The sequence below is a fragment of the Staurois parvus genome, unplaced genomic scaffold (assembly GCF_062004578.1).
Source record: "Staurois parvus isolate SC_StPar_1 unplaced genomic scaffold, SC_StPar_1.0 ptg000022l, whole genome shotgun sequence".
Lineage (NCBI taxonomy): Eukaryota > Metazoa > Chordata > Amphibia > Anura > Ranidae > Staurois > Staurois parvus.
In genome coordinates, this window is record NW_028317818.1 from 125,035 (window position 1) to 246,930 (window position 121,896).

The 121,896-nt window shown below is 42.6% G+C and overlaps 2 protein-coding genes across 2 annotated transcripts; one reads left to right on the forward strand and one right to left on the reverse strand.

Annotated features, from left to right (window-relative positions):
• Positions 1-58,965: 58,965 nt before the first annotated feature.
• Positions 58,966-97,050, reverse strand: PDAP1 (PDGFA associated protein 1). The gene is made up of 6 exons (XM_089691378.1): positions 96,929-97,050; positions 90,673-90,764; positions 82,277-82,378; positions 72,199-72,320; positions 60,338-60,489; positions 58,966-59,271 (listed from the first exon to the last, which is right to left on the reverse strand). Exons 1-6 carry the CDS (start codon positions 96,939-96,941, stop codon positions 59,213-59,215), a joined length of 540 nt encoding a protein of 179 aa, XP_089547504.1. The 5' UTR covers positions 96,942-97,050; the 3' UTR covers positions 58,966-59,212.
• Positions 97,051-97,339: 289 nt separating this feature from the next.
• Positions 97,340-116,968, forward strand: BUD31 (BUD31 spliceosome associated protein). Its single transcript, XM_089691390.1, has 5 exons — positions 97,340-97,495; positions 102,965-103,070; positions 109,345-109,467; positions 112,879-113,045; positions 116,813-116,968. The coding sequence occupies exons 2-5, from the start codon at positions 102,977-102,979 to the stop codon at positions 116,861-116,863; spliced, it is 435 nt and encodes a 144-aa protein (XP_089547516.1). The 5' UTR covers positions 97,340-97,495; positions 102,965-102,976; the 3' UTR covers positions 116,864-116,968.
• The last annotated feature ends 4,928 nt before the right edge of the window (positions 116,969-121,896 follow it).

Here is a 121,896-nt window from a genome sequence, read left to right on the forward strand (position 1 = left end):
TCTGTGGATGGTCAAGAGAGTTCTTGTCTTTCATCTGCTCCTCCTTCACTGGGAGAAGAATACTAGGGGTTTTGTGAATGGATGAGAGGACAGGAAGGGGAGGGCGAGCTGTATGAATGTTTACAACCATAGCTGCTACTTTTACCCCACTATTATTACTTGAATTCAGCTTTAAATATTGTGGCTGTATTAGTTTTCTTCTTTTTATTTCTTTATATTTACTGTCCTGTGAAAGCATCTGATCAAACTGAAGGTAGGTCAGCTCGTTCATTTACACCAGGCATGTCCAAAGTTCGGCCCGTGGGCCATTTACAGCCCGGGGGTCGATTTAATACGGCCCTCCAACAGCCCTCCCTGCTCTGTGTAATGTGGCCCTCCCACGGCCCTCCCTTCTATGGCAGACAGTCTTCTGCTTGAGAGCAGAGGGCAGTGCGCATGCCTGACTGCGGCGTGTTCTCCCTGGTCTGTGTAAATGCAGCTGTCGCACGGCCCTCCCTTCTGTGGCAGACAGTCTTCTGCTTGAGAGCAGTGCGCATGCGTGACTGCGCCGCGCTGGGAGCGACAGAGGGCGGTGACGTCAGGGCCGGGCTTCCAGCTTGAAGTGTGTTTCTCTTCCCCTCCCGGCTGCCGAGCAGAGACTTCAGCTCCAGCTACCTTTTTCACCCTTCACATTTGTGCAGGTAAGTTTTTTTTAAATTAATTTTCAATACATTGTGAAAACTCAGCTGTCAGTTGATCTTAATGTTATGAAATGAAAAGTATGTCGTTTGCAATTAACTTGGCATAAAATAATTTATTTGCATTTAATTGTAATGGTTCAAAGAATGTTCGGAAAAATGTTCGGCCCTCCACCATGTTCACTTCATCCAATCTGGCCCTCTTTGAAATAAGTTTGGACACCCCTGATGTACGCTTATGAGGTTGTAGCCACAAGTTTTATAACACGCCAACAGATGGCAACACAAGGCTGCACGCAAAGTCACAGGGAGCACTGACCTTCATAAGTATGTGAAAAGACATCATCCTGTGTACATCGGGAGTTTTGTAACTGGTGCTATTCTGACCACATGTATTACCACGTCTGCTATTTCATCATGGACAGTAAGTTAGAACAAGGAGCAAATATGAAATCCTCTGTGAAACCCATTCAAGTTTTGTCGCCAGTAATGGCAGACTTCAACGCGGTGTTCCTCCTACTCCTGGGTCAGCAGCCTGGGGACAAACTTGGGAGCAACACGGCACATGTTCAAATCACATGTGAGGATTGCCTGGACTGTTGTTTATGACACGCCGACAATGGCAGCAATGTTGTGGATTGTTCTCTGATGATCATCATGCACAAGTTGCCGAATTGTTTTGACATTTTCAGAGTTTGAGCTCGTTGAAGGTCTTCCTGATCTCTCATCGTCTCCAGTGATGTTCTTCCACTCGCATGGCACGTGACACTCAAAACACCTCGAATGACTCACTGCAGCATCGCCGTAAACTTGGCGAATCATGTCAAACGTCTCTGTGGCAGATTTGCCCAGTTTCACGCAGAACTTCAAGTTTTCTCTTTGTTCTAACTTGCTGTCCGTGATGAAATAGCGGACGTCTTAATGCATGTGGTCAGAATAGCACCAGTTGCACAGCTCCCGATGTACACAGGACAATGTCTTTTGGCATACTGCCTTATGAAGGTCAGTGCTCCCTGTGCCTGCAGCCCTGTACTGACATCTGTTACAAAACTAGTCTCAAAACTTTTTGAAACCACCTTGTATGTAAATGATGTTCACACCACCAATGTGAGGTATCGCTGCGAACATTATAGCAAGAACAATAATTCTAGCACCAGACCTCTTGTGTAACTCTAAACTTGTAACCTGTAAAGGCTTATAAAGCGTCGCCTATGGAGATTTTTCAGTACCGTAGTTTGGTGCTCTTCCATAAGTGTGCACAATTGTAACCACTTGCCTTCCTGAGGATTTACCCCCCCCCCCCCCCTCCTGACCATTTTTTGTGTTATGCTACTGTAATTGACAATTGTGCGGTCATGCAACGTTGCACCCAAATGCAATTTACGTCCTTTTTCTCCCACAAATTGAGCTTTATTTCAGTGGTATTTGATCGCCTGTGTGGTTTATATTTTTTGCTCTATAAAAAAAAGACCAACAATTTTGAGAAAAAAACAACATTTTTGACTTTTTGCTGTTAAACATGTCCAGTAAAAAATTTTTAAAACTCTAATTTCGGCATAATTTTAGGCCAAAATGTATTCTGTGACATGTCTTTGCTAAAATAAATCCCAATACGTGTATATTAAACGGTTTGTGTGAAAGTTTTAGCATTTACAAATGGCGGTATAGATAGTTTTGTTTGTTTTTTTTACTAGTAATGGCAGTGCTGTGCACAGCCATCCAAAGCAGTGTGCCCGAGCTGACAGGGAGGAGAACTGTTAGTAAACAAAACAGTTCTTCTCCCCGTTGAAGTTTGTCTGAAATCACTGGGCATGCCCCCTACCCAGAAATGCAAAATCATGTATATATACACATGATTTTGCGCACCCGTGCTGCCCGTGCTGCCCTGTAGCAGTATTTCTGCTATAGGGCGGACGGGAAGCGGTTAAATTGTGACATGTTAGGTATCTATTAACTCAGCATAACATCATCTTTTATATTTTACCAAACAGTTGGTTATTATATTGTGTTTTGTGCACTAAAATTCACTAAAGTGAAAAAAAAATTACATTTGAAAAACCATTGTGCAAATGCAGCATGACATAAAAAAAATTGCAACACATACCATTTTATTCTCTAGGGTCTCAGCTTTAAAATATACCAGATTTGGAGGTTCTAAGTAATTTTCTAGCAAAAAAAACCCTGGATTTTACACTTATGTGAGAAGTTTCAGAATAGGACAGCAAGTGGTTAAATATATACTCTTTTCTGTCCTGTGTAATGTAAGTTTTCAAAATCATGAGCTGAAGAGATAGAGTGATTAAAGTATATAAAGCCAAAACCATTTTTTTATTTGGATAGAGGACTAAAACTGCTAACAGTTTTTTTTTGTTTTTTTTTGCCAACTGTGTTTTATTAGGAAGATTTCCCTCCACCTGGTCCTGTATACGCAACAGGAAGTGAGAGGATATCTTTGCAATGTGAGGGAAATCCCCTCTTAGACAGTTGTCCCAGGAGCATGTGTTCTCATTGAAAGATTTCCGCTCCATTCTTGTTCTGTCAGCTACTTAAACTTTGAAATCTCCCCTCACTCTCATTCCCGGTGATATTGGTGATTGGGACAGTTAGACAGATTGATTCATCCAAATAGGGATACAGACAGCATCACTCCTGAAAAGAAGGATCATTGATCACTTAAAACACACACAACATGTTGGACCCAAAGCAGTATGGCTTTACTGAGGGCAGATCATGTCAAATTATTCTGATTGAATTATATTGCTTTATCACTAATGTTTTGGACCAGGGTGGTGCTGTAGACATAGCATATCTTGATTTCGGCAAGGCATTTCATACAGTTCCACATAATGATCTAATACAAAAGTTGTACAAACTAGGACTTAACCCTTGAGTGGTTCAGTGGATATGCAGTTGGCAAAAGCATAGATGCCTGTAAATGGGGTTGACTCAGAACAGAGACCAGTCACTAGTGGTATACCCCAAGGTTCTCTACTAGGTTCTGTTCTATTTAATCTATATGTAAGTGATATCACTAAAGGTTTGTTGGGCAAGATACGTCTTTTTGCTGATGACACAAAGGTATGCTATAGGGTTGATATTCCTGGAGGTGGTGTCTGTAACATGGAACATGATTTGGCATTGATGGAAGATTGGTCAAAGCAGTGGAAATTGCAGTTCAGTGTTTGTAAATGTAAAATAATAGACCTAGGGAAAAAGAATCCATTGAGAGAATACGACATTGGGAGTACAGTGTTGGCCAGCACTACAGAGGAAAAAGATTTGGGGGTACTTATTTTTGATGACTGCAAAATGAGCAAACGGTGTGGCCAGGCAGTGGTAAAAGTGAATCAAATTCTAGGATACTTTACGAGAGGGGTCACCAGCAGGAGGAAGGAGGTTCCCCTATATAGATCTTTAGTTAGACCTCATTTAGAATACTGTGTCCAGTTCTGGAGATGTCACTTACAAAAAGATATTGATACAAGTCCAGAGACGGGTAACAAAAATGGTGAAAGGTCTGAGGGATAAAGCATATCAAGTGCAACATCAGGAACTTGATATGTACAGTCTGGAGAAAAGAATGGAAAGGGGAGACAGGATTGAAACCGTTAAGTACATCAAGGGGGTGAATAAGGTTCAAGAGGGCAGTATTTCCAATATGCAACCAAGATCAAGAACACGGGGACAACTAACTGGAAGAACGTTCAAAACTAATCTTAGAAAGTATTATTTTACTGAAAGGATAGTTGATGCTTGGAATAAACTTCCAGCAGAGGTAGTGAGTTAGTCAACCTTAAGTGGTTTCAAACATGCTTGGGACAAACATTTATCTATACTTAGACAAAAACGTTAACGAAAAAAAAACAAAACAAAAAGCAAAAAGAAATACAAAATATGTATGAAAAAAAAGGAGCAGACAATTGCCGGTTAACGGCAGTACTTTCCTCACCTGTGGTGCCATTCATATTAATGGATTCCCAATGCACATTCACTGGAGCGCTCCACAACACACTACCATGGATTGTGGTGCACTGCATCAGAAACAATTGCTCATCTCTGATTTTCAGTCATTTAAAAGAGCTGTCTTTTAAGTTTGGTTCATGCATAAATTAACCTGTGTTCACTTTGAATACCCAATCATGTTCATGGGAAATTAAAAAGAAATAAGTTTCAATATTCAAAGTTAACATAGACTGACCCTTTTACTAACATTCTATTTGCTAAGTAAATGGCCTCTACCCCTTAGTAAACCAACTATATTTCCTGCGAATGCTTCCCCGTGATGGCGCGATACTGGCTCTGCTAAAATATGTGCCTGTGCTCATTTTAATCTCCATTTCGCATGAATGTTTCACAATTTTCCACCGAAGGTGGTCTCCCACATAACACACTTTATTAGGTAGACATCAGAAGGCATAAAGCCTTGCAGAATTGCAGCAAGCCTTCCCACATGAGAAAAGCTGCTGACTTAGTCAATTATCTTGAATATGTATTCCACATCTTTCTGATATTTTATCATCTCTGAGATAAATTTTAATTACTTCTATGTATGACAATCAGAACCAGGGGCAGACTGACAACTCATGGGGCCCCAGAGCAATAGAGGATCATGGGGCCCCTGTGTCCTTGCCCAAACTCAAAAAAGCCTATGAAAAAGGTACCAGAGGCATCTCATGGGGCCCTCTACTGACCCCGGGCCCTCGGGCAGTGCCCAAATTTCCAAATGGTCAGTCTGCCCCGATCAGAACAATTCATGTGAAATTAAATGAAAAAAATGTACTTATACTGGAAATTAAGCATCGTAAAATGTGAAAAGTAACAGCTGAAAGGAGGCTTACAAGTATACTTCTAATTAAGTGTCGTGCATGACATCAAACATGCAGTAGAAATAAAATTCATACATACAAGTGCAATGATAAATATATAAGCATCAATCTCAATACACATATATAAACACTCTTCTGAGATCAACACCCAGCCAATGATTTATCTTAGTGCTGCACTATTGTTTTGTGAGGTTGCCACTTTAGATTTACACAGGAGGTCTAGTGCTAGAATTAATGCCCTTGATCTGAAGTTTGCGGTGATACCTCATATGAATGGCTAAATCTTTGTTTACATACCGAAACTGTCATAGGTAGTGAGGAAGTGACATGAGGAAATATACCCTTTGAAAGCCTGAAGGTGGTCATTGGATTTTGGGGACCTGTATGTGGCTAGGCTACCAAAAAAGTCTCTCACATGTGGTATCCCCATACTCCGGATACGTAGCAGAATGTGTTTTTGGGTGTTATTCCACATATACCCATGGCATATGTAAGCAATATATAATTTAAACATAATTTAAACAACTTTGTATTAAGAAAAATGTTTTGTCATATTCCACCAATTTTTGGCAGAAAATAAAATCTTCCATGGATTCAGCATGCCTCCCAGCAAATTCCTTTGGGTGTCTACTTTCCAAAAGGGGGGGGTTGTACATCCCTGGCATTTTAGCACCTCAAGAAATGTGATAAGCAGTCAGAAGGTAAAAGCTGAGTAAATTCCAATATATATATACACCATAGTTTGTAGACGCTATAACTTTCACACAAACCAATTAATAGTGATGGGTCGAACACCCCCCTCTTTGGTTCACGGTCAAACATTCGAACCTAATGAAAGTTTGATTGCAAACTTCGATCTGGGACACTTCACTTAGCGGTATCTTACTGCATCTGAGTATGCCGCACAGCATTTTTGCAAAATAACCTAATAAAATACAGCATAAGGTATATTATTAAGTCTTGTGGTATTTTAGTAGTGAAAACATGCTTTAATGTTTCAGCTGTCAGCGGGGTCCCCCCCAAAATCCATACCAGACCTTTATCCAAGCAAGCAGCCCAGCAGGTCAGGAAAGGGGGGGGACGAGCAAGCGCCCCCCCGCTAAACCATAATGAGCTCCCCCCCAAAGCACTTTTTCCCCATGTTGATTGGGACAAGGGCCTTTTCCCCACAACCATGGCTGGTGGTTGTGGGGGTCTGCGGGTGGGGGGCTTATCAGAATCTGGAAGCCCCCTTTAACAAGGTTGCCCCAGATCCTGGCCTCCCAATATGGATGAGTATGAAGTAAATGGTACCACTACTCATTCACAAAAAAAAAGTGTAATATAAAAAATGACAGTAGACAGGCTTTGACAAGTCCTATTAGGTGCACTGCATTGGCTGATCACAATGCACTGCCAGAGCACAGTGCGTTGTGGGGTATAGTGGGCAAACAGCCCAACGAATGCCCTTACTGTTCATGTGTTCCCTGAACACGCAAACGGCCGTTGTTTGAATCAAACTTACATTCAAATCGAACATCAAGCTCAACAAGCTCAACACTACCAATTAATACACACATATTGGATTTTTGTTTTACGAAAGACATGTAGCAAAATACATTTTTGCCTAAATTTATGACTAAATTTGAGTTTTTGAGTTAATTGTATATTTTTTATAGCAGAAAGTAGAAAATGTTTTTTTTTTCTAAATTTAGATTTTTTTGGTTTATATCACAAAAAAAAATAAATCCCAGTGGTGATCAAATACCATTAATAGAAAGCTCCATTTGTGTTAAAAAAGGGCATAAATTTTATTTGGGTACAGTGTTGCATGACTGCTCAGTTGCCAGTTGAAATAGCACAGCATTGAATAGCAGAGATGTCCGTTTTTCTGCACGCATTCTACAAGGGCACAAAAAAATCAATTTTTCTGTGCAGGAATCTGCAATGTATAAAAAATTAATTGAAGCGCGCATGAAAATTGATGTCTCTGCAAGTGAAATCTGCACGTCAGTTTCCATCGGTTTTTCTGCATGTATGGTGTGAACAAGGCCTTAAAGTGTTATAAAACCCACAATAGTAAAATCAGTCTGTATATGCAGTAAAGCATGCTTGTTATAGTCACTGTGGAACCTAGTGGGTTAATCCTCCGCATTGTGCAAAAAGGCTGTTTGATCCTGTCTTCTCTGATCCTCCTCTTCTTCCAGTATCCCCAATCCATCTGCTGATAGTACAGAGATCTAGGAGTCACTCTGCACATGCTCAGTTTAGTGTGTATTGGTAGAGAGTTTTTTTTTTCCATTGGGAGTGTGCATGTGATCAGCACAGAGCCAATCAGCACTGTCCTGACAGAGGGTCAGGGGTTATGCAGCTTGATACCTGATAGGACAGTCAGAGCAGAATGAAAACTCCTCCTACAAGCTTTAAATTCAGTGATTCAGAGTAGATTAATAAATGTTAGGTGTATATTTGGCCTTCAGCCTTGTGTAATTACAGTATGTGGTCATTGAACTTTGAACCCTAGCACCTTTATAATTTATATTAGGGGATACCTTATACCACATACTGTATATTGATAGAAAGAAAAACCCAAAAGAAACATACATGGTCCTATTTCTATTTTAAGTCTGTGTTAAATGAGTCACAATTAGTGTCTGCTGTCTGCTTAAGAGCTGATTCACACATGTTTGGTGCGGATTGAAGCTCAGATTTCACAGCTAATTGATACAGTAGTTGTTCACAGGTTCACGTCAGGTTTACGTCAGGTTCAGGACAGGGTTAGCTCAGGATCTTATCTTGTTCACACATAAGAAAATTAGAAATGGTTCCCATAGAAGTCAATAGCCTATAATCTGAACCTGAACCGGACCACACTGCTCAGAAATCAGACATGTCTTTTTAAAACCGCACTGAATCCGCACTACCAGTGCACCGGACATATGTGAATAGGCACCATAGGAAGCTATGTTATTTCACATGTCATGCGGATTGGATGCGGTTCAAACCGCATTCAATCCGCATATATGTGACCGGACATTAACAGTTTAAAAGTTAGATTGTAAGCTCCAAGGAGCAGGGCCCACCTAACCCTCTTGTATTGAATTGTATTGTTGTTGTATTGTCTCCCTTTATATTGTAAAGCGCTAAGCAAACTGTTGAAACTATAGAAATCCTGTATAATAATAATAATAATAATAATAATAAAAGGAACTAGGCAAGAAATAGGAACATATTTTTTGCACATTCTTCCAATCATACATTGTTATATAGGTGGTTCACTGATTTCTATTAAAGAGCTTATTACAAAATATTTATAGCAATGTTTATAATATGAAGTGCTATTTGACTTTGGTTTGCTCTGGTCTCTTTTCCCCAAACATTTTCACTAATATAAATCTGAAATCCAGGGAAAGTTTTGTGTTACACAACTGCCGTAGGCTATGGAAAGCCTGTTTGTAGACACACCTGTTAGACCAACCAGCTGAATTGTCTTTTGTTACAAACAGATTAGATGTCCTCATTACAAACATGTATTGTTAGAAATGTAAAGTTTCTTGAAGATAAAAAAAGAATGATGATGAAAAATGGTAACCATGGTAAGCCCACATAGATAACTTTTCTTAAGGTAAAAGGAAACCTGCCATTCTGTAGGTTTACAGGACTTCAAAGATGTTTGGAAACCATGGCGTCATTTGTTATACCAACATAACAAGGTGTTAGATATGAAATACTGCTTTCAACCTATTTTAAAGCATTGTGTCATTGATATGTGCAGGTGAGTTCATATTTTTTATGTATATTGAAACATTATAGCAAGTATTATTATATTTTTGAATACTAAATACCTAAATAATGAGATGTTTGATTATTTTATTTTTATAAATTTTTGTACTTTTTAACCCATTAGGGAGCATTGGCCTTACTTTCTGTCCCTGTGATGGTGATGACTATGATAGGATATCTCTCCCATCTGTACACATACAGAGACAGAAATACTTTAATAGAGTAGGGAAGGGTTAGAACTTCTGCTGAGTTTTTTATTCTGCCAGTATCTCTATTGAAAAGGTTCTTCCTTTCACCAATAATATCCCCCCCCCCCAAAAAAAAAAACAGTTTGATTTACGCACTTTTGTTCATACTACGCATTGACCATATCACTAAAGTGAGTAAATTTCATTTATATTTTCTCTTTATCCATTTTCTATTATTTTATGTATATTTTATTCTACATTTAATTATTATACAATATACAGTTTATTGACCTTTTGTAGATACAAACATTTTGTATTTCCTTACTGTCCCTCCATTACCTTTCTGTTGTTTTTAATGGTTTGTTATATAGTCATGTAAAAAAAGTAAGTACACCCTATCCATATGGTTAACTTTTCACCATATTTAAAAAGGCAAACATTAGATCTTCATTCAAACAGTGTCTTCAGATAAAGGTGATATACATGAATACACAAGGAACATTTGGCTTTTCAGTTACTTGTAAAACAAAAATATCAAGAGATATAATGGTGTATGGTAGAAAAATTATGTACACCCTCGACCGCAGAAGCTGGTGTTGACCTCTTTAGCAGAAATTACTTCTTGTAGACATAATTTCCCACAAGTCTCTGACAGTAAAAAGTAACTACGTTACGTTTGACTAGTAGACATGTGTGATTTGGTTCATTAAGAAGAAAGTGTATCTGAATTTCAGAATGAACATAGTGACAAATCTGAATGGATCCAAAAAAAGTTATAACAAAATTTTCGGATTCATTTGGATTAATTGAGAAGAGCCAGTTGTTAAGGAGTGGCAGCCACCAGATCCTTAACCCCTTCATGCCTAAGAGTAAAACAAATCTTAACGCCTAAGCACAATTTTGCAACTTTGACATGTGTTAGCAAAACCGTACATATCATCACTACTACTTTGTACATCCTTGTTTTTTTCAGGACAAATTGGGCTTTCATTTGGTGGTAAATGGTAGTGAACATCACCTGATTTTTATTTTTTTTTGATTACCAAAGGAAAACTGGCCCAAAATGGTAAAATAAAAAAAACTTTTTTAAATTTAGCTTTATATTTCTTGCTACTACCATAACCTACCCCCAAAGAACAATCCAAAATAATTTCTCCTGATCCTGACGATCGCAATGATACCACATGTGTGTATGTTAGTTGTTGTTTGTACCCGTAGTACAGACCAGAAATCATAGTGCGCAATGTGCTTTTTTTTCTTTTATTCTGCCACTAACTGACACTAATTTAAAAAAAAAACCCGCCCCCACCTCCAAATAAAAGGACCCTTACCTTGACCTTTGACCCTGACCAAAAAACTCACCCTGGCACAGACCTAGATCAAACTTGATCTAGGTATTTTTGTTTATTTTTGTATTTTATTTATTCATTTATTTATTTAACTGTATTTATTTTTTACACACACTTGTTTTTGTTTTTTTATTTTCTCTGAAAGGACAAAGAGATATACAATGTATCTCTCTCCTCCATGCAGAGAGAGAAAACAAGGGGGCCTCACAGGAACCGATCACTGTGACAGCCAATCAGAGGCTATCACAGCGATCAGGTGATCCAGAATTGGGAGATCAGGGTCCTGATCATTAGAACAGGAACCGTGACTCTCAGTGACACCCCGATCTTTGTGCTGGAAGCGCGCCCCTAACTTTTACGGATTCCATTTGTTGTATTCAATTGTTTTCAATTCAGTTTTTATCCTGAATATCAAAACGTCTTCAGAACAAACAAAAAAAATTATTGTAAACCTCAGACATAAAATATGGACAAAGCATATCCCTCTTTAGTGTGTACTTGTCTCAATTAAAGCACTAAGTATCATTTCTATCTGCTGCTTTGTTCCTGTGTTATCTGCATGATTCACTTCTGACATGTTTTCCTGACACCAAGAGTAAAGCTGACAGGGAAAGATGCTACAACACACAACCTGTGATTGGCAGCCTCAGCTCCGTTGCTGTGTGAAGGGGGGGTCCATTTCCTCCAATCAGCTCTCAGAGCTCTCCTCACTGAGCTCTGTAGTGTGGAATTTGAATTCCCCGCCTCCTATTTTCTGACAGCTTGGACTAGCTTTATAAATTCTGAACTTTGAGTGCCGTTTCACATATATACAGATTGGATGCAGTTTGAACATTGCTTCCTATGCACCATGTCTGGTGCACTGGCAGTGCAGATTCAGTGGGGATTAAAAAAGAGTATTGTATGATTTCCAAGCACTACAGTCCACTTCAAGTGCCAATTACAGGCTACTGAAGTCTATCAGAACCATTTTTAAGCCGCACATGTGTGAACATGATGAAATCCTGACCTGATCCTGTCCTGAACCTTCTAAACTTGAACTGCTGAACAACTACTGTGTCAATTAGCTGTGATACCTGATCTTCAATTCGTACCGCACATGTGTGAATCAGCTCTGAAAGGATATAGAGAAGAGAAGACTGCAGATAAGCTGGTACTACATATGTAGGAGGATTTGCTTCATCTCTGTATATCACCTGAGGCCAATCAATTCACTGGGTCTATGTAAGGGCTTACAACCACCGTTCCAGGATTGATTAAGGGTGCATTACACATTACGTGAATACATTATGCATACAAACAATGGCCAAAAGTAACATGATCCAGGACAGATTGGAGATGATATGTAATTATGTTAAAGGCTTGACATATGATCTTCCAGAAATACAATGATGTATGCAAAAATTCAGGAAAGTCTCATATTACACTACTAAAAAAAATTATTCTTAATCTCTAATTGTCAATTCAGGCCTTTTTATCATACATCAGACTATAAACTTTACATTTCTGTGCTCAGGCTCCCAAATCAGTGAAAGACTTTGTAATTAATTTGATATTCCCATATAACCTTTTATCTGAAGCCAGTGATAAGCTAATATTGGCAACATGCCCAGGAGCTGAACTGGTTCTGCAGATTTGAGATGTGTCCTCCATATCTACTCATACTTTGTTAAAGGGAACTTGTCAGGGTGGCTAATATCTAGCATAGCTTAAGCTCCCACCCTCTGTTCAAGACTGTCCATGGCTTCTTTGTTTCGGTTGTGTTGGTTCTGAGGAAGAACACAACTGTGTAGTATCACACATAGTAAAATTCTTGTTCTGGAACTTCCTCCAATAAATTGGTAATCTCGGACTGAAGGCTGGTGGAGTTTGATGGGAAACAGCTGTCCTGACATGTTCGCCTTAAAGAGAACCATTTTCTCATATACTTGAAAGCTGTGCTTTATCTGTTATAATAACCAGGGGGACACAGACTGCAATAAAGAAATAACAGTGTTGATCTTTCACCACTCTATCCAAATGCAAAAGGAGTTTGGGTTTTAGTTTACTGCCAAACTCACATTATTAGTTTTAACTCTTTGTATCTATATTCCATCATACCCTTTAGAATATAAAGGTTTAACTGCTTCCCGTCCGCCCTAGTTCCCCCCAGTGTCAGAATGTCCACTGCAATCCCGTTGTAAGTCGCTGATCGCCGCTATTACTAGTAAAGAAAAAAAAATCCCAGTATATATATATATATATCGCCATTTGTAAATGCTATTACTTTCATATAAACCAATTAATTTACACGTACTGGGATTTTTTTTTAGCAAAGACATGTAGCAGAATACGTTTTGGCCTAAATTTATGACGAAATTTGATTTTTAACATTTTTTTTACTGGACATGTTTAATAGCAAAACGTCAAATATATTGTTTATTTCTCAAAATTCTGTCTTTTTTTTTAATAGCGCAAAAAATAAAAAACCCACAGATGATCAAATACCACAGAAAGAAAGCTCAATTCGTGTTGGAAAAAAGGACGGACATTTCATTTGGGTGCAGCGTTGCATAACCGCGCAATTGTCAGTTAAATTAATGCAGCACTGTAATGCAAAAAATGGCTTGGTCAGGAAGGAGGGTATATCCTCTGAAGGGCAAGTGGTTAATGTATTCCAAATAAACTTTCAATAGAATATATACTTTAACCTTTTGTATCTGTATTCTATAATAACCTTGACCAGAGAATATATACTTTAATGTATACTTTACCTGTATTTTATTATACCCTTTACAACAGACTTTATGATACAAGTGTAGCACTACCCCCTTAGGAGTCACTGAATTATTTTTGGGGCTCCCTGTCATTCTGGACCCCTTTTTGAAAGCCCAACACCTGCAGTAAACTGACATGATGTTTATATTAAACTTCAATGTAAACTTGGTTAAACAGCACAATGTAGTATAGGTGTGGGAAATAACAATTGTAAGCAAATAAACAACACGTACAGCAGGATCTCAATCAGTGCTAACAGGCCTGCTTTTCAGAAGGTAACCTGCTACCTCCAAACTGAGGTATTTCTAGTCCCCAGTGAGCAAGAAAAACTACAAAAGGTTGAACTAGTTCACTTTGGGCCCTCAGAATCTGATGGCAAGGTTTAAATCTGAGATAGGAAAGAGCTCTTTAACTAGGGTAGTGAACGCCCCTTTAAGTGCAGTGAGCAGCTCTGATGATTGGACTGTGCTGAAAATGTGTTCAAAAGTAGCAGCTGGGAGAACTATACCGCAACACGTGTTAGCTATATGCAATGTCCACAACTGTGTGCAGGAAAGTGGCAGATATGAGAACAATGTCAGTGTTTACTCATTTGGCTGGTGATTGGGACTCTCTCACCTGATTGGTGGCTGTCTCTCTCAGTGGTTGGGGGCCCCCACAGGTTCTCCAGCCTCACTCGCAGAGCTCCATCCCATCACCGCACTCCGGGTCACCTGCTGGCAGACTGTCTTGCTGAACAGAGTGGCAAGACTAGCGGTCATTGTATTCTTCTTGCCTCTCTTCTCTCTAGCTCTGCAGCCAGGTCCTGTTCTCCGGGAGTCAGCACAACTCTCTCTCTACTTCTGCTCTCCAGTTCTCTCCCTTCTCACTTCCTGTCCAGTCTCCCAGGCTTCTGTATATAAATGCCCCCGCCCACACGCCACCTCCTCTGGGACATGTAGTCCTCTGGTACACTGCTCCTCAGCAAAGTCCTGCGGGTGAGCATACAAGGTTCATAGGGCTGTTCTACAGAGTGTGAGTGCCACTGAATTGCAGAACACTGCCATCTTGTGTTTCTATTAACATTCTACAATTTGCATTATAGTAGAGTGTTACACAAGTGTAGGGTATACTGTATATTAAATAAAAAGACTCTTGGTAACAGGGGTGGACTGACAACTCATGGGGCCCCTGGGCAATAGGGGATCATGGGGCCCCTGTGTCCTTGCCCAAACTCAAAAAACCCTATGAAAAAGGTACCAGGGGCATCTCATGGGGCCCCCTACTGACCCCGAGCCCTCGGACAGTGCCCGAGTTTCCAAATTGCCAGTCTGCCCCTGCTTGGTAACTAATACCATGTAAATTATTGAAAGCATATTTTAGTAACTCAACATTTTTTCTTCAGTGAAACACATGATGGCAGGACAATCCAGCATATGAAGCAAAATCCTGTATTATGCTAAAACCAGGTCCATACAGGCATCATGTTTCACTTCTAAGGCCCAGGTACACGGGACACTTCTGAACGATGGAAACTGACTGCTGGAAAACGTAGGTTAAAAACGTCTGTTTAGCCACGTTTGCATACTGCATTTATGCGTGTTTACGAGCATTTATGAGCGTTTGTGTTTAGAAGCGTTTTTTAAAGATAACCTCAGGAGACCTTTCAAAATGCCCAGAATGCACTGAAAAACAGTAAAATATTTCAGACATTTTGACAGAAATAGAGAGAACAGAATATAGAGAGCAGTATTTGTTAAGATTAGCTCTCTTTTTTTTTGTGGTGTTTGGATGTGTTCCAGCTCATTTCTGTGCAGAAATTTTTGCAGCAGTGTCTAACATATCTTCTTTCATGCAAAACATCAAAAAATGGTGTACCAGGTCCATTTGAGTACAGGGAAAACGACTTGCATGCATTTTCCATGATGAAAAAAGGCTCTGGACAGCATCTGGAAATGGAAGAGTTAAAAAAAAAAATTTCAAAGGCAAACGCTTATAAACGCGGTTAGCCGCGTTTACACGCATTTACAAGTGTTTGGCGTTTGAAACGCTGATAAAATCTACTCCTGAATGCAAGTTTTCCGCATTCAAAAAAATGACTAATCTCAACTGCCTGTAAACGACTGTAAACAACGATGTGTACGTGGACACATAGAGAAACATTAGGGAGAGTTCAGGGGCTGCTGAAAAAAACGCTGATCAGCTCCTAAACATCAATTTATCAGCTGCAGTGTACAGGAGCCTAATAGTGCTTTTTTGTAGAATGAACAGTCACTTTATGTGCTGTCATCCATCATTCTATTGAAGCATTTTTCCAGTAACAAGCTAGCCGTGCACTCAGTTGTGAATTGCTGGCAAATGTGAATCAAACCCGGAGCTGTAATTACTGTTTGTACCTTAAGCTCAAAATTTTGTCCAATACTTTTTCTTTGAATTTGCAATGCTTAACAGAGTGTTAAAAAGTAAGTACACTTATCCACATATGGTAGGGCTGTAGATTTATTAAGCTTTAAAAAAAAGAGTATTGTTTTCTCTGTGTAGGCTATTCTTCTTTCCAAATTATATCAGAAATATTATAAGTGCCTATCCATGCAAAACACATTTAATCTCTAAATTAAACATTGTATATTATGTATTATAAACTTCCAAAGTAATTAAACCTGTTAATATTAATAAAAAGGTTTGTTTTTCTCATTGTTGCATGTATGTTCTGTGAGGCGGGTAGTGTTATTTTTATACAATACCCAAAACCACATGTATATTTGTCCTGCAATAACAATCTATTATTGTGCCTGAAATGAAAACCTTCAGCTAAATTCAGTTTAATGAAAGGTTCTATAAGGAGTAGACAAGATAAACATAACATGGCTTACGACAGAAGGAAGTAAAAGCATGTGAGTGGCTGACAACTGAAGGATATTTACAGTGTGTGTGTGTGTGTATATATATATATATATATATATATATATACAGTGGGGCAAAAAAGTATTTAGTCAGCCACCAATTGTGCAAGTTCTCCCACTTAAAAAGATGAGAGAGACCTGTAATTGGCATCATAGTGTGGGAACTCGCTTCAAAATGGTAGAGCTTCTTCAAAGCACACAGCAACTCGCTTCTTTTTAAGGGCCTTTTTGCCCAATTTTATTTAAAGGAAAAAGTTCAATAACCAAAATGCTTCCCACGCAGGGGTATCCACCATCACACAAATGTAACAAATGTCAGCCTTCTGGCTCTCTCAGGTATACCGCTTTATGTCTCCTTCCAAAAGGTTGTTTTGTGCACACAGCAAATCTCTAGCACACAGCTAGTCTGGCTTTCACCTCTCCTTGGTGAAGCCCACCTGACTCCAAGGCAGAGACCTCCTGTCTGCTGGGGTGGAGCCCTCCTGACTCCTGTCTGCCGGGGTGGAGCCCTCCTGACTCCTGTCTGCCGGGGTGGAGCCCTCCTGATTCCTGTCTGCCGGGGTGGAGCCCTCCTGATTCCTGTCTGCCGGGGTGGAGCCCTCCTGATTCCTGTCTGCCGGGGTGGAGCCCTCCTGATTCCTGTCTGCCGGAGTGGAGCCCTCCTGACTCCTGTCTGCCGGGGTGGAGCCCAGAATCATGGCCTGGCCTCCACAAAAAGGCCTGATCACACCTGTGCAATCAGCACGCTGGCTGCTCTCAAAACATGGGCCCAGGACTGGAGATTTCATCCCTCCCAAATCTCTTAGAAATCTCCAGGCTACAGGTCCCAAAACAGGCTTTACAAACCAAAGAGGAAACCAATAAACCCGTTTCCTCTGCATTATGAGAACTGCCTGGAGCCCCTCAACCTGTATGGTTGAGAATCCTGGGTCACCACGGTGATTTCCACCGTGGCAGGATACCGCACTGCCACAATAGGTAGACCTCAACTATGAGAGACAAAATTAGAAAAAAAATCCAGACAATCACATTGGCTGATTTGGAAAGAATTTATTTGCAAATTATGGTGGAAAATAAGTATTTGGTCAATATCTAAAGTTCATCTCAATACTTTGTTATATATCCTTTGTTGGCAATGACAGAGGTCAAACGTTTCCTGTAAGTCTTCACAAGGTTGGCACACACTGTTGCTGGTATGTTGGCCCATTCCTCCATGCAGATCTCCTCTAGAGCAGTGATGTTTTGGGGCTGTTGCTGGGCAACACAGACTTTCAACACCCTCCAAAGGTTTTCTATGGGGTTGAGATCTGGAGACTAGCTAGGCCACTCCAGGACCTTGAAATGCTTCTTACGAAGCCACTCCTTCATTGCCCGGGCGGTATGTTTGGGATCATTGTCATGTTAGAAGACCCAGCCACGTTTCATCTTCAATGCCCTTGCTGATGGAAGGAGGTTTGCACTCAAAATCTCACGATACATGGACCCATTCATTCTGTCCTGTACATGGATCAGTCGTCCTGGTCCCTTTGCGGTGAAACAGCCCCAAAGCATGATGTTGCCACCCCCATGCTTCACAGTAGGTATGGTGTTCTTTGGATGCAACTCAGCATTCTCTCTCCTCCAAACACGATGAGTTGTGTTTCTACCAAACAGTTCTATTTTGGCTTCATCTAACCATATGACATTCTCCCAATCCTTTTCTGGATCATCCAGATGCTCTCTAGTAAACTTCAGACGGGCCCGGACATGTACTGGCTTAAGCAGGGGGACACGTCTGGCACTGCAGGATCTGAGTCCCTGGCGGCGTAGTGTGTTACTGATGGTAGCCATTGTTACGTTGGTCCCAGCTCTCTGCAGGTCATTCACTAGGTCCCCCTGTGTGGTCCTGGAATTTTTGCTCACCGTTTTTGTGATCATTTTGACCCCCACGGGGTGAGATCTTGCAAGAGCCCCAGATCGAGGGAGATTATCAGTGGTCTTGTATGTCTTCCATTTTCTAATTATTGCTCCCACAGTTGATTTGTTCACACCAAGCTGCTTTCCTATTGCAGATTCAGTCTTCCCAGCCTGGTGCAGGTCTACAATTTTGTTTCTGGTGTCCTTCGACAGCTCTTTGGTCTTCACCATAGTTGAGTTTGGAGTGTGACTGTTTGAGGTTGTGGACAGGTGTCTTTTATACTGATAAGAAGTTCAACCAGGTGCCATTGATACAGGTAATGAGTGCAGGACAGAGGAGCCACTTAAAGAAGAAGGTACAGGTCTGTGAGAGCCAGAAATCTTGCTTGTTTGTAGGTGACCAAATACTTATTTTCCACCATAATTTGCAAATAAATTCTTTCAAAATCAGCCAATGTGATTGCCTGGATTTTTTTTCTCATTTTGTCTCTCATAGTTGAGGTCTACCTATGATGCCAATTACAGGCCTCTCTCATCTTTTTAAGTGGGAGAACTTGCACAATTGGTGGCTGACTAAATACTTTTTTTCCCCACTGTACAGTATCTCACAGAAGTGAGTACACCCTTCACATTTGTGTGAGTATTTTATTATATCTTTTCATGTGTCAACACTGAAGAAATGACACTTTGCTACAATGTAAAGTAGTGAGTGTACAGCTTGTATAACAGTGTAAATTTGCTGTCCCCTCAAAATAACTCAACACACAGCCATTAATGTCTAAACCACTGGCAACAAAAGTGAGTACACCCCTAAGTGAAAATTTTCCCATTTTCCCTCCCCGGTGTCATGTGACTCGTTAGTGTTACAAGGTCTTAGGCGTGAAAGGGGAGCAGGTGTGTTAAATTTGGTGTTATTGCTCTTACTCTCTCATACTAGTCACTGGAAGTTCAACATGGCACCTCATGGCAAAGAACTCTCTGAGGATCTGGCAACAAGTGAAAATGTCCGAATTGGGCCCAAAGTGTCAATATTTTGTGTGGCCACCATTATTTTTCAGCACTGCCTTAACCCTCTTGGTCAAGGAGTTCACCAGAGCTTCACAGGTTGCCACTGGAGTCCTCTTTCACTCCTATATATATACAGTCAGGTCCATAAATATTGGGACATCGACACAATTCTAACATTTTTGGCTCTATACACCACCACAATAGATTTGAAATGAAATGAACAAGATGTGCTTTAACTGCAGACTGTCAGCTTTAATTTGAGGGTATTTACATCCAAATCAGGTGAACGGTGTAGGAATTACAACAGTTTGCATATGTGCCTCCCACTTGGTAAGGGACCAAAAGTAATGGGACAGAATAATAATCATAAATCAAACTTTCACTTTTTAATACTTGGTTGCAAATCCTTTGCAGTCAATTACAGCCTGAAGTCTGGAACGCATAGACATCACCAGACGCTGGGTTTCATCCCTGGTGATGCTCTGCCAGGCCTCTACTGCAACTGTCTTCAGTTCCTGCTTGTTCTTGGGGCATTTTCCTTTCAGTTTTGTCTTCAGCAAGTGAAATGCATGCTCAATCGGATTCAGGTCAGGTGATTGATTTGGCCATTGCATAACATTCCACTTCTTTCCCTTAAAAAACTCTTTGGTTCTTTTGCAGTATGCTTTGGGTCATTGTCCATCTGCACTGTGAAGCGGCATCCAATGAGTTCTGAAGCATTTGGCTGAATATGAGCAGATAATATTGTCCGAAACACTTCAGAATTCATCCGGCTGCTTTTGTCAGCAGTCACATCATCAATAAATACAAGAGAACCAGTTCCACTGGCAGCCATACATGCCCACGCCATGACACTATCACCACCATGCTTCACTGATGAGGTGGTATGCTAGGATCATGAGCAGTTCCTTTCCTTCTCCATACTCTTCTCTTCCCATCACTCTGGTACAAGTTGATCTTGGTCTCATCTGTCCATAGGATGTTGTTCCAGAACTGTGAAGGCTTTTTTAGATGTCATTTGGCAAACTCTAATCTGGCCTTCCTCTTTTTGAGGCTCACCAAATGGTTTACATCTTGTGGTGAACCCTCTGTATTCACTCTGGTGAAGTCTTCTCTTGATTGTTGACTTTGACACACATACACCTACCTCCTGGAGAGTGTTCTTGATCTGGCCAACTGTTGTGAAGGGTGTTTTCTTCACCAGGGAAAGAATTCTTCGGTCATCCACCACAGTTGTTTTCTGTGGTCTTCCGGGTCTTTTGGTGTTGCTGAGCTCACTGGTGCATTCCTTCTTTTTAGGAATGTTCCAAACAGTTGTTTTGGCCACACCTAATGTTTTTGCTATCTCTCTGATGGGTTTGTTTTGTTTTTTCAGCCTAATGATGGCTTGCTTCACTGATAGTGAGAGCTCTTTGGATCTCATCTTGAGAGTTGACAGCAACAGATTCCAAATGCAAATAGCACACTTGAAATGAACTCTGGACCTTTTATCTGCTCATTGTAATTGGGATAATGAGGAAATAACACACACCTGGCCATAGAACAGCTGAGAAGCCAATTGTCCCATTACTTTTGGTCCCTTACCAAGTGGGAGGCACATATGCAAACTGTTGTAATTCCTACACCGTTCACCTGATTTGGATGTAAATACCCTCAAATTAAAGCTGACAGTCTGCAGTTAAAGCACAACTTGTTTGTTTCATTTCAAATCCATTGTGGTGGTGTATAGAGCCAAAAATGTTAGAATTGTGTCGATGTCCCAATATTTATGGACCTGACTGTATTTATATAATCTAAAAAGGGGCCCAAAGAGGAAACAAAATCCTTCCTCATCCCCAAGGGATGCCACACTTTCCAATATTCAACATGTGACACTTCCTATCATATGATGATGATGATCATGCAGCTAAATACATTAGTGCATCAACCGATATAGTCTAGGCAGATAAGTAGAAAATTATAGTACTTAGACAGATCTCTGGTTTCAGTAAATGATTCTCTTCAAGTAATCTCACAACAAAATCTTCTTGTGTTGCAGAACACTCTTAAGCTTGCTATAAACTAGTATAATTTAGTTTAAATCTTTTGTTTTAAGAACATTCATTCAATTTTCTATGTAGTATGTAAACCACCTGCACTACCCAGATTAAATAAAACTAAAATAAGGAAGCTGCTATCACCTGGCTATACACCTGAATAGAATGCAAAAAATGGGGAAAAAATGGTGCTGTGCTCCCACACAAAATACCTATACACTAAATAAACTCAAAATTTGTAGAGTTAGGACCACAGAATATCGGGGTGATGTGGCTCTGTGGCTTACATTAACAATGCTGCTTTCCAAAGCTGTCTCTGTTGCACCTTCATCCAGAGTATAGGCACCATAAAGCTGGAAGTTTGTTATTGGCCAAATAACCAGGTGAAAAGCCTATAAAAAGAAAACTAATTCAGCCACACATCTAATAATTGATGTGAGTTGGCTGAGCTTATCATCCTGCATAAAAGAAACCCGGATATCAGGATTGGTTATACCTGTTGTCCCATAAGGGGGATACCACCACTACTAAACCAGATCCGTACCTGCTGATTGGACGTATAGCTGTGTCTAATATTGTGAAGGCTTATTGGCCCCTTGGGGTCGCTAAATGAAGGTGAGGGGGCAATCCAGCCGATGACAGATCCCATTTCCCTACACCTGCATCACCCATTTTTTTCTGTTGGAATTTTCACTTTATCCAGTTGTTTGAAGATTTCACATGGGGACATGTTGTTTTTTATTGTAATTTTTGGTGGCACATGTTTTTTGGCATTTTTCTGCTTAGTACTGCATTTTATATTTATGTAGCACAATTGTGTCACTTTTTTATTATTTCATTATTTTGTGTCACATTTGATGTTCTTGTATTAGCACAAGTAGTCACAATTTAGGGACTGGAGCACGGCATTTATATTCATACATTTATTTATATGTAATTTTTTTCATGGTCTCTTATCACACTTTTGGGACACATTTATGTGGAAGGATTTTTGTGGTCCTAAATGCTTGTCTTTAGTCAGGCTTTTATCCTGACAGTCTTACCGTTCATCTTTACAGGCATCATTCACACCACTTGTGAGTCCATTTTTCAGTGCACATTTGCAGGCATATCTTATGCCATATGTCTATCACTTTGTCTATTTGTGACTTATGTCACTTTTGCCCTTAGTTTAGGGACGTATGTTTATTATTTGACCATTTTCTTCAGTTTTTGATGTGCATTTTTTCTTTTATATGTGTATAATTTCTTGCACATTATCACATGAGATTGTTCATTATATATGTTTAAACATCTCACACAGTAGAGATTTATAAGAGATTTATTTGTTAATTATGTTATTTGAGTTTATTTAGTGTATAGGTATTTTGTGTGGGAGTGCAGCACCATTTGTTCCCCATTCAATTTTCTAATTGCTGGTGGCAGTGGCGTATCATCCATGGGTGCAGGGTGTTCACTGCACACGGCCCCGAGGAGGGGGGGCCCATTGTGCCCTGACACACTGCACTCATGGATGCCTTAGGGTAGGGCACCTGCAAAGAAAGATCCCCTGTACACCCAAACAAGGCACAGTGAACAGGGAGGAGACCGGTCCCAGAGAGAATGTATGACCTGAGCACTCCACCACTAATGAAAAGTACTCATTTGAGCATCCAAAGATGGATGGCCAGTGGTCCATGCAGAGTGCCTGCCATGCTGCCTGAACAGAGCAGGGGGTCAGACAGGAGGCAGTGGGGAGGAGAAGGGGGGAGCCAGGCACAGGAGGTGAACAGGGAGCACAGGGCACTTTCTTTGAAGTGGCAGGACACCTTCTGTAGCTCAGTTCTCTGACATGTCATGTGTCAGACGGACTGAGAGAAGATTGGTAGAAGGAGCGCATCAGGTGTCAGAGGTGGACACCTGCTTAAAACCCTCCACCTCTTTGACCATCGGCATCCCCATGGTGACCTCACCGCCCCCCTGGCTTATGAGCACATCTTCACCCCTCACGCTCACCCCCCTAACTAGGGCTGCAGGACCTCCGCCACCCAGCACTGTCTTATGACCTAATGCTGGAAAGATTCTCCTGTTCTGTTTTTCTTGTCCTGTCCTGCTGCCCCCTCCTGTCTTGGTGCCCCCCTCCTGTGATGCTTCCCTTTTCCTGTCCTGCTGCCCCCTTCCTGTGACGCTGCCCTCCTCCTTTTTTGCTGCTCCCTTCTGTCCTGCAGCCCCCTCCTGTGATGCTGTCCCCCACCTGTGATGCTGCCCCCTTCCTGTAACACTGTCTCCTACATCCTGTGATGCTGCTCTCCACCTGTCCTGCCCCCAGTTGGTCCAGAGACCAATGAGACACAGATTGCGAGGTTGACTGGCAGGGGCAGCCCCGCCCTACCCACGTGTCTTGTGTTTTCATTCTAGCAGTACAAAGGCTGCTCAGGGTGCCAGTGGTGACGTCTGTACAAAGAGCCCAGTGATGGGGAAAATCTGTCTGCATCTTTCACTGCACATGCTACGCCCTGCCTCCCACCAAACACTCCACACTCCTCTCCCTGCACATACTACTCATTGCCATACACTCCACACTCTCCTGTACATACTACCCACCGCCGTACACTCCATACCCCTCTCCTACACGTAATACCCACCAGGGGCGGACTGACCATTTGGAAACTCGGGCACGGCCCGGGGTCAGTAGGGGGCCCCATGAGATGCCCCTGGTAACTTTTTCATAGGCTTTTTTGAGTTTGGGCAAGGACACAGGGGCCCCATAATCCCCTATTGCCTGGGGGCCCCATGAGTTGTCAGTCCGCCCCTGCCAGGGGCATCTCATGGGGCCCCCTACTGACCGGGCAGTGCCGAGTTTCCAAATGGTCAGTCCACCCCTGATACCCACCAACGTACACTCCATACCTCTCTCCTGCACGTAATACTCACTGCCAAACACTCCATACCCCTCTCCTCCATGTAATACCCACCGCCAAACACTCCATACTCCTCTCCTGCACGTAATACTCACTGCCGTACACTCCATACTCCTCTCCTACACATAATACCCACCAACGTACACTCCATACCCCTCTCCTGCACGTAATACTCACTGCCAAACACTCCATACTCCTCTCCTACACGTAATACTCACTGCCGTACACTCCATACCCCTCTCCTACGCGTAATACCCACCAACGTACACTCCATACCCCTCTCCTGCACGTAATACTCACTGCCAAACACTCCATACCCCTCTCCTCCATGTAATACCCACTGCCATACACTCCATACCCCTCTCCTGCACATAATACCCACTGCCGTACACTCCATACCAATCTCCTGCACATAATACCCACTGCCGTACACTCCATACCCCTCTCCTCCATGTAATACCCACTGCCGTACACTCCATACCCCTCTCCTGCATATAATACCCACTGCCGTACACTCCATACCCCTCTCCTCCACGTAATACCCACCGTCATACACTCTATACCCCTCTCCTGCACATAATACCCACTGCCGTACACTCCATACCCCCCTCCTCCATGTAATACCCACCGCCGTACACTCCATAACCCTCTCCTGCACATAATACCCACCACCGTACACTACATACCCCTCTCCTCCATGTAATACCCACTGCCATACACTCCATAACCCTCTCCTGCACATAATACCCACCACCGTACACTCCGTAACCCTCTCCTGCACATAATACCCACCGCCGTACACTCCATACCCCTCTCCTGCACATAATACCCACTGCCATACACTCCATACCCCTCTCCTGCACATAATACCCACCACCGTACACTCCATACCCCTCTCCTGCACATAATACCCACCGCCGTACACTGTGCACTGTACATTCCCTATTTAACATTACCACATTCTCCACCATGTAAGTAATCTAAGACTCTATTTAGCCACATCCCTTTAAGCCAGGCCCAATGTTTAGTGCATTTAAACCACGCCCCCTTTTTGCCATGCCGCGCAAAGTATGCCGCATTTTTATTTTCTGCAATGCCTAGGGCCCACTTTTGATCTTGCACACAGGCCCACTGAATTCATGATATGCCCCTGGTTAGTGGTGGTAAATTGATGATCATTTTTAACCATAGTGGTGAGAAAATGAAAGGAGCAGGATGGAAATGTTTATCTCAAACAAACTCATTTCTAACAGTAAATGTGTTTTTTGTTCTGGAAATAACACTCATTCCAAAATTGAATGTTAAAGGATAAGTTCACCTTTACACAAAAATTAATAGCATATTTTTAGGCAGGTAAAAAAATGTGCATTTATTATTTTTTGTGTTAGAAGCCTCTAAAGCATTGAACCAGCGATCAGGAGATCGCTGATGCCATGTAGGTCTCCTGCAGGCTGACAATGTATCTGCTTGCTCATGCATCCCATACGAGCAAACCAATACTTCTGACAGAATCAATGAACTACCAGAGCACTCACAGCGCCGTGGTAGTTCACTGAGGTATACAAGCCTAGAGTCGCTAAGGCTGTTAGGACCTGTAGTCCATTCATTCACAGAGGACTGTGAATGAATGAAGCAGCAGCGTGGGCGGAGTTTTTGAAAAGTGACAGCTGGTACGGGAAACTTCTCCCAGTACTTCTGTCATAGGGAGAGTAGGGCAGCAAGTGGCGGTGTCAGGGATCGCGGCTCCGGAGTCCTGTGTCACGACGCCGTCCCCCGCGCATGCGCACTGGCGGCGGATCGCGCCGGGACACGGGCACTAGGTCCCGGCGAGCCGCGGCTGACAGGGAGCAGCGCATGCGCAGTAGAGAGCCGCGGGCGCGCCTCAGGCGTCCAATGACAGCCGGGGGCGCGTCCTAGCCAGCCAATGACAGTGCAGGGCGCACTATTTAAAGATGCCCTGCACTGTCACCAATTGCCGCAAGGTCTTCCTGTGATCCTGAGTTCCTGCACCCGTTTTGTGACCCTGTTTTTGACCCTGACTACGCTGCCTGCCCCTGTGATTGACCCGGCTTGCCCTGACTATTCTACCCGCTCCTGTGATTGACCCGGCTTGTCCTGACTATTCTGCCCGCTCCTGTGTTTTGACTCGGATTATCCTGACTATTCTACGGACTGATTTACCTGGCTGACCCTGCATGTGACCCGACTACTCCTTGCCCGCCGATTCGGTACCCCGCTTACCCCCACGGGACCACTATCCGTACCACCCTGCTGGGGCCGCCATCCTCTTCATATCTGGCTCTCCCGGTACCTACACACATCCCCGGAGGCCTCCTCAGTCGCTGGAGGGCCCGCTCAGAGGTCGTGACCTGGCCCGGGACTGTTTCAAGTCCATCCCCACCATCAGGGGCCCTGGTGAAGGCACAGCCCGGGCTTAGACACCACGCTCTGGGTTGGTCTGTCAGTTGGCAGCTGGAAGGCTCCGCCTGGCGGATCATAACAGTACCTTGCGGCCATGACAGAGCCAGGAAGTGGACCGGCGTCCCTAGAGGATATTTGCCAGCACCTGGCAACTTTGACCCAGGCTTTCCAGAACTTCCACAGTCGCTGCGCCCGACTGGAGGACCGCATGGAGACGTTAGCCCCCCAGACTCCCCCTGCTCAGAGTTCTCCATCTGTGGAAACTCCCGCTACCCCGGCATCCGGAGCGGTTGCCACACCCTCAGCTCCTGAGCCCCGCGTTCCCCTGCCGGAACGGTTCCGTGGTGACCGGAGCCGCTTCCGAGCCTTCCGAAACGCTTGCACCCTGTATTTTGACTTGCAGCCCCGCACGTTCTCCACCGAGACCGTCAAGGTGGGGTTTATAGTCTCTCTCCTTCAGGATGAGCCCCAGGATTGGGCTCACCGTCTGATGGAGAGGCGCGACCCCCAGCTTGACTCCGTGACCGAGTTCTTTCAAGCCATGGCAGTATTGTATGACGACCCTCAGCGGGCTGCCTCCGCAGAGGCTACCCTATACTCTCTGCGGCAAGGCCGCCGGGCAGCCGAAGAATACGCATCCGATTTTAGGCGATGCATGGGAGACACCAGATGGAACGATGTGGCCTTATGTCACCAGTTCCGCATCGGACTGTCTGAATCTCTCAAGGACGAACTTGCACGAGTAGGCCTACCTGACTCCCTGGAAAAACTGATTGAGTTGGCCATCCAGATTGACCGTAGGTTAAGGGAACGTCGGCTGGAAAGGAGCAGCCAGGGTCAAAGGGTGGCATGGATCCCACCAAGAGACACAGCTCCAACCCCAGGGAACCATCCCCGAAGCACGGAATCGGGGGACAACCCGGAACCCATGCAACTGGGACTGGCCCCTTCCCACTTATCGGTCGAAGAACGTCAAAGGAGACGATCGCTGAACCTATGCCTGTACTGCGGGGAAGCTGGTCATCAGGTGCGCTCCTGTCCTGCAAAAATGAGTAAGTCCGCTTCCTTTTCTTTTACCTTACCTGCAGGAAGGGATGATCAGTCAAATTACCTGGCCATACCTGTGTCTTTACAGCTCCCGGGAAGAACACTGTCGGTGACCGCAATCGTTGACTCAGGAGCTTGTAGTTGTTTTATCGACCTGACTTTTGCCCACCGGCAAAAAATACCACTTCAGACCAAAGAAAGGGGGTTCAACATCTTCTTGGCAGACGGGTCCAGTATAAAATCAGGGGTGGTGGACCAGGAGACACCACCCATTTTCACCACAATGGCAGTCCATCACCAGGAGTTCCTCCGTTTGGATGCCATCGCATCTCCCCTATTTCCAGTCATTCTGGGGCTCCCTTGGCTGCGGGCCCATAACCCCCAGATTGACTGGGAAAGGGGAACGATTCAATTCAGGTCACCTTACTGTTTGAGTCACTGCCACGTCGCAGGATCCGTGGGTCCCCGGTTCCTCCTGTGCGTGGATGGCGATGCCAATCTATCCCAGACTATTCCCCCGGCCTACCATGACTTAGACGTTTTCAGTAAGCGAGGAGCTGACGTTCTTCCCCCGCACCGTTCATACGATTGCCCCATAGACCTCCTACCCGGATCTGAAATCTCATTCGGCCGTATCTTTCCTTTGTCAGAAACGGAATCGGGAGTACTGAGGGAATATATTGACGAGAACCTTAGGAAGGGATTTATTCGTCCATCCACATCCCCAGCCGGGGCCGGGTTGTTCTTCGTAGAGAAGAAGGACAAATCGTTACGGCCCTGCATAGACTACCGTGATCTGAACAAGATAACGGTAAAAAAAGTTATCCCTTACCACTAGTCCCCGAGCTCCTCCAGAGATTAAGATCAGCAATGATATTTACTAAACTAGACCTGCGGGGGGCCTATAACCTTGTCCGTATCAGGGAGGGGGATGAGTGGAAGACGGCCTTCCGCACGAGATTCGGTCACTATGAATATTTAGTGATGCCGTTCGGGCTCTGTAATGCACCGGCAACTTTCCAGCATTTTATCAACGATGTTTTTCGTGATTTCCTCGATGTTTTTGTGGTGGTTTATTTGGATGACATCCTAATTTTCTCCCCTTCACTGGAGGTTCATCGAGGTCACGTATTACGGGTATTAGAACGGTTGCGTCAACACGGGTTATACGCCAAGGCAGAAAAGTGCTGTTTCGAGCAGCGCGAAATCACGTTCTTGGGACTGGTTCTCTCTTCCGCGGGGGTCGCGATGGATCCCCAGAAGGTCACGGCGATCTTAGATTGGCCAATACCCGCCGATAAAAAGGGGGTACAGCGTTTCATCGGCTTTTCCAACTTTTATAGAAAGTTTGTTAGGAACTTCTCCGGTCTGGTCTCCCCGATCACGCAACTGACGAAACAAGGGGTCCGCTTTAAGTGGACTCCCGAAGCTCAGACGGCGTTCGAGAAACTCAAGAAATTCTTCACTTCTGCTCCCATTCTCTGCCACCCGGATTCTTCTCTCCCATATGTCTTGGAAGTGGACGCCTCCGAGAACGCGGTAGGAGCGGTTCTGTCCCAAAGAAATGGAACCAAGGAACTACTGCACCCCGTGGCGTTCTTCTCCAGGAAGTTGACACCGGCAGAACGTAACTATGATATTGGAGATCGGGAGCTCCTGGCCATCAAATCCGCTCTAGAAGAATGGAGGTACTTACTGGAAGGAGCCACACACCCAATCCTAATATTCACAGATCACAAAAACCTTGAATATTTAAGAACAGCAAGACGACTGAGACCTCGCCAGGCAAGATGGGCTCTTTTCTTCTCGCGATTCACATTCCATATAACGTACCGACCCGGTACTAAGAACACAAAACCAGACGCTCTGTCCCGCATGTTTGAGGACCCCGACGACGCAGTGGTACCTGACACCATCTTACCTTCCGGAAGTTTCCTCGCTCTACAAACGGAACTTCGTTCCAGACTTCTCGACGCTTCTATAGGACTACCAGTTCCGTCTGGGTCACCCCTCCTGAACCACGGTGGGCTGTTTTGGAAGGAAGACCGGATCATGGTCCCAGAAGAAGTGCGAACCTTGGTCCTAGGGCACTGCCACGACCATCAAATGGCAGGTCACTTCGGGGTTGCGAAAACTCTGGAACTACTACGGCGCTCGTTCTGGTGGCCGAACATGAATAAGAACTGCGAGCGTTACGTCCAGACCTGCTCCACCTGTCAAAGGAACAAGCCCTCCAGGAGCCGGGCATGGGGATTGTTACGTCCATTACCAATACCCAAGCGAGCCTGGCAAATGATCGCCATGGATTTTGTGGTCGAACTCCCACCATCCCAAGGCTACACAGCAATAATGGTGGTCGTGGACCGCTTCTCAAAGATGGCACATTTTATACCCCTGGAGAAGACCCCATCGGCACCAGAAACGGCACGAATCTTCATTAAGGAAGTAGTGAGGCTTCATGGGGTTCCCGAAGATATAGTGTCAGATCGGGGAGTCCAATTCACCTCCAGGTTCTGGAACGCCTTGTGTAAGGCACTGGGAATCAAGCTGTCGCTTTCATCCGCCTACCATCCACAGACCAACGGCCAAACCGAGAGGACCAACCAAACGCTGGAGCAATACTTACGATGTTACACGTCCTACCTTCAGGATGACTGGCTGACGTTGTTGCCGTCCGCAGAATTCTCGTACAACAACTCAAGTCACTCAGCGACGGGGCAATCCCCGTTCTTCTCCAATTACGGGTATCATCCCACATTTCTCCCTGATTTGATGCCTGAAAATCCGGTACCGGCGTCTCAAGACGTCTTGAACTTCTTTTCTGTCAATAACAAAACAATTCAGGAAGCCATCGCTAAAGCCCAAGAGGACAGTAAGAGGGCGTTCGACAGGAAGAGAAGAGGAGAATTACTGCTTCAACCAGGGGATCAGGTGTGGCTTGCAACGACCAACTTGAAGATGCTGTGTCCTTCAAGGAAGCTGGGACCCAAGTACATTGGCCCATTTCCGGTAAAGCGTGTAGTCAACAAGGTGGCCTACGAACTTGAGCTTCCGCGGACCTTCAAGATACATCCTGTGTTCCATGTATCTCTCCTGAAGCCATCCAGACCGGATTCCTTCCCGGACCGTGAATCCAGACCTCCTGAGGCAGTCACCATAGGTGACCAGGAGGAATACGAAGTGGAGACTATCCTCAGTTGCCGAAAGAGGGGGGGCCAGACACAGTTCCTGATAAAATGGAAGGGTTATGGCCCTGAGGAGAACTCATGGGAACCCGCCCAGAACATTCACGCACCCAGGCTCATCCGGGAGTTTTTTCGTGGTCACCCGCGGTGGAGAGATCAGTGGGGCTCCCATTGGGGGGGGCAATGTCAGGGATCGCGGCTCCGGAGTCCTGTGTCACGACGCCGTCCCCCGCGCATGCGCACTGGCGGCGGATCGCGCCGGGACACGGGCACTAGGTCCCGGCGAGCCGCGGCTGACAGGGAGCCGCGCATGCGCAGTAGAGAGCCGCGGGCGCGCCTCAGGCGTCCAATGACAGCCGGGGGCGCGTCCTAGCCAGCCAATGACAGTGCAGGGCGCACTATTTAAAGATGCCCTGCACTGTCACCAATTGCCGCAAGGTCTTCCTGTGATCCTGAGTTCCTGCACCCGTTTTGTGACCCTGTTTTTGACCCTGACTACGCTGCCTGCCCCTGTGATTGACCCGGCTTGCCCTGACTATTCTACCCGCTCCTGTGATTGACCCGGCTTGTCCTGACTATTCTGCCCGCTCCTGTGTTTTGACTCGGATTATCCTGACTATTCTACGGACTGATTTACCTGGCTGACTCTGCATGTGACCCGACTACTCCTTGCCCGCCGATTCGGTACCCCGCTTACCCCCACGGGACCACTATCCGTACCACCCTGCTGGGGCCGCCATCCTCTTCATATCTGGCTCTCCCGGTACCTACACACATCCCCGGAGGCCTCCTCAGCCGCTGGTGGGCCCGCTCAGAGGTCGTGACCTGGCCCGGGACTGTTTCAAGTCCATCCCCACCATCAGGGGCCCTGGTGAAGGCACAGCCCGGGCTTAGACCCCACGCTCTGGGTTGGTCTGTCAGTTGGCAGCTGGAAGGCTCCGCCTGGCGGATCATAACAGGCGGCTGCAGGATTGGAAGCATGTTACATGTTCCAACCTAAAAACAGGTGGAACATGTAACATGTTCCCAAAGGTGAACTTACCCTTTAACAGCAAACACATTTTTTAAGTACTTTGGAACAGAATTTGTAAAGTCATTGAATGTACTGAGAATTTTTCTACTAATGGTTATTTGAAAATCTATGAATATATGCACAGCTTTAGTGTTGGACTCTGTGAATGGATTCTCATCTTTAAAGATGATCCTCATTTTTGGGCAACCCATGGGAATAATTACTTTAATCAGATATGTGAACATGGGGCCCTAAAAACCTTTGATAGCTTGAAACATCAATATATCCATCTCCCATTTATTTCATTATCTTCAGTTACGGCATGTGTTCAGTATCCAATTCGCTCCCTCTCCTTTAAATTTTACATCCTCTAAAATAAAAATCTGCTTTGTGATGATTTCTTGTCCAAAACCCTAATCACAATATATAAAGCCTTACTGCCTCTGATACACGAGGGTCTAGATGGTTTACTTAGGAAGTGGCAGGAAGAGGCATCGGAGCTTGATAGCGAGGACTGGGAAGATATATAGGAGTACCCCTATGTCACAGTTAGTGTCTGCCAGAGACCAGTTAATACAATTGATAATTTTGCATAGGGTTTATTATACCCCTTAGAGATGGCATAAAATTTATCTCCACTCCCTCAAGATGTTGAAGGTGTATAGCCGATCCGGCTGATTTTTCCTATGTTTTGGACCTGTCCTTTGATTCAGACCTTTTGGAGTGACCTGACTAGTTTTATTCTCACATTAATGACTGCCCCGGTAACTGTTGATATTTGTATTTTAGGCTTGGTTTCCCCCTGGCTCCTACAAGGGCCCTGACATCATTGTTAGGCTTTCTTCTATATTATGGAAGGAAAACCATGCTTAAGTGGAAATCTCCCTCAGCTCCCACTCTGGATTATTGGAAGCAACTGGTCAATTCGGCAGTTCCACTCTACAAATACTATATACTTGAGTCAAGGGGTTGTCCCAAAAAATTCTCTAAGGTTTGGGAAATGTGGCTTGATTCCCCTTCCACTAATGCCTCCCTGGAACCACTCTCTGATCATTGCAGGTTGATTGGTTGATGCATGTTGGGTTTTCTATATGATCTTGCGGGGTTCTATGCATTGTGCAGAGGGTTTGTACTTGGTCATAGGGTAAGACATCCTTAAGTTTATGGGAGACACATTTATTGTATGGTGATGTTATGAATGTACCATCTCAGCTCGCTTGATTGATTGGAGTGCCTTGGTTGTTATTTACACTGCTATGTGTGTTTTTGCATATGAGTTAAGGTATGCCCAAATTGACTCTGTTTTGTATACTTATAAGAAAAATTCAATAAAAAGAAGTTGGAATAAAAAAGATGGTCCTCATTGTATAAGGTCAAACACAGCTTGCACCCCCTTGGAGGTTGACTTGTAACCAGGAACCGGCTCTGTACTATTTGACTGCCAGGTATTATGGCACAGGAGGAAGTAGTTTCCATAGCACTTTTCATAAAATAAGCAAAATTAAAAAAACACTTAAATGAACAGGTGCATTCCACTTGTGCACACAGATAGCATGTGTATACGGCAAGAGATGTTAAGCAAAAATGCTGCCGATGCAGTAAATCCAGGTTCATGCCCAAGCTCCACCTTAATCTGCTGATGTCACCTAGGTGTCACCCTATGCATTGTGTTTATTGACTTCCTAAGGGACATGGGGGTAGGTGATGTTACTCTCCTTATTAATGATCTGAGTGGCAACTCCAGCATTGGCCGGATGAGAGTGGCTCTTCACCTTTCCACCTGCAGACGGAGTCTTGGACTTTCACTCATTGCTCAGTTCAGCCTACCAGTGCTACCCTCTGTGACTGCATTGTTTATACCTGTTTATTTCATTGGTTGATATTACACAAGGAGGTTGTTTTTCTCCCCTCTCTTTCCCCATTTTTGTGCTCAGATACCTCTGCCTGCCCCCTCTCAGCTGAGAGAAGAAAGGAGTAGGACATTTGTTCTTGCAGGCTCTGCTCATGTAGTGTTATCACTGCATGGACAGAGAGGCATGTGAGATGTCTGCGGACAGTACACATTCTCTATACCAGGGCTAATCTGGCAGGGATCTATATTGAAAACTGCCACAATCCCTTTGTTAATTAGTTACAGAACCTGTTCAAGTTTATTTTTCACTTTGACACATAAACTGGTGTGGGTGGCAGATATATACCTGAAACAGGTATATCTGCTTTGTTAATGTGATTTACACTTGCCTCAGTTTCCTGTACCATTATAATGTGAGGGAATCTTAGTTAATTCCCTCCTTTTAGGTTTTTTGTTTAGTTCTCTCACTCAATTCAATATCCATTTAACTGATTCTACTGCCTCCTTGTGGGAAAAGATAGTACAACGTCTGTCATTTCTAAGCAACTGCAGCATATTCTGCATCGGATACGATGTGCAATAGCCTAGTATGTTTAAAATAGCCTCCTGTTAACTGGGCCAGGGCCTGTAAGAAAAAAACAACACACTGACCCAGTCTAGAACATAAAGAGTTCATTCCAAGGGCTATCGGACTGGCTGGATGGTTGCCTGGATGGTTCTCTTAAAGTGATACTAAACCTTTTTTTTTTTAATAAGGAAGAGGTTATACTTACCTACTCTTACACAAAGCGGTGGCTTACCTGCTCTTTTTCAGTCCACTCCTCCTTCTTGCAGTTGCCCCCTCAGCAAGCAATATGCTGAGGGGGCATCCATGCGGGCACACTCCCAAGCCGGCTTGTGTGCTTCTATAGATACACACCGCAGCTTAGCCACACTCCCCCCCCCACTGCTCCCAACCCCCCCTCCACTCCCTCCACGCAGGATTTGACTTACAGAAGCCTATGTTCCCCGTTGCACTGAGTGTGTTCTGTGAATCCAGCACTGCAACCTGGCACAGCACTGGGTCGTGGGAGGAGTCAGGTAAGTATTTAGGGAAGAAATTTAATCTTATTTGTAACCTTTTCTCATTAAATTATGTAATTCTTTCCTACAGCCTAATGTGGCATTCTTTTTTCAGTATCTGATAAGTACTCCCTGTCTGCATGAGATTAATTTCTGCATTGTCCACTTACACTGTTCTTGTTATCATGGGAATGAAATCACTTAATCTTCAACATGTGTCTTAAGCGTAGGGTCTACTTAATCAATAAAAAACAGATAGATTAATAACAATATAAATGTAAGTGCCACTAATAGATATAAGTAGCTGTCCCCACAATGGCTCCTTTTTGTATCAAGATTTCCTCCAAATTGGCCACTTCTGCACCAGTCAAATTTCTATATGACAGGTGGGCTCTTGAACATGAAGCAGCCCCACTGGTCGCATTCCTAATGAGGAGTGTAAATTAAAAAAAAAAAAAAAACCTACTGTCAATCCAGCGGAAGGCAAATAGAAAACAAAAAAACATATCATTCATAGCCCAGTCTGCTTCAACACAGAAGAATGTTCCTTCCTGATCCCCAAGGGCAATCCAATCTTCTGTAACTGAACCAGTTGTGGTGAGATAGCGTAACTTACAGTCGCCTTAGCTTGGCACACAGTGACTCAATCCAATTGACTTCTTACAGATTGTACAAAGCTTTAATTCGAAACTTGAGCAGATCAAAACAGGTGAACATCAGATAAAAAATCATAATGTGTCTAGCTCCAGTACAGTACAGGAATGGTGGCACTAACTACATATATTTTGTTTATTTTGAAACACATCCAGCCCCTTGAAAGCAATATACTGTACTAAGTCAAAACCACGTCCTGTGGAAAGCACAGCAAATTTGTACAGCACTTTATTACATTTATCTATTGCTATTATTGTTAGTATTTATTTCACATTCTTACAATAAAGAATACTTTCTATATACAGAGGGTAAACCTCTTGTGGAACTTATGAGAAGCAGCGTGATTTTTTCCCCACAGGCTATAAGCATACTGTATGCATTAACTTTTTTCCCCCTACTTTTTTGTTTTTAGTTTCACCCTCTCAGTCAACACTGACAATTTTTCATCCTTATGCTGCTAGCATTAGTAAATACAATGCCTTGAAAAAGGCATCTTGAATCTTGAAATTTTCCACATTTTGTCATGTTACAACCAAAAACATAAATGCATTTTATATGGATTTTATGTGATAGACCAACACAAAGTGGCACAGAATTGTGAAGTGGAAGGAAAATTATAAATTGTTTTAAAATTTTTTTACAAACAAATATCCAAAACGTGTGGCATGCATTTGTATTCAGCCCCCCTGAGTCAATAATTTATAGAGCCACCTTTTGCTGCAATTAAATCTGCAAATCTTTTTGGAGATGTCTCTACCAGCTTTGCACATCTAGAGAGTGACATTTTTGCCCATTCTTCTTTGCAGAATAGCTCAAGCTCTGTCAGATTGGATGGAGAGTGTCTGTGAACAGCAATTTTCAAGTCTTGCCACAGATTCTCAGTTGGATTTAGGTCTGGACTTTAACTGGGCCATTCTAAGACATGAATATGTTTTGATCTAAACCATTCCATTGTAGCTCTGGCTGTATGTTTAGGGTCGTTGTCCTGCTGGAAGGTGAACCTCCGCACCAGTCTCAAGTGTTTTGCAGACTCTAACAGGTTTTCTTCTAAGATTGCCCTGTATTTGGTTCCAATCATCTCCCCATCAATTCTAACCAGCTTGCCTGTCCCTGCTGAAGAAAAGCATCCCCACACCATGATGCTGCCACTACCATGTTTCACAGAGGGGATGGTGTGTTCAGGGTGATGTGCAGTGTTAGTTTTCCACCACAGATAGCCTTTTAGGCCAAAAAGTTCATTTTTGGTCTCATCTGACCAGAACACCTTCTTCCACATGTTTGCTATGTCCCCACATGGCTTCTTGCAAACTGCAAACGGGACTTCTTATGGCTTTCTTTCAACAATGACTTTCTTCTTGCCATTCTTCCATAAATGCCACTTTTGTTGTCTTGTGGACAGATTCTTCCACATGAGCTGTGGATCTCTGCAGCTCCTCCAGAGTTACCATGGGCCTCTTGGCTGCTTCTCTGATTAATGCTCTCCATGCCTGTCAGTTTAGGTGGACAGCCATTTCTTGATAGGTTTTCAGTTGTGCTATACTCTTTCCATTTTCGGATGATGGATTGAACAGTGCTGTGTGAGATGTTCAAAGCTTGGGATATTTTTTTATAACCTAATCCTGCTTTAAACTTATTCACAACTTTATCCCTGACCTGTCTGGTGTGTTCCTTGGCCTTCATGATGCTGTTTGTTCATTAATGTTTTCTAACAAACCTCTGAGGGCTTCACAGAACAGCTGTATTTATAATAAGAATAAATTGCACACAGGTGGACTCTATTTACTAATTAGGTGATTTCTGAAGGCAATTGGTTCGACTAGATTTTAGTTGGGGGTATCAGAGTAAAGGGGGCTGAATACAAATACACGCCACACTTTTCAGATATTTATTTGTAAAAAATGTAAAAACCATTTATCATTTTCCTTCCACTTCACAATTATGTGCCACTTTGTGTTGGTCTATCACATAAAATCCCAATAAAATAAATTTACGTTCTTGGTTGTAACATGACAAAACGTGGAAAATTTCAAGGGGTATGAATACTTTTTCAAGGCACTGTTGATAGGAAAGTATATAGTATTTACTTGTTTTATTTTTTTTTTACATTTCTTTAGTTACTTCCTTTTTCCAGGCTTAGGTAAATGATGTCATACATCCCAGGAGTCTTCAGTAGGGAGGGAGGGGTTTCTTAGCTAAGTACACCTTCCTGCCTGCATGCCTAAACTAAGGGCATATGAAGTCCAGGAAGTAAATACTTCATGAATCTTCTACCCTTCCTGAAGATGGCCACAGCCAGAAATGCTAGGCGTTTTTTCTCAGAAAAATAAAGCATGGAGACATGGATGGATGGGAGAGTTTGCTTTGAATATTAAAAATGAATGAAACAGTGTTTTTAGTTTGTGGTGCTCAGATACAGTGTGGTTTGACTTTAACTGTAAAGCTGTAGTAATAAAGCGGAAGAGGACCAGATATATTAAGGAGAGCTTTCATTGTAAGGTCTGCTTTAATCACTACTCACCCTAATTATGTGCTCCAGCACTGACCGCCACAACCTTTTCTGCCATTGGTCACTACCCCACCCAGTATCATTAACCACTTTCTATTAGCCCAGTCTATCAATGATACACCCTCTGGGCTGGAATTGTTACATAGGCTAAACACACAGTTGCTGTTTGCTGTTCTTCCACTGGGGGGGGCTGGTGGGTTTCATCTTGTGCCTACCAGCTACCACCTGATATGCAAGGGCCTCCCTTGCCTTCTCGGGCCGGTGCGGCCCTTTGTGTTGCCTGCAGGCATAGGTGTGTGCTGCGGGACCTCCTTAGGGAGGGGATTGCGGGACCCACGTTCTCTGTACATCTTTGTGTCCATTTCCTTGGATGCGGTGGCCTCCGTCTGCATGTCTGCGGTTCGGTGGCACATGACGTCATCCTGCTGACGGATGGTGCGGTGTGGTGACGCGTGATGTCATTCCGCCGTTGAGTGGGGCAGCACCGTGTCTGTCCCTAAGAGTGCACATGGCCACCACCAAGCATTTTGCGGGACAGTCAGTGCCATTACTCAGCTCTTTGAGCTGATTGACCACATTTGGGGGTGCTCCTTTGGAGGATACAATATTTATACCGCATGCTATACCAGCCCAGACCAAATCTGCCTGACCAATGATGTTTTTGTCAGGGCAGGAGCAGTGGAATGGACAGACAGGCCTAATGGTAGGGTCACGCACCGACTGATGACAGCCACCACCCACAGACCGGAGTCCCTCAGGGCGCGGAGTCTAAGCCTCAGGCTGCCTTTCACCAGGGCCCCTGATGGTGGGGATGGACTTGACGCAGCCAGGGACCAGGTCGCGGCCCCCGAGTAACCCCAGCTGTGGTAATGGCTGCCGCCAATGGAGTATAGTTGGTGGGAACCAGATGGGAAACGATAGCGTGGTCGGACAGGCCGGGTCGATAACAGCGGGACAGACAGTACAAGACGGTAGGCAAGAATACACAGGTCACGAGCCGGGTTCAGCAACGGAAGGTCAGATAAAGGGATAGGGCAGAGAATAGTCTTAGTCAAAGCCGAGTCGGTTCCAGGAGAGCAACGAGAGTAGAACAAGAGCTTGCTGCAACACAATCATACAGGACACAAATGTAAAGAGCAAGTGCAACCCTTCTGGATGGCAGTGAATATCAGCTCCATTTAGCCCACTGATGCTTTTAATGTAACATTTAATACACATATCCACTTGTGAGTTTAAATGTGTAACAGCCTATTGTGTTTCTGTACATGTACACTCATATTTGACATATTACCATCTTTCTTTTCTTGCATTATTGTGATATATTATATTGTAATATTGTAGAAATAGTTATACCCATGCTTTCCCCTGAAGAAGGAAATCATCTTCCAAAACATTTTGGGATCTGTCAAAGGGTTCAACCCAAGCTGTAGGCATGCTTTGTGTGTTTCTCTGTAATACGAGGTGTATATACTTTGTATATATAATGTATATATTATTGTATGATATAGTGCTACATGTGTATGTTATCATCTTGAACAACAATTGTTATTTTATTCATGGGACAACGAGGTTCTTTATTTTTATGTCTGTTTTCTAAAATAAAAATTGGCAACTTGACTTTTAGATAAATTATATGTACAGTTCTGCCTCTAAAGTCCCAGGGGGTTTTCATTGTTGTATTTTGTATCTTGTGTAAAGGCAGATGAATCATGGATCATTCACTTTCTATAATCCATTTGCCCTTATCTCAGGCATGTAGACAGAGGGATGTGTTTAGCTGAGAAGGCCCCTTCTTCCCTTCTCTAGATGAAAGAAAAAAATGCCCATAGAGACTCCTGGGATGTATGACATAATTGTGGCCTAGACCAGAAACAAGGAAGCAACTGTAGAAATGTAAAAAAAAAGTATAAAATAAGTAAATATAATATACCTTCCTATCTATTTACTAATGCTAGCAGTATAAGGATTAAAAATAGTTAATGTTGATTGGGAGAGTTTAGTTAGTCTCAAGACAAACTGAATTCTCAGGATTCATCTCTGTAATACAGCAAAGCGTCATACATAGTAAAAACAATCTGGCCTTTTATTCTTTATTGAACTGGTAACTACTACACCAATGGTTAAATTAGCTTGAGCTGCAGCAATCTGGAGAGTGGGCTCCCTTACACCAGCCTTTTTCAAACGGGGTGCCACGGCCAGAGAGAGGCATTCATGTCAGAGCCAAGGCTCCTGGCTCCTCCATTCTCCTGCCAAACATCAGTATATGGACAGCTTGGCCAGGACAGTTTTGTGCAGATCAGTGCAAGGGGGAGGTATCTCCTAGTGTCCTAAGCTCTCCCCTCCAGGGCAAATCTGGCATTGCAGTACCCGGCAGGGAGTGCAGGTACCATACAGCACATTTTAAAAAGGCTATCTGTGTATGTCTGTGTATGTGTATGTATCTGTGTGTGTACATACATTACAAACAAAAGGGCACAAATGCCTAGTGCATTATGAACAACACTTTTATTAAACTGTGAAAAATACAAATTACACTCACAAATCAAAATGGACGTGTAGCATATCACAAATACAAAACCAGAAGTTTGCCCTCTATCTTCATTGGACCAAACATAACCATACTAGCTGACTCATTTTGGGGGGCTGGCCCCCTTCCTCAGAGCAGAAGTGGTTGTCCACCCACCATTACCTTCTCAAATATATGATGGTACAAAAGACCTCCCACCACTCCTTGAGAGAGGGAGGGGGAAAGAAGGTCAGAGGGTAACACCACCCTTGGTGATTACAAGTTGTGTACTGACAGTGGCACACAACATACCCAAATATGTGTGTTGTTCTTTGCCGGCATTGTTTGTGGGAACATCAGAGTCCTTACAACTGACGGTGCAGCAACGAGAAGCAGCTTCAGAGGAACAGTCGTGCAGCAGTAAGAAAGCATGTGGGAGCAAAGAATAAGGTAAGTAAACTGCCTTTTATGTTATCCCCCAGGCAAAAATCACCATTTAACCAATGCAGAGCAGGGAGAGCACCCACTGCAAAAGTAACTAGATTTTATCTGGAGTTCAGCTTTAAATTTTGCCAATTTATGCCACATCCCTTCAGAGAACTTGTTGCAGGGGACAGCACAGGAGGGAAGGTAAGTGTTGAACTCAGAGTGGATTTTAATGTTTTGGGTTTTTTTACAAATTGACGAAGCATATCTTTTTTTGCCCAGAGTTATGCTGGCCTTATACCTGTATTTGAACACTCAGACAAGTATAAAAATCACTTGTCCAATAATTTGATGTTGCTTCCATGGGCTCAACTACCTTCATACAACTTTTTGTTTGAGTACCATACCAATGTTCTCATCCAGGAGCCAGTTTAATGATTAGAAATGTTATTTGTTCTCGTTAGATTGGACAGAAAATCCATCCTTGTCCCTCCTTATCTATTTATTTTTGACTGCTTTCTTCAAAACTGATTTTTTTAAGAGTTAAAGGGGATGATTTGACAGTTAAACATTCTAAAAATGATAATTGTCAATGAAAACTCTACAGGTGTAAAGCAATCTTTACGTTTTAGGTAACCTTCCCTTTTTCTATTGCACTGCTTCAGAAATTAGATTTATGTGCTGTGGACCGCAGTGAATCCAAGATAGAACACCAAGACACTCAAAAGAACTCCAATAGGCACCTACACTGAAATTCTTGTAGTATGTGTGATATATGAAACAATTTTTATAACTCAATCTTCATGTCATAAATAGTACAGTGATATTTATTATCGTCAAACCCTATACAATTCATATATATATGTGGCCATCCCTGTTTTGACAGAAATTCTGTTGAACAGGCAATTTGGAATACTTTAGTCGATCTGGGGCTCACTGATCGGTGTATTCTGACAGTGTTGGGGTCCTGCTGTCAGATTACAATGTTTCAGCGGGGGTTGTTGATGATTCCACCATCCACCTCGCTTGTGTGGATGGAAGAATCCATTCATTTTTTTCATTCAGCACACTAGCTGGACAAAAAAAAAATACCAGTGTATATAGCCAGCTTATTTCTTATTTCAAACAATGTATAGTGATGATCACTCAACAATACTGGTGGCAAATGCCTCTATATAATAAGATATATGTACTGAAAAGTCATCTACAGAGTCCACTGAAACAGGATCTATAAATAGAGGGGGCAGACCTTTCAATCATCCTTAAATACTGACACTAATCTCCAGTGGGGGGAGAGTGTTAAAAAAAACACTGCCACTAACCACAACTGTGTGTGTGGGGGGGAGGGGGTGTTAAAAACACTATTCTCACATTAGGATATCATCCAGATAGCCCAGTAGTGGGATGTCTCAGGAGAGCAGGAAAACCATGCCTGGTGTACAGAAAAGGTGTACAGAAAAGGCTGAATGGAAGGGCTTTGAACTGGTAGTGGAAAGGACCCATGGCAAGCCACAGATAGCACTCTCCCCCCACTGGGGGGAGCCTCAGACAGTCTCTCCCCTGATAGATTCTAAACTCCATTCTTATGCAGCAGCTGCTAGAGATATTCTGACAACAGTTTTTTAAACAGTATTTCTTTGAATTGTAGAGGCAGCTCTAATCTACTTGTTTATTGTTATACAGCTAAGCCTAATGCCGTCATAGTTAGGGAAACTTCGGAACTAATTGAAGTTACAGTTGGATATTGCAATTAACATGTGTTTTATGGCTAACTGGTTTCTGCTTAGAGCTATTCTTGTTTAGAATCTGTTTACACTGTAATAGATCCAGGCGTTAAATGTCGAGCTGCTAAATCTAATTTAGACAGTTCCATTATCAAAGGCCCATTTATACCAAATATATGCAGTTATATACAATCATACCAGCCAGATATAAATATGACTATATCCAAGTGTTTACAAAAGTCAACAGGCATCCCAGACTCTGAAAAGCACATCTTCACGTCAAAGAGGAATCCTTGGCAGCTTTCCAGTTTCGAACCTTATGGGCTCACACCTTAAAAGTCCAGTTTGGTGGGTGCAGAGGCTATAAAAGAGTATGCAGGATAGCAGCAATTGTTAACTGTAGAATCTTGACTGAAGGCCAATTCATACCTCATGCAGTCCAGTGTGTTTTATTCCACATCAAAAACGCATGGAAAGTATGTTATATCGTTTCCAATGGCACAGTTCAAAAAAGTATTTTTCCTAACAAATTAATTCAAGACCGTGTTGCAAAAATGAATACACCCCAATGAAAGCCTTAGGCTGGCCATACACTATACAATTTTCTGTCCAAATTCTACCCAATTTCCTTTAGATTTACCTTCAACTATGTAGTGCAAGAGCCCGCCTAATTGGATACAATTGAAAGTGTTTTTAGGTTTGGTCTCCTATTATATTGTTTTTGGTAAATCTAAACCAAAGATCTCAAGAAAATTGTATAATATATGGCCAGCCTTAGGAGCAAAGCTAAATTTAAGATAACAAAATCCTAATTAACAAGAATTCAGCTACACATGAGTTTAATTATTCATTAAACAGGTGTCCAGCAGACAGTTGATTATAAAAGGGCATTACTAAATAAAGAAAACCCCTTCCCATTTCATGCTGTCAGCAATGGCAGCACATGTAGGAGAAATCTCACAAGGACTGGGAAAAAATAATTTCTTTACACAAGAAAGATGAAGGCTACAAATCAGCAAAGCTTTACTTATCAGTCAGAATACGGTAACAAAGGGGTGATACAGAAGTTTAACTAAGATGGAACTGCAACCATCTTACTAGGCCATCCACGAAAGTTAACACCTCGACAGCAGTGTCTTCTGATGAGAAGGGTTTAAGAAAATCGCCATGCAAGTTCACAGCAGTTAGCCAATGAAGCAGAAAGCCAAAATGGGGTGATTGTTTCCCATGATAATACGGTGTACACTGCAGAGAAATGGCATGCATGGGTGTTATCCATGAAGACACCTCTACTAAAGCTCATGCACAAAAAAGCGGCCTAGAATTTGCCAGGGCCCATGCTGAAAAAGAAGACTACTTGCATTCTGTATTCTGCAGTGATGAGACCAAAATAAATGTTTTTGGAACTGATGGCTTCAAAACTGTATGGTGCTGCAAAAAGGTGAGGAGTACAAAGAAAAATGTATGGTGCCTACGCTAAAACATGATGGTGGCAGTGTCCTTCTGTGGGACTGCATGAGTGCTGCTGGTGTCGGGGAGCTGCATTTCATTGATGGTATCATGAATTCACAGATGTACTGCTTTATATTGAAAGAGAAGATGCTACCATCACTCCTTACCCTTGGTCGTTGCACTTTTCCAACATGACAATGATCCAAAACACACATCTAAGGCCACTGTTGCATTTCTGCAGAATAGGGTGAGGGTGATTCAGTGGCCAAGAATGTCTTTTGATCTGAACCCAATCGAACAACTATGGGAAATTCTGAAGAGACAAGTTAACCCCTTCACGCCGACATAACACAAATATGCGGCCTCACAGAACTGGGCTTTTTTCCATGGGGCCGCATATTTGAGTACCTGTCTTCGTGCTGGGAGTGCACCGCACAGTGCGCTCCCAGCTCAAAGACCTTGGTGTCACTGAGAGCCCCGGATCCAGTTCTAACGATCGGGACCCGGGACTCCTGATTGCTGGTCACATGATCGCTGTGATAGCCTCTGATTGGCTATTACAGTGATCAGTCACTGTACAGCCCACCCCCCTTGTTTTTTGTTTTTTTTTTTTCTCTATGAATGCATAGAGGAAAAAAACAAAACTGTTAAAGGAAATACATAACTAAATATTAAAAAATGAAAAATAATGAAATACCTAGATCAAGGTTTGATCTAGTTCAGTGCCAGGGTTAGTGTTTGGGTCAAGGTCAGGGTCAAAGGTCAGGATTTTGTTTTTTCTTTTTTTTTAAATTGGTGTCAGTGTGTTTTAGGTAAAAAAAAAACAAAAAACAAAATGCACACTATTGTTTCTGGGCTGTGCTGTGGGTAGAAACAACAAATAACATACATATACAGTTGCAAGAAAAAGTATGTGAACCCCTTGGGATTACGTGGAGTTTTGCATGAATTGGGCATAAAATGTGCTCTGAACGTCATCTAAGTCAAAACAATAGAAGAACACAGTCTGCTGAACATAATACTACACAAACATTAGATGTTGCCATGGTTTAATTGCACATAACATGTAAGCATTCACAGTGCAGGGAGGAAAAAGTATGTGAACCTTTGGACTTAATAACTGATTGACCCTCCTTTGGCAGCAATAACCTCAACCAAACGTTTCCTGTAGTTGCAGATCAGACCTGCACAATGATCTGAAGTAATTTTGGACCACTCCTCTTAACAAAATTGTTTCAGTGTAGCAATATTCTTGGGATGTCTGGTGTGAATCGCTCTCTTAAGGTCATGCCACAGCATTTCAATCGGGTAGAGGTCAGGACTCTGACTGGGCCACTCCAGAAGGCGTATTCTGTGCTGTTGCAGCCATTGTTTTGTTGAATTACTTGTATGCTTTGGGTCATTGTCCTGTTGCATCACCCATCCTCTGCAGAGCTTCAGTTGGCAGACAGATGGTTGTATGTTTTACTGCAAAATGTCTTGATAAACTCTGTAATTCATTTTCCCATCAATGACAACAATCCGTCCAGGCCCTGAGGCAGCAAAGCAGCCCCAAACCATGATGCTCCCTCCGCCATGTTTTACAGTGGGGATGAGGTTTTGATGTTGGTGTGCTGTGCCTTTTTTTCTCCACACATAGTGTGGTGTGTTCTTCCCAAACAACTCAATCTTGGTTTCATCTGTCCACAGTATATTTTGCCAGTAGTGCTGTGGAACATCCAGGTGCCCTTTTGCAAACTTCAAACGTGCTGCAATATTCTTTTTGGACAGCAATGGCTTCCTCCGTGGTGTCCTCCCATGTACTCCATTCTTGTTTAATGTTTTCCTTATTGTAGATGTGTCAACAAAAATGTTAGCATGTGTGAGAGATTTCTGTAGGTCTTTAGCTGACACTCTGGGATTCTTCTTTACCTCATGCAGCATTCTGCGTTGTGCTCTTGCAGTCATTTTTACAGGACGACCACGCCTAGGGAGAGTAGCAACTTTTCTGCGAGGCATGGTTCACATCAGACAGTACTTCTTGAAATCAGTAAACCCAAAACAGGTGTGTGTTTTTTAAGGGCAGGACAGCTGTCAGCAACACATCCAATATCATCACACTGATTGGAGTCAAGGTTGGCGCACTCCTGGCTCTAATTAGCTCTGGGAGAAGTCATTAGGCTAGGGAGTCACATACTTTTTCCTCCCTGCACTGTGAATGTTTACATGTTACGTGCAATTAAACCATGGCAACATCTAATGTTTGTGTAGTATTATGTTGAGCCGACTGTGTTCTTCTATTTTTGAGACTTAGATGACATTCAGAGCACATTTTATGCCCAATTCATGCAAAACTCCACGTAATCCCAAGGGGTTCACATACTTTTTCTTGCAACTGTATATGGTATTGCTGTGATCGTAAAAGAGCTGGAAAATTTATTTTGGGTTGTTCTTTGGTGGTAGGCTATGGTAGTAACAAGAAACACACAGCTAATTTTAAAAAATGATTTATTTTTTTTTTACTATTTTGAGCCAGTTTTCCTTTGATAATAGAAAAAATCAGGAGATATCCATTATCTTTTACCACCAAATGAAAGCCCAATTTGTCCTGATAAAAACAAGGTATAATCCACCTGGATGTACAAAGTAGTTGTGATGATATTTACGGTTTTACTAACACAACAAAATTGCAAGATTGTTTTACCCTTAGGCATGAAGGGGTTAAGCATCACTCTCCATCCAGCATCCAGGCTCTAAAAGAGGTTGTTCTTGAAGAATGGAAAAAGATCGATGTTGCAATATGTCGCAAACTTGTTCATTCCATGCATAGAAGACTTGGTGCTGTCCATACAAATCATGGAGGTCATACAAAATACTAGATGGAGTTTTTGTTGTGGGGTATATTCATTTTTACAGCAACTAATTTGAGTAAAACTGAAGATTTTCTAATCTAAGTTATATTATTAACCTTACTTCCATGTAATGAGCTGTACAAATGTTCTATAAAACTCAACTTTGTCAAGATTTTGGAAATTGTTCTTGTGTTCATTGAGATATACAGTCATGGCCGAAATTGTTGGCACCCTTGATATTTTTCCTGAAAATCAAGTATTTCACACAAAAAAGGTATTGCATTAACACATGTTTTGCTATACACATGTTTATTCCCTTTGTATGTATTGGAACAAATATAAAACAGAGGCAGAAAAGCAAATATGACATAATGTCACACAAAACCCCAAAAATGGGCTGGACAAAAGTATTGGCACCCTTAACTTAATATTTGGTTGCACACCCTTTGGAAAACATAACTGAAATCAGTCGCTTCCTATAACCATCAATAAGCTTCTGACACCTCTCACCCGGAATTTTGGACCACTCTTCCTTTGCAAACAGCTCCAGGTCTCTCTTATTGGAAGGACACCTTTTCCCAACAGCAATTTTAAGATCTCTCCACAGGTGTTCAATGGGATTTAGATCTGGGCTCATTGCTGGCCACTTCAGAACTCTCCAGCGCTTCTTTGCCATCCATTTCTGAGTGCTTTTTGACGTATGTTTGGGGTCATTGTCCTGCTGGAAGACCCAGGATCTTGGACGCAAACCCAGCTTTCTGACACTGGGCCCTACAGTGCGACCCAAAATCCTTTGGTAATCCTCAGATTTCATGATGCCTTGCACACAGTCAAGGCACCCAGTGCCAGAGGCAGCAAAACAACCCCAAAACATCATTGAACCTCCACCATATTTTACCGTAGGTACTGTGTTTTGTTCTTTGTAGGCCTCATTCCGTTTTCGGTAAACAGTAGAATGATGTGCTTTACCGAAAAGCTCTATCTTGGTCTCATCTGTCCACAAGACGTTTTCCCAGAAGGCTTTTGGCTTACTCAAGTACATTTTGGCAAACTGTAGTCTTGCTTTTTTATGTCTCTGTGTCAGCAGTGGGGTCCTCCTGGGTCTCCTGCCATAGCGTTTCATTTCATTTAAATGTCGACGGATAGTTCGCGCTGACACTGATGCTCCCTGAGCCTGCAGGACAGCTTGAATGTCTTTGGAACATGTTTGGGGCTGCTTATCCACCATCCGGACTATTCTGCGTTGCAATCTTTCATCAATTTTCCTCATCCGTCCACGACCAGGGAGATTAGCTACAGTGCCATGGGTTGCAAACTTCTTGATAATGTTGCGCACTGTGGACAAAGGCAAATCTAGTTCTCTGGAGATGGACTTGTAACCTTGAGATTGTTGATATTTTGCCACAATTTTGGTTCTCAGGTCCTCAGACAGTTCTCGTCTCCTCTTTCTGTTGTCCATGCTTAGTGTGGCACAGACAGACACACAATGCAAAGGTTAAGTGAACGTCTCTCCTTTTTATCTGCTTTCAGGTGTGATTTCTATATTGCCCACACCTGTTACTTGCCCCAGGTGAGTTTACAGGAGCATCACATGCTTGTAACATTCTTATTTATCCGCAGTTGTGAAAGGGTGCCAATACTTTTGTCCAGCCCATTTTTGGAGGTTTGTGTGACATTATGTCGAATTTGCTTTCTTTCCTCCCTTTTTTTGTTTTGTCCCAATACACACAAAGGGAATAAACATGTGTATAGCAAAACATGTGTTAATGCAATACGTTTCGTGAGAAATACATGATTTCCTGGAGAAATATCAAGGGTGCCAACAATTTCGGCCATGACTGTAGATTAAAATCTTACTTTTCAAAAGGGGTGTACTCATTTATGCTGATCACTGTGTATGTATGTGTGTATGTATGTATGTATATATATATATACAGTACATAGGAAATGCAAACAAAGCCAGGATAATATTTGTAGTTTGGCAGCAGCTGGTAAACCCAAGTTGCTAAGCACTGTGGCAAAAATGCAAATATATACTCCCAGAGGTGTCTACCATTGAGACTTGTTCTGTGAGCAGCTGATTTAGGACTGTTCACTGGGGATAGAAGTTGAAAGTGTGTAGACTCTCATGGGAAGCAGGAATACCCCAGTGATTGAAAACAAGAAGCAGAATGACATAATTAAGCCATGAGCAAAACATACCTACCTTAAAAATGTGACATGTAAGAACCAGACTATGAAGATAGTTGAAAGCCTTTAAAGAGTATATTCTCAACACAACACATACAATTGGTGCTTGATCGGTTTATAGCAAGCCAGGATGGTGTGTTCTGCAGGCCTATTCAGAGAATACAAAAATTCTTCAGCACTTTACTAGGTCGGTGTGATAAAAGAAAATAAACCTAGGGATTCTGTAAAATAGTAATAAATCTAAAGAGCACATTATGGTACCTACCTAACTTTACATAACAAGTAAACTAAGGACAGGCTTGCCAGAAAATTAACCCCCCCCCCCCTTATGAGAATCAATTGTTTTCTTTTTATTTTGCACATTCTGTACAAGTAAACAAACATATAAATAAATTCAAATATATGTGCAGCGCTAAAGCATAAGTGACAAATGCAATCATAAAGTGCTTATGTGAATAGAAGTGTTCATACAATATTCTAGTGAAATAAATCAAATAAAACATCTCAGATCACATAGAATCATAAAATCATAAAAAAAACTCTAATATTCTGAAAATAAATAGTGGATAGTCCGTGGCACTGCAGGTCACAGAAGTGCCTAGTGATATATGTGTGCTTATTTAGCAATAATAATAATAGTTCGTGGCACTACAGGTCACAGCAATCCCTAGTGTTCGTGGTACTACAAAGTGCAGGAATACCAGCTGGGATGCTCGAGAGTGCTCATGATCCAACATGGGGGCCTCCGAAAGCCATAAATAGGTAACGGAGTTCTGCAGAGTCAGGGCTATGCAAACCCAGCCAAGGATCCTCCTAGGAGGAGAAACTCACCACAGGAGCCAAAGGTATGGCAATATAGTGTAGTATTTATTGTAGTTAAAAGCAATCCACGTGGATACAGCAAAGAGTTAAAAGCATACCAAAAGAGCCGCCACTCCGAGTTCCAGCTGCGGCGGCGTGACGTCAGCACGTAAGGCTCCTGCCAACGTGTTTTGTGCGCATGCATGTCTTCAGGAGCATGCTTACTAAGCTAGAAAGGAGCGTTTTAGTAGCATTTAGCATTTTTTTTTCAGTTGAAAAAACTCTAGAAAAACATTTTTTTTCTGCTCTTAGATGCTGAAGCTCAAAACCTTCAAATAGTCTAAAGTAGTGCGCACACATAAGTTACTATTTAGCTTCTAGGAGCACAAAAAAATATGCTGATAATAGCTTCAAGGAGCTTAAAAAATGCTAGTGTGCATGGATCCTAAATCGACACAGAAATGGCAGTTTAACAATTATTCTGCAAATATGGTAAGAGAAAGTCTTCCTTTCCCAGTGTGCATCAAATGCTAACACACAATTGGGCCAGGGGATCCCTTTACACAGATACTGTCATTTAGTTTTAAAAGTAAGACTCGCTTGAAGACTGCTTCTATTGAATGGATAAGACATACAAATTACATCTCTTCAGAGGTTTAAAGGAGGCTATCTGCACTTCTCACAAAAATTAAAGAAACACTTTTTAATCAGAGTATAGCATCAACTCAGTTAAACTCCTGGGATATTGATCTGGTCAGTTAAGTAGCAGAGGGGGCTGTTTATCAGTTTCAATTGCTTTGGAGGTAATGAAATTAACAACAGGTGCACTAGATGGGCAAGAATGAGATGACCCCCAATACAGGAATGGTTTTACAGATGAGGCCCCTGACATTTCTACCCCTACTAATTTTTTCTGACTGTTTTTCACTAGTTTTGCATTTGGCTAGGGTCCGTGTCACTTCGGGTAGCATAAGGTGATACCTGAACCCTACAGAGGTTGCACAGGCAGTCCAACTCCTCCAGGATTGCACATCAATTGCTAGAAGGTTTGCTGTGTCTCCCAACACAGTCTGAAGAACATGGATGAGATTCCCGGGGACAGGCAGTTACTCTAGGAGAGCTGGACAGGGCCATAGAAGGTCCTAAGCTCATCAGCAGGACCGGTATCTGCTCCTTTGTGCAAGGAGGAACAGGATGAGCACTGCCAGAGCCCTACAAAATGACCTCCAGCAGGCCACTGATGTGAATGTCTTTGACCAAACAATCAGAAACAGATTTCATGAGGGTGGCCTGAGGGCCCAACGTCCTCTAGTGGGCCCTGTGCTCACTGTCCGGCACCATAGAGCTTGATTGGCATTTGCCATTGAACACCAGAATTGGCAGGTCCCCACTGGCGCCCTGTGCTATTCACAGATGAGAGCAGGTTCACCCTGAGCACATGTGACAGACATGAAAGGGTCTGGAGAAGCTGTGGAGAATTTTATGCTGTCTGTAACATTGTTCAGCATGACTGTTATGGTGGTGGGTCAGTTACGGTCTGGGTAGGCATATCAATGGAGGAATGCACAAACTTCTACAGGCTAGCTAGACAATGGCACCCTGACTTCCATTAGGTATCAGGATGAAATCCTTGGACCCATTGTCAAACTCTACGCTGGTGCAGTGGGTTCCTCCTGATGCACGACAATGCCCGGCCTCATGTAGCGAGAGTATGCAGGCAGTTCCTGGAGGATGAAGGAATTGATACCATTGAACGGCCTCCACGCTCGCATGACCTAAATTCAATAGAATACCTCTGGGATATCATGCTTTGGTGCATCCGACACTGCCAGGTTGCACCTCAGACTGTCCAGGAGATCAGTGATGCCCTGGTCCAGATCTGGGAGGAAATACACCAGGACACCATCCGTCGTCTCATTAGGAGCATGCCCCGACGTTGTCAGGCATACATACAAGCACATGGGGGCCATACAAACTACTGAGTACCATTTTGAGTTGCTGCAATGAAATTTCAACAAAATAGTTTGCTGCATCATTTTTTCACTTTGATTTTTGGGGTGTCTTTGAATTAAGTCCTCTCTTGGTTGATTAAAACCATGGGGCATCTTTACGTTCCGAACACATTACCCAGAATATATCAGTATAGATATCCAGCATGAGATTTTTCTCATCTGATCTGATGTGTTTCCAAAAGTGTTGCTTTAATTTTTTTTGAGCAATGTATATCTAATTGAAATATAGTCTTCCCAAGTGCCAGAAAATTATCCACTTGACTACTGGGCACTTTTACCCCCTTCCTGCCCAGGCGAATATTCAGCTTTTAGTGCTTTTGCACTTTGAATGACAATTGCGCGGTCATGCAACACTGTACCTATATGAAATTTTAATCTTTTTTTTCACACAAATAGAGCTTTCTTTTGGTGGTATTTAATTGCCTTTGGGGTTTTTATTTTTTGAATTATAAACAAAAAAATCTAAAATTTTGAAAAGAAAAAAGGTTTTCTTTTGTTTCTAATAAAAAATTTTGCAAACAGGTAATTTTTCTCCTTCACTGATGTGCGTTGATAAGCTGCACTGATGGTGCACTGCTGGTAATCAGTGCAGATCTCCTCTGTCACATTTGACGGTTATCGGCAGTACTGCCAATAACCAGCAACTGTATATACTTTGTGATCTGCTGTCATTGGACACAGCTGTCCACGTGGTACAAGGCCGCTGAGATTGGCCTTTTACCTTGTCATTTCATCAGCTGTGTCCGTAGGACACAGCAATCACTGACAGCGCCGGGTGCACACTGCTGGGGACACATTCTGGAAGGACGTCCATGGACGCCCTCCCAGAACTGGACAACCCGCTGTAGCTTTCGGCTATAGCACAGTTGTCAAGTGGTTGCCCAGTGCCTATATCAAACACCTCCCCTCAATCTGTGTGGAGAAGGGGAAGGGGCTAATAGTTGCATGAGCAGCAAAATGGGATTTTAGGGGTCAAAACAGGCAGTTAGAAAGAAACTTAAAGTGGTTCTAAAGTCTCTAGATTTTTTACCTTCATGCATTCTATGCATGAAGATAAGGAGCCTTCTGTGCGTAGCAGCCCCCCAAACATTTACCTTAGCCCCCTCTTGACCCAGCGATGTCCACGAGAGCCTTGGCTCTCTGGGAACACTCTGTCTCCTGATTGGCCATTGGCTCCTGCTGCTGTCAGTCATAGCCAGTGAGCCAATCAGGAGAGGGGTGGGGCCAAACCACAGCTGTGTGTGTGAATGGACATGGTGCCGGTGGGGGACCTGAGCAGAGAAGGATCCGGGCTGCTGCGTACAAAACAACTGCATGGAGAAGGTAAGTATAACATGGCTGTTATTTTTAAGAAAAAAAAATCAAGACTTTAACATCTGAGAAGTCGTCCACCACAGTTTGTGCGTCAGAGGGCTACCACAAGTTTAAAAGAGCCCTATGGGAGGGAGAAAGCCAAGAGGCTGTTGGGAAGGTTCTGAGGTTAGGGGGGTCTAGGGCTGAATTGTCCCCCCCCTAATCTTCCTGTCTCAAGTCATGTGATATGCCACGACAGGAAAAAAGGCATTCTGTCCTCACTGCCCATCAGAGCCACACTGACACAGGTATGCTCTCCGCTCTATTCAACTCACAGCTGGCTGCTAGTGGAGGGAGGAGAGAGCATGATACTCCCTGCAGCAGCTATTGGGCCCCTGCTCCTTCTGACACTACGGTCACTCTCTTGTCAATGTGGTGCAGGAGACGCTCCCAGCATGCCCCCCCAGAGGCGTTGCTAGGATTGTAACATGCTGTATCTGGCGCACTCAAGCAGAGCAATAATGTGGCGTGATGTGCATACCATGACAAACAATGGTTGTAATCAAGCTGTTCATAGTGGCTAAACAAAACCTGAGCTCCCAAATATGCTTTGATTGCTGTGCCACAAGAGACAAACACATAGAAAACTCTCACAATAAATATTGGTGGAAAAAAACACTGCCATTGCATATGATTTTGTGCACACGGAATATAGAGAGCTACCACTTTGTCTGAGCTCACCTTAACCACTTTACAACCGCTACAGCGCGGTTGTCCAGTTCTGGGAGGGCTTCGTATGACGTCCTCCCAGAACGCGCCCCCAGCAGTGCGCACCTGGCGCTGTCATTGATTGCTGTGTCCTGTGGACACAGCTGATCACGACATGATAAAAGGCCAATCACAGCGGCCTTTTACCATGTGATCAGTAAATACAGTTGCGGGTTATCAAGAGCACTTTCCTCACGCTGTCACAGCATGAGGAAAGTACTTCCAATAACCGGCAAATGTCACAGAAGACACCCGCACTGATTACACGTGCCCTGATCATCAATGCCCCCAGTCAGTGCCCATATTTGCTGCATATCAGTGCCTCCTCATCAATGCCCATCAGTGCTGCCTATCTGTGCCACCTCATCAGTACAGCCTCATCAGCGCACATCAGTGAAGGAAAAGAATTATCTGTTTGCAAAATTTTATATTAGAAACAAAGAAAAACTTATTTTTTTAAACTTTTTTGCTCTTTGTGAAAAAAAATTGATAAAAATTTAATATGGAAACAATGTTGCATGACCGCGCAATTGTCATTCAAAGTGCAACAGCACTAAAAGCTGAAAATTGGCCTGAGCATGAAGGGGGTGAAAGTGACCGGTAGGCAAGTGGTTAAAGAAGAACTTCATCAAAATAGTCAGGGACTGCTCACGAACCTGCAACTGTTGAGACAATGAACACTCTAATGAGAAGTATGGAATATACAATGTAATGTATATAGTCTATAAGGCAGCGTTTAGGGGGCAGGCGTCTGCAATGGACAGTGCTGCAGTTGTGCTGAGCAAAAATCTTCTCCACCCCAATACCCCGTACCAGGATAAATTTGATTTCCCCTCCAGCACAAATCCTCTTCCCCTAAATCACCCCTCCTCCTTTTCTGTCATAAGACACATCGGAGGCCAAGGAGGAGCCTAGAAGCGCCCCCTTGGCTCTGATGATAACTGTTCTGTTTTAAATGGCAGCCGGTGGGGAGAGATGCCAACTGTTGCAGTGTTGGCGATCACAGCACCCCGCAGGAGATGCAGGCTTGTGCCGTGGGAGCCCAGCACCAGTGACACCACTGGCACACCACCACACAATACAAATCTGGGCCCGGGGCACGTTCCCCTTCTGCTCCCCCCCACCCCCTTGTTCCTAGTTATCCCTAAACAATAGAGATATGAACTTACAATGACCCATACCATTCCTTTTGCTATCCTGTACCTGTGCATGGAGCTTTATAGCTCTCCCTCTCATGGCACATCTTCTAGCAATCCCTAAAAAGCTGTGAAAACTTAAAAAAAAAAAATAAGAATTTTGTACTGACCATAGAATCGATTTCTTGAACTCTATTGAAGGACACAGGAAATCTGAAACAATCATGTTATACTGCTACCTACAGGTGATTGGGACACTGGCAAATAGATAAAATCATTGAGCCAGGCCCTGGAAAATTTTTCCTCTACCTAAAATGTCTCAATTTTGTTAGCAAGTAGTAGATACATTGAAAAAAGGAGGGGTGGGACCAGTGTCCCTCAGTGAACCTTAGGAAACAGATTTTTACAGTAAGTACAAAAGATTTATTTTTTAGTCCATTGAGGGACAAAGGAATTTGGGAATTCTAAAACAGTGGGGACATCTAAAACAAGTCCAGCTAGCAGTGTGCAATAACCACTGAGAGGTCTTAGAGATGTGGGAAGTGTCCATACAGAATAATATACAGAGGAATGAACGCTTGAATTAAAGTCACATTAAAGGCAATATTTACAAATAAACATGTCATATTTACCAGCTCTGTGCAGTGGTTTTGCACAGAGCATCCACAATCCTCCTCTTCTTGGGTCCCCCCCCCCGCTCCTGGCCCCTCCCTCCTACTGAGTGCCGCAGAGCCAAGCAGGCTCATTCCCACGCCGCTGCTCTGCGTGTCCATTCACACACAGAGCCGTAGCTTGGCTCCACCCACTCTCTCATCAGCTCGCTGGCTGTGCAAATGAGGAGGGAGAGTCCCCAGAGAGCTGAGGCTCTCGTGCACATTGCTGGATTGCTATCGGACTCAGGTGTTAGGAGGGCTGGGGGGGCTGCTGGACACAGAATGCATGCAGGTAAAAAAAAACCTTGAGCCTGTACAACCACTTTAAAGTACAACGAAAGATCTTTTTTTTTTTTAGTTTTGACTAGAGTGCAGAGGGATTAAAAGCTTTTTTCATTTTTTTTTTATTACTCTCTGTGCCCCCGTTAAGGAGATTTACCCTCCGTTTGTCTTGTTTACCATTATGGAAAGTGAAGTTAAAGAAAATCTTAAATTTCGGGTTGTCCCTAGAAAAGTAATAGAGGGGAAATCTTCCAATGGGGACACTAGATCTGGTGACCTAGGGGTCCCCAAGAAATTCCCTTACTTTGCAGTTATTTCCTCTCACTTCCTGTTTGGTTATGGGACAGGAAGGGAAATCTCCGAAACGGAACCCAGATGGAGGAAAAAAAAAAAAAAAAAAAATCTAACAAGGGTTATAATCCTCCCTTGCTCTACCCAAAAAATGTAGTTCTACATTAACCACTTGCCTACCTGGCACTTATACCCCTTTCTGCCCAGGCCAATTTTCAGCTTTTAGCACTGTCGCACTTTGGATAATTGCGCAGTCATGCAACACTGTAACCATATGAACTTATTTTTTTCACACAAGCAGAGCTTTCTTTTGTTGGTATTTAATTGCTACTGGGTGTTTTATTTTGTGTACTATAAACAAAAAAAGAGCAAACAATTTGAAAAAAAGTTTTTGTTTCTATTGTAAAATGTTGCAAACAGGTAGTTTTTCTACTTCACTGATGTGCGTTCATGAGGCTGCACTAATAGGCGGCATGGATAGGCAACACTGATAAGCAACAACTACTAGGCACTGACCGGAATCGGTCCGTTCTCTGAAAATTGCCGGTTATCGGCAGTACTTTCTCATGCTGTGACAGTGTGAGGAAAGTGCAGCTGATCACCGGCAACTGCATTTACTGGTGATCTGCTGTGTCACTGGACACAGCTGATCACGTGGTAAAAGGCCACTGTGATTGGCCTTTTACCACATCACGTGATCAGCTGTGTCCATAGGGCACAGTGATCACGGAGATCGCCCTCCTAGAACTGGACAACCACGCTGTAGTTGTCATTCGGCTATAGCGCAGTTGGCAAGTGGTTAAAGTGATTCGAAAGACTTTTTATTTTTTAAATAAGAAACATGTCTATACTTACCTGCTGTGTGCAGTGGTTTTCCAGTGAGCAGCCAGGATCCTCCTCTTCTTGGGTCCCCTTCTGGCCCTTCCCTGCTGTCAGGTACCCCCACAGCAGGCAGGCTGCTATGGGGGCACCTGCTGCTGCCTATGTCCATTCACATACGGAGCCGCGGCTCGGCCCCCCCCTCTTCTCATTGGCTCAATGGTTGTGATTGACAGCAGTGGGAGCCAACGGCTCCGGCTTCCGTCTCAGCCAATGAGGAGAGGAAGTCCCGAGATGGACGAGATTTCAGTCCACATCGCTGGATTGAGAAGGGGCTTAGGTGAGTATTGGGGGGGGGGGGGGCTAGGGGGGATGCTACACAGAGGTTTTTTACCTTCATGCAACCACTGTAAGGTTAGATAGTAAAAAGGCCATGAAAAACAGAGGTGAGAAAAATGGAAATTAAAGTCCCAAATAAATGCTAAGAGGTCCAGATACAAATTTAATCCAATAAAAGCCAGGAAGACAGCCCAGAGTAGTCAACATATTTCAGGGGTCCAAAAACACCCCCTTCATCAGGGCTTGATCGAACACAATGTGAATAGACTAGAAGTGATCCTGACCATTAGGCCTCGTTCACATCATACGTGCAGAAAAACTGAAGGAAACCAACGCACAGATTTTACTGACAGAGACATCAGTATTCATGTATGTTGCAGGTTCCTGCACATAAAAAAAATCTGCACGTGATACTAGTGTGGTGTGAACAGGGAACATAGAGAAGAACCGATTTTGATGTCCCCTTGCAGAAAGCATGCAGAAAAACTGCCATGTCTGCACAATGGTGTGAACGAGCCCTAGGCACCATTCACACTAGGTTTTTTCAAAAAGCGGGGCGGAATCACTGCAATTCTGTTCGCAATTTGAAAATGTGCTGTCAAAGTGTGAAATTGCCCGATCGCATTTTCATATGCCATTCACTTGAATACCACCTGAAAATGCAGGGCGTTTTTGCCACGATAGTGGTGCGATTTTCATCACAGCAAACGTGCGGCGATTGCGCAAACATAATTGCAGGACATACGACACCCAAAAAGATTCTGACTTTTTTGGGCGTCCCGCGATTTTGTTTGCGTGATCGTGGCACGGCAAAAGTGTGGTGATCACGCAAACAAAATCGCGGGACACCCCCAAAAAGTTCCAGAACCTTTTTGGATGTTGCGCATCCCGCAATTTTGTTTGCGTGATCGAAAGAATGGCACTTGAAAACACGGTTTTCACACTTTTCAAATTGCAGGCAGTATCGGGGCAATTACGCTCGCAATTTGAAAAAATCTAGTGTAAATGGAGCCTTAATGTTTTTCTTACAGTATGATTCCTGACTGTCAAAATATAACTTTCACTTTCCAGCTGTCAAAACGGGATTAAGTGGTCTTCATTTATTGCTATACTTGCCAGGCAGGATGCAGTCTGCATTTTTCTTGGACAGTATTTGAAAACATTGCTACTACCATCTCACAGGTGTACTATGGTAGGAATACAAAATGCTCTGAAGCAGTGTTCCACTCCTCTATACATTTGGCTTATTGCAGTAATAATCAGAATTTCCATAACCATTTAGCTACCTATAGATTTGGATATTCGATTCATAACAGTTTAAAAAGTGTGATTTTTACTGAAGGTAATCACTGCTTATATATTTTATCATAAACATTGACCAGGTTTTCTTTATTCAAGTAAAAAAGAAAATCAAATATACAATTTATTTTGAATTCCAACCTTTATTCCCCTCCTTCAGGACCCAATCTCCACAAACACTCAGCATTAAATAAATACGTGCACATTGCATGTCCAGTCTTTCATAACAGTATCCTCAGCCTGGAAATGCTGCGCCGGCTTGATCAGAGATAGTATGTTGTGGACACTCAAAGGGCCAGACAATAGTCTACAGACCATATAGCTGCCCTGGCCCAAGGATCCTCTGGCTGTGGTCTCCATGACGGAGTAGTTATTTATTAAGAGACATTGATTGCAATCCTTTGGCCGCTGCTCCCGTTGTATCTTTTACTGTAAAAAAAAAAAAAAATGTATGTGTTAATGTAAACTTGCATTGCTAAACTTTAGATTCTGTCTGCGGATGTCTGCAGAGGCTGCAGTGCTGTAAACGAATAAAAGGTATACCCTGGATTAGCTGTGCTACCATACCAAGCACCCCAGGCAGTAAGAATGCTTGTTACTGTAAAGGGACATTTTTTTTTAACTTGTTGGAAAACTTTCCTGTGACAAGATTCTGATCCTCCATTGTTCTATGGAGACAGCTGAAAAATTCAATGTACCCTACATACCACTGTCATGGCAGGTTCCGAGTGCTTTCTGAAGGCATTCAAGGATGGGAACATCTCATTGCCTGTTGTTGTGAAGTAGATGCATGGTAACATTTAGATTTAATGTTCATAAACCTGGCTGGCCAATAAAAGCTGGGTACACAAAGATACTTTCTGAATTTTGATCTGTGCGTAGCCCATCCGCAACCCCCCCCAACAGCTGCAGCGCTGATCACTGTATTTTGGACAGTGGAAAGTCCCTGCTGTCAGAATACAATGTCCTAATGGGGGGATGCAGGAATCCATTAGTTTTTTTTCATTCAGTCTGCTGGCTGTGTACCCAGCTTAACTGCTCTGTGGAGGGCAACCAAAAGAACTGCAGCTCCCAATGTACTTCTGGGCCGCTCAGATGTAAGAGCCGCAGACCCCACAGACAAATTAGAAGAAGGGTTTGGCCGCACACCGGAGAAATGATGATAAAAGTACAGATAATTTATTAATCCATGGAAGGACATAAATAACACCAGGGCATAGCTGGTAACGCGTTTCACACAATCACGTGCTTACCACCAGACAGACACCAATGCTACAGTTGTGTCTCCGCTTCCCTCTGCTCTTGGCTATTCACAAAATGCAATATGGGGTTGTGCGGTTTGTGAATGGCCAAATGAGATTTATTATGGTCCAGCCATGACCTCTTTACTTGTAGGTTGCAAACTTATTAATTCATCTTTCTTTTTAAACATAAAAGGTCCAACTCACATAAAACTGCAGTGAAAAATGAGTGCAAGCAATGGAAATAAACTCACATTTCTTTTCTTCCTCCTTCTTTTTTGCTGCCTCTTCCCTCTGTTTCCGGATGATTGCTAAGCGGGCCAGGTCAGCCTTTGCTTGGTCTGTTTTTCCTGCTAGATGCATTTTCATATAACGTTCTTTTGCCTTCTGTTTCTCGATTTCCTCCCTGTTTGGCAAAACAGTTATGCTATTAAAGCAGAACTCTTAAGTACAATCTGCATCTAGACTTCCCACATAAAAGGCATGTGGACACCGATGGGCTGCATTTTGATGAACAGTATGTAAAATGTAAAGGAAAACAAATGTAGCTCAGTCACCAGCACCAAAATCATCCACCAAAATCTTTGTTCTGCTTAAAGTGATCCTGTGCTTTGCCCATGCAGAGCAATGCAATAGGTTTACTCAAATGTCACCCATCCTCGCAGCATGTACTTGCTTTCCTTTCCCACTTACACTGCTTCATTTAACCATAAGGAGCAAGATGGAAAAAAAAAGGAAGTATTATTTAATATTGTTTAAAGGGTAACCCCACTTGCATGGGAAAAACAATTAGCAAGTAAAAAAATAATAATAATATAATGTATACAATTGCAACTCAAGTCATATTGTAATTGAACGTTAGAAAAAATGACCTCTTCTTTTCAATCAGCGGCACTGTAATTTTCTGTAAAATGCAATCCAATATGGCTACCTGGTGGTGTTCTGTAAACAGACTGTGTACAGAACTCTCCCCGAAAATGTAATTTCCTATTTGTGTGATTGGCTGTGATTTTTCCCAGAAATCTGCACTAAGATACATGTCAGATTGTTGGCACCGCCCACAACAAAAATTTAGTTTTTGGTGAAATACTTCCTAAGGAAAATCACGTCTAAAAAGGATGCAGACTTTGCCAGTTTCCTCATTATAGCCCTGCAGGTGCAGCAGCTGATTGACAACTATAAAATCACTCCCATACAGATTCATTTTGCACATGGACACTGACAAGCCATTTCTTCAGAATAACAAAAAAGGTAGGAATCTGCAACAAAGTTTATTAAAATCCCTGCAATGTACATAGATCATCCAGTTGGAGCTTACATAGTTCTGAAGTCCTCCCACTTCTATTTCACAGTGGAATATAAATACAAAGTACAAGTTGTGCTCCACAACTTCCAGTTAACACAGCACTAAAACTATGTTGTTGACTCAAGTGTTGAATGCAGGTTCAAATTAAGTAAAAACCACTTCAGAAAGCTGGGGTATTTTTTGGTGCAATGATATGAAACTTGGTGAAATAAAAATTGGGCAACAAGAAGAAAGTGCTGAAAATAAATACTTCAGATAAGGGAAGGGGTAAGAAAAAGTGGCACACATTACAGGTTTTCTTTTACTACTTAGAATGTGGTAATACAAGTCTGATCTGCATAAACATAGCTGCAATAGTGTATTAAAGAAAGTTTCTATGAGAGCCTGTGGTGTCCAAAAACAAAAACACACCAAAATAAAGCAATAAATGCATATGCACACACAAAAAAGTGCACTAGGGTGTGTCATATGGTCCCCTCCCGAAGAGGAAGGACCTTTCCTTGACCCCCTGGGGTTCAAATCTCCTGACAGGGCACACTCGGTCCACCTGGCTAAAAGAAGCAGCGAACCTCTCTTCTCATGATCAGCCAAAACTGACCAGGAGAACTAGGTAAGAGGCCTTCCTAAAAAAATAGTCCCCCACAAAGCCAGGGGAGGAAGAAACCTAAAGGCCATGCATCCTCCCCCTAGACCAGGGGTGGGCAAACTTTTTGACTTGAGGGCCGCAATGGGTTCATATATTGGACCCGGGGGCCGGACCAAGAGTAGATGAATGATGTGTATGTGTCATCCATAGTAAGTATAGTAATATTCCCCCATAGTAAGCATAGTAATTCATCCCCCATATAGTAATTCATCCCCCATAGTAATTCATCCCCCATATAGTAATTCATCCCCCATAGTAATTCATCCCCCATATAGTAATTCATCCCCCATAGTAATTCATCCCCCATATAGTAATTCATCCCCCATATAGTAATTCATCCCCCATATAGTAATTCATCCCCCATATAGTAATTCATCCCCCACATAGTAATTCATCCCCCACATAGTAATTCATCCCCCCTATAGTAATTCATTCCCCATATTAATTCATCCCCCATATTAAGTCCCCAAGTCCCCCGTGTCAATTCACTTACCTTTGCTCCGCGCGTTCCTCTCGCCCTGTTCCCGCGCCATTCCGGTGTAGCATGAAAATCTGTCTCCTATGAGGATCTGTCCCCCTCGACGTATCTACGCATGTGCCAGTTTCAGGCATTAGCAGCTGATCGGCGATCTCCGGCACATGCGCAGATACGTCGAGGGGGACAGATCCTCATAGGAGACAGATTTTCATGCTACACCGGTCTTCAGGGCGGACTGTGAGAGGAGCCTAGCGGGAGCCTAGCTCCGCGGGCCGGATTAAAAGGTCCGCCGGGCCGTATACGGCCCGCGGGCCGTAGTTTGCCCATTGCTGCCCTAGACATTGGGGTAGGCCCTTAGACTCACACCCTACTATCCTGTAAGTGGGAAAAAAATATGCATCAAGTACACCTGGAGAACAAATAAATGAAAAACTAAAAAAGGTGTCCATGCACATATGAGGTGGTATAAAAGTTTCAAGACTAGTTTTGTAACACGCTAACAGATGGCAGCACAAGGCTAGATGCAGTGTCACAGTGAGCAAACGTGAAATTCCATGTGAAACTGGGCAAATCTGCCAGAGACTTTTGACATGATTCAGAAAGTTTACGGTGCTGCTGCAATGGGTCAGTCAAGCTGTGTTGAGTGGCAAGCGTTTCAAATGCTCAACCCCAAAAAAGTTGAAACCATTCGGCAACTTGCTGCCATTGTCAGTGTGTCATATGGAACAGTCCAGGCAATCATCACGTGTGATTTTAGAATGTTCTGTGTCGCTGCAAAGTTCTTCCCCAGGCTGCTGACCCCGGAGCAGAAGGAACACCACACTGAAGTCTGCCAAGAACTCCAGTAGAGTGCTGTGGATATCCCATCCTTCATGTCATGGATCATTACCATGATGAAACTTGGGTGTACAGGTTTCACGCAAAATTTCACGTTTGCTCCTTATTCTAACTTGCTGTCCATGATGAAATAGCACACGTGGTAACGAACGTTGTCAAAACAGCATCAGTTACACAGATCCTAATGTACACAGGATGATGACTTTTGGCACTCTGACTTATGAAGACCAATGCTCCCTGTGACTGGGCCTGCGGCCTTGTGCTGCCATCTGTTGGTGTGTTACAAAACTAGTCTTGAAAATTTTTGATAACACCTTGTACAAATGGCTAGGCCTTGCGGCCTGGTAACAAAAGTTGTTCTGGTCTCAGTCAAAAGGCCTAGCCCTGCCAGCTCTAAGAACTGAATGATCACATGACTTCTGATCACTTGGTCAGCTTTGTGAACAATGACTGTTAGTCACCACTCTCTGCCTATCCCTCCAGTGTACACTGTAATGCCAGGATGTTGGAAATTTTCTCTTAAGCCAGCCATAGATGGATCGAATGGTTCTATCCATCTATGGGCAGGCTGGGTATCGATTGACTTAGGTACAACCAGCATGTTGGATTTTTAGCAATGGGATTATTGCCAGCAGCTATTGCCGCTTGCAGCAATCACCATGTTCTCTCTTCAGGGACTGCTCCCCGCACCCCTTGGCTGGGAGAACACAATAGCTCCTCAAGAGGGATTCCCCATCAACACAGCCATGGTTACAGGAAAGAAAATCACAATCTATGGCCTGCTTTATTTTCTGTCTAGTTGAACCATCACCACTGGGACAGTTAAGTGCAGAAAAATAGCTCCAACAGAGCTGCTAATAGCAGTAAAACCCAATAGTTCTAATCCTTTCCAAGTCTATCAAAATTCTAAAAAAAAAACAAAATTGTTTGTACTTTGAAATATAAAATTAAAAGTGAAACACAGAGGCTTGAAGTTTAATGTTTTTTTTTTTAAACGGATACACACTGTACTTTTTTTTTTGCCAACAATAAATTATTAAAAGGAACACGAGTATTCCTAAATTCCTATAGGTTATCTAAAAAGACTGCACAGCAGTAATCACTTCCCTTCAGGCAGGAGCTCTCACGCTGAAACTTTAGACTTCAGTCCATTAATGTCTCATTCACAAGGGTTTACTGATCCATACAACCATGCGAAGGGCTGTATTCACCCATCTGGGAATGTGCAGGTGATCATTGCCAGCCTGTTCAAACCAATGACAGATAGGCAGCTGTATGGACCAGGATCTCCTAGTGAATCCCTAACTGTATATCCGCGCAGGACCAAATTCCCAGATCCAGACACAATCTGTTCTAAACACAATGTCTATTTCTGGGAAACAAATGTTAACAGTAACATAGATAACGTGTTAATGTGTTCAAACATAAAAAGTAGCCAACCAAAGCTGTCTATAGCTGAAAATATAGTATTTTAATTTATAAGAGCTGTCACTTGCTAGGGGATCATTGTCTAAATATCATCATAAAACAGAATAGCAGAGAGTGATTCGGTATATTCATGGTAATATCAAGGGTCTGATCTGCCACCTCTAATGTCCTACACTCTGGAAAAAAGGGTCAGTAGGAGAGACAATAGAACCAATGACCCCTGTGGTATACCAGTTAGTTTGTGAGAGCTACAAGAAGATATAGGGAGACTAGACTAGATCCTCACCTGTTACCCCTCAGAGATTTGTAGAGCATTCATGAAACAGAGATATTAGGGAGCTTAAAGTGGCACTAAACAATATTCTTATTTCCAAAAAAGATCCATACACATCCGCTTCTTAATACTTAACCTATTTTTGATTAAAATTGTTTCTTACTACAAACAGCCATCTGCTAGCTGTAACTGCCCGATCTCAAGAGTCAACTGTCTTCGGGGCTATTAAAAACTATGCGGGCAATATTGTACCTACAACTGAGTTTATCTTAAAGAGCTTCCACAATTTCTACGAACACATATCAATTCAAGGTCACAACTCCCCCCCCCCCCCCATCCTTACAGTATCTCAATTTTTGTCTAACCTACCTGGAACACTCTAAACTTAAAAAGATTAGACAAACTTAGGATGGAGGCCCCTCTGACCCTGGAGGAACTAGAAACAGCTATATCCCAGATGCATGATAAAGTCCCAGGACCAGACGGCCTACCAGGCAAAGCTTGTAAGTGTTATGGTCAGATCCTTTTGCCCAAGCTCTTGCAAATCTTTGAGGAGATGTATACCCAACATCAGCTTCTATGTGTGAGGCTACCATTATAGTGCTTCTAAAACCTGGGCAGGACCCACTCCTGACTGAGTCATATCACCCGATATCTCTTTTGACATCCAATGCCAGGGTTCTGGCAAAATGTATTACTGAGTTGAAGTATAAGTAAAAGTGAAGGAAAACTATTTTTTAGTTTTTGGATAGAGTGGAAAGGGATTAGAACCCCTGTAAGTTTTGTTTATTGCCGTCTGTGCCCGTTAGGGAGATTCACCCTCGCTAGTTGTCCTATTTAATCCTACCAATAAAAGTGAAAGTAAATAAAATCTTCTTAATTTCCTCCTGTTTCTGATCTGTGCAGCCCATAAAGTATAAAGTCACATGTGTTGGCATATATACAGTGGTAAATGACACTCCCCTCCTTCCATCATGCCCTTCTATTGCTAAACACTATGGGGGTGGGATATCGTATGCCAGAGGTAGGCAACCTTTCAGAGGCTGAGATCTACCTGGAGAACATGGAGGAAAGCAAAGATTCCCGGGGATGGGGGGAGGGGGTTACTAAGCCACGCCCTTAAAAAAAAAAGCAAAAAAACACACACCACAAAATCAAGTTCCAAAAAAAAAAAAAAATGACATCAGTGTCACAGTAATGTGTCTTCTGCCCTCCTTTCACATCATCCCTTCCCCACATCACCCCCCACAGTAGTGTCCTCTACCTCCCATAGCAGTGTCCTCTCTACCCCCCTCCTTCCACAGCAGTGTCCTGTACCCCCTCCCCCCACGGCAGTGTCCTCTGCCCCCCTCTCCCAACAGTAGTGTTCTGTACCGCCAATGCAGTGTCTTCTGCCCTCCCCAGAGCTGTGTCTGTACCCCCCTCCCCAGAGTAGTGTCTTCTGTCCCCCACAGTAGTGCTCTGTACCTCCCCCCCACCCCAATATAGTATTCTCTAGCCCCTCCCCCCGCAGCAGTGTCCTGTACCCACGGCGCAGTGCCCTCTGCCCTCTTCACATACACCCCCCTCTCCCCACAGTAGTGTCCTGTACACCCTAATGCAGTGTCCTCTGCCCCTGCACACCCCCTCCCTGTAGTTTCCACTGCTCCCCCCACAGTAGTGCTCTTTAACCCCCCTATGCAGTATCCTCTGCCCGCATCACATACACCCCCCCAACATATACACACACACACACACACACACACACACACTGTAGTGTCCTCTGCCCCTCACAGCAGTGGCCTCTGTTGCTCCCTCCACATCACCCCCCTATTTGTTTTGTTTTTTTATTTTATTTAAACTTTTATTTGATTTTCCAGTACAGAAAGTACTCCACCACATTTGCAAAATATTTCATATATACATATTTCCATTTAACCCAATATAACCCACCCACCCTTCCCCCAACCCATTTTTCCCATCCACATCTTCTTTCCTAAACTATATCTTCTCTCATATCTATCTATCTATCTATCTATCTATCTATCTATCTATCTCTGATGCTGCTCTCTCGGATTCTCAATTAAGGCTCTCTCCTGACTTCTAAGCTTCCCACTCAATTTTGACCAGTTCTATATATCTATCATACATATGAAATTTCATCCAACTACACCACCTCCATCCTATAGATATTTTCAACTCTATTTATCCATTCGTTAATTCTTCGTGCTTCAGGAACCTGCCATAACTTGGGAATCAAACACTTAGCCGCACTAATTAAGTGATAAAGTACTCTATTTTTATATAATTTTGCTGAGGGCTCAAAGTGATAGAAAAAAACACCTCCACAGATCTCTTTGTACAGTTATCCCACATATTTCCTGAATGTATTGGATTACTTCCCTCCAGTAATCCTGTATTTTCGGGCAACCCCACCATATATGTGCCATTGTACCTCTTTCCCCACATCCTCTCCAGCACAGAGGTGAACTATTTGTCTGTGAGCTACGTTTGGTGTAATATACCATCTAGTTAAACATTTATAGTTCATTTCCACCATTCTCATATTTGTCACCTCATGTGTTAATTTGAAAACTTTATTCCATTGCTGTGCATTCAATTCTGTTCCAATCTCCTTTTCCCATTTTTTCAAGAACCCTGGAGGATCAGTTCCTTCCGTAGCCATAAGGATCTTATAAATCCTAGAAGTAACACGTTTTGGGGTTATTTTTTCATTTAACAATTTTTCAAATGGATACATGTCCTCCAATGTCCTCAGTGGTTATGGGAGACTTGAAACAAAATGGTTTAGTTGATAAAACCGCCACTCATCATATGTGGTAAATAAATCTTTTTAAAATTTTGAAAAGTGCGCAATTTCCCTTCATTTAATATATCCTTCAAACGTGCATTCTTATCCTTTATCCATTTCCCAAAAATATTACCCTTTCCCGAGGGGAAATACTCGGTTCCCAACAAGGGAGTCAATAATGAATTATATTTCCATCCTGTTTGACTATACATTCTATCCCATATACTAAAAACTTTCCTGGTCAGTGAACTAATGTTAACATCCAATGTGCAAAACTTATGTGGTATCCATACAATCTTCTCTAACTGCGTTACTTAAAATCCCTTCCATATTTACTCATTCTTTCCCTTGTGAATTAAATGTCTAATCTACTAATCGTGATAAAATCACTGCTAGATAGGAATTCCTTACGTTGGGTAAGCCCAAACCCCCATTCCCTTTTACTCTACTCAGGACCTCGTAGCTGATTCTCAGTTTCTTTTTTGCCCATATAAACTTAGTAATTATCTTCTTTATTATCCTGAAAAAAAGACCCTGGAAGGTGAACCGGGAGCATGTGGAACTTATACAAAATTTTTGGCATTATCACAATCTTTACCAGGATTTATGCGTCCTATCCAAGAGGCTCCTCCCTTTGAAAGTCTCCTTAGCGCTTCCTTAATTTCATTTATTAGGGGGATATAGTTTGCCTGATATATACCATTTTATTGAGGGGGTTAAGTTTACTCCCAGGTAACCGATTTCCTTTTCCCTCCACAAAAATGGAAACTCTTTTTGTAGACTCAACTTCTCTGAGGTTGATATTTAATATTTCTGATTTTACAGGGTCTATTTTCAAGTTTGATAGCTCATCATACTGTGTTAATACTCTCATTAAGTTAGGCTACGTTATTCTAGGTTTAACAATATAAAACATATGCAGCTACCTTATGCTCCACTTCACCTATCTTTATTCCCGCTATATCTACACACTTCCTTACCCTCGCCAGAATAGGCTCCAAAAAAACAGTACAAACAACAAGGGTGATAGGGGGCATCCTTGAATAGTGCAGTTGTGCATTCTAAAAAAAACAGAGAGCGATCCATTAACCTTAACCGCCGCTGAAGGGCTATTATACAATCATTTTATCCATTTTAGGCCCTATTCCTAATTCCTCTAGTGTATCAAACATAAATCCCTAATTAACCCTATCAAAAGCCTTTTCTGCATCTATCGATGAGCGTATTGTCGGCACTCTCGCTCAGCTCTTTGTGCAGGAATCAAGCATCTCAAACCATTATCCCTACCTTCTCTTCCCGGGATAAAACCCACCTGATCTAGATGTACCCATTCCACCTTTAAGACCTTCAGACTCGTTGCCAGCACCTCAGCATATAGTTTAGTGTCTATTTTTAATAATGATATAGGCCTATAACTGGCACACTGTAAGCTATCCTTCCCTTCTTTAAGAATAAATGTTATATGAGCTTTCAGTGACTAATCCCTCATTTCCAACTCCTCCCCCAGTGCATTCATATATCTACACATTTTAGGGACAAGAAGATCTCTAAAACTTTTAAAGTAGGCCACTGTGTATTCATCCGGCCCTGGGTTTTTACCTCCCACCGTGTTCTTTAAAGCAAAGTTAATTTCCTAATAGGACTCTCAAGAGTCTCTAGTTTTTCTTGAGCTAATCGTGGCAACTTCACCTCACTTAAATATTTCTGCCTGATTCTTTTCTTTTCCTCTTCCCTTTTATTTTGATAATCACCGCTCACATCATAAAGTTCACTATAATATTTTTGAAACTTATTAGCATGCAATGTTTCTCCTTTCCCATCTCTAATTTTTTCTATAAAAAGTTTGAATTTCTTACTCTTTAACCTTCTCATTAAGTATTTTCCAGGTCTATTCACCCACTGGTATCTTTCCTTTGAGACCCTATTAAATATCCTCCTCAACTCTTGTTCCATAAGATCTTTTAACTCATCTCTTTTAAGTATTATCTTCTGATACACATCTGTTCCTTTCTTTTTTTTCTATGTAGTGGTTATAAAGCTCTTCTGTCACCATCTTTATTTTTTTTCCTTGTTCCTTTCTTTTTCTGTTCCTATCGAAAATCAGTATTCCCCTAATATAAGCTTTATGTGTTTCCCAGACTGTGGCCACCGAGACCCCCCCCCCCCCCCAATTGTAGTGTCCTCTGCAACCCCCTCCCCTCAATGCAGTGTCCTCTGCCCCCTTGATAACAACCCCCCCACCTCCCCACAGAAGTGTCCTCTGCCCCCCTCCTCCCACATTAGTGTCCTGTACCCCTCCCATCCAAAGCAGTGTCCTCTGCCCCCTTCATATCAGCCCTCCCACCGTAGTGTCCTCTGCCCTATTTCCCATAACAGTGTCCCCTTAAAGCAATGTACTCTGCCTTCCATCCCCCAAAGCAGTGTCCTCTGTCCATTTTTCATCACAAACCCCCTCTCTCACTGTAGTGTTCACTGTTCCCTCTCTAACAGTTTCTCCTCACATACACATACACACTGTGCTGTGTAGGAAGCACTTCCTTCCTGCCAGCATGTTTACAGTGGAGATAAGGAGACGGCATAGTGCTGGATGGAAGGGGGAAGTAGGATATGCTGGAGTTAAATATTTCATAACAACAAGCTGGGGATTGAGGCACTCCCACCTCCACCATCCATCCATCACTATGATGCCTCCGACTCTCTACACTGCAGAGAACTTAAGAGTGGTGGAGGCTGGGGAGAGGCAGAGTAATCATGATCCACCAGCCGGCTCCCCACAATCGACAGCTTGCCAACCCCCGTAGCATCCTGAGTTATTCACTAGGAAACTCACAAGAACACCTTAGTTTTAATGTAAAATCAGTAATAAATATATACATGTATCCAATAGCAAATAACGGAAAAAAAATTGGAATAAAGCTGCCACGTTACGATTGTGATACCAACCACAAATAAACATACAACATAAGCAGTGCTAAATTCCCAAATGAAGTGAATCCCAACTTGATATAAACGCATAAATATAAGTAACCAGTACAATAATATGCAACAAAGAATATATACTGATATACTGATAACAAAAACTTGTTTTACATGAATAATCAACTATTATTCAAAATCAAAAAAGCGCAGAAAAAAAGAAAAAGAAAACGTCCATATAAACAGATCATATAGCCAAATAAAAATTTGCAAAGATGAAAATCTGTATGAAACAGCTATTGTGCCACTAGCTGTGTATCCACCACCATTAAAAGGAGCCTCTTATCAGATGAAGTGGACCATTAGATTATAAAATGGTCAAACAGCGCTCTAGATCATCCAAATCCCAGGAAGACTTCCAGCTCAGTATGCACTTTCCTTCCGGATCACTCCACCACCATTAGTGGTATACCATAGGAGAATAAAATCTGTATAATCCCATGGTGAAGTATATACAAATATTGTTTATTAAAATGCTTGTGCAAAGAAAAAAAACCCCCACAATTGGTAAAACAGATGCAAATAGACAAATCTCCAGAGTATAGCTATGCAGCCACACAATTTGCGAATAAAAAATCCAACGAAGCAGGTTTAATCAGCTGTGCTGGGCTCCAGGCTCTGGCCTGCATGCGTGATGACATCACGTTGTAGCCACACCCTATGTGTTTTGTCGGAAACGACGTCGTTGGGTGACAGGTAATAGTTATTATACCGATAGTTGATTACTTATGTAAAACAAGTTTTTATTATCTGTATAATTTGTTTTATTGCATATTATTGTACTAGTTACTTATATTTATGCACTTATGTCAAGTTGGGATTCACTTAATTTAGGAATTTAGTGCTGCTTTTTGTTATATGTATAATTGCCAATACTTGTAAAGCAAAAAAAAAGAGCCTTGGATGCAGATGTATGAACAAAATAAAAACTAGCGCCAATCATCTTAGACCCCACCTACACCATATTAATACACAACAAATAAACAACTGATTTTTAATAAAGATTTATAGGGAGCTGCAAAACAGTTTGATATTTATGATTTATTTTGAATTGCTCTTTTTTAGTCATTGGACTGGCACAGCAGCAATCAGGGCTGTGCAGACAAACTCATACTGTAGAAAGCATACAGAAGCAGAGTAATAGAAACCCTTCCCAAGAATCTTTCCCTGCAGATACCAAAGAACAGGGAAAAAAAACAAGGATTTAAAAAAAATTTATTTTCACGATATACAGTATATGATTTATTTGAACGAGTTAAGGCAATTAACACTTCTCTGTTCAGTATCAGAGCTTCCCTTGAAATAAGACATTTCAACTGCATTGCTGAATATAAACATTTATCCATGAAGGATTACAATAAGCATTACATTGGAATTACCTTTCTCTTCGTGACAGTTCTTTTGGACCTTCCAGCTCAAGCTGGGTGACCTTTTTAGATGCCTGTGCTGCTCGATTGGGATTCTCTATGTCAATAAGGCCTTCAACTCCTTTACGCTTTTGCTAAAAAAAAAAGAGACATATCGTAAAATATTTAATGTAAAATAAATGTTATTCATCCAAAAGTAAACTAACAAACACAAAAACAGAGTAGCTATGCAGTATAACTGACTATGGGTTTACGATGACTCATTTAACAAAAAAAAAAAGACAACACACACAACACAAAAAAAAAAAAAAACACGAAGAAGAAGAAGATGTAAAGCAAGTAGAAAAGCCTGCTAAGGGATTGAACAAATATAGTCACCATCACAGACCTGTAATTACAAACTACCCAACAAAGCCATAAAATTATGACCACCCACCATAACCCATCATGGACACCACTAGATCTCTGAAAGTATGCTATAATATCTGGCACTAAGCCATTCATATAAGATCATTTAAGTCCTGTAAGTTGTAAGGTGGGGCCTCCATGGATTGGACTTGTTTTTCCAGCACATGCCACAGATGCTCAATTAGTCTGAGATCTGGAGAACTTGGAAGCCAAGACAACACATTCAACTCTTTGTTGTGTTTCTCAAGCCATTCATGAATTCATAAGACCAGGACACCTTCTTCCATGGCATTATGCTCCCGGTACCCTGATCAGTCTGTGGCTACGTAACCCAATACACAACAAACTGCAATGCACTGTGTGTTCAGAGACCTTTCTTTCGGAACCAGCATTAACTTTTTCAGCAATTTGAGCTACAGTAGCTCTTCTATTAGATCAAACTACTCGGGCCAGCCTTCACTCCCCATGTAAATCAATGACCCTTAGGCCACTTATGACCTTATTGCTCATACCACTTTTGGTAGGTTTTGACCACTGCAGACTGGGAACATCATACAAGAGCTGTAGTTTTGGAGAGGCTCTGACCCAGTTATCCTAGCCATTACAACCTAGATGTTGTCAAAGTTGCTTAAATCCTTACGCTTACCCATTTGTTAGTGCATTCAATACAACTTTAGGGATATGTTCCCTTGCTAACGAATATATCCCACCAACTTTCAGGTGCCACAGAGATGATCAATGTTATTCACTTTACCTGTCAGTGGTCATAGTGTTATAGCTGAACACAGTATATTGTTGATTGATTTATTGTTACTGTGAATAAATTCCACAACAAAATTACAAACAATGGAGAAGTCCAACACAAATACAAATCACAACCAACTGCACATACACACATATTCATAAAAACATTTTACACAAACATCCCTTAAAATAGCAGGAAAAAAATTACCATTTATTACCTAACCTTAAATTCCCATTTACTGCCTGTGGAAAAAAAGCTCTCCCTGTATCTTTGTTCTGGCTTTAATATTCCTATATACTCTACCAGAGGGCAGCAACTCAAATAAGTGATAACCAGGAAGAAAGGAGTCACTCCTTATTTTCTCCGTTCTTCCAAGGAAGTGGAAATCATAAATTTCCTCTAGGGATAGAAATCTACAACCCACTATTGTCTACGCAGTAGAAATTATTTTCTGAAGAGCCTTCTTGTCTGCTACAGTGCAGTTTGGGTACCATACTATGATACAACACACCAATATGCTCTCGATTGAAGAGCGTTAAAAGGTCCATTCTTCCACAGTATAATCATTGCTGGGATTTTGATTCTCAGAAATATACAACCCCAGAAACCTGAAAACAGAGACCCTTTCCACACATTCAGCTTTTATAAAAAAGCAGAACTATTTCAGTCTTGTTCTTTCTGAAATCAACAACTAGCTCTTTAGTTCTTCCCATTTTCAGTGTTAAATTATTTACTGCACACCACCCCACTATCTTTTCTTCCTCCGCTTTATAACATTCCTTATCCCCACCACTGATACAACCGACTACTGTAGAATCACCAAATATAATAATGCTGTTTGTATGAGAGTGCAGTGTACAGTTATAGGCACAGAGCACAAACAAAAGAGGGATCAATACACAGCTCTGTGGAGATCCTATATTTAATAGCATATATTTAGTAACAAGATTTAACATGCCAACAAATGCTGGTAATATCTAGGCTTACCATACACAGTACAATCTCCCTGTGTAATCTTTGTACAATGAACTTTAGATCTATCCAACTATGTAATATGAGCACCTAGCTAAACTATTCAATCAATATGTATCCAGGCAGGCCCTTAAAAAACATACTTGTTGATAGATCTAGATGAGACTAGAATCAGATTGTAACATGTGTGATGAATTTAAAGCGCGTGTTCAGCCAAAACTTTTTTTTCTCCTTGTTTTAGATTGTGTGGGAAAGGGTTAAAGCCCTGTTGGGTTTTTACTGATATATGGGGTTTTGTTAGAGAGATTCCCCTTCGCTTTCTGTTCTGATCATGTTATACCAGACATGAAGTTAGGAATAATCTACTAGAGCAGAGGCAGAAGAAAATAAAAAGGCCTTTGTTTTGTAAAATAGAGGAAAGCTAGAACCCATATTTCTCCCAGCGTCTTCCAGGACAGCCCCTTGAGATGTAGAGCTCCTCCCTCTGGGACAGGAAACACATAATCCCAACACTTTAAAAGCGGACCTCCAGGCCTCCATCCTCAGTTTTTAATGTTTTCCGCACTAGAAGGAGTACACGTTTAGGAACCTGATGGGTCTCTATACTCTAGTGGCAGCCTGGAAGAATGGAAGCTCCCGTTGTTGATAACTTACCTACTCTCTCAACACGATCCCTCCATGGTGATTGGAGTGGGGCTGCTCGCCGGATGCCCTTCAGTCCTCAGTGGAGGAGACCGCCGGAGAGGTTACCCGCAGAGGGACCGGGCTGTGTGCCCGGCTGTGAGCCGCCTGGAGCATCCAATTCCCCAATGAGCTCTTGCTGCCCTCCCTCCCCTTCTCCAGCACAGGCAGCACAGTGGTGCAGAGCCGCCGGGAAGAAGGAGGGCAAGGCGTGACTTTAGGGGGCGGGTCTATGCGCTCCAGTGACAGAAAGTCCGGCGCAGTGACGGCATCGACGGGCGCCTGGAGATGCGGGTTTTGGTCTCTGCTGAAGAAGGCACAGGCATCCGGATTGGGCGGCCGGTGAGGCGTTGAAACCCAACAGAGGCTGCAGACCATGCCTATCAGGACATCATGGAAGCTGGCTCTTCTCAGCAAGCAGACCCGGCTCCTCTCAGGTAGACTTGGGGACGGGGTTCCTCTGACTCCTGGGGGGGTGGGGGTGGTGATTGTTTTTCCCCCAGTCTCTGAGGGCAGGTGACGATGGGGCACACTTCCCATTCTCCCCCAGCACAGTGGTGTTTGGTTGAGGAGATAGGGGCTGAGGGTCCTCTTTATACTGTTTTGTTTCTTGCGTAGGTTAAGACCCAGGACAGGACCCAGAGTCAGGCACCAGAGAAGAAGTGTGCAGTGTGCGCAGTTAAGTTGGGTTCTACTTGTGAAAAACTCTCATGTCACAACTGTGTAGATAGCCTGGTTAAGGATGAGTCTTTTACAGCCTGTCACAAAGTTCTCACCTCCATTAAGGATGACATGACAGCTATGTTCCAAACCTTCAGATCCCTGCTGGATAGGATGCAGACACCGCTGGGCCCTTGGACCCAGTCGACCGGTATGGCAGTATCAGCAAGGCAGGAGGACCTGGAAGAGGACCCTCGGTCCCTTGCTTCTTCTCAGGCAGGTTCAGGTTCAAAAGGAGGACAACGAGGAAGAAATTAGCTCCTCCAAAGGTTCCAGGGAAAAGTTGGCCCTGGATGATGTGGATGACGAAAACCTTAGAGATTGAAGAGGAGGAAGTTTGTTTATCTAAGCATGACCTCATGTAACAGGGTCTTCATGCCAAGAAGACCCTGAAAGGAAGCCCTTTTTTCAGGTAATCTAAAAAGATTTCCTTTTTCAAGGAAGATGGGTCCCAGCCTTGGAACAAAGTTCCAAAATTGGATGCCCCCTTATCCAGAGTTTCCAAGAGGATGGACTTGGCATTTGAGGATATGGGGGCCCTAAAGGATCCCATGGATAAGAGATGGGAGATCTTGCCTTGCAGAGCATGGGAATCCTCTATTAGCCTTAAGCCGGCTCTATCGGCCACCTGTGTTCCCAGAAACCACGAGTGCTGGCTTACCCAGTTGCAGACACACTTGGCAGCAGGAACCTCCAGGCAGCAGATCTTAAAATCCTTGCCTTTACTGTTTAAAGTGGTAGGTTCTCTCGCGGATGCCTCAGAAGAATCAGTGAAACTAGCCGCAAGGAATTCGGCCCTGGTAAACGCAGTCAGGCGGGCTCTATGGTTAAAAACCTGGGCAGGGGATTCAGCATCCAAGCTGCGCCTTTGTGCCTTGCCCTTTACAGGTGACAATCTATTTGGTCCTGGTCTACAGGAAGCCTTGGAGCGTACAAGGTTTCTGGAAAGTAAAAAGAAATCTTACTCCAGGAAGGTTTTTCATCCAAAATCGCAGGTACAGCAGATCAAGGATGTTCAGCCCAAAAAACATTGGATGGGACACAAAAATAGGGGAAAAGGGGAGATTCTATTCAATCCTCCTCAAGGCCCCTCCAAGCTTCAATGACACAATTCCAATGGGCGTCCCAATGGGAGGAAGACTGGATACCTTTCTCCCTCAGTGGGTTTCAATCTTCCTGAACCCCTATATTCTGGACCTGATAGAAAGGGGGTACGAGTTAGAGTTCGACTCCTGTCTCCCCTGCAAGATTCCTGGTGACAAATCTTCCCAAGGACCGAAACAGGGCACAAGCTCTTGTGGCCTAATTGGAGACTTCGTGGACCAGCAGGTCCTAGTTCAAGTCCCTCAGAGCGAGCAGGGGAAGGGATGTTATTCCCATGTGTTTGTAGTGGGGAACCCTTCAAGCAAGTTTGCCTGATCTTAAACCTGCGCCCCTTAAAATTGATCAGAGGTACAAGCACTTCAGGATGGAATCGATCTTCTCTGTAAAGAACATCCATTACCCAGGTTGTTTTATGGCCACGTTGGATCTGAGGGATGCGTATTTCCATATTCCCATTCGTCAGGCGAGTCTGAAATACCTGAGAATATCAGTAAAAATGGGTTTACAGATCCTCCACTGGCAGTGTCGGGCTCTACCCTTTGGGCAAGCCTCAGCGCAAAGAATGTTTACAAAAGGTGTTTGCGGAGGCCTTAGTTCCCCTAAGAATGAGGTCTACTACCATCGTTCCTTATCTGGACGATCTTCTGTGGCCAAATCTCACCAACAGTTGGTAGAAGATCTGCAGGTGGCTCAGGATTTCCTTCGGAGCCTGGACAGGCTCATAAACAGGGACAAAGTCATCTTTAACTCCCTCCCAGAAAGTGACCTATCTGGGATACAAGATTTTTTCGGTGGAGAGAATCTACCTTCCTCGGGAAAAATTTCTCAAGATAGATCAGATGCTAGCAGAGTTGCAGTGCAATCTGTCAGTGTCAATAAGGAAGATTTCAAGGGCAATGGGTCTCATGACTTCATGTTTCCCGGCAGTCCTGTGGGCAAGATTCCACCAGCAGCCTCTTCAGGCTTTTCTTCTGAAGATTTGGAATGGGGACAGGTCTGCTTTAGATCTGGCAGTCCAGCTCCTGTCCATAGTCAAGAGGTCCCTCTGGTAGCGGCGGAAGAAAGTCAATCTGGCCAGAGGTCTGAAGTGGAACCCTCCTTCTCCGCTTATTATTACAAACAATGCCAGCAGTTATGGTTGGGGAGCCCATCTAGGCAACACGGTGGCCCAGGGGTTGTGGTCTCAGAAGGAGACTCAGAGATACTCAAATCAGACACAGCTTCTAGCAATCCAAAGGGCATTGGATGCCTTTGAAGCGGAGCTATTGGACCGCCACCTGCAGATCCGGTCAGACAATATGGCTACAGTGGCGCATATCAACAAGCAACGGAGCACACGAAGCCCCTCTCTGCAGGTGATTGGAAGCAGCATTCTATCCTGGGCGTTCAGTCAGTCACAACGAATGGTCCCTCAACCAAGAGGTGTTCTCAAGCATAACTGTCAGGTGGGGCATGCCAGAGGCTGATCTCTTTGCTTCCCAGGAGAACAGGAAGGTCAGCTGATTCTTTTCCCTAAATCCGCGAGAGCAGGCCTTGGGGGTGGACGCCTTGATGAGCACGTGGGATTTCAACCTCTGTTACACATTCCCTCCAGTGAAACTGATCCCAGAGGTCCTGCAGACGTTTCTGATAGAAAAGACAAATCTCATTCTGATAGCACCATTCTGGCCAAAGAGAAAGGGAGGATCTGATCTCTCAAGGTCCTGTTCTACATCCTCGGATCAGAACCTTGAAGTTGGCTGCGTGGTTTCTGAAGAACAACTCCTGAAAGCTCAGGGGTTTTCGGACACCGTAATCAAAAACCTTGGTGAACTGCCGTAAACCAGTAACTAGAGCTATTTATGCTAAGGTCTGAAAGAGATTCAACTCCTAGTTGCTAGGTAAGCGGCAGGGCCCTCCAGACATTCCGGCAGTTTTGGATTTCTTTCAAGAAGAGGCAAATCAGGGGCTCTCGATCAGCACCTTAAAAGTGCAGGCTTCGGCCCTTAGTATTTTCCTTCAGGTCTCCCTGCAGTAAGATCCCTTTGTAATAAATTTTTCAGGGCTCTCTCCAAGTCCAGACCAACAAAGGTCAGGTCTTGTCCAGTTTGGGATCTGTCTTTGGTCCTAAAGGTCTTGGTCCTCTGTCCCTTTGAACCTCTAGAAAAGTCTTCTATAAAATTTTTGACTTTAAAAACCAAGATTTTGGTAGAAATCACGTTAGCCTGTAGGTTAAGTGAACCAGACTCGGGAAAACCGCTAGGGGGGGTTAAGTGTTTATGTCTTTCAGTGTCTTCTGGTGGTTCTCAGGTAAAACTGAGGATGGAGGCCTGGAGGTCCGCCTTTAAGGTGCTGGGATTATGTATTTCCTGTCTCGGAGGGAGGAGCTCTACGTCTCAAGGGGCTGTCCTGGAAGACTCGCAGAAAAGCAGTTAACGGTAAGCCTAACTCTGTTTTTTTTATTTAGCCTCAATTCCCTTGTTGCAGATTTTTCCCACAATTCCTGAACAGTGAAACCATTATCAGAAGCACAGAAAGCGAGATGTCCCTAATAAAGCACTGGCAAGAGTTCTATTCCTTTGCCGCTCTATCCAAAAGTAGAAACACACAGCTAAAAACCCTGCAAAGGTTATAAATTTCCTTTAAACAGTTGTTTCAACCTCTAGCTAAATGTGACAGTTAAGTTTGATGTGCATCCATCAGCCTCTAGATACCTGATATATGCTATTTAAATATCCTCTTCATTATTGGTTTCTCAGAAACGTAAGTCCTCATTCACATGAGCGCTGAGGCCTGTACAGTGTGAATGAGGTTTGTTTACGTGTCTGGAGCCACCTGTAAGTTGCATGCAGGCAGCCTATGTTAGAGAATGGAGATGCAGTAGCTGTAGCACTCATACACACATCAGGGACAGGTGCCTTAACTGTGGCCTAAATTTGTTTGCCTTTGAAAACATTTTTAAACAAATCTCCAATCTTTACGTTTTGGAAAAGTGGGGAAGTATTGTAACTTGTCAGATTTTATTGGCATTTCTTTTTTAGGGAATTTTCCCACCAAGACTGAAGTATTAAAAGGTTTCCTGATCATTGACAGCAACAAAAAATGTGAGAAACTCAAACCCTTCTCCATGCTACAAATAAAAATGCATGATTGTGAATAATTGCAGTTTTCTGCACAGAAGAACACAAGTCACCACATGCCGCACTCACAGGATGTGCAGTGTGAAAAACAATGCAGACATACTGCAATTTTCTGTAGCAAATGCCACCACAGGCCAATGCAGTACATCACACCACACTGCTGTGCAGCAGGACTTGAATAGAACATACATCACTACACTCTGAAAGTTTAAAAATGAAAAAAAAAAAAAAAAAAGTAAAAAGTAGGATGTGCTCATACTGCACATCCCACCACCCTCTCACCGCTTGGCAGCAGCCAGCAAGCTAAAATGAAATGTTTTATCATACAGATGTTGGGAAAATGCCCTTATACCTTTACAGAAAATCAAAGGGAAATCTTCCCAAAAGACACAAAAAGAGAAGTAGGGCTAAAGCCTGCTGTTGGCTGACATCAGCAGGTCCAGACTCTTGAGGGCCCCTGCTTTAACCAGCTCCAGCAACATACCCGTATGTCGCAGGAGTTTGAGCTGTTATATCGAGATGATAGCTGCAGGCATCATCCCTGTACCAATTTTTTAGAGCCGATGTTCGGCTCTTTTGTAATAGCAATTGGAGCAGCTAACTAGCCGCTCGATTGCTATTGCAAGCATTGGGAGGGTATGTCCCATTCCTCCCGCAGTTTTAACGGGATCTCCTATCCCACTGGGAGTCCCGATCGACCAGCCGACACTTCCGCCAACTGATCACAGAGCCGAAAAAAAAGACTAGATCAGCTTTGTTCAGTGTTCAGTTCTGTGATATAATAACTGGGAAGCGATGGCATAGCATAGACTACATGAAGGTAAAAATCCTTGAGCCTTTAGAACCACTTTAATGTCGGAATCTACCCAGATCCCTGACTGGCAGCTGGCTCAGCCTTTAAACCTGCTGCTGAGAGCCTGAGCCAGCTGCTCCCACCCCTTTCACAGTCCAGCATCCAGTGAGTGCTGGAGAGGCAGAACAGAGAGCTCTGCTCACTGAGGACCGAGAACTGAGCAATCAGTGTTCTTTGAAGCAGGGGGACAGATGCAGCAACGCATTGATGCTGCATCCACCTAAGTGGGCTTGAATGGGTTATCAGGTCAGTGTATTCAAAATCAGTATCAATCAGTATTACCATATTTAGTATATGTTGTCGAGAGATTTTGGTGGTGGTATTTTGTAACCAAGTTTAAGTTTGGGGTCTTGTACCCCAAACCTGCTTTCACCAATAATACCTGGTAGTCAGTAAATAAAAAGCCTGTTTATAACATTTAAAATACATTGCTGTGTGAAGGTCTTTATTTAAAACTATGGTCCGACACTAAAAATTAATTGACCATAAACATTTTATAGCAATAAAAATTTGCAGAACTATGTTTACATTTTTAAGATTTTGTAATTGGGTATTTTTTCCTGGTTAGAGGGCTAGAATTATATTGTCCATTTGTTGTCAACTCCTCCACCCAAGACTGGCTAGTTAAATTATAAACCGGTTGAAGAGCTCTTATGTTATTAAAAACATACCCACCCCAGTGTTTTCGAACATACTTTAGCTATAGACATTAGGAGTATGGTCCCAGTGCATGGGAATTTACTGCAGCGTTGCGGGTCAGCACCACTAAAGAGTTTATGCCCACAAATGCAAACATCAAACAAGGCCACCGCTGTTATGTGGAGGCAAGTAAGCACCTTAGGGGTTTTTAGTTTAGATGAGGGGGTTAGGGAGTGTGGGCTGTGCTTTTTGTAACATACTAAGATAAACATGAGCTAAGGGAGTTTACCATTAGAAGAAATGGCTGGTTTAAATGTGGCTTTTCAGTCATATCTGCAAAATTACAAATTAGTATTTTCTTCTTTTATTTCCCTCCAATGGAAAAAAATTTGTGAAGTCAGACTGACACCACCCACCAGGTTTAGATTCAAACAAGATCAAGGTAAGCAAAGAGAGCCGAGCAAACTCAAGTGATTGTTGTATTCCAGTCATGGCATCCATATTTGAAGGAATTTTCAGAATGTATCATTAAGTGTAGCAGTCAACTTCTCATGCAACATAACAACCATCAGCCTCCCATTCCACCTCTGATAAATTAATGGTTAGCTCCGCTTCCATGCTCTACCCAGCATTTGCCTAGCCGCTAGTAGCGGCTGTGTTTGTAAAAAAGGGTCTAGGAGTTTTTTCTTAATTTCCCACAGATACAGCAGCCAATTTGAATGAATAGGCTGCTGTGCATGCACAGGCACAGACAGATGTAAACCTAGACTAAGGAAAAAACTAACACGCAGATGAAACTTTATTAACATATATATATATATATATATATATATATCTCAGCATGCTTACCTGGTAATCATCATCTTCATCGCTCTCATCTGAACTCTGATCCTTCTTTTCCTTGGTGGGGTCTTTGGAGACTCCCTCACCACCTTCTTCAAGTTCTGCTTCCTGTATAGAAAATTATTGTTAAAGATGTTGCTCCATATTTCTTAAAGTGTATTTAAACACAAACACCAAAAATACTGGTAAACATGGTACTGTAATGTCAAAAAAGTGTATTATTTTTTCTGCAAGTTCTGTTTGCAATATAAGTGGTATTAAAGTGTTACTAAACCCAGGGCCCTGCATTCACTATATCTGGTCTTCCACAGTACACAGAACATGGAAATGCAATTATTTCTGTAAATATAAACTGATAAATACCTTTTCTTACCAGCAATCAGAGCAGTCTTGCGACTTCACTATCAGTGTCCAGTAAAGCACTGGTTAAAGCTTGTAGGAGGCGTTTTCATGCTCCCCTGATTGTCCTATGAGCCTGCAGGACCACTGACCCCAAGAACTGATTGGCCTTGTGCTAATCACATGCACTCTCTCAAGGACAAAAAAGAAACAAACAAAAAAAAAAAAAAAAACAACCCTCTCTAGCAATACACACCAAACTGAGCATGTTCATCTTGCCCCCAAGGCTCTGTTCTATCTCAAAAGATGGATTGAGAACTGTGGGAAGAAGGGATCAGAGAAGACAGGATCAAACATACTTTTTTACACAATGCAGAGGACTAACCTCTTAGGTTCCACAGTGAGTATAACAAGCATGCTTTACGGCATATACAGACTGATTTTACCGTTGTGGGCTTAGTAACACTTTAAATCCATGAGCAGACATTTATTATATTGCAGCTTACCAAGTCTCAGATGTGGTATTTGCATTTGGTTTTCATATTTAGGCTCGCTTTCCTTTTATTTTCCATTGGTGATCTGGCCAGTAAGTCTTTTGTTTTTCAGCAGAACGGGCTGTCCAACAAATGAATCAGTTAAGAGTGTTGAGACAAACCATTTACCACTGATAGGGTGCTTATAATGATCTGCTTTTATTCATGTAAAACCTTTATCCCAAATGGAAAAAAAAATGTTGTTGTAACTGTAGCATGAGCTGGTGTTTTGGCTTCAATTTGTTAATGTATCCAAATCTGCTAGTACATCTAATGCTCCGCTCCCCCAGCGCAGACTGACAATGCTGCTGTCCAAAGGTGCCCCGTGTGCTCCTTCATCCAGAGTTGGGGCACTAATACAGGAGGTGAGATCACCAGGTGAAAACAGAGAGGGAAAAAGCCTAAAAAAGAAAATAAAGAAGCCACCACATCTAATGATTTTTAGGCTGCAAACCAAACATACATAATCAGTTTTTGTTTTAGGTTACCCTTCCCTTAGTAGATTGATTTTGAGAATGTCCCATCTTCACTGTATTTCTAGTTAGGGGTTTAAGCCCCCAGCCTTTGAGGATCAGTCATCCAACCAGCATGGGCAGCAGTATTTACTGGAGGAGCCAAATGCAACAGAACTTTACGGTATCTTTAGATTCTTGTCATTTTTAATGAGGGCAACCACACGACAGATCTGCCATCTCAGTTTAGTGACAATGTCAGCAGGTCAGTGCTATTCCAGAGTGTAAACCTACAGACTGTTCTGTAATCCACCACCTGAAGACCACACCAAAACATGCACTTGTGTCTATCATCAAAAACGCTAAAGTATTAAACTGCTGTCTGTGTCCTTACTGAGGGGATTTCTTCTCATTTCTTGGAAGTGCAAAGAATTAGGCAGAAACAAACCAATAAAAAACCCCTGCCATGCTCAGTTCCAGTGAGATGGTACAATTAAAGCCATTGTAAACCTATTTTCCCCAACATGAAAAAAATGGTATACATACCTGCCCTGTGCAATTGTTTTGCAGAGAGCAGCCTGAACCTCCTCTTCTGTGACCCCCCCCCCCCGCTGTTGCTTCCCAGTCCTCCTCTTTTCTGAGTGTCCCCATAGCGAGCTGCTTGTTATAGAGACACTCGTGTGGGCACACTCCCATACAAGGCTGTGTGCATCAAAGACATACACAGCGCAGCTCGGTACCACCCCGGCTCCCTCCTCACAGGATCTGATTGACAGCAGCAGGAGCCAATGGCTCCTGCTGCTATCAGCAAAGCCTGTGTGACCAGGAAGATAGGAGAAGAGTTATGCAGATGTTATGAATCAACCAAAAACTTTTCAGCCTAAAGTACCTTTGTAGCACCCCCATGTGCAGTTCCACCCATAATACTTCAGCCTCATCACACTCTCCATCAACTACACTCACTCTGAGATCACTTCTCACATAGAGACAGGAAGATGACACAAAGTTGTGCAGTGGATTAACGTCCTTACAAGATGTCTTCAATTTACAAGCCGACCTCAATGCACTGTTTAATTCGGCAACTATGTGGCAAATGAGGTTTAATGTTGATAAATGTAAGGTTATGCACTTGGGAGCTAAGAATATGCATGCATCATATATACTAGGGGGGAGTACAACTGGGGGAATCAATGGTGGAGAAGGATCTGGGGGTTCTGGTAGATCACAAGCTTAATATTGGCATGCAATGCCAAGCTGCGGTTTCTAAAGCGGCAAAATCCTCTCTTGTATTAAAAGAGGTATAGACTCCAGAGAGAGAGATATCATATTACCCCTGTACAAATCATTAGTAAAACCTCATCTGGAATATGCAATTCAGTTTTGGGAACCAATTCACAAAAAGAACATTGGGGAACTGGAGAAAGTACAGAGAAGGGCAACCAAACTGATAAGAGGCATGGAGGAGCTCAGCTATGAGGAAAGATTAGAGGAACTGAATTTATTCTCTCTTGAGAAGAGGAGATTAAGGGGGGATATGATGAACATGTATAAATACATCAGTGGTTCATATAGTGAACTCAGTGTAGAGCTATTCACCCTGAGGTCATCACAGAGGACAAGGGGGCACTCTTTACGTCTGGAGGAAAAGAAATGTAATCTCCAAACACAGAAAGGTTTCTTCACAGTGAGAGGTGTGAAAATGTGGAATAGACTCCCTCAAGAGTTGGTTCTGGCCAGCTCAGTGGATTGCGTCAAAAAAGGCCTGGATTGTTTCTTAGATACACAGAATATAACTGGATACTAACATTTATATGTAAAGTTGATCCAGGGAATATCCGATTGCCTCTCGGGGGATCAGGAAGGAATTTTTTTTCCCCAGCAGGAGCAAATTGGATCATGCTTTGCTGGGTTTTTTTTGCCTTCCTCTCGATCAACTGTGGGTATAGGATTATAACTTTTTTTTTTTTTTCTATGGTTGAACTAGATGGACTTTTGTCTTTTTTCAGCCAGACTATGTAACTATGTAAACAGATCCAGTTTCTCCCTGACTACATTTTCCAAAGGACAATAAATAATACGAGAGTTGCCATAGCAGATTTTTTTATGAAGGTCCAGGTCCTTTCTTTATTACTTAGTAGCTCACCAGTCGAGAAAAGGCATGACCATATCTAGGCATCTCGAATATATCTATTTGTATAGGTCAGTGATTTACTAAGGTAGGATAGCAAAGATATCCCTGGATCATTTACTTTCAAGTACAAGTCAGCAATGGCAGCTCCTATATTTCTAACATGACAGGTGTCACTTCCTTTCTTATTTTTGCCACTTTATCACATTTCAAATTATGCATTCATGAAGTTCTTGTATGCAGAAAGTGACGGTTGCCACCCCTCTGATCTGTAAGGATTAGCTGCACATACAATTTTTATATAACTTTTTCTATGTTTGAGGTACAAAAGGGGTCAGTCATTTATAATCCAATTCAAATGACTGGAGATCACAAAAACAAAAAGGAGGACTCATTTGTTCACAGTTATGGAGTCAGGTGTTAAAGGGCAATGTGAAAGCAGCTCTATGCCAGATGTCTCCGATCTGACCAACTCTCTAATAAATAGCTAAAGGCAGACAGTGATTGCAATGCATTAGTCTAGGTTCACACCAATGCGTTTTCTGCTGTGTTTTGAAAAAGCAGCAGTCCATTTAACATACTTTCCTGTGGGACAGGTTCACATCTCCGTGTTTTCACCCTGTGCGTTTTTTGGAAAGGGTCAGGGACTTTGTTTAAATGCAAAACGTTGCATTTTTGGTTCTATAGACTTCAATGGAGACGCTGCAGAAAAGCATGTAGTGCAATTTTGATGTGTTTTATTCTGCCCAGCAACAAGTTAAAAAAAACACGCAAAACGCTTTAAAAACACGTGAAAAAGTGCAAAACTCACCACAAAAAGAACTGCAGAAACGCATCAAGCGAAAACTGCATAGGTGGGAATCTAGCCTTAGCAGGTGCGAGAGCCAAATTGTTTGACTAGTTGGAGCCATGGTGTGTGCTACACACGACTAAAAAAAACATCATCAAAGTACACAGGATGTATATGTACATGTATTCCTTCTGCCCTGCTGCTGCGCCTTCCGTCCCAGAATTCTTGACTCTTTAAAGCATCAATGGTTAAAATGTAAAGTTATATATTCAATTCCACATTGTAATTCAGTTATTTCTAGCCTACTCCTGATATTATGAATGAACTTGAAGTTTGTAAACTTCAACATTTTGCAAATAAATAATCTTTCCAAAAAAAAAAAATGTATTCTGCTAATTTCTTTGGTGAAAAAAATCCAAATTAGTGTTTATTATTTAGTCTGTAGAAAAGTTATAGAGTCTAAAAAGTATGGCATATATCTGAAGAAAAAGAAAATTGATAAATTCTGATGTACTGAAGGCTGAACTCATTTCTTGAGGCTCAACAATGCCAAGACAGTACAAACACCCCCCAAATGACCACTTTTCAGAAAGTAGACAGTCTGAGGTATGTAATAAGGGGCGTGGCGCATTTTTTAGGTTGTTGCTTTCTTTGGCATAATTTTGTGAATATTGAATAAAAAAAAAAAAAAAAATCACAATTTTTTTTTTCTTTTTCACATACCGTCACCAATGCAGTACATAACTGGTGCGGCGGTGATTAGGAACACTAACTGATTTTTTTTTTTTTACTCCTGTGACCAAAGCAATACAATGTTTTCATAGTAACATCGTACTACTCTGAAAAGGTTTGTTTTTTATTATAATTTTTATTACACAATATGATTGCTTATACCAGTGAATTTCATTGGTATAAACAACCATTTTTAGAGAATAAAATGGATTCATTCAGTAGATATTGTTGTGATCAGCTGTGAGTTGTCACAGCAGATCACATGGTACAGATTGGTCCTGTCTGTACCATGTGATCAATCACAGCTAGCAACACAGTTGTAATTGATGGCATGGAAGGAAGCCATTAATTGTTTACAACTGACATGTGATCTGCTGTGATTGGCCACAGCAATCACATGACACTGGCAGCGGACCGATATAGTGTTCAGTCATTGACTATGTTTGGTGGATACAGCCTGTGACAGATCGTGCTGGACCGCGACCCGTGATCCTGGGAAGACGTCCTCCAATGATAATAGGGATCCCGCCTGGTCATCATATTAAAATAGGCCGGGCAGGAAGGAGTTAACTTAATGGCAGGAGTTCTTGTGTGACTACAGCAGCTCTAGGCAAAAGCTGCTGTCAGAACAAAAAAAACAATCTGACTCTGTGGTTATCAACCCTCTTCAGATGTGAAAGAGAGATACAGATTAACATACTACTAATAGCTACTTTTGTATCTACTCTGTTATTTTGTATCTACTGTTTCACTCATCTGCAAAGCAAAGGGATGAGCTTCAGAGTATAGCATCAAGTCAATAAACTCCTGGGATATTGATCTGGTCAGTTAAGCAGCAGAGAGGGTTGTTAATCAGTTTCAGCTGCTTTGGTGTTAGGGTCAGTTCACACTTTAGAAATGCAGTTCTGGATGCGTTTCCGCATGCACTTTTTTTATGCGTTCCAGTGCTTTTTTTATGCGTTCCAGTGCATTTTTTTAAGCATTCCAGTTCCTCCCCTCTTTTTCTTCAATTTAAATAGGGACATGTGTGTTCCAGCATGTTTTTGATGCACTTTACCACCTTCCAGTACAAGTATGTGCAGAAAAAAATGCAACATGTTCTACTTTTTTTTCTGCAACCAGAACGCAGAGGAACTGCAAGCACTGATGTGAACTATGACATTGACAACCATATAACCTACTTTCTGCGCATTTTGAATGCAGAAATAAGCAGCTGAAACGCATCTAGTGTGAACTGGCCCTCAATGAAATTAACAGGTGGACTAGATGGGCAGCAATGAGACGACCCCCAAAACAGGAATGGGTTTACAGGTGGAGGTCACTGACGTTTTTTTCCCTACTCATCTTTTCTGACTGTTTTTCACTAGTTTTGCACTTGGCTAGGGTCAGTATCACTACTGGAAGCATGAGGCGATACCTGGACCCTACAGCGGTTGCACAGGCAGTCCAACTCCTCCAGGATGGCACATCAATACATGCCATTGCCAGAAGCTTTGCTGTGTCTCCCAGCACAGTCTGAAGAGCATGGAGGAGATTCCAGAAGACAGGCAGTTACTCTAGGAAAGCTGGACAGGGTTGTAGAAGGTCCTTAACCCATCAGCAGGACCAGTATCTGCTCCTTTGTGCAAGGAGGAACAGGATGAGCACTGACAGAGCCCTACAAAATGACCTCCAACAGGCCACTGGTGTGAATGTCACTGACCAAACAATCAGAAACAGACTTCATGAGGGTGGCCTGCGTGCCCAACGTCCTCTAGTGGGCCCTGTGATCTCTGTCCGCCACCATAAAGGTCAATTGGCATTTGCCATTGAACACCAGAATTGGCAGGTCTGCCACTGGTGCCCTGTGCTTTTCACAGAAGAGAGCAGGTTCACCCAGAGCACATGTGACAGATGTGAAAGGGTCTGGAGAAGCCGTGAAGATTGTTATGCTGCCTGTAACATCGTTCAGCATGACCGTTTTGGTGGTGGGTCAGTGATGGTCTGGGGAGGCATATCCATGGAGGGACGCACAGACCTCTACAGTATAGACAATGGCACCCTGACTGTCATTAGGTATTGGGATGAAATCCTTGGACCCATTGTCAGACCCTATGCTGGTGCACTGGGTCCTCGGTTCCTCCTGGTGCACGACAATGCCAGACCTCATATGGTGAGAGTATGCAGGCAGTTCCTGGAGGATGAAGGAATTGATACCACTGAATGACCCCCACGCTTGCCTGACCTAAATCCAATAGAACACCTCTTGGATATTGTGTTCCAGTCCATCCGACACCACCAAGTTGCACCTCAGACTGCCCAGGAGCTCAGTGATGCCCTGATCCAGATCTGGGAGGAAATACTCCAGGACACCAGCCATCGTCTCATTAGGAGCATGCCCTGACATTGTCAGGCATGCATACAAGCATGTGGGGGCCATTCAAACTACTGAGTACCATTTTGAGTTGCTGCAATGAAATTTCAGCAAAATGGACTAGCCTGCTGCATCATTTTTTCACTTTGATTTTCAGGGTGTCTTTGAATTCAGTCCTTTGTAGGTTAATAATTTTCATTTCCATCAAACAATGAAGCATCCTTACATTCCTAACACATTACCCAATCCATATCAGTATAGATATGCAGCATCATATTTTCCCCATTGAGATCTAATGTGTTTTCAAGGTGTTCCTTTAATCTTTGTGAGCACTGTATATATATTTTTATTATATTCGACTTTTTCATTCTATTGAGGGTGGGCACTGAGATCAACCATTCTCGGCACCTTTTTGTATTGGCAAAATGCAGATAAACCTATTTTTGGCCGATATATCAGTGCATGACAAGCTTCAATCTACAGATGATGTCAGTTAAAGCAGAACTCAACCCTGCTATCCTTTTCAGCCAAGGAAGCTGCATCTTAGCCTCTGCTTGATCTGCAACTGCCATAATGATGCACTTGTGATCAGTTATGACACCAGCCACTTGATGGTGGCGAGCACAAGAAAATGTGACAGTTAGCATTCTTGGCATGCTGAGAATGTAACAGTTTTTTTTTAATTCTTTATTAAAGTGGAACTAACCCCATCAATTTAAAGGTTTCAAAAAACCAGTTACATCCCAGGCATGCTGATAACTCATACAATGTATCTTCTGCAATACAATGTATCTATGTGCCTGCTTGCAGTCTTCACCAGCAATGTAACCTGAGCTGTGAATGCATAGCTCAGCTTAAAGCGCCGCCACTGTCCCTGTGTGCCAGAATTATGGCCTCCTGCGCATGTGCAGGAGTGAAATCATCCCACACCAGCCAATAAAAACAGCTGAAGACCGGAACATAGGAAAAGATGTCAGCGAAGGACAGGAACTGTTGAAGGAAAGGCAAGTATAGGGTCCCTTTAGTTCTGCTTTAATGATAGCAAAGATCAACATGAACCATCATGTAGACCTACCCGAGCTTTTTCATGTTCAGCTTTAATCTGAGCATCTATCTCTTCTGGACTTGTATACTGCCTCACCCGACCTTTGTGACCGCCTTTTCTTCCTGCACAAAACATGATTGTAAGTGTTAAAACAATCTACAAAAATACATATTCATGTGTAGCATAAATAGGCATTATAAGATAATAAACCACATATAGCATCAACACTTAGACAAGTGTTAGGAGATATCCTTAAAAAGACTGGTGTATTTTTATTTAAACTAATAATATCACACTTATCCTCATCTAGTCTACAATATCCAACAAAAATAAAACCTAACAGCAGGCTGAATGTGACCCATGGGGTAGATTTACTACAACTGGTGCACTTAGAATCTGGTGCAGCTGAGCAGGGTAGCCAATCAGCTTCTAACTTCGGCTTTTCAATTAAGCTTTGGCAATAAAGCCTGGAAGCCAGGGTGGATAAAAATCGATGATTTAAAAAAAAAAAAAAAACTGATTTGTTTTTATTTTTAGCAAAATTATTTTAATAAAATGCTTTTGGAGTAAAAAAAAAAAATCTATCTAAAGATAGTTTTCTATTTAAGATTAACATTAATAATTTAGTTTATTCAGCATGAAATGGAGCCTAGTTATGTAGTATGAGGCTGTATATTCTGAAATATTTACATTTTTGTAAACTTATTCAATAAATCCAAGCAATCCAAGAGATAACATGCACTGCAGTGATGCATTCACACAATTTCACAGTAACCATGAGAAAACACATGAAATAAAAGAATTTGAATCGTTCTCCAGCTATGTGTGATTAACTTATTAACCTAAAATCAATTCTGATATCGCTGTTTTACTAATCTGACAGTTTATTATTCTAAAAAGGAAACTTTCATTTGGTTTAAAAATATTAAAGATTCTAACTACCAGCAGGAATGAGTCGGATTCCTTACATTTAAAGAGCACCTGTCATTTTAGATCCATCATGGCAGCGCCGGTTAGAGGGCATCCACTCACCTGCTGCCACCACGTCCCTCACCTTGTTGTGTCACTGCTGCATCACCAGCTGTCCCATTAAAGTGAATGATACTGTTGGTGAGTCAACAGCGGGTAAGAGGAGGAGCCGCTGCGGGACAGAGATGACAGTTGCGCTTCAAAAATTTGGATTTTAAATCAAGCCTTTTCACTAGTGATTTAAATCAAATCCACCCTGCTCAAAGCTGTTTGGTTTCTATGCAGAGTTGCACCAGATTTTGCACTCTCTAGTTTTAGTAAGTAACCCACATATACTTGTAAGGATCTGTATATTTAGTCTTGATATACATACCCTACAGCCTTCAGGGCAGCTCAATAGGTACAGAATGTGGGGTGCTGCAATACAGTTTGCTACATTCCATACTTTGGAGTGCTACAGCATAAACGTGTGCCTGTACTAGAAGCTCTTATCTCTTATTCACTACTTAGACTTTGGCTGCTTTGCCTGAAAATGTGTGAATCTGTTCAATAATCTCAAACTTAACATACACTATACTGCATGACAGGCGACAACCCAATTTCTTGGTTGCGTTTTGCAACTTTCAGCCAATGAGCAATTAATTAGTATTATTTCCTGTCCAACAAGCATAAGTATGCCCCAGGCAGATATACAGCTTCACCAAAAAAAAAAAAAGTAACAGTGATCTCCCCCACAAGACTGGCTGACCAAAACTACAAATTTCCCAGAAAAAAAAAATCAGTAAGTAAAAGCTCCTAAACCGCATAATTGGCTGTGCCTGAGAAACTATATAAACCATTGCAGAAGCATTACAGCTAGGCAACCAGTATTTTTCAGGAGATGTCAATAACGACAGCCTCCATATGTTTCCTTTAAGGTGGAACTCTAGCCAAATTCTTTTTTTTTTTTAGTTTCGTCTGGAGTGAAGAAGGATTAGAAGCAGTCAGGTCCCCCCCCCCCCCCTTCTTTGGGAGATTTACTTGTATTTTTCTGCCCTAGTGATTGCTCTCACTGGGACAAAGAGGGGAACTCTAAAATGAAAGCATTGTCACCATTAGAGGGCTGGCAGGCTGCCAAGATTTGTTGCAATAGAAAGTAATATGAAAAAAGATAAGATTTCAGTGTCTTGGTTGGAAAATTTGAAGGAAATTCTCCACAATGCCTTCAGCTACAGATGTGAATGAGGACATATTTACATATTCTGAATTAGCAGTAAAAGTATTTTAAACCATTTTAGTGTGCAAAGCCTGGGCACAGATTCACTTAAAGCATGGTCCTTAAAGAGCACCTTAACTCAACTGATGCACTAGGCATCACTGTACTCCCCCTTCTCCACATTAAAGGAGAAGTATAGTCAAACCTCTGTTGGCAATACTTCTCCATTGGGTCACAGGAGTGCCAGATTCAGCCGACGGTGGGCGAAAGTCCGTTGTCAGCTGAGGTCACAGAGCCAGTCCAGGCTCTGCAGGGATCCCAACAATAATTTATTTATTACAGGTACTTGTATAGCATTGTCAATTTTACATAGCGCTTTACATTTATATTATATATTCACATCATCCCTGCCCTTGTGGCGCTTACAATCTAAGGTCGCTAATTCACGGTTATACATACACATACTAGGGCCAATTTAGACAGGAACCAATTAACCTACCAGCAAGTCTTTGGAGTGTGGGAGGAAACCCATGCAGGCACAGGGAGAACATGCAAACTCCATGCAGGTAGTGTCATAGTTGAGTTTCAAACAGATGACCTTATTGCTGCTAGGCGGAAATTCTAACCACTTAGCCATTGTGCTGACCATATGATCCATCCAGATGCCTGATCAGCAGCTGGCTCAGATTGTCAGCCCATTGCTGAGAGCCTGAGCCAGCTGTCCTGCCCCATGTCCAGCTCTCCAGTGGGCACTGGAGGACAGAGCACTGACTGACAGTCACTGCTCTCTGCTGGACCCGAGAACTGAGGGAACAGCATTCTTTGATCACTCAATTCTCGGGGTAGTGCCAGCAGACGATACTCTAGGAGAGTATGGATATTTATCTTTTACTTTTGTGTGCGACAGATTCCTCAGCCTCCTGGGGTATGCATATCTCAAGAGGCTGCAGGAGAAGGGAAACACAGCAGCAGGTGGGCAAAGCTGGCACAAGACATCAGGAGATGGCTGATTGAACCCAGAAGAGTTGGCCCATCTCCTGATGACATCACAGGAAGAGATGGTGGCACAGGACCCGGGCTGTTGTACCTGAGCAGCAGATTGCAGCAGTATAACACTGGATCTGCTGGACAAGAAAGTATCTCAATCCAGGGCACGCAAACAAAACAGGCGATTTAAGAAAAAAAAAAAAGGGGGAAACGGGTCATAGATACCTGGAAGACACTGGCAGCACATATGCACAGTACATAGTGTTTCACTTTCAAGTCCACCCAAGATTTATGTGCCCCCAGGGAGACAACACCACTGTGTGATTTCATTACAGAATGCACAACATTGTCACCGTATTAGAGGAAGTGGAGAAATAAAAGATTTAGTATCAGGATGAACACAGAATAGGACTAGGCTACAAGGGGGAAAAACAAGATATCTCGGGTAAACCATTTCACTGGCTACAGGTCCAAAACACAAAGCAAAGCCCCTTAGAAAACAATGGGGCTCAATTACTAAAACTGGAGAGTGCAAAATGTGGTGCAGCTGTGCACAGAAACTAATCAGCTTCGAGTTTTTATTGTCAAAGCTTAAAAGAGAAGTAGAGCTTTTTTTTCCATATTTATACTTACCTGGGTGGATGCATCTGTCCCCCGCTGGCTCTAAGGGCTCGTTCACACTTAGCTGTTTTACCAACGCTTGTCAAACGCCCCTATAGCGTTTGGCAAGCGTTGGTCCGGCATTTGCGGAGCTCAGCAAACGCTGCATGCGCGGTTTAGCGGAGGTTGCTAGGCGTTTGCTGAGCGTTAAAAACGCCCCACAAAGGCCTATAATGCAGTTTGAATGGTGTTACCGCTTCGCAAATGCCCCGCAACCGCACAGCAAACGCCAGCCAGGCGTTTGTGGAGCGGCACCATGGACTAGAATAGGAGGCTTCAACGCTTCCTGACTCGACCAGAGGCGTCCGTTTTGCCGCGACGCAAATGCTCCCGTTAGAACAGCACCATGTGCTGTAATGTGCAGAATTGGCAGAGGCGTTTGGGAAGCAGTAAAAACGCTTCCCAAACGCCTCTCTGCCGCCTGCACACAACGCTAGTGTGAACGTAGCCTAAGAGTGAGAACTGAGCGATCACATGAGCAGAGAGTGTGGAATGTCAAACACCACTGTCTGCTCTGCATAACCCCCCCCCCCCCCCCAGCGCTCACTGGACAGGGGTGTGAATTTTTTTTTTTTAAAAACTACGTGTCCAAGGGACTAAATTGGGGATCTCCAATCTACGTGTCCCTCATGGCAATCTACTTGTTCTGATAAAAAAAAAAAAAAATTCCAGGATAGAAGGGTTGATGTGTTTATAAGGCAGTGGTGCTTTTAAAAACAAAAAGGGGCTTGATGGCAACTAAAACTGATACAAAATTTGTTAGAAACACCAAACATATATTTTTATTTTAAATTGGTGGGTTTTGCTATTTTGTTTTATGTAATTCGGTGTTTGCACAGCATTTTTTCAAATGGAATTTTTTTAAAAAATACACTTGAATTTTAATGCAAAAAAACCCCACAATACTAAAGTAAATTTTACTATCCATAGGCAATTTTTTAACAGCCTTTACAGATTACCACCTTAGATTTACAGAGGAGTGCTAGAATTACTGCCAATGATCTGATGTTCTCAGTGAAACATCACATGTGTAGGCAGCTTGCTATTTGCGTGTGTGTAGGCCCGACACGTGTGTTTGCCTTTGTGAGCGGGGGTGCTTAAAAAAAATATTAAACATTTTGTATTATTTTGACACTGTCGCTTTAATTTTCTTCTTTTTTGATCACTTGTATTGCTGTCACAACTAATGTAAACATCCCTTGTGACAGGTGCTCTTTATCGAGCGATCTGGTGTCAATAAGACCCCAGATCCCTCCTCTGCCTTTAAAAGAACAAGATTGTTGTGATCAAAAGCTTTCCATTTTTAAAAATGGTGCCATTGACATAGGAGAAACCGTACATTATGTATGTGCATCGCTTCCCGTTTTCTATATCATAGAGGCGAACAGAGCAGTTCCAGCCTTTGTCTACCTTTATGATCAGCTGGCGGAAGCGTCAGATAGTTGAACGGGTGTCCTGGTGTGATGAGACAGCCCTGGAAGGGGAGATGTCCCATTCCGCTGCTTGTAAAATAGATCCAGTGGCTAGTTAGCCACTTGGATTTCTTTTACAAGAGAGCCAACTGTCGGCTCTAAACCCTGCTGCTTGCCTGCAAATGCATGTAAAGAAAACCCTCTTGCCCAGAGCCCGGAACTGCATGTCTCGGGCATCAGGGTATATGAATTGCACATTCCTGCTGGAGTGCTCAGCTGTGGAGGTAGAGGAAGAGGTTGGCTCAGGCTCTCATCGTCTTGGTGAGAGGCTGAGCCAGGTGCTGCTGCAGACTGGGGTGGATCCCGACTTTGAAGCCAGGATCTTTCCCCAGCCTGGACCGGCTGAGTGAAATCAGCTGAAAACAGGTTACAGGAGTGCAGAACGAACTGCGCTCCTGTGATCCACAGAAGTACAGCCTAAAGAGCTTTGGATGTACTTCTCCTTTAAGCCCTGGTTCACAATGGTGCGACTTGTCATGCGATTTCACTGTTCCAAATCACATGACCAGTTGCACCCTATTGCCGACAATAGAACCACAGTCGGAGAGGCACTTACTTTGAAATTGCGCTACGTCTACTGAGGTAGCGCAATTTCAAAGCTGCTTTTGGTGTGATCCAAAGCTTAACTGAACAAGCTGAAGCTGATTGGCTCCCATACACACCTGCACTAGATACAGAGTGCACCAGTTTGGGTAAATCTCCCCCAATGGCTGCTTCCACCCTGGAATGTCACACACGACTGATGGAGACAATGATCAGGAGGGCACACAATGATCACGGTGTAGCCGTCATGTGGAAGCCGCCTGCTCCCTGCCATGAACTGCTGTGATCACACTACACCGCTTCTGTGTATTCAAGCCCAGATCTGGCGCCATGAACTTTGTGTATTCTTCCTGTCACCCGCCTGTGTCCCCGCTCACCCTCCACCGCTCCCATACAAACACAAAGACCCCACAGACTCCTCCGACCCCCCGGCCCGTCATTTCCAGGACAATTCTCTCACCTCCCTTCGGCATGATAACACAAGTCAGCTCGCTGCCTCTACCTCTCCCCCCACCAACTTGATGGGCACGCGGCTCAGGGCCCCCAAACCAGGGGCAGTCTTTCGCGCCTTAAGAGAAGAAGTCATTATTCTCAGCTTTATTAACTCTCAAGCAGAATTATTGAACTCTTACACGATACTCTCCTCCTGTCAAAGGACAAACCAAAATCAATTATCTAATAACAAGGCCAAGATAACAGATAATAATTGTATTTTAGACAGGCATTGCAAAAGACAGCATGCCTGACGCAATGGTCCCCATCCTGTCGGCTCTCTAACATCCCGGAGCAGTCTCATTACCGCTCTGGGCTTGTAGTAGGAGCACTGTATGGGGGGCACGGGCCAGGGACAGGCGGGCGGGGGGGTTTGTAGAACATCTTTAGTAAAGTACGGGAATCCTGGAAGGACCCCGGCGGAGTGGTGATGTCATCAGTCAGCGTTTATCCGGAAATGGTGAGAAGTGTTTCCGGATCATAGAACTGTGAGGAGTTGTGGGAGCTCGGGCTGTGTGTATTCCGGGGTGTTCAGGTAATGTGGCCTTCTACAGATATGTAACCATAGGATGGTCCCCTTGTCTTGTCCTTCAGAGGTGCAGGCTAGTGTCATTCCTGATATCACACCTGTTACCATCATACATCCCAACACGTATTACACTCTATGGGAGGATTTTCCTCAAACTGCAGCAGCTGTGCAAGGCAACCAATCCACTTCTAGCTTTCATTTTTAAAGTGGAACATGCACTGTCTGTTCTGCAATAAAGTGCCCCCGGACTGCTCACCCCCCCCCCCCCCCCCCCTGTACATCTCAGTTTACTGTGCCAGGCTGATGGCCGCCTGCGCATGGCCAGGAGTGATGTCGTCCCCTACCGGCCAATGAAGAGACCCAAAGACCGGTAGTCAGAAGAAGATGTCGCGCAGGACCGTTGGACAGGCAAGTATTTTCGTTCCGCTCAAAACCCTCCTTTCTTTTGCAGTCAAGGAAGCTTCCATCTTAGCCTTTGTTTAATTCCCAACTGCCATGGTCCTATACATGTGATCAGTCATAACATCAGACATTTGACCGTTTGCTTGATAACAGCAAATGTGACAGTTAGCCTTCCCAGCACATGCCAGGAATGCAACTGGTTTTTGAAACTGTTAAAGTGTTACTAAACCCAGGACCTGCATTCACTACATCTGGTCTCCCACAGTACACAGAACATGGAAGTGCAATTATTTTACTAAATATAAACTGCTAAATACCTCATCAGCAGTTAGAGTAGTCTTGTGTCTTCTATCGGTGTTCTGCAGAGCACTGGCATTTTGAGTCCATGCAAACATTTTATTTTTTGCCACACATTTTTTGAAAATGACAATTTGTAATTTATTTTTTTGTACACAAAGTTGTTAATTTAATGATATTTTGCTCATGTATGCCTCGGGTATATGTGGAATAACACCCCAAAACACATTCTTCTACTTCTCCCTTGTATGGGGATACCACATGTGAGAGACTTTTTGGCAGCCTAGCTACATACAAGCCCCCAAAATCTGATGACCACCTCCAGGCTTTCAAAGGTCATATTTCCTCATATCACTTCCCCACTACCTATTACAGATTTGGAGTCCCTAAAATTCCAGAATAGTACAAATACCCCCCCCAAATGACCCCTTTTTGGAAAGTAGACACCCCAAGGAATTTGATAAGAGGCATGCTGAGTTTTACAGATATCGTTTTTTTCACAGGGTTTTGAAAAAGGGGAAAAAAAAAGAAAAGAAAAAATACATTTTTGTTTTCTTTCTTCGGTTTCCGAAAACATGAGACAACAAATGAGATCTGTTCAAATATAAGTGCAGCGCTAAAGCATAAGTGACAAATGCAGTCATAAAGTGCTTATGTGAATAGAAGTGTTCATACAATAATCCAGTGAAATAAATCAAACAAAACGTCTCAAATCACATAGAATCATAAATAACTATGAATATAAATAGTGGATAGTCCGTGGCACTTCAGGTCACAGAAGTGCTAAGTGATATATATGTGCTTATTTACCAATAATGGTGATTATACATAGCCCATGGCACTACAGGTCACAGCAATGCCCGGTGTTCGTGGAACTACAAGGTGCAGCAATACCAGCTAGTATGATCCAACATAGGAATCTACCACCTTATATGGATGTGCACTCACCAGAACACTACTTGTATAATAGCGTTAATGCTGATCCTTCTGGGGGGAGCATCTTTATTGGGTGAGACAAAGTAGCAAATATAATAAAATTTGACCAGCCTGAAGTGGACAGTGTGACTCCAACGGACGGCCTGACTGCTCTGAAGGGAGCTGAGATCGGAGAACGCTCCTGTCGACTTCAAATCACGTGGTGTCAGCGTACCGGCGTCCCGGTTGGTGTCACCACGGCAAGCGAAGGCAGTGTCTGGCATTGGCTTCAGCTGGGAGCATGTGTAGGGTTACCAAGACATGTTTCGCACAGTTGCAGCCTATGCAGTGCTGGAGTTTAGCACTGTAAAGGAGCAGGCATCAATGGAGAGAAGGTTACTACAGAAATCATCAAAACATGGCACATAATTCATTACAGATACTGTTATGTTACTGCAGCTGTACCAAAAAAAAAAAGTAACTAAACTATGGTCATGTTTACTAGCCCTACCAAATTATTAGGTATCTTTTGAAAATCCGGAGCAGTTGACAGTAAACTAACATTTACATCCTATTGCCAAATTTTCAGCCTTACTGTAAGGTGGCAATTAACAAGGGGGAGAACTACGATGATGATTTACACATAATGTTTTCCTATTATGTATTATTCCCAACTTCTATCCTATCAATTTGTTCCACTTTCCATTTGCTATTCACATATACACTTCCATTATGTAAGCCCTCCTTTTTTTCATTTCTGGATGTGTGCAAACCTCTCCTTCTGTTTTATTCTTTTTCATTTTTGTGAAAAATTTTACTGTTCATAAGTCTACTAATTCTTTTTGTGAGCTGAAAAATAGGATTTATTTCTTTTCTTTTAATATCTTTTCTGATTAACTTCTTTTAACTGTTGATGACCTTTATTTATTATACTAACTTCTTTGATCAAGTTTCTACCTTCTTTTCAGACAGCTTTTATTAGTCTTTACACATTCTTTTTCCTGGATATTTTATTTACCTTGCTGCTTTTATCCATAAGCTAATCTATACTAGCTTGCGCTCTCTCTCTTTCGCTCTCTTCCATTTATCTGTTTCATTTTACACTTCCCATTTGTCCTTTTTGTAAAGTTTAATAACAAAATGCTTTTTCTGCTAAGCCTATTTTTTTAGTTGTCTGCTATATTTCACGTATTTCTTTTTCATTATTTACATTTTCGGTTTGCTTACTCCTGTAAATGTCAGCTGCTATATAATGAACATTGTTTTCAGAACCTATATGATTGGCACCCTTACTTGCCTTCTCTGTCTAATTCTAGGTCAGGGCTCGACAAATCCCAGGCGCCAGGTCACCATGGTAAACAGAAATCATGACCTGGCGCCTGGGCACCAGTCAGCCCACTCACACCGGCAACTCCCAATGCTCTGCGCTCCGGACATGCAGCTCCGGGTGTGGGGCAACCATTCCTTCTCTCTCCCCCTTGCTGGTCTCCATAGTTTCCCTGAAAGCAGGCAGTAGGCTGGGCTGGAGTCTGATGTCTGGCTGTCAGGCCCGGTATGAGTGACAGTCGGGGTGGCCGGGCTTATCTCCTCCAAGCAGGGTCCGAGGATGAGCCAGTCTGTTGACTCTTCTGCCTGCCGTGGCCGAGGCACATCACCGCCAAGCTGGCCTTGCTTCCTCTGGAGCTCACGTGGTGCACACACGGTGCAGGAGGCAAAGGGATCAGCGGGGGGTAAGGTGGGGACCCTGTGTGTGTGTGTACGCGCACAGGGGGGAGGACCAGACCTGGAGTGTATACAGGGCCCACCCCTCCTCCTCGCCGGCAGTCCCCACACTTGGCACTGGAGGAGAGCAGAGTCCAGCCCACACAGCATGCCACACACACATCAGAAACCTCGGCTCCAGTCCCCTTCATACGCAAATTTAAGATCTGCTATCTCCGCTATCGAAAATAAAGCCGTTAGTGACAAAAAAAAAGTCTCCTAAATTTTTTTAGCTGGCTCCTAGATTCAAAGCAAATTTGTCAAGCCCTGTCATGGTTTACCGATCTTTCCCTGTTTCAAAATGCTCCATGCTTGTAACAAGCACAATGTTAACAGTTTAGAGCCCATTACTTGGAGCAGTCAGCATTTGTTTTCTTGTTTTTAGGTGATGTGGTCCAAGCACAGTAGAGCAAGATAGTGACTATATGAAGCTTGATGAATTTCAATCTATGTTTGGCCACTGTGCTTGAACAGAAATTAATCTGCCAATCATCTAGAAGCTGATCTACCAAACAATGTCTGTTTAAGCACCCTATAAGATAAAAGCTGCAGGCAGTAGGCTTGGGGGGAGTCTCCATGCTGTCAGAATACAATGGCGCAGTAGGAAGGATTCCCCCATCCACCTTGAATGTGTGGATGGGGCAACCAGTTACGTTTTTTTAATTTTTTTTAGAAAAACCTGAATCCTGTATTGGTAGCTTAAAGCTAATCCTATACAGTCAGGTCCATAAATATTGGGACATCGACACAATTCTAACATTTTTGGCTCTATACACCACCACAATGGATTTGAAATGAAACCGTTCACCTGATTTGGATGTAAATACCCTCAAATTAAAGCTGTCAGTCTACAGTTAGAGCACATCTTGTTCGTTTCATTTCAAATCCATTGTGGTGGTGTATAGAGACAAAAATGTTAGAATTGTGTCGATGTCCCCATATTTATGGACCTGACTGTATATAGATTTTTGAATGAGTATGGGGTACATCATACCCCTACACATTCACCAAAAAATTACAAGTGTAAATAAATGCACAACATAGTTTTTGACAATCCCTAAAGAAAAGAAATGTCTACCGCTGTAGATCCATTGTCAAGCTTGTTGTGCAGTGATTTAGGTCTACATCAATCACAATGAACAATGGCCACCAACCTTAGGGGGAAAAAAAGTGGGTGATGAGATGTCCTTTTTTTTTTTTTTTCTTTTTTCTTTTTTTTTTTTGTAATTGTGGGTATAGTAATATAGGAGTTTCCACACCATTTGTTTTCTTAAAGGATAGGTTCACCAGTACAAAAAAAATATATTTTTTTTGCAGGTAAAAAAAAAATGCATGTGTTATTTTTTTGTTGTTAGGCGCCTGTAAAGCATTGCACCCGCGATTAGCAAATCGCGAGTGTAATGCCACGGTCCTACAGACTGTCTGTGTAGCTGTCTGTCCATACCTCCAATACAGGCAAGTGGTTACACAATGACAGGAAGCTCAGTGAACTATCTAGAGTGCTCAACAGCACTCTGGTTAGTCATTGAGAACTACAAGCCAAGCACCACAAAGGTTGTCGGTGCTTGTAGTTTTCCCTATCACAGAATACTGTGAATGAATGATGCGACCGGGTGGGTGGAGCCCCGCATAGTTATGTTTTTTGTGCAGATTGTGACAGCCAGCAGGAGAAATCCCCAGCTAACTGTCAAAACAGGGGAGTGGAGGCCAGTGCATCTGTTACATGTTACACCCTCAACATGGGTGTAACATGTTACAAAAGGTGAACTTCTCCTTTAAATATTATTTATAACTGCTTGTATCCAGAGGATTGAGTGCAGCATTTTCCTATTCCCACCAGTGCATACAAATATTAGGATTAAGATTCTAAATCATGCATTTTTTTTATGATGACTTTATTGCAAAAATTATCCGCTATGGAAAATATACAGTGGTATTCAGTGCCACCAGTTTTACCAAACTGGTTTTGTCCAGCACACGTTTTCACAATTTCATATTTTAGTGTCTTTTTTTTTATTTTCTGTATTTCATGTTAAGAATAGAGTGTTGTATTAAATGTGTGTTCAAAGGTAAACTAAACAGAAGTCTAATCTTGCACAGGTAGTCAAACCAATGCCGAAAGTAAAGCGAAGCAGGAAGCCTCCTCCAGATGGATGGGAGCTTATAGAACCTACATTGGATGAGCTTGATCAGAAAATGAGAGAAGGTAAGACGGCTCACTTCTCTGTGTAGTTATTACATTCCCCAAAGAATGGAACAGCAAGATCCCCATTATGCTGTTTAAAATGCTAAATAAAGCTTGGCTACAGTATGTTTATTCATACATATAGATTTGGGATAGATTATTAGTGGTGCACCGAAATGAAAATTCTGGTGCCAAAACCAAAATGGACAGTTTTTAAAAATTAATATATTTTTCAAATGCAATTTTTTTTTTTTTGGAAAAAAATACACTGATTAACAAAAACACAACATATATACCCCAATTTTTTTGTAAAATATGAAAGATGTTATGCCGAGTAAATAGTTACCCAGCATATCATGCTTTAAAATTGCGCACGCTCGTGGAATGGTGTCATACTACAGTACTTAAAAATCTTCAAGCATTTTAAACCTGACATTTTAACCAGTGTGTAGACTTTTTATGTCGTGTGTGTGTGTGTGTGGGTATACACACACACATATATATACACTCATTCGGCTGTTGTGAATAATGTGTTTAATATATTTAGTTCCTATGATCGTCATCTCCATTTAGTGGCTGTAATGGGACATTTTCAGGATTTTTTTTTTTTAAATAAATAAATAGACCTCTTTGTGTGTGAAAAGGACGATGAAGGCGGACTACCATTCATATATTACTTTGAGAAACATGCTGAGGAGAGTATGATTGTTTGTTGGTGTTTAAATGTGAATCTGCAAAAAGTGTGTTAAAATCCATGCAGTGTAATAATTTGCACCTGTTTTAGCAGCTACACAAGATTTGGGAAACTGCATCGATAAGCCTGAATTTGTAAAGTTAAAATATGCATATGAAGAGTTGCAAAAAGTTTTGAAAAAAAATTCTAATAAGTTGGCATGGGTAGCATAAATGATATGAGGAGGGGTAGCTTCACTAACGTTTTTTTTTAAGAAAATAGTTTGCAAATTCAGACTTCTTTTGTAGGCGCAGACTTCATTTGTTGGGTTCGGAAAGATTTTCAGTTCTGTGAGGCAAAATCTAGACCAGCAATGCGAGGATAAACCTGATGGGGATTTTCATGGTTCTGTTTTGTATGGAACTAATTTTTAAAAAATTTCAGACGGGCAGGCTTTTTAATGCAGAAGAGACATGCTATGTCGCTTCTGCATTCCAGTATTTTAACCTGCCTATTTACACTGTACAACTTTGTCATGTGTTGAAGATGTAATTTCAGCCCAGCTAATCAAAATAGCTGATGATTGAAACCTGGAAGAAGACCAGAAGGTGTCAGCATTTGTTAAGGAGCTCCTCAAAGCTGCATTGCTGAAGTAGAGATGAATTTAGTTCTGCTTTTATAACTCCCCTTTAAAATAGTAAACTATAAAACAAAGCAGGATTTCTGAGTTCTATTAAAGCAATTAACCACTTACTTACTGGGCACTTATACCCCCTTCCTGCCCAGGCCAATTTTCAGCTGTCGCACGTTGAATGACAATTGTGCGGTCATGCAAAATTGTACCCTTAGGAAATTTTTATAATTTTTTTCACACAAAGCTTCTTTTTGGTGGTATTTAATTGCCACTGGGTGTTTTTATTTTTTGCTCTATAAACAAAAAAAGAGAAAAAACTTGGAAAAAAAAAAGTTTTTCTATTATAAAATTTTGCAAATAGATAATTTTTCTCCTTCACTGATGTGCATTGATGAGGCGACACTGATTGGTGGCACAGGTGGGTGGCACAGGTGGGTGGCACTGCTGGGCACAGGTGGGTGGCACTGCTGGGCACAGGTGGGTGGCACTGCTGGGCACAAGTGAGTGACACTGCTGGGCCCTGATGATCAGTGCTGATTTGTTTTCTGACAATTGCCGGTTATCAGCAGTACTTTCCTCACTTTGTGACAGCGTGTGGGAAGTGCCGATAACCGGCAACTGCATTTACCCGGTAATCTACTGTGTCATTGGACACAGCTGATGACGTGGTAAAAGGCCGCTGTGATTGGCCTTTTACCACATCACGTGATCAGCTGTGTCCATAGGACACAGCAATCATGGAGATCATGGGGTGCGCACTGCTGGGGGAACGCAGGAGGGCACGTTCTTTGAGGACATCATATGACACCCTACCAGAATTGGACAGCCATGCTGTAGCCATCATTTGGCTATAGCGTGGTTGGCAAGTGGTTAATATTGCCTTCAATTCTTATTGTAGCACTATTGCAGAATGTGCCGCTTGGTAATTTTGGGTTCTCTGTTTTGTGCCCAACTCCATGAACAACCTCAGCCCCTCTGACACACCTGGTTGAGTCAAAGTTACTGCAAGCACTTCTAGGAATAGTTTAGATTTAACATGGTTGTGAATCGGTACCAGGAAACAGATACAGGACAGTTTAGTGGTCAGTGAGCTCAAGTGATTTGGTACAGGTTAAAATAAATGGTGGTTTGAGCGTAAATTGGCATACAGAATGTAGGTTCTAGATGGTATAATTACTATACCAAGATAACTTGGAATAGCGTTCGGTACCGCTAGACTGGGATTAATTCAGGAAGTCAGCAATAAACAGTGCATATAAACCTTAACTGCAATGTGAATAATACTAGAACTAGTCTAGAGTGCACACTAGGATATGGTGCAGTGTCCCCTGAGAGGTACCTCTTGGAATAAGCAATACGTAAAGGTCTCTGTGTGGGGCAGTCTTTTGCCCTAATTCAGCTGGCAAGCATTGGGGACCAGTTGTACCATAGGTGAACATAAGAATAGTCCCAGTCAAGCTTGAGTGCAGCAGTATGGCTACTAGATGGCTGTATGGTCGGTTGCTAAAGTGCTCAGTCTCTCTAGCAGCAGATAGTAAATCCCCACAGCAGCAGTCTTGGCAATACTGCAGCTCACCATCCAGTCACACACAATTAGTTCATGGTCTGCTGTGCACCGAGGTGACTGTTGGCATATCTGGATTCAGCGTTCTAGATCCTGCTCAGGCTGCCTTTATGCAGCAGTGATGGTGCACGCTGGATAGGGGTGTGCACGCTGGATAGGGGTGTGCACGCTGGATAGGGGTGTGCACGCTGGATAGGGGTGTGCACGCTGGATAGGGGTGTGCACGCTGGATAGGGGTGTGCACGCTGGATAGGGGTGTGCACGCTGGATAGGGGTGTGCACGCTGGATAGGGGTGTGCACGCTGGATAGGGGTGTGCACGCTGGATAGGGGTGTGCACGCTGGATAGGGGTGTGCACGCTGGATAGGGGTGTGCACGCTGGATAGGGGTGTGCACGCTGGATAGGGGTGTGCACGCTGGATAGGGGTGTGCACGCTGGATAGGGATGTGCACGCTGGATAGGGATGTGCACGCTGGATAGGGATGTGCACTCTCCAGGCTCCCTCACAACAAGAGGAAGATGTCTTGTACAACTGGAGAACATTTAACTCTTTCCTTTCCTCCTGGCAATACAGTTCAAAAGCTCTTGATTACAGCAGAATCACTCTCATCTGGGCTACATTTCCCAAAGTACAGTGCTGCCTGACTCAGTCTATTGAACTCTTCCTACTCAGTAGCTCCCTCCTCCTGCTGACATGCTGTTAACCAGTTCAGCACCACAAGGCAGCAGCTACAGAGAGCAGCTTCAGCCAATGTTTCTCTCACTCTCCATTCTTAGCCAAGCACCTGGCTACAGTTATTCCCTACAATTATGTTCTCCCTGCAATGAAGTACTCTTGCTGCCCAGTGCCTCCAGTCTCTGCAGTAGTGACAAGCAACCCCCCACTGAAAACTATTCAAAAACAGACACTTCTGGGAGTGTCTATTGTTCTCCTGCTGCAAGCAGGCCATACATAGAGTGAACTTTTCCGGTTTCTGATGATCTGGACAAAATTATTTCCGAGGGTAGCTGTTGGCATCCGCTGGCCTGAAATGCTTGAAAAATCAAAGGAACCAGGCAGAACATTGACTCTGGAACAAGGCCTGGATTCAATCAAATGCAAGCAATGTTCAGATATTGTGTCAGCTGTTTGGATACCATAGCTGTGGTGGAAGATTAGTCCATCAGTGCTGATTAGTGTGGATGGCTGAAGCTGTTCAGCTTTTTAAAGGCTGAATGAAAAAAAAATCTTTGTGTGGGGGGGGGGGATTAAAAAAACAAATCCAGTTTTCATGAAGTTTCTGTTTCCAATATTTTTCACCAGAGAATGGCTGCATGGGCAGCAGGAAAGATAAGTATCTTTAAATAATGTTCTAAAGTGACACTAAATGATATCCTTCTCATTCAAAATAATTGGTACACATTCACTATTTAAAGGCCCTGATGAATAATCCATAAAACATCCACTATTTAAAGGCAGTGTTAATTTTGACATCACATTTCGATTTTGTTTTCTTCTGAGTCTGTTGACTAAAAAGCCGTTTTAGTTATATTTTAGTCATCTGAATTGTTTTAGTTAAATAAAATAGTGTTAATAGAATGCATGAAAGTAAAAATCCTTCTGTGTGCAGCAGTTCCCCCAGCCCCCTCAATACTTACCTGAGCCTCATCGCAATCCAGCGATGTCCATGCCTGCCTCGGCTATCCCGGGTCACTGCCTCATCATTGGCTGAAACAGCAAACGGTAGCCATTGATTCCCGCTTCTGTCAGTCACAGCCAGTCAGCCAATGAGGAAAGAGAGGAGGTGGGGCCAATGGACACATGGAGCAGCGGGTGCGCCCATAGCAAGCTGCTTGCTGTGGGGGCACCTGACAGACAGGAGGAGACAAGAGAGCCTGCAGGGGACCTGAGAAGAGGTGGATCCAGGCTGCTCTGTGCAAAACCACTGCACACAGTAGATAAGTATAGCATGTTTGTTGTTTTACAAACAAAAAACCTTTTTAGAATCGCTTTAATATAGTTGACAAAAATAACACTGCTTAAAGGCTCTTTTTTATCTATTTTGTTTATATTTTTAAATGTAAAGTTCCCGTTTTTGCTTGAAACGGGCAGTGCACATTAGTTTTGATCATGTGTGCTGCTCCATGTAAGAGGTGGTATCAAAACGTTTTTCGAGACTAGTTTTCTAAGACGTCAACAGATGGCAGCACAAGGCTGCATGCACAGTTACAGGGAGCACCATAAGTCAGTGGTGTGCCAGAATACATCATCCTGTGTACATTGCAAGCTGTGCAACTAGTGGTATTCTGGCCACGTGCATTACCATGTCTACTATTTTATTATGGACAGCAAGTTAGCACAAACGTGAAATTCTGTGTGAAACCCATACACCCAAGTTTGGTCACTGGTAATGATCTTTGACATGAATGATGGGTCATCCGCGGCATGTTGATGGAGTTCTTGGCAGACTCTGGCACGGTGTTCCTTCTGCTTCTGGGTCAGCAGCCTTAGGGCGAACTTGGCAGCAACACGGCACATGTTCAAATCACACGTGAGGCTTGCCTGGACTGTGCCGTATGACACACTGACAAAGGCAGCAATGTTATGGATTGTTATCCGACAATCATGCACAAGTTGCCGAATGGTTTCAACATTTTTGGGGTTGAGCTCATTGAAGGTCTTCCTGATGTCTTGTTGTCCTCCAGTGCCACTTGAACGACTCATTTGTAGCATTGCCGTAAACTTGACAAATCATGTCAAACATCTCTGTGGCAGATTTGCCCAGTTTCACGCAGAATTTCACGTTTGCTCTTTATTCTAACTTGCTGCCCATGATGAAATAGCAGACCTGGTAATGCATGTGGTCAGAATAGCACCCGTTGCATAGCTCCTGATGTACACAGGACAATGTTTTTGGCACACTGACTTATGACCGTTTGTGCTCCCTACGACTATGCGTGCAGCCTTGTGTTGCCATCTGTTGGCGTGTTGCAAAACTACTCTCAAAACTTTTTGATGCCACCGTGTACACTACAGATTACATTGTCCATGGTCCTAGTTCATCTTGAGAATAATCAGGAGAGGGTGGCTACTTTCTGACAAACTATGGGACCAAGGAGAACAATTGTATCATCCCTCTTAACAGGAAGTTAGATCTGTAGCAAAAAAGAAATTTAGAGGAGAGTAAAAGTAATAGAGCCAATAGAAGGCACTTTTTGATTGTATGTATTTTGTAACAGAACTTAGTGTCACTTTAAGTATTCATTTTAGTGACTGTTGATTTTAAGGTGTGCCAGAGTTAAGAGGAATAGTAAATCAGTAATAGATTAAAAATGTTTTTTCCCCTCACATTCTACAATAGTTCACAAGATTTTTCTTTTTAGGGGTGACAAGTTTTATATGTATGTATATTTGACAAAATAGCATTTTTTTTTGTTCTCCAGCTGAAACTGAGCCCCATGAAGGAAAGAGGAAAGTGGAGTCTTTGTGGCCAATATTCCGTATTCATCATCAAAAAACTCGATATATATTTGACCTCTTTTACAAGAGAAAAGCTATAAGCAGAGGTAAAAATTATCTGTTTTCTACCACTTCAGCTCTGGAAGGTTTTACCCCCTTCATGACCTAGCTAAAACACACTGCTGAACTTTAACTGGTAATTGTGCGGTCATGCAATGCTGTACGCAAATGAAATTTATATAATTTTTTCACACAAATAGAGTTTTCTTCTTATGGTATTTGATCATCATTGGTTGCTTTGCTTTGCATGAATGATATCGTGCCTACAAACTTTAGTGTGTATATATATATATATATATATTTACTACTATGGTGGTGATCAGTGACTTATAATGGGGGTGCAGAAGGCAATCTGCTACTGGGTAACTGCCAGCGACTTCACCGGTGACATTAATACAGTGATCGGTGATAATACTATACACTGTCACTGTATTAATGACACTGGCTGGGGTTTACCAGCACAGACCTCTGGGCTATTATTGTACACAGCTGATCAGCAGGTCCTGGCCAGGACTTTCAGACAGCCTCCCTCTGTGTACAATCCCAGCGGGTACAGGCGAGGTTCCTTGCCCCAAACCCAGAGGTAGGCAGAGACGTGCCTGTGCATTGCTTCGCCTACAGTGGCCACCTGTCTGCAGTACATTGTAGACAGGTAGTTGTGAACTGGTTAAGGTATCCTTTTTAATACAATTTTTAGAAATGTTTATTTCTAGGAAAATACCATTTGATTGCGGGAAATTTTTTTAACGTGTAAACCAAGCCAATAGAAAAATTAGCTTTTCTGCATTCCTTAGTGCTATGCATCTGACAAATGAAAGTTAAGGGGGTTAATTCCCCTTTTACCATAAAGCTGCCTATGCATTTAAGGGGTGTCTGTAGACCTCATGAAACCTGACTAGAATACACCTAGGAAGTTAGTAGAACATTGCTAAGTGAGGCCTAGGCCTTATTGCTCACCACCATCACAGGAGTGCGTTTCTCTGATTCAAACCCCTTCACATATCTTTTCTTTCCCCTGATGCAGCAACCCTAAGCTCAGCATTTGAGAGCGCACACCTGTGATGGAGGTGATGAGCAGGACTAGACCTTACTTAGCAATGTGCAAGGAACGTCTTGGGAATGTTCCGGTCAGGCTTCGTGAGGAATGTAAATGTGTAAATGGCCTACACCCATAGCAAGGGAATGAATCGAATTTAGTCAAAGCTGCACAATTTTTATCTACAGTTGCCAATTATCTACATAGGCAGTTTTTTGGGGTTTGTTTGGTGAAACTAACCCTTTAAGAACTGGAGGAGTGGACACACCTGCATCATTTTGCTGCTGCTACTTTGCTGTCCCGTCACAGCCTTGACCAAGGGGTTTTGGTTTGACTGCAGAAGAAATGTAAATGGCAAGGACCTTGGCTATTGTGCCAAATAAGAAAACTGGCTGAATCAGGTGTGATACAATGCATGTGTTTTTGCTAGCCAGCGGGGTAATTTTATCCAGCCATTCCTGTAATTAATACAGTTCTGCTAAGCTATAAGCTCACTCTTCTACTCCCTGGTTTACCATTTCTGAGTCTCTACTGCTTCCTAGGTAAGCTTCCTGCGTACTGAACAAAGGTAATTATTATTCCCTGTCAGATAAGGCCATAGGTTTTAGGTCAGGGCCATTACTGGCTCTTTTATAAATATCACGCTCTGTAATAAAGGCCAAATCTTCCCAGAGTTCTCTAATCCCCTTGCCACCTATAATCAGACTGTTATGAATAACCTAGTGAGATACCACAGAACTACCTATGCGTAAGAATCAAGTGAGTTCTTCAGCCCATTGGTGTCCAGACAGTAAATCAATGATTCCTTTTAGCAGAATATAATTTATTGTATTATTAGTTTAGCACATTGAGCACAATAAATTAAGTGTTCCCTTCGTAAACTATTTAACATTTTCACTCCAGCAGTTGCTGTTTATAGGTTGCTGCTGGCTCCTGCTCTCTGTGCTGCTTCCCTGAACTTCTGGTATTCACAGGAGGAAAGCGTTAACAGTGGACAGTGCAATCTCCAGTCAGTCTGTTAGCTTGGTGAAGAAAGTGCGGTGGAGGAAGAAGGAGCAGGGAATTGCTTTGCCATCCTAGTCTATGGGGCTGTGCGTTTCTATTGTTGCACACAGTGTAGGGAGACAAAACTCTATTTCCTGCATGCAAGGATGATGTCATAGAATACTACAAGAGAAAGGAGTCACCCTTAAACAGTAACCCTGGGGCAGTGGTCATGGCACCAGCTTAAACTGAAGTATAGGCAAGGATTAAAAGATAAAGAAGCTGCTTACTCAGCAAGTAATTAAATCGGTTGCAGAAAGTGCTGAGGGTTTAATATCACTTTCAAAGTGGTTGTAAAGGCTGAAGCTTTTTCTGTACCTTCATGCATTCTATGCACGAAGGTAAAAAACCTGTGTGCAGCAGCTCCCCCAGCCCCCTCAATACTTGAGCCTCATCGCGATCCAGCGATGTGAATGACTGACAGCCTCGGCTGTCTAGGGTCTCTGCCTACTCATTGGCTGAGAACGTAAGCAGGAGCCATTGGCTCGCGCTGCTGTCAATCACAGCCAGTCAGCCAATGAGAGAGGGGACATGGCCAATTAGCTCTGTATGTGAATGGACACACAGAACAGTGGGTGCCCCCATAGCAAGCTACTTGCTGTGGGGGCACCCGACAGAAGGAGTCAGGAGAGCCTGTGGGAAACCCAAAAAGAGGAGGATCCAGGCTGCTCTGTGCAAAACTACTGCACACAGCAGGTAAATATAGACATGTTTGTTATTTTACATAACAAAAAAAATTAACCTTTTAGAATCTCTTTACTGTTCAGCAAGTGCAGGTCTTTCAATGAAAATAAATTCTGGGTTTAAACATAATATGTAAATCTGCAGAATTGGGCATTGGGATACATATTAAATAAAATATACTATTTCACGATGGTTGCTAGGTTTACTTTATTTAAAATGCTTTGTCTGCAAAATGTGCCCGTGTTAGGAAGGGTTAATATACTTAAACTATACTTTTGAAAAGCACTCTAAAAAAGGATCATCTAGCGTGTCTAGACACTTCTCCCTGTATGTTGGCAAGCTGGGTCATGCTGATCGGGCAAAGCTTCAGAACTTCTGTTAGTGACAGTGGCTACCCCTACTGCCTCCCACATATTTCTGTTGGCCAGTGTAACAGATCATCGTAGTTGCAGGCCAAGAGAATTTGTGAGTGAGAAGGTGTGTCAAGCTCCGACAGTGCCAGGAAGTCTGGGAACTTTCCCCATTCAGAACAGCCTGGCATTTGGGTGTAGAGCAGACCAATACATCTGGGTGCTTGGATGTTTGCTGTGTTTTTATAAGTGACAGAAAATAATGTCATTTTTCCACACACTATAAATAAAAACAAGTTTTAAAAAGTGTTAATACTTTCTTGCGCTTCTCTCTTTTTTTTCAGAATTGTATGATTATTGTATCAGAGAGGGGTATGCAGACAAGAATCTTATTGCAAAATGGAAGAAACAAGGTTATGAAAACTTGTGTTGCTTACGCTGCATACAGACCAGAGATACAAATTTTGGAACCAACTGCATTTGTCGAGTCCCCAAGAGCAAGCTTGAAGTGGTAAGAGTTTTATCTTGTTGATGTTTTCCTTTACTTTTTATTTTCAGAATGGGAATATGTGTGTGTTTTGTTTTTGCATATGATGTGCATTATAGTATGCTTCAGTGCGTGTGCTTTGTCCGCTACTGTATTAGTGCAGTTGGGGTGCTATTCAAAATGAATCGCATTGCAGCACACCTTGGTTCACGCTGTGGTGGTTTATGTAAGAATTTATTCTAAATATATAAGGCGATGTCCTTTCCCTTGAATAAAATATTGCAGTGCCTCCAGCCGTTAAAATACGGCAAATATTTAATGAACCAATAATTTGGACACCTTAATAATTTGATCACCACTTAATAATATACCTTGAGTCCTTTTAGCCAATATGATTTTGTACCATATACACAAAAATTGCCTTATAATAAATAAATTTTATTTATGTACAAAATTTATATATATATTGACACAAACGCAAAAGACTGGTGATAAATGGATAAATGGAAAAATATAATATACTAATTCTATACACCAAACACAGATATAGATAATAGTAAAGATTAAAATCGAATTTAGTGATAAGTGGTAATTTATAGTACTTCAGAGATCATTTCTCACAAAACGTGGCCATAGAAATGTGAGAAAATATTCCCTGATAAATCGCACTATAACCAACTACAAATTAATGAATTATGCAATATCTATAATTTCAATATCTAATCAAATAATTTTTAGCAGTAATAATTATGTATATCTCTATATACTAAACACCCAATACAATTACTATCAATCTATGCAAGAGAGGAAATATAAAATACAATATCAACTCTTAGCAGTCTCACCACACCCAGAACCTGGATTATGAGGCCTCCCCAGCGGATCCAGTGGCAGTTGAAACTCCTTCAGAAGAATGGCCGCAGGGAGCAAGTGAGAGATAGTGCAATAGGTTGTAGTGTTGAGAAAAAGTGTAGGAGTGTAGAAGTTCAGAAGTTTAGGAGAAGTTTAAAAAAAATTGAGAAGCAGCTCTTAGAAGATTTAGAAGTAGTATTGAAAGATTGAGAAGTAGTTCTTCAGATGGGACAGATTTCAGCTCTTCAAATCCTCCTCCTTGTCGGTTGTTTTTTCTTTATCTTTTTTTCTTTTTAGCATGACCATTATGTGAGGTGCATGGCTTTTTTATACCATCCAAACCTTTGTTTTAAAAGACCCTCCCAACAGGCTTTTTGATTGGCCGGTCGAGAAGTGTGTGTACATAAGATATCTCTCACCTGTCCACTGGGGGGCAGTCAGGGATCACAAAACAACTTGAGTATTAATGATGACTCATGCCTTGATTGGAAACCAAGGTAACTTAGATATTAAGTATATATATGGCTTATCCAAATATAGTTGATTTTACTACTCATTCTTGGATAAGAACCATAGAAAGGTATATGTGCATTCAGTTTTTCATTTCCCTGAGATTCAAACTTGTGTGAAACATTTGCTTTCTGATGGAAACATACACTTGATACCAATTCACAAAAATATCTTACTTTTCACCATTTCATACTTAATTTAGTGGTATGCAATCCCCAACTCTGCTGCATATATTTTCCTTTGATAAAAGTGTTAATAATATGTCTTTTTATAATGTCTCTGTGGGTAGATATCAACTTCTTGGCTTCATGTGTCCTAAGTTTAACCTTTTGGTTTTAGGAATGAAGTTTTCATGAGTAGGAAACCCTCTGTTTACCTGTTGATTGTGTGTGAGTTAAGGTAAACAGCCAGTTCTACTTTTAACCTTGGTGGACAATAGTACATTAGTATATTAACAATAGTTTGTTGGTTCATCACACTCTCCAAGGTTTTATTTAATCTTCTCAGACCTACAAGTCTCATCTCACCATTGTTATTTTGGTCGGGTGTGATGACTCACTGTTTGGAAGTCCAACAGTGGTATTTGACTTTCTAATTAAGTCTCCTGCCATTGAAGTATCTCCTAGCCATAGATCATGGCATTTGTTTAGAAAACATACTTTTGCCAGGTCTTAGAGTAACCAACATCCAGATCCCACCATTATCTTTTCTGGGGCTTTGTTTGATCACCTGTAGAGATTCAAATAGCATATTGTCTCTGGAACAAGTCTCTTCCACTCATTGTGTGTGTGATTCTAGAAGGTCACTTGAATTCTAATCAAGAAAGGTTAACCCCTCACAGACAACTAGGCTTCTTACTGTTGGAATAAAATCATATTTTTAAGGAATAGTCCCCCAAAAGTCACTACAACGCATTAAAGTAGATATAATGTGACAATATACACTTTCATTTTATAAAATCAGCATTGTGTCAGCACTACAAACTATAGTTATTTTTGGCACTCTTATACAGTCTTCTTAATTTAAAAATTTCCTTTCATGATGTGAGCGCTACCTGTACCTGATTTTTAATCACAGAGGATGCAGGAAAAAAAAAACTCCCTCTTCATTTGTACAATCCTGTGCACATAGTAACAATCGCTTGCTATATGTGGGATGCCAAGTCCAGGTTGTACTGTAGCCATACATTCAAGTGTGCCCTGAAGCTCCTCCCTCATGATTTCACTCAAGCTCCTACCTGCTCGTTATATCCGTTTACTTCATCGGAGGTACACGGTTGTCGCAGTGTTCCCATTGGAAGACTTCCCCCTTTTTTTTCTGTTCCAGTGGCCATTCAAAATTTTAGATTTACCCTCACTTTCATTTCTGATGCCCTTGGTGATGAGGACAATCAGAGAGAGTGATTCTTCTTAACAGGGACATAGTAATAACAATCAGACAGGGGTTCTAACCCTTCAACACTATCCGAATCTTAAAAGAAAAAAAAAACAATTCCAGAAGCGCAAAGAAAAGTTTAAGGATCTCAGTTTTTTGTTTTTTGTCCCCCCCCCCCCCCTTTATTTTATTTCAAAGTATTTACACGCAGCCATAAGCTGAGCATTTGGTCACGACTTACATGAGACACCAGCATGCTTTTTGTTCTCTTTTAGGTGGCCCTCAGAGTTACTAGAGAGCCATGTAGTTGTAAACCAGATTTTCACTAACATTTTCCAAAAATAAATCTTTATAATAATACAACAACAAAATGTGGAAGAGCAGACTTGTAAAAATATGAAAGTCATGAAAAATGCTTAAAAATTGCAGTCATAACTTAAAGTGATTGTCTCTTTTAAAATACAAACTTATTAGACTTGCCTGCTCTGCAATGGTTTTGCACAGAGCAACCCTGATCCTCCTCTCCTGGAGTCCCCCCACTGGTGCTCCTGGCTCTTCCTGCCTTTTGAGTGCCCCCATAGCAAGCCATGGGGCACTTGTGCGGGCTTGATCCTAAGCGGCACTGTGTGCTTCTGAAACAACAGTGCTGCTCAGGCCTTACCAGCCATACCCCCACCCGATCCCTCCTCACTGGATTTGATTGACAGCAGTAGGCATAGCACTCAGGTAAGTATAAGGGATGAATGGAGGGGGGGGAGCTGCACGCATTCGGGTAAAAACCTTTACAAGCACTGTGCTTATTACAAATGGGTTAATATTATGTTTAACCCTTTCTTCTGTATGTTAGAAATTACTTTATAGCACTGATGGATAAAAAAATTTTGATTTATATTTATTTTTTGTGTGGTGTGTGTTGTTTTTTTTTTTTTTTTTGCTTTCCATGTTAAAATTACAGTCCATCATATCCAACCCCAAAATAAATCTTAATGGAAAAGAAGTTAGTCTAATTGTGGGTTTGTAAAGTTGTGAGATAACATACATTTTCTTTGTTTTAGGGAAGAATTATTGAGTGCACACATTGTGGCTGCAGAGGATGCTCTGGATAAAGACTTTTTTTTTCATTTATAGTGTTATTTTAAAATGGTAATTGTTTGTTCCCAATATGTTCATGCTATTCATTGTTATGTTTAATAAACTTGTTGTCCAAGTTTTGTTTGCTTTTTATGTGCGATTTGTAGTCTGACTTTCTGATTTCAGTCCCTGCTGTGGTATAGTTGACCAAATATAGATGGGTAAAATACCTAATATTGTTATGTAAATTATGCAGACATACTGTGCTCTGTACTTGCTGATAATCTTTGCCATAACTTTATGACCAACCACTTAATATTGAGTAAGTCCTCCTTTATCTGCCAAAACAGCCCTGACCCTTCAAGGTATGGACACCTCTAGACCTGTGAAGGAATAGTGTGGTATCTGGCAGTCAGCAGCAGATCCTTTTTAAGTCCTGTAAGTTGTGTGTGTTGAGTTTGTGTTTGTTTTTTTTCTTCTGAAAGGTTAGAAGAAAAATTAGAAAGTCTAAGGGGGTTACCTCAGAAACTGAGGGGAATTAAGCTCAGATCAAGGCAGTGGATGAGGTAACCGGAAACGTGTCTTCTTTCCCCAAGGAAAATACCCCATGAGGAAAGAGGCGGAAAAAAAAGTGGGGGGGGGCAGGGAAGAGCAGGTAAGAGACATGGTGAAAGAACCAAGGGGGAATTATGAGGAAAACCACCTCATAATCCCAGTAGTAAGGAAATGTTTTTTGGTGACTAGGGTCAGATGCGAGATAAATGGTCCTTGGTAATCTATCTCCGGTCAGATAAAGAACAAATAGGGGATGCCTGTTACCATGTGTCAAGGGCGTAGTTTGTCATATAATGAGACAAATTTCCAGAACTGCTGTAATCTATATTTATATGCCAGAATGTTATGACTAAAAGCTTGGACAGCTGAAGTCTTCTGCAAAAGGAGCCTCACAAGTATGCCCTTCCATGGAAGATGTCTTTTCAGTGAGGCCCTTTACTAATTTATCAAACAGGTCAGAGGTGTTGTGAGAGATCAAGGATGAGGAGTGATCATTATTGTTGTTGAGGCAAGAGTCCGCTGGCCGACATGGAATGCAAAACTCTTCTATCCAAGAAATACATTTTCTCGCAGCAAAAAGTTCAACGGTTCTTTTCCAGAGAGATGCAGTTATTGGGTTCCGGCACACGACACAAGATAATTACAAATATTCTGCTGGATTTGGACATCTGTTGCAAATACTACAACGAACAGCAACCCTCAGAGTCCCATTTAAAATGCTGCATATCAAGCATAGAGATGCTACACAATCCAGCATATGTCCAATCTATAATATGTACCTAGGTAGCTTCCATGCATGCAATAATGTGTGTTATAATCTTGCCCTGTGCTTCCATAATGATGTGTATGCAATAAAAAAAAAAAATCCTTTCTGGATATACAATTTCTCCACCCTCCTCTTCTAAAAACAGCTGATTGGTTGGTCAAGTACTTTTCATCCTAACATGAAAAGACGTACTTGCATTTTACTGAAAGCAACAATTAAGATTTACAATTAAGCTACAGTGTCTACGAACCCAGTTATCCAGGACAGTAAACAACTGAACATCTAATCAATTAACATTTTTCTCATTACAGTTACAAAAGGTACCACTTGCCTGCTGAGTAGAATTGGCATAAAAATAGTCTGCTAGTTCCATCAATCTCGATGACCTACCTGTTTAATGTTTTTAACCACTTGCCCACTGCCCTATAGCAGAACTACTGCTACAGGGCGGTACGGCTGCGCAAAGTGTGTGTGTGTGTGTGTGTGTGATTTGCATTTCCGGGTAGGGGGTGTATGCGCTGCCCTACCCGCGCCGCTGTTGGCTGCTGGGGATGTCAATCACCGGGTCCTGGCAGGGCTGAGAGGGGAGAGATCTGTGTGTAAACAACACAGATATTTCTCCTGTCAGCATGGACATGCTGCTTTGTATCTCTCGCCACAGCAGCGAGATACAAAGCAGCATGTCTCCCCAGTAAAATGGCATACAGCACACAATGTAAAACAAACGGCACAACTATTAACCCTTTGATTGCCCCAGATGATAACACCTTCCTGCCCATTGTCATTAGTACAGTGTCAGTTCTTTTTATTAGCACTGATCACTAGTGTCATTGGGGATGTCAGTGGCAGTTCCCACCCAGTGTGAGAATGCCCACCGTGGTCCTGCTATAAGTCGCAGATTGCCGCCATTACTACTTTAATAAAAACAAAAATTCCAGCATATATATATATATATATATATATATATATATATATATATATATATCTCCATTTGTAGACACCATAACTTTCACGTAAATCAATTAATATACACTTATACGGATTTTTTCTTTCTTTGGCCTAAATGTATGAAGAAATTGGATTTCTTTATTGGATATATTTTATAGCAAAAAGTAAAAAAAAAAATATTTCTTTTTAAATGACGTTTTTATAAATAAATAAATAAAAATAAGCAGCGTGGGGTTCCCCCCCAATCCAGATTTGTTTTTTTAATTTATTTATTGCTTATATTATTTATTTTAATTGTTCATCTTTATTTGTTTTGTTTTTTTTTCAGGGAGAGTATTCTCCCCTCTGTCTTAAATAGTGTGGGGTGGATACTGTGCACTGTGAGAGTGCAGTACATTGTGGGGTGTTTGGCAGGCAAACAGTTGGTGGTGCCTTCACACCATAATCCTTCAGAGTTATTCTTGATGAGAGCAGGATTGGATCCTGCTCTAAAAATTCAAATTATAGGCACCTTAAAACAAGTGCTAAAAAATTGAGCCTTGGGTGTTGGTGGTGCCCTAAACCAAAAAAAGTTGGAATATAGCAAATTCAGAAATGGGATAGGCAGTCTTTAAGGGATCCCAGATCCCTAACAAATTTAATCAGTTACATCAGCATAAGGGGCACGATAGTTGCTGCTGTTCCAGGACTGATTAATTTTGATAAATGTCAGCTGGTCATCAGTGTCTGAACAGGTGCACTCTTAACTGTCACAAAACCTCCAGCAGCATTGAATGTCCATTCGGAAAGCATGCTGGATGCAGGACAAGCCAGTAGCTTGATGGCATATTGAGCAAGGTCTTGCCAGTGATCCAAACTCAAGACCCAGTAACCCAGTGGATTCTCAGTTGGAAAGGTCTCCAAGTCTGCTCTTGCCCCTAGATTATCCTGCACTATATGATGCAGACGCTGTTGATGGGTACTTACACCTAACAGCCCTGGGCGCTGAGGACTAAATAACTATTTAAAGGAATCGGTCAGCCGCCTACCTTCTCCACTGCTCTTCCTTTGACAGAATTAAGCCTCAGAAACACGTCCAGGAAATGGTAACCTCCCATTGTCTGGAAAGATGTTACACAACTTTTTTTTCAAGGTGTCCTCAAGAGGATTCATCCTCTGTTCCCTCTGCGAAGACTGAGTTCTGCAACTTTACCCTTGTAACGTGGATCAAGAAGGGTTGCCAACCAGTATTGATCCCTCTCCTTGATAACACGAATTCTCAGGTCCTTATGCAGGCTTTGCAATACCAGGGAACCAATGCAGCATAAGTTTGAGGAGGCAGGAGCTTCTGGGTCATTGTGGATGACATTGTCAGGAACTACCTCCTTCCAGCCACGTACTACCCCGGCTGGGTTTCCAGGGACTGAAAACTGCCCCTTGAAGAGTGCTCTATATGATCGTCTACTTCCATGCTGCTGCAATCCTCATCCTCCTGATGTGTGTTCTACAGCCCCCCAGAAATGGTTTCTGCATAAAGGGGGCCTTGAGGGGACAGGAAATCCTCTTCCTCCTGCTGTTCTGCCTCAAGTGCCCTGTCCATGATTCCACACAGCATGTGCTCCAGCAGGAAGACTAGAGGGATAATGTCACTGATGCATGCAGTGTTGTGGCTCACCATCCTTGTGGCCTCCTCCAATGGTGACAGGACAGTGCATGCATCCTTTATCAGTAGCCACTGGTGTGGCAAAAAGAAGCCAAGCTCCCCTGAGCCTGTCCTTGTGCCATATTCACACAGGTACTCAATGATGGCCCTCTGCTGCATGTGCAGCTGCTGCAGCATTGCCAAAGTTGAGTTCCATCAAGTGGGTATTTCACAAATGAGACGGTTGGTGGGCAGGATGACTTCCCATTGAATTTCAGCCAGCCAAACATGTATGACTGCCAGAAATGGACAGACTTTTCTGGCCTGCCTCAGAAGATCTTGAAAGCCTGGGTGCCTGTTCAAGAAATGCTACACCACCAATTCAGGACGTGTTCCAAGCAAGGAACATATGTCGTGTCCCTGTTGGAGGGCGGAGAGAAGGTTGGTGTCATTGTTGCATACAACCATTCTTGGCTCAAGCTGCCATGGTGTCAACCACCTTTGAGCCTGCCCCTGCAGAGCTGATAGAATCTTTGGCCCAGTGTGGCTCCTGTCTGCTAGACAGACCAGCTGAAGCACTGCGCAGCATCTTTTAGCCTGACTGCTTGTGTAGCCCCTTGAACGCTTACAGAGCACTGCTGTTTAGACAATTCAGCAGAAGCCACAGAGGAAGAGGAGGGCGTGAAGCAGACGGATGTGGCAGAATCAGCACTAGCTTTTTGGAGGCGTAGTGGCAGAACAAGCTCCAGCACTGAACCCTGTCCTGCATCCTTCCCAGCTGCTAGCAGTTACCCAGTGCACCTTGAAGGATATGTAACGTCCCTGACCATGCCTGCTGGACCACGTGTCAGCAGTACCGAGACCAAAACATTGCCTTCCACATGATGGTACAGAGCTGCAATGGCCTTACGTGAAAAGGATTGTCTTTTCGGAACCTGCCACTGTGGTACAACACATTCTGCAAATTCAGGGAAGGGGGCAGAGTTCATCAGATGGAAAGGCAGCAGTTGTAACGCTAGCAATTTGGCTAGGCTAGCATTTAGATGCTGAGCATGTTGATGGGTGGGAAAGTATATATATTTTTTTTATGGTTCAGCAACTGGGGTAGCAAAATTTGCCTGCTGAAATCAACAGGTGGTGTACTACTATCAGATGGGGTGCCAGGACCTGTGGCACCC

What these genes read in the sequence shown, in the direction of transcription:
- PDAP1 (XM_089691378.1), bottom strand. An exon ending in CTGAACATGAAAAAGCTCGG is followed by an intron (nt 82,379 to 90,672) that starts GTAGGTCTACAT and finishes TTTTCTATACAG; the next exon opens with GAAGCAGAACTTGAAGAAGG. An exon ending in GAAGGAGGAAGAAAAGAAAT is followed by an intron (nt 59,272 to 60,337) that starts GTGAGTTTATTT and finishes TTTTTTTTACAG; the next exon opens with TAAAAGATACAACGGGAGCA.
- BUD31 (XM_089691390.1), top strand. Translation starts at nt 102,977, where the DNA reads ATGCCGAAAGTAAAGCGAAGCAGGAAGCCTCCTCCAGATGGATGGGAG. An exon ending in GAGAAAAGCTATAAGCAGAG is followed by an intron (nt 109,468 to 112,878) that starts GTAAAAATTATC and finishes CTTTTTTTTCAG; the next exon opens with AATTGTATGATTATTGTATC. An exon ending in CCAAGAGCAAGCTTGAAGTG is followed by an intron (nt 113,046 to 116,812) that starts GTAAGAGTTTTA and finishes TCTTTGTTTTAG; the next exon opens with GGAAGAATTATTGAGTGCAC.